This window comes from Magnolia sinica, chromosome 10 (genome assembly GCF_029962835.1).
Source record: "Magnolia sinica isolate HGM2019 chromosome 10, MsV1, whole genome shotgun sequence".
NCBI lineage: Eukaryota > Viridiplantae > Streptophyta > Magnoliopsida > Magnoliales > Magnoliaceae > Magnolia > Magnolia sinica.
In genome coordinates, this window is record NC_080582.1 from 6,188,424 (window position 1) to 6,332,602 (window position 144,179).

A 144,179-nucleotide genomic window follows, 5' to 3' on the forward strand; every position below is an offset into this window, starting at 1 on the left:
GCAAAATGGCCCCATATCCTAGTACTACAGTCCCAAAAAATTTTTAAAAAAAATAGCAATGAGTTGGGATGCATTTATGAGGGCTGAGTTTGAATTTGGCCTACATTTATTGGGTTTAAGTGAGCTGGTAAAATATCTACCATCATCTCATCTCAAGTGAGGATTCAGCAAAATCCCAACCACAGGCCTTAAGGTGCAAATTTATTAATCGGCTGAAGGCCAAAGAAGAACAAAAGAAGAAACAACAAGGAAAAGACCCCCAGCTACAGAGCAAGGAAAAAGAAGCCAGCAAAGACAGCAGCAGCCCTAGCCTAAGAACAGAAAGAACCTAAACTTTGAAGCTTCCAAAAATATATATATACAACAACATGCCACTAGAAGGGACAGAAATTCCAAAAGAAAACAAAGCTCCATGGGGCATTTTTAGAAAAAAAATAATAATAAATAAATAAATAAAGCATCATGCTACAAATGTTCTGGTTCGTGAAATTGATATCAATCATATACCCTTCAAAAACAAAAGAAACACATATGTCAATTTTACTTCTTCCATCCTTTCTTTCCTTTTCATTCATATCTTCTCTCTCTGAAAACATATTTGAAGCTAGCTTGGTTGTCAGGGATGTAAACCTATTTCCTTTGCTTCTTGAAATGTTCAAATTATTTCTTCAACATTGAGATTTTTCTTTAGTTTTTCATTCTCTTGAAACAAATGAGTCATTTATTTGCAAAAGCAAAAGTGCAAAGCTGGGTTAGGCGTGTTTGCTGAGATGTCTGTTTCATGCCCTTTAACTTGCTTGTAATGTTATTTTTTGCAGAGCATCCTGAGCTGTACAAGGACAGAGCTGTACAGGATAGCAGTGCAGGACCCAAATCTGCAGAGACCACTACCACAGATGTTGCAGGGCGGAGGCAAGCTGCCACTGATGAGTTCATGCTCGAGCGTTTCCGCAAACGAGAACGCCTTCGTGTCATGCGCAGATAACACATGCCAGCCTATGATCTGATCTCTGACCACCACTGAAATGGCACCACATTAGGTTCTCAGCTTCTTATCACCAGTTTCATGCAATTCACAACATGGTTTTCCTGTATCACTAATCTTCCTACAGAAGCGACACATGCAATGTACATGGGAGACCAACAATTTAATTTCTTGGTTCCTTGCTTTGAACCGGCAGATACAGGCAAGCTCCCTATTCAACAGGTCGTGATAATGGGTCACACGATCTGATGCGTTCATATATTGTCAATAGTTGTAATTTTGTTGCTTTATGTATTTTGATGTAGTAAACTGGATGCTTGATGTTACGAAGTGAAATACAGGCATCTGCTGACCAATTTCCCCTTCCAAAGCAGTTGGAATAATTCCTCATTATCTCTTACAAAGACTTGAAAGCATATGTTATTTGGGTTACAAGTCAGCTTCCACTATATAAAAGGAAAGAGCCCAAACCCAATAATTTTAGGCTGAGCATAAAGTTCACAGAATAATCTCCTTTTTGGCCCATGAAAACCCGCTTTGCAAGCAAACTAGCTACACTCAAGACCAGCCATGTATACCAGTCTTTTCGTCCTGCTGAGAACCCTAAAAATCCGCTTGAAAACTTTCCTGAGTTGTTCTGTGCTCGCTTCCTTCCGGTTTTGGAGGTTATATTGTACCTCTTTTCCCTTATCTTCTTTGCCAGGATGTGCTTTATGGCAGTTTACCGGTTCCTCATGTTGGAAAACATTCGAGGGGAGAGAGAAGTTCCACCTGCCAAGGGTGGTGAGGATGAACATCCCAGGCTTGTAGCAGCATGGAAGAATGACAATGCCGAATGTTGCATTGACATCAACGGTGTTGAAGCAGGCTGTCTTCAGATGGACGATTTGAAGAGTGAGATGGCTGAGGATGGATGGGCAGGGATGTATGGCTCTCTGGAAGGAAAGCTAGAGACAGGAGAGGAAAATGGTGGTGGTGGTGAAGATGGGTGGTCTTTCCAGATAGATAGCTTGGCTGAGGAACTTTGGAATTGCTATTTTGGAAGATACTCAAGTTGGCAGTACAAGGGGGTTGATGTGCAAGGGTGGTGAGTAGTTTGAAAGGAATTGTAAGTTCCCAAAAACTGATTATGGGTGTGTTTTCTTTCATTTTCTGCTACTCCTAGTGGCATGGTGTCAACCGGCCTTTGTTTTCCTTTGCCTCCTTTCAAAGTAGTTTGTTTCTAAGCCTACGTGTATCTTGATTGACTACAGCCACATGGGATGAAAAATCATGCCAGACTCATGGCCAGCAAGCATGGCATGTTAGGTAGCGCGTTGCAGGTGCAATGGTGAAGGTCTGACCAAACTTCCAATTGGAAGGTGTCAGGTCAAAATAAACAGACGGCTGTAAATAACTCGCCAAGTTCTCTTCATTGGTCCATTTTCTTGGTAAATTGTGGCCCATCTGATGTATCATTTGTCTGATTCAGGGGCAAGGCATGTATATGGTAGGGTCTGTGACCCACCTTATGGGTGACCTAGGACATGTGCCAAGATGAGGGAATGCCATGTACATACATGGAAATTGATATTCCTATTATGAAGCCCCATCATCAAAGATGGCATGCCTGATAAGGAGGTGATGTTATATAATCCGAGGGACAGAAATAGGTATTTTCTGTAGAAGATTGGCACAATCCTTCCCACATAAATTTCAATATTCTCAGATGTAGGCTGGGACATGTCAAAGTGATGATTTGGAGGGTTACACATCGTTGGAGAAGGCATAGTTTGGTGGACAGAAATTGGGGGGCTGTGATTGTGATGGATGTGGATTTCAAACACCATTGAGGTTCCTGTGAGCATTATTCATCTCATAAGCAGCACTGTACAGATTCCCATAGTTACAAGCACCACCTGCATCCATTCAACATTTGGTGAAACAAATGACATTTGAAGTTTTGAGTTCGTCTGGGCACGTTTGGTTGCAATATCAAATTAAATTGCAATTATCGTTCCACTGAAATGGAAAGAACCAAATTGTAGTTTCTTTAGCATACATATTGGATGTTTGGGCTTTCCAATTGAGCTCGAAGGAACATAATTGCAGATTATGAGAGCTATTTCGTCATTGTAATACAAGGAAACATTTGATTTTCATTGTTTTTTAATCTTCCCCACCGCAGTCTTCGATGGATGAACAGATGGACATATAAATAGATAGATGGATGAAAATTTCAAATAATCTTCACCACATCTCTTTCCTCGATTATCAATTGCTATCATATGGCCCATCCAAAATGCAAAGCATTCACACTCAAACGAGTGCATGCCATGGTAACAAATGTGTGCCTGATCTTGGCCCTTCAACAACTGGGCCCACCAGATATGTGCCTTGAAAGTTTGTGCGGAAGAGAGCTCTTAGGATCTGATAGTCTACAAGATATGGGACCTTCACAAAGCCGATAATAAATAGTTCTAGTATAGATCACCTCGGATTACAATTTACGGCTAAAATTGTTTAAGAGACAAGTTAGATTAATCAGGACCCGGAGTTTGGAAGAAACTAAATATTATACGGTCTTATCTTATCTACTCATCTAAATCTTCATTTCAAGTTGAATTTATAATTCAATTTCAGACTAAAGAAAGAAAACTGTTTTTTTTTTTTTTTTTTTTTTTAAATTATTTATTTATTTTTAAATTTTAAGGCTAAAAACCTCGTGGGACCCATCCACTAGTGATTGCCCACAAGTGAGCCCCATGGGCCTCTGTCCAATATGCCTTGTCTTGAAAATTAAGCCAGACTCATCAGGTAGGCAACATGTATACTCTGAATGTGTTGTAATGATTAAAATTTAATCATTCCTCTCTTTGTTGATGTTGCCCAGCTGATGTGTGTAGAAGCCAGGTTTATGGCCAGAGCACATAAATGGTGGGGATTACTGATGAGCAGCTTTGATCTTGCAGATGTGTGCCTCACCGAAAACCATCCACCGCCCTGTCGTTTTTTGAAAACTCAAGGATGTGGGAAAAGATGTGGAAGTTATATAGACTCCACCTATGAAGTATGAGGTTCTATAGCATTACTCTTGGGACCCATGGTTAAGTGATGCAAACCACTGATATGATGGACCCCAATGTGGATGGCTAAGATCTTCCGCGCAAACCAAATACAACGTTACGAGCTAGAGAAACCACAGCAATGGCCCACATTAGACAAAACAATTCCCAAAATTCAATGGTTTTGATATTCCAATTTCTTTGTTCATTCATCCCCATCCTTGTGGGACTCATGAAATCAGCAGTTTGGATCATTGAACCATAGGCCCCACTAATCGTCAAAATCTCTACGGATTCAATTTCTTCATATATTTGCATTGTTGTTGTGCTTTATTGATAAGTGTGGGCTTGCTAGAATTGAATTTGTAACTCAATTCAAACTGAACAACTAGGACTCCAAGCGTTAAGATAGGCCAATACGTAGTATGACCAGGTCGAATGAGAACGGTTGCCTATTCGACCACTCATTTATCATGCGATATTTAAAGGGTAGGGTTCTGATGGTGGGCTACACATTTGTCTTCCGTACGAAAGTACTTTGAGTACAGATAAAAGAGAACACGAAAGGAATTCTTACAGTCGGTCATGAAGAGTAGCTAACGAGCACTTTTTTTAATGGAGAACTAAATCCAACATATGAGCGTAGACTCAAATTACAGCTAAAATTACCAACTACTTAATTAATGATACTGGTTATACTAAGGAATGTAAACAACATGTGAAAAATAAATTATTACACTAGGAAATGTAACTTATTTGCAGAAAAAGATAAAGTGATTACACTGAGGAATATAAATGATGGATAATGAAAAGGATAGTTGAAAGATAATATTGGGTTTGATTAGATGATATGAGATGGGCTCTTTCTATTGAATTCATTTGCTATTTATAGTCTTACCCTAGCCATTTAAATGCTTCCTAATTTCTGACGGTTGTTATAACCGATTAACACCACATGGCCTTCTCTGCTTCTACTTCTACCATCTATTCTATAACTGTTTCTACATGATCGTTATTCAATCGGTCTACCGTAAGCCTTATTCAGTCGAACCACCACTTCGGTCTACAACTAGTTTAAGAGGTTGCATGCCAAGTTTTTGGTTGAACTATCACTTCAGTCTACTATAAGCCTTATTCAGAATGGATTGACCGATAGTTTTTATTGTCGCGACCGACTTTGATGTTGTTCGATCAAGATGGTCAAATTTGATATTTTTCAATCAAGATGGCCGAATTCAACCAAGATAACTTAATTTGATATTTTTTGACCAAGATGGTTGAGTTCGTTGTTTTTTTACTGAGATAGGCAAGTTTAAGTAACATAGCCGAATTTGATATTTTTGCTCGATTGAGCAATCAAATTTATTGTCCTGAACGACGAACCAACGTCACTCTCAGCTTTTCAACCAAAGGCATGAGGGGACAATGTTGTACTATATTTTTGACAATTCTTAGAACACCAATTAGATTCTGGACATATATCATTGCATAAGGAGGATATACCATGCAAAAAGAACTTTAAAGATATTTGGAGCGCTTTTCACGAAAGTATAGCTAGTACTAAGCTGGATGATACATGTTATCTTATGACAAGGCACGGCTGAGTAATCCAAGTAGCAGAAAGCAGTCGAAAAAGAATGGCTGGAGGAACACGAAGAGACAAAAAGATTTAGAAGACTGACGCGACAACAAGTATAAAAAAGAAGTCCAAATTAACAATGTTTGTAAAACCACCATACTTTTATGGGGTTGAGTTTTCCATTTATATAGACGTATACAAAGCAGAGTAGAGTTTGAATACAGAGATAAAATAGGAAAGATAACTACAAATGGAAACCGTATAACAAACAAATGGAAACCGTATAATCTAAATTATGTCTATCAAGGAGGATTCCGTAAATCAAGAACTGATTTACTGGAATTCTCTACAACCCCCCGCAAGCTAAGAGTGGGATTAACACAAACTCGTAGCTTGGATCGAAAGAAGACATAAAGATCCCGTGAGACACTCTTGGTGAAGACGTCAGTCAGTTGCAAGTGAGACGGAACATGCTGGAGACGTAGAGTGCCAGCAACAACGAGCTCACGGAGAAAATGGTAATCAAGGTCGATGTGCTTGGCGCGCTTGTGGGACACGGGATTAGAACTCAAAAAAATTGCACTCTTTTTGTCACAGAGAAGGAGAGGCCGGTGAGTTAAAGGAACTCGAAGATCTTGTAGGAGATGAGTGAGCCATAAGACTTCAGCAGCAATAAGGGCGAGAGCTCGATACTCGGTTTCGTAGCTTGAACGAGAAACTGTCGGCTGTTTCTTGGCACTCCAAGAGACAAGATTTTTGCCAAGAAAAATTGAGTAGCCAGAGGTGGAGCGTCTAGTGTCTGGGCAGCCAGCCCAATCAGCATCCGAGTATGCAACTAAGCCCATGGAAGAGGAGGAAGTGAACTGGAGACCAAAATTAAGTGTGATGATTTGGAGGGTTACACAACGGCCATTGTCGTTGGAGAAGGCATAGTTTGGTGGACAGAAATTGGGGGCTGTGATTGTGATGGATGTGGATTTCAAACACCATTGAGGTTCCTGTGAGCATTATTCATCTCATAAGCAGCACTGTACAGATTCCCATAGTTACAAGCACCACCTGCATCCATTCAACATTTGGTGAAACAAATGACATTTGAAGTTTTGAGTTCGTCTGGGCACGTTTGGTTGCAATATCAAATTAAATTGCAATTACTGTTCCACTGAAATGGAAAGAACCAAATTGTAGTTTCTTTAGCATACATATTGGATGTTTGGGCTTTCCAATTGAGCTCGAAGGAACATAATTGCAGATTATGAGAGCTATTTCCTCATTGTAATACAAGGAAACATTTGATTTTCATTGTTTTTTAATCTTCCCGACCGCAGTCTTCGATGGATGAACAGATGGACATATAAATAGATAGATGGATGAAAATTTCAACTAATCTTCACCACATCTCTTTCCTCGATTATCAATTGCTATCATATGGCCCATCCAAAATGCAAAGCATTCACACTCAAACGAGTGCATGCCATGGTAACAAATGTGTGCCTATGCCATGGTAACAAATGTGTGCCTGATCTTGGCCATTCAACAACTGGGCCCACCAGATATGTGCCTTGAAAGTTTGTGCGCAAGAGAGCTCTTAGGATCTGATGGTCTACAAGATATGGGACCTTCACAAAGCCTCTAATAAATAGTTCTGGTATAGATGACCTCGGATTACAATTTACGGCTAAAATTGTTTAAGAGACAAGTTAGATTAATCAGGACCCGGAGTTTGGAAGAAACTAAATATTATACGGTCTTATCTTATCTACTCATCTAAATCTTTATTTCAAGTTGAATTTATAATTCAATTTCAGACTAAAGAAAGAAAACTGTTTTTTTTTTTTTTTTTTTTAATATTTATTTATTTTTAAATTTTAAGGCTAAAAACCTCGTGGGACCCATCCACTAGTGATTGCCCACAAGTGAGCCCCATGGGCCTCTGTCCAATATGCCTTGTCTTGAAAATTAAGCCAGACTCATCAGGTGGGCAACATGTATACTCTGAATGTGTTGTAATGATTAAAATTTAATCATTCCTCTCTTTGTTGATGTTGCCCAGCTGATGTATGTAGAAGCCAGGTTTATGGCCAGAGCACATAAATGGTGGGGATTACTGATGAGCAGCTTTGATCTTGCAGATGTGTGCCTCACCGAAAACCATCCACCGCCCTGTCTTTTTTGAAAACTCAAGGATGTGGGAAAAGATGTGGAAGTTATATAGACTCCACCTATGAAGTATGAGGTTCTATAGCATTACTCTTGGGACCAATGGTTAAGTGATGCAAACCACTGATATGATGGACCCCAATGTCGATGGCTAAGATCTTCCGCGCAAACCAAATACAAGGTTAAGAGCTAGAGAAACCACAGCAATGGCCCACATTAGACAAAACAAGTCCCAAAATTCAATGGTTGTGATATTCCAATTTCTTTGTTCATTCATCCCCATCCTTGTGGGACTCATGAAATCAGCAGTTTGGATCATTGAACCATAGGCTCCACTAATCGTCAAAATCTCTACGAATTCAATCTCTTCATATATTTGCATTGTTGTTGTGCTTTATTCGTTTTGCAATTTGGTCACCTGATAAGTGTGGGCTTGCTAGAATTGAACTTGTAACTCAATTCAAACTGAACAACTAGGACTCCAAGTGTTGAGATAGGCCAATACGTAGTATGACCAAGGTCGAATGAGAACGGTCGCCTATTCGACCACTCATTTATCATGCGATATTTAAAGGGTAGGGTTCTGATGGTGGGTTACACCTTTGTCTTCCGTACGAAAGTACTTTGAGTACAGATAAAAGAGAACACGAAAGGAATTCTTACAGTCGGTCATGAAGAGTAGCTAACGAGCACTTTTCTTAATGGAGAACTAAATCCAACATATGAACGTAGACTCAAATTACAGCTAAAATTACCAACTACTTAATTAATGATACTAGTTACACTAAGGAATGTAAACAACATGTGAAAAATAAATTATTACACTAGAAAATGTAACTTATTTACAGAAAAAGATAAAGTGATTACACTGAGGAATATAAATGATGGATAATGAAAAGGATAATTGAAAGATAATATTGGGTTTGATTAGATGATATGAGATGGGCTCTTTCTATTGAATTCATTTGCTATTTATAGTCTTACGCTAGCCATTTAAATGCTTCCTACTTTCTGACGGTTGTTATAACCGTTTAACACCACATGGCCTTCTCTGCTACTACTTCTACCATCTATTCTATAACTATTTCACATGATCGTTATTCAATCGGTCTACCGTAAGCCTTATTCAGTCGAACCACCACTTCGGTCTACAACTAGTTTAAGAGGTTGCATGCCAAGTTTTTGGTCGAACTATCACTTCAGTCTACTATAAGCCTTATTCAGAATGGATTGACCGATAGTCTTTATTGTCGCGACCGACTTTGATGTTTTTCGATCAAGATGGTCAAATTTGATATTTTTCAATCAAGATGGCCGAATTCGACCAAGATAACTTAATTTGATATTTTTTGACCAAGATGGTTGAGTTCGTTGTTTTTTTACTGAGATAGCCAAGTTTAAGTAACATAGCCGAATTTGATATTTTTGCTAGGTTGAGCAATCAAATTTATTGTCCTGAACGACGAACCAACGTCACTCTTAGCTTTTCAACCAAAGGCATGAGGGGACAATGTTGTACTATATTTCTGACAATTCTTAGAACACCAATTAGATTCTGGACATATATTATTGCATAAGGAGGATATACCATGCGAAAAGACCTTTAAAGATATTTGGAGCGCTTTTCACGAAAGTATAGCTAGTACTGAGCTGGATGATACATGTTATCTTATGACAAGGCATGGCTGAGTAGTCCAAGTAGCGGAAAGCAATCGAAAAAGAATGGCTGGAGGAACACGAAGAGACAAAAAGATTTAGAAGCCTGACGTGACAACGATTCAACTGTCATAACCGATAAAATAAAGAAGAGAAATGCATGAAGAGGCTGCCACAGACCAATCCCATATCAATCTAAGAAACAAATCAAAGTAACTTTTCTTATCATATCTTATCTTTATCATAGGAGCAATGGTAATATTTAGTCATAATTCAATAGTGGTAATCTTTAACTGTAATTTAAGTCTATACTTTTGTGTTGGGCTATTCTTAGTATCAATATAATTGCTTCATTTGTCTTAAATGTATTTTAATTATTGTTTTATAAAATCAATCGTAACTATTTTCTTTTTGTTTGATTGTTTTCATTTATAAAAATCATTTCGTAAGGTAAGCAATGTGCAACTTATTTTGGAAAAAAAAAAAAAAAAACCTCACCTTCTAGCTATCACCTAAACATCTTACAACCATATTACGAGTGACCGAAGAGTTAAATGATGTTTTCACATTTCGGTCCTATACAATCACATTGTACGTCGCGCTTAGGGTAAAGTTGTTAGGTTTGAACAGGGCACACGTTCGTTATGGCATGCTTGTGCAGGTCACACGTAAAGAACCAGACCGAAAGCCAACAACCACCACCTACACTCGAGTATCTACACTCGAGTGATCTTATACGAGCCAACCTAACCGTAATCATAGGCAATTGCTTCTAGAAGCCTTGTGGTAAAGCCAGCTCACTGCAATAGAAATTCGCTTCTAGAAGCCTTGTCACGTCCACCGTGTCGCCAGGAGGGAAGGAAAGAGACCCTCTCACGTTCCTGCACCTTCCTGCACCATTCCTTTAAGTGAATCAATCTTCTAGAAGGTTGGCACGTGCCAATTCACCAATGGCCATAAATATCCTTGATAGGTCACTGCTGACGTTTTCCACTTGTGGCCTGGCCTGCAAATAGATGGTCCAGATGAATCATGGCCCACCGAAATCATGGTCCCCACTGTGGATGAATCATGGCCCAAATTTTTCACTGATCGGCTGATCTTAACCATCTAATTTTTCCAATCAAATCTCGACCCTTGATAATTCCATTTTTAACCGTTCATTCCGTGGCCAGCAACGGATGGTTAGGTTCATCCGTTCAGAGTGATTTGGAAATTCGGTCCACAGATAATGGTGGGTTGTGAATGTACACTATATATGATGGCCTAAGGCAGTCTAGCCTTGCGTCTCTCACGGAGACCGATTGGCTACTCCCCCTGCCACCAGCCCATGGCTGGTCGTCGGTGCTCTGTGGGCTCCACCATGATTTATGTGTTTCATCCATTCCGTCCATCTATTTTTCTAGATCATTTTATGATATGAGACCAAAAACGAGTTATATCCCAATATCAAGTGGACCACATTACAGGAAACAGTGTTCAATGAACGTTTGGGCCATAAAAGTTTTGGATCAAGCTGATATTTGTTTTTTCCCTTCATCTAAGTCTGAAAAGACCTAATCAACAGATTGTATTTCAAATAAACAGTACAGTGGGACTTAGGAGTATTTTAATGGTGGATATCCAATCACTATTGTTTTCCAATGGTGTGGTCCGCCTGATATTTATATCCCTCTCGTTTTTGGGATCTATCCCTAAAATGATATGGAAAAATGGATGAACGGGATGGATGAAACACATACATCATGGTGGGCCCACAAAGCACCTACCACCAGCCACCGGGCTGGTGTAAGGGGAGTAGCCAATCCGTTTCCGGCTCTCGCCATCAGGTGGGCCCCAAACGTGCAAAATAAAATAGAAGGTCAAGAAGAATTGATCAACGGCTCTTGTACGACGTACAGGAGTGACCGGCCCACATTTTGCTAGCCATTCTCCGGACGTCGACTGCATCCTGCGCCTGCCTGCCTGGCCGGGACGGGGATTTCCTTGCCAATGCCTTACGCAAGAAGTTCCTGCGGAAGAAAGCTGAGAGCCCACTGTCCATCTGTTTTGCAAGCTCATTTCAGGACACGCCATAAAAAATGAGATGATCTAAAACTCAAGTGGGTCACACGAGAAGGAAAATTGGGGGAAGAAATTCCTACCGGTGAAACTTTCCGTGGCCCACTGTGATGCGGCAATACCGCATTAGCAACTGAGCAGCTGGCTCTGATGACCAGACCATAATCCTGTTGGTGTTAGATGTCTTAAATCTGATTCATGGGCTGGATGACATCAACGCCAGTTCGATGCGATCGGTTATTTTTTGGATTTTCACCTCTAGTTGCTAAACAAATTTTGTCATTATGCAGAAATGCAGATTTTGCGGATTTTACTTCCTATTCCATTTTGGTTTCTTTCTAAAACTATATATAGGAATGTAAACTGGATTAGGAGGCATTCTAAGATTTCCTAAATTATTCCCAAGGGTTTCTAAATAGTTACAGGGTTTCAAAAGGGTGGAGTAAGGGTGAGATTTGAGAATTGGCTCAAGTTTGGTACATCATTTATCTTTATAATCTCTATTTTCAGAATGGATTTCTGTCACTTTGTGCCATTGTTTTTTCCCGAAAGGGTTTTCTACGTTAAATCTTTGTGTTCTCTTTGTGTTTGCTTATGCTTTTGAATTGCAATCCTAGATTTATCTCTATGTGATTCCGCCATTTTTCCTAACAAACTCTTCGTTTAGTGAGGGAGATAGACATCATCGGCTCCAACCAGCCGACAAAAGTTAGACCAAGTTCGCAGTCATATATATGTTTAATCCACATGGTCTATCCCATTTACCATATTATTTTAGGATTTGAGCCAAAAAAATGAGGCAGATCTAAGGTCCATATGGAGCACACTGCGAGAGGCAGGTACCGTGTTAATGCCATAGTTGAAACCTTACTTATGCCACTGTGATGTTATTTGTCATCCAACGTGTTAATAAGTTCACATAGATTTGGATAAACGAAAACACAAATATCAGCTTGATTAAAATTTCTGTTGTTCGCAAGAGGTCTTTAATCGAGGGTATTCAATCCCTGATGTACAGTCCACTTGAACCTTGGATCTGCCTCATTTTTTGGATTTTGGCCGTAAAATGGATGGACAGTGTGGATGAAACCTATATATCACAGTGGGCCCCACAGATATGCAACCGGCATCCATTCTTCTCATCCATCAAAGAACCTTCTTCCCCTTCCCTTGGCAGATGTACATGTTTGCTAGATGCATCTGTGCCTGCATATCTGGTCTTGGCTACTCTGTCGACAGTGCTTTTGACTGGTATTCGGTGGGATCCACCGCAATGTATGTGTATGGATATTCATTCATTTCGCCAACTCATTTTATGGCATCAGCATATGAAACAATTCTAAATCTCAATAACACATGTCACAAGAAACATTCGTGATTGAATGCCTACCATTAAAAACTTCTTATGACATACAGTAATGTTTGTTTGCCATCCAACATGTTGATTAGGCCACGTGGACCTAATGAAGGGAAAACAAAAATATCAGCTCGATTTGAAACTGTTTTTTAGGCCAAGTAGACCTAATGGAGGGAAAACACAAATATCAGCTTGATTTGAAACTGTTTTTTAGGCAAGGTAGACCTAATGAAGGGAAAACACAAATATCAGCTTGATTTGAAACTGTTTTTTAGGCAAGGTAGACCTAATGAAGGAAAAACACAAATATCAGCTTGATTTGAAACTGTTTTAATTTTATGGTCAATCGTCACTATTTCTTATGGCATGGTCCACTTGAGATTTGGATCAACTTCATCTTTAGTCCCATGGCATCAAATGAATAGGCTAAATGGATGGACAGTGTTGATATAATACACATATATCACAATAACCCACAGCCAGGAATCCACCAACTCAAGTGGAACCGGAGATTAGAGTTGTACATTGAGCTGAGTAGAGCCGGGTTGTGCCGAGCTCAGCTCAACTCGGCCTGACTCAAACTCCAGCTTGAAATCAGCTCAGCTCGGCCTTCTAACTCACCACGTTAGCTCGCCTTGGCATGATGGTTTGAGTCGAATCAAGCTTGGATCGAGTCAAGGGAATCGAGCTGAGCTATCTTTCGTAACAGCTAAAGTGGTGAGACCAAGGACTTCGGCCATGGCTTCTTCAGTCAACGAGGAGAAGAGGAGACTGAGAAGACGTTGATCTTGAAGTTGCCATTCCACATATTTGGGATTCGGTTGAGAAGAGGAAGAATCAGAGGCGATGGTGGTTGGAGGCGCTGCAACTGAACCATCGACATGGCTGAGGAGGTTCTGACATTGAAGAAGGGGGAGAAGTTGATTTCGCCAGAGAAGATAATTTGTGGAGGAGAGTTTAATAGTAACCATGTGGATCATGGTGTTGAAGGAGAAAGAAGAATCGGCCATGAGGGGATCGAGGAGGTTAATCCAAAGAAGGCTCTGATACCATAACAATGTTTGTAAAACCACCATACTTTTATGGGGTTGAGTTTTCCATTTATATAGACGTATACAAAGCAGAGTAGAGTTTGAATACAGAGATAAAATAAGAAAGATAACTACAAATGGAAACCGTATAACAAACAAATGGAAACCGTATAATCTAAATTATGTCTCCTATAATCAAGGAGGATTCCGTAAATCAAGAACTGATTTACTGGAATTCTCTACACAAATATATATAACAAAATATTCAAGTGGCTGCCTGAAAACTTATACAAACCAATGTCTTAAGCTTTTACGATATATGACAATACATTATCATACGAGCAATGGTAATATTTAGTCATAATTCAATAGTGGTAATCTTTAACTGTAATTTCAGTCTATACTTTTGTGTTGGACTATTCTTAGTATCAATATAATTGCCTCATTTGTTTTAAATGTATTTTAACTATTGTTTTATAAAATCAATCGTAACTATTTTCTTTTTGTTTGATTGTTTTCATTTATAAAAATCATTTCGTAAGGTAAGCAATGTGCAACTTATTTTCGAAAAAAAAAAAAAAAACCCTCACCTTCTAACAATCACCTAAACATTTTACAACCATGTTACGAGTGACTGAAGAGTTAAATGATGTTTTCACATTTCGGTCCTATACAATCACATTGTACGTCGCGCTTAGGGTAAAGTTGTTAGGTTTGAACAGGGCACACGTTCGTTATGGCATCCTTGTGCAGGTCACACGTAAAGAACCAGACCGAAAGCCAACAACCACCACCTACACTCGAGTATCTACACTCGAGTGATCTTATACGAGCCAACCTAACCGTAATCATAGGCAATTGCTTCTAGAAGCCTTGTGGTAGAGCCAGCTCACTGCAATAGAAATTCGCTTCTAGAAGCCTTGTCACGTCCACCGTGTCGCCAGGAGGGAAGGAAAGAGACCCTCTCACGTTCCTGCACCTTCCTGCACCATTCCTTTAGTGAATCAATCTTCTAGAAGGTTGGCACGTGCCAATTCACCAATGGCCATAAATATCCTTGATAGGTCACTGCTGACGTTTTCCACTTGTGGCCTGGCCTGCAAATAGATGGTCCAGATGAATCATGGCCCACCGAAATCATGGTCCCCACTGTGGATGAATCATGGCCCAAATTTTTCACTGATCGGCTGATCTTAACCATCTAATTTTCCAATCAAATCTCGACCCTTGATAATTCCATTTTTAACCGTTCATTCCGTGGCCAGCAACGGATGGTTAGGTTCATCCGTTCAGAGTGATTTGGAAATTCGGTCCACAGATAATGGTGGGTTGTGAATGTACACTATATATGATGGCCTAAGGCAGTCTAGCCTTGCGTCTCTCACGGAGACCGATTGGCTACTCCCCCTGCCACCAGCCCATGGCTGGTCGTCGGTGCTCTGTGGGCTCCACCATGATTTATATGTTTCATCCATTCCGTCCATCTATTTTTCTAGATCATTTTATGATATGAGACCAAAAACGAGTTATATCCCAATATCAAGTGGACCACATTACAGGAAACAGTGTTCAATGAACGTTTGGGCCATAAAAGTTTTGGATCAAGCTGATATTTGTTTTTTCCCTTCATCTAGGTCTGAAAGACCTAATCAACAGAATGTATGTCAAATAAACAGTACAGTGGGACTTAGGAGTATTTTAATGGTGGATATCCAATAACTATTGTTTTCCTATGGTGTGGTCCGCCTGATATTTATATCCCTCTCGTTTTTGGGATCTATCCCTAAAATGATATGGAAAAATGGATGAACGGGATGGATGAAACACATACATCATGGTGGGCCCACAAAGCACCTACCACCAGCCACCGGGCTGGTGTAAGGGGAGTAGCCAATCCGTTTCCGGCTCTCGCCATCAGGTGGGCCCCAAACGTGCAAAATAAAATAGAAGGTCAAGAAGAATTGATCAACGGCTCTTGTACGACGTACAGGAGTGACCGGCCCACATTTTGCTAGCCATTCTCCGGACGCCGACTGCATCCTGCGCCTGCCTGCCTGGCCGGGACGGGGATTTCCTTGCCAAGGCCTTACGCAAGAAGTTCCTGCGGAAGAAAGCTGAGAGCCCACTGTCCATCTGTTTTGCAAGCTCATTTCAGGACACGCCATTAAAAATGAGATGATCTAAAACTCAAGTGGGTCACACGAGAAGGAAAATTGGGGGAAGAAATTCCTACCGGTGAAACTTTCCGTGGCCCACTGTGATGCGGCAATACCTCATTCGCAACTGAGCAGCTGGCTCTGATGACCAGACCATAATCCTGTTGGTGTTAGATGTCTTAAATCTGATTCATGGGCTGGATGACATCAACGCCAGTTCGATGCCATCGGTTATTTTTTGGATTTTCACCTCTAGTTGCTAAACAAATTTTGTCATTATGCAGAAATGCAGATTTTGCGGATTTTACTTCCTATTCCATTTTGGTTTCTTTCTAAAACTATATATAGGAATGTAAACTGGATTAGGAGGCATTCTAAGATTTCCTAAATTATTCCCAAGGGTTTTTAAATAGTTACAGGGTTTCAAAAGGGTGGAGCAAGGGTGAGATTTGAGAATTGGCTCAAGTTTGGTACATCATTTATCTTTATAATCTCTATTTTCAGAATGGATTTCTGTCACTTTGTGCCATTGTTTTTTCCCGAAAGGGTTTTCTACGTTAAATCTTTGTGTTCTCTTTGTGTTTGCTTATGCTTTTGAATTGCAATCCTAGATTTATCTCTGTGTGATTCCGCCATTTTTCCTAACAAACTCTTCGTTTAGTGAGGGAGATAGACATCATCGGCTCCAACCAGCCGACAAAAGTTAGACCAAGTTTGCAGTCATATATATGTTTAATCCACATGGTCTATCCCATTTACCATATTATTTTAGGATTTGAGCCAAAAAATGAGGCAGATCTAAGGTCCATATGGAGCACACTGCGAGAGGCAGGTACCGTGTTAATGCCATAGTTGAAACCTTACTTATGCCACTGTGATGTTATTTGTCATCCAACGTGTTAATAAGTTCACATAGATTTGGATAAACGAAAACACAAATATCAGCTTGATTAAAATTTCTGTTGTTCGCAAGAGGTCTTTAATCGAGGGTATTCAATCCCTGATGTACAGTCCACTTGAACCTTGGATCTGCCTCATTTTTTGGATTTTGGCCGTAAAATGGATGGACAGTGTGGATGAAACCTATATATCACAGTGGGCCCCACAGATATGCAACCGGCATCCATTCTTCTCATCCATCAAAGAACCTTCTTCCCCTTCCCTTGGCAGATGTACATGTTTGCTAGATGCATCTGTGCCTGCATATCTGGTCTTGGCTACTCTGTCGACAGTGCTTTTGACTGGTATTCGGTGGGATCCACCGCAATGTATGTGTATGGATATTCATTCATTTCGCCGACTCATTTTATGGCATCAGCATATGAAACAATTCTAAATCTCAATAACACATGTCACAAGAAACATTCGTGATTGAATGCCTACCATTAAAAACTTCTTATGACATACAGTAATGTTTGTTTGCCATCCAACATGTTGATTAAGCCACAATAGACCTAATGAAGGGAAAACAAAAATATCAGCTCGATTTGAAACTGTTTTTTAGGCCAAGTAGACCTAATGAAGGGAAAACACAAATATCAGCTTGATTTGAAACTGTTTTTTAGGCAAGGTAGACCTAATGAAGGGAAAACACAAATATCAGCTTGATTTGAAACTGTTTTTTAGGCAAGGTAGACCTAATGAAGGAAAAACACAAATATCAGCTTGATTTGAAACTGTTTTAATTTTATGGTCAATCGTCACTATTTCTTATGGCATGGTCCACTTGAGATTTGGATCAACTTCATCTTTAGTCCCATGGCATCAAATGAATAGGCTAAATGGATGGACAGTGTTGATATAATGCACATATATCACAATCAGCCACAGCCAGGAATCCACCAACTCAGGTGGAACCGGAGATTAGAGTTGTACATTGAGCTGAGTAGAGCCGGGTTGTGCCAAGCTCAGCTCAACTCGGCCCGACTCAAACTCCAGCTTGAAATCAGCTCAGCTCGGCCTTCTAACTCACCACGTTAGCTCGCCTTGGCATGATGGTTTGAGCCGAATCAAGCTTGGATCGAGTCAAGGGAATTGAGCTGAGCTATCTTTCGTAACAGCTAAATTCTTTTTTTGCAGAGAGAGAGAGAGAGAGAGAGAGAGAGAGAGATTGGGGGGTGAACTTTTCAAAGAGAGTGAGAGGGAGGCGAGCTCTACTTACATCTCGAGCGGAAGTGGGAGGTGATATAAGCTGTCCTTAATCTTTAAAAACAGCTAAATCTTTTTGCAGGGAGAGAAATGAGGAGAAAAGAGTGAGAGGGAGGCGAGTTCCACTCGCATTTTGAGCGGAAATGGGAGGTGATTTGAGTTGTCCTTAATCCGTTCAATTCAACTATTCCTTATAAACGAGCGCAAATGGCGCATGTATGGGAAAAAATTACACACACATACACATAGAGCCGAGTCAAAGCCTGAGTCAACCATTGAGCCGAGCTACCTGTTATTCAACCTCGACTTGTTTTCAAACGGGCCAAGTCAAACAGACATCGGCTCATCTTGACTCTCCTTTTTCAGACCAAGGCAATCCAAGCTAAACCAAGTTGAGCTGATCAAGCTTTTCGAGCTAGCTCAGCTATTATACAACTCCATCGGAGATCTACAGAGGCCATGCCCATGGGACGCGAATTGCATCCTACCCCGCCTGTCTCTGGGGGCCCACTGTGATGTATCTATTTATCCACGCTGTCCATCCATCCTCTAAGATCATTTTAAGGCATAAGTACAAAAATGAGGCCGATCCAACACTTGGACCACACCATAGATGACTATTGCATTTATTACGTGGTGTGGTCCATTCAAGCGTAGGATCTGCCTCATTTTTGTACTTGCGCATTAAAATGATCTGAGAAGAGGAATGGAAGGCATGGATAAACAGATACATCAAAGTAGGCCCGCCCACAGAATGCCCATTCATGGCTAGATACGGGCAGGGTAGGACAATCCGCGTCCACACCCATGGACCAGATGCTCGACTTCTCTCTTCAATTGAGCTTGCATCTCATCATTTCCCCTCTTTCTCAGAAACTTCCTGTGTTGCACTTTTCTTGCATTTCTTTCTATGGTGATTATTTGTCGGCTGTATTTTCTTTCTCGAGAAGAGGTGTCTGCTTCGTATTTATTCCTTAGTCCGTGTATGTGGATATTTAATGCAACCCAAGCTTATTATGTGGTGTGGTCCAATCAAGCGTAGGATCCGCCTCATTTTTATACTTATGCATTAAAATGATCTAAGAGGAGGAATGGAAGGCATGGATAAACAAATAAATCATAGTAGGCCCACCCACAGAATGCCCATTCATGGCTAGATACCGGCGGGGTAGGACACAATCTGCGTCCATGCCCATGGGCCAGATGCTCAACTTCTCTCTTCAATTGAGCTTGCAGCCCATCATTTCCCCTCTTTCTCAGAAACTTCCAGTGTTGCACTTTTCTTGCATTGCTTTCTATGGTGATTATCTGTCGGCTATATTTTCTTTTCCGAGAAGAGGTGTCTGCTTTTGTATTTATTCCTTAGTACATGTACATGGATATTTAATGCAACCCAAGCTTATTATGTGGCGTGGTCCACTCAAGTGTAGGATCCACCTCATTTTTTGTACTTATGCATTAAAATGATCTGAGAGGAGGAATGGAAGGCATGGATAAACAGATACATCACAGTAGGCCCGCCCACAGAATGCCCATTCATGGCAAGATACGGACGGGGTAGGACACAATCCGTGTCCACGCCCATGGGCCAGATGCTCGACTTCTCTCTTCAATTGAGCTTGTAGCCCATCATTTCCCCTCTTTCTCAGAAACTTCCTATGTTGCACTTTTCTTGCATTGCTTTCCATGGTGGTTATCTGTCGCCTGTATTTTCTTTTCTAAGAAGAGGTGTCTGCTTTTGTATTTATTCCTTAGTCCGTGTATGTGGATATTTAATGCAACCCAAGCTTAATATGTGGTGTGGTCCACTCAAGCATCTTTAATGCAACCCAAGCTTATTAAGTGGTGTGGTCCACACAAGCATAGGATCCACCTCATTTTTGTATTTATGCATTAAAATAATTTGAGAGGAGGAATGGAAGGCATGGATAAACAGATACATCACAGTAGGCCTGCCCACAGAATGCCCGTTCATGGCTAGATACGGGCAGAGTAGGACACAATCCGCGTCCACGCCCATGGGCCATGCTAGACTTCTCTCTTCAATTGAGCTTGCAGCCCATCATTTCCCCTCTTTCTCGTAAACTTCCTGTGTTCCACTTTTCTTGCATCGCTCTCTATGATGATTATTTGTCGGCTGTATTTTCTTTTTCAAGAAGAGGTGTCTGCTTTATATTTATTCCTTAGTCTTTGTATGTGAATACTTCTCTCTTTTTTATTTCCATCGTGCTTGCATCTCTCTCTTTTTTCTTCCCATTGTGCTTGTATTTTTTGCCTACCAGCATAAATTTTTTTAAGAATCTGCCAAAATACATTGAGGTTTTAAGTCCAACGGGCTGGACCGCAATCAACCGTCCACCCATCGACAATAACTCTGAACTTGTGTGTACAACCGAGATGGTCCTCGTGCCAAAATCAGTCACATCCACCCATCGACTGGATCGCACTTTATCTTGTTACCATCAACGACTAGAACTTGTTTTCTATGGTATGCCCCACCTAATGAGTGGATGGGGATGATTATTGAACATGATGATCCTCATCGTCGGCCCCAGCCTTTGGAAGGGTTGGATGTGGTGCGCACGTGTTTGAATGGAAGTTATTTGCTGTTTGCACCTTAAATTGTGGTCCAACTAGATGGACCCGAGACCTCCTCTGATTTACATGCCACGCAGCATTCTGGAGCCCACCTGATTGACAGTCCATACCTTCCACACGTGTGGTGATGGTCAGTCCATAATCCTACTCCAGCAATGATGTAGAGCAGGTTGCGGACAGTTTCATGGCCAAGATGGTTCAAAAAAGGCCCGGTGGACGACAAAAGTGATCAAGACCATTAGACTTTAAATCAAGTGTATCTCGCAATTTAGAATGAGCTATCAAATGTAAAATATATGATTTTGGAGTAGAATAAACTACTTTAGCCACCTAACCCTACTATGCCGGGTTGCGCAAGTAGGATTTGCGAAATACCATCAGATCAACAGTCGTTTTACTATTTCAATTCCGTTTTTATTATAAATAGTAAGTTTTAGTTTGATTATAACTATTCATCCATTGGGCGCCCCAACATGAAATGAGCTTAGAATAATTAAGAGAACAGCATGGTGAAGCCAAATAGGACACTTACTATTTTTGGCCAAAAACTAAGGCTGTACACTAGCCAAGCTAGCTCGAAAAGCTAGCTCGGCTCAGCTCGATCTAGCTCGACTTGACTCGGCTCGAACGATGACTCGAGGCAAGCCAAGCTTCAAATAGAGGTGGGCATCGAGCCAAGTCGAGTCGAGGTGGGCCAAGCTTGGCTTGGCTTGTCCATGATGTACTCGAGTTCGAGCTTGGCCTCAAGCTCAACATTGAAGCTTGGCTTATTTGCCAAAGCTGTCGAGTCGAGTTCAAGTCGAGCTAGTGATTCGAGTCAAGTCGAGTTTACCTCGAGTCGAGCTCGAGCGTGTTGGGTGAGAGAGTAATGGATTCTATTCTTGATCCTCCTCCACTGATGAAAAATTCAAAAATCTTAAGAGAATCAAAGCAAAACCTGATGAAAAAACCAAACAAAGCTTCGAATCGAATGAGGAAACCTGTAAAAATCAATCCATTCTTAATCTTCTTCCACTAGCAAAAATCCAAATACTAGAAAAAAAACAGAGCAGAACACAGATCAAAAATCCAAGTAAAGAACTCTAGCCAATCAGATCATTGGATTTCCTTGAAGCTCTAACAAATCTGAGAAGAACCCATCTCGAATTTCTTGGGTTTCTCGCTTAAGAAGTAGATCTCAAGAGATTGAAATCATACTATTGTGGAGCTGAAATGAAAACTGGTGGTGGTGGTCGGGGCAAGCGTGCAGCTGGCAGTGGGCAGAGAAAGAGAAGAAAGGGAAAGGGAAGCAGGTGCGTACAATCGGGTAGATACTCTAGGGTTTGTTTTTTATTTTTTTATTTTTAACTTTAAACTTAAAACTTATATTAATATAATATATATATATATATATATAATATTTAATATTTAATATATTTATTAATCGAGCCGAGTCGAGCTCGAGTTCGAGCTTCGAGTCGAGTCGAGTTGAAATGCCTCTTGGTCGAACTTGGCTTAAACTCAACTCGAGCTTCAAATAAGTAGCTTGGCTCAGCTCGAATCGGCCATTCGAGCCGAGTCAATCTGAGCTGACTCGAGCCGAGTCGAGCAAGCTTTTCGAGCTAGCTTGACTCGTGAACAGCCCTAGCTTCAAATTACCCAGCTCATTTAGGAAACAAGCCGAGTTCGATCATAGTAGATCTTGACTCGACTCGACTCGAACTCGGCTCAGCCCGAAGCTCGAGCTCAAGCTCGGCTCGACTCGAATATATATTATATTACATATAATATATTGTATTTAAAAATAAAAAAAATTAAATATTTTATATATATTATTAATTGAATATTTGATTTGGGAGTTGGGTCGGTGTGGGTTTGGTCAATTGGGTCGGGTGGCTAGGTTGAGTCAAGCGTCGATTGGGTCGGGTTGCTGGGTTGAGTTGGGTGCAAGTTGGGTCGGCTTGGGATCAGGCTCAACTCGACTCGAGGTAAGCTCGCCTCGACTCGATCCACTAGCTCACCTCGAGCTCGACTCGAAATTTTTGGAAAACAAGCCAAGTTCCAATGGTAAGCTCAAGGTCGAGCTCGAGCTTAAGCTCGAAGTCAAGGAGAGAACGGACGAGTCAAGCCAAGCTTGGCCCACCTCGACTCGACTCAGCTCGATGTACAGCCCTACCAAAAACCTTGCACACTGGTGAAAATCATGACAATCTATAAATACTAAGTTTATTATTTATAGTAAGTTACAAATTCTAAGAGTTTTGGTGGTAGTTTAAATCTAAAATCTCTCCCATGCTTAATATTCCTGTTTAAAGGGTCGTCAACTCGTTTATTTCATTCATCAATTAAATTATGAATTTTATAAAATTTATTTCTAATTTTTTATTTTATTTTTTATTTTTTTTATGGATTCAAGAAGTCTCGGTTAGGAGTCCAGATAAGCTTCGTGCACACAAAGTAGTTATTTCATAGGAAGACGGTAACCACGTTCATCCGTACGTCATGCGAGGATCGGTAACACTAGATACAACTTCTTTTGCCATCTACTATATGGGGCCACAGTAGCACGAGAGAAATGGACGGTAAGATTGTAACAAAAGAAGAAGAAGGAAAGGTAAAGATTAAAGGTCCATGTTTAAACATACATGATCCCATATCTCACACACGTTTCCATGTTGGCACGTGTGCAGCAAACCTCTCAGTTTGTCTCATGTGAGCGTACATTCTCCGTTATTCCTCACCATTCACTTATTGCCAGTTATACCAGAACCCATGCCAACCGTTTAGGTGAGCCGAATGAGCCCGAGCCGCTCAAAACCCTTCTAGAATCTCTCTCCACGTCAGCACCCGAGCGCCACCTGCGTCACGCCGTATCGGAACCCGGTTTCACCCGTCCCACGTGCTAAGAAGGCGGGCGCCCATCGGACGCTGACTGCGTACTGACAACGTCAGTGGCGAAGGGCTACTGACGGTGATCAGTGGGCCCGTATGTAATATATAGGAGTCATGCTCACCTGCGCACCTACGCACATATGCATCTTTTCACACGTATAATCCGAACCGTCCATGTGATGCGGAATCACATAACCCTAAGGAGAAAATTTTCACCCTGATATAAAATTCCGGTGGTCCGTGGTAAAGAGAAATGCAAATAAGGGAGGAAACTGTTTTCATTTTTCATGGCCTACCAAAATTTTGGATCAAAGTAAAATTTGGGCCCACGGAGTTTCACGAGGTTCTGCTTCGCATGGACCATTCAGATTTTGGAATCACATCAAAATTCCATGCAAACTAGCGCAAAGCTGAGCATTCAGGTGTGTGTGTATATATACTGTCTATCTATGTTTTATACGTTAATATAAAATAAGAGCCAAAAATAAAATTAAAATTAAATTACAAATAAAATAATAGTGGCAATTGAATGCCTACCACTAAAAACCTATTAGGCTCGTAACAATGTTTATTTGTCATATTTATTAGGTCACGCGTACCTTAAGGAAGAGAGCACATATACCAGCTTGATTCCAAACTTTAGTGGTCTTTAAACAAATTTGTAACCGATAGTATTCAATCACCACTCTTTCTATTAGGTTTGATTTTTGGGGTCATGCTCATGACAGAGGACATAATGACAGAGGACATAAAGTCACGCAGATTTCCTATAAAGCCTTGCGCATAAAGTCCCTGTGCAAGGATAATGAGCAGGGCATGGCCATGTTTGTGGGAAATCTATATTACTCATCTGTTCAGCGAGATCACTTTAGGACAAGCGAGCAAAAACGATATGAATCCAAAACTCAAGTGGGCCACATGATGATGTAGAGCAGGTCGCGGATAGTTTCATAGCCAAGATGGATCAGAAGAGGCCCAATCGATGACAGAAGTGATCCGGACCGTCAGACCTTAGATCGGGCGTATCTCTCAATCCAAAATGAGTTATCAGACGTAAAAAATATGATTTTGGGTAGAACGAGCAACTTTAGCCAACCAACCCCGCTATACCGGGGTTGTGCAAGCCGGATTTGCGAAATACTCATGGATCAATGGTCGTTTTCTTATTTTAATTCCATTTTTACTTTAAATATTAAGTTTTAATTTGATTATAACTCTTCATCCATTGTGCTTTAAGAATTGCGCCCAATGCGAAAAGAGCTTAGAAAAATTAGGAGAATGACTTCTAATTTCTCTCTCATTGCTCCCTATTTAAAGGGTTGTGAACTCGTTTATTTGATTCATTAATGAATTTTGAATTTTATAAAATTTATTTTCTATTCTCCTTTCTTTCTCATGAATTCGAGAAGCCTCAATTATCCTCTTGAGAGAGACGGTGTTCGACCTCATCATGTTCATATATGCGTTTAAATCTGCTTGGGCTCCACCTCAATGCTTATATGTCATCCAAACTGTTTATAAGGTCATTATCACTTGGATGAAGTGAAAATACATAAAATTTGGCGTTACACAAAACTTTTATGGCCACAAGAATATTTCAACTGTTCTTGTTAAATCTCCATTGTTTCCTCTCATTTGGCTCACTTCTCGTCCCCACGCTAGCTGCATAACTGGTGCAGCTATATAGCGCTGACGCTTCTTGAGTTCGAGTTGTCCGTCGGTTCAGAGGAGATCAAAGTTACATGGGACCACATTGATGTATTTATTATATTCACACCGTTTATCCATTTTTCTAGATCATTTAAGAGTACTATACAGAAAATTAATCATATCCAAATATCAACTGGACCACACCACAAATAGCGCTGAGATAATGACTTTCACCGCACCACAAATAGCAACTGCGATAATGATTTTCATCGTTAAAAATTTCATAGGGCCCACCATAATGTTTATTTTCCATCCGACCTGTTAATAACGTCACAAAGACCGGGATGAATAGGAAAAACAAATTTTATATTGATCCAAAACTTCTGTGAAGCCCAAAAGGTTTTCAATGGTAGACGTTCAATCCCTCACTGCTTTTTGAAGTGTGGTCCACTTGATCATTAGATCTGTCTTATTTTCAGTCTCAAGCCTTATGAGCTCGCAAAATGAATGGACGGTTTGGATATAACACATACCTCATGATGGGACCCACATAACTTGCTAACTTCAATACACCAAGCTAAGCTATATAGCCGGTGTGTGGTACACCAGCCAATCCGTCCGAGCAGGTAATGATGGCTGTGCCAATGGATTGCTGGGGATTGCTATATCAAGGGAATCTACCACCGTCTATGTTTGGCCCGCCTGGCAAATCCCGGGATTACGCCCGGCCAATCCCTTCCAAACCGTCCACCCAAACATGTCCCAGGCAAAATAGATGACATTAAGAGGGATTGTGTGGATTTCAAGGTAGTGATGGTGATGTCAGTGGATTGCTCCCAATCCCATGGGATCCAATCCAGGCACCCATGGGATCCAATCCAGGCAGAAGTTCAACGTGCCTGTTTTGCATGCCCGGCCAATCCCGGGATTACTCCTTCCAATACAATCTAATCCCATTCAATCTGTCCGGCCAAACAGGCCCTAAGCAGATAAACACCTCTAGTGAACCACATCAAAGGAAGCTGCAGTGATAATGACACCCGCCGTTGAAACCTTTCCAAGGGCTACCGTGATGTTTTTTTACCACCTACATATTAATAAGGTCATGCAGACTTGGATGAAGTGAAAACACAAATATCAGCTTGATCTGAAACTTCTCCAGCTCTCAGGAAGTTTTTAATGGTGGACGTTCAATCCCTACTTTGTGGTCCACTTAAGCCCTTAAACTATTTCAACTTTTGTATCATACCTTAAAATGATCTGATAAAAGCGATTAACGGCGTAGATAAAACACTTACATCACGGTGGGCCCCACAGAGCCCTGCGACGCAATCCGCGTCCTTTCCATCGCCTGTGGTCCGAAGCTACGTGAGGCCCGTATAGATTCCCGCAAGGAATACACTTCGTATTTTTTAAATATGATAAAAGGTCAGGATTTCAAAAGGTGGAATGATCCAAAACTTAAGTAGACCACGCTATATAGAAAGAGTGAGATTGAAAACTTCCACCCTTTGGAAACTTCATGGGCCCACTGAAACTTTGGATCGGGATGATATTTGTTCTTGCGGTTTACCCCGGAGGGTAGTAATCTCATAAACATCCTGGCCAGCTCCAGGAAAGTTTCAACGGTTGACGTTCTCACTCTCACTGTTTCCTTTTGTGTAGCCCACGTAATTCTCAAATCTGACTGATTTTGGATTCAGACCTTTTTCAATCTTAAGAAATTGATGAACGGAGTAGATTTCTAATTGGAATTTTCGTGGGGCCCACATAGCTTACGAACACAGGAACTTCCTGTGGGCTGGGACACACGCAATTCGCGTCCCATCGCCACTCCCTCGCTTACACTGAAATCTCCAAAATACCCTTCCTACCTCTCTCCTTATATAAATGCTTTCTCCCCTTCTCTCTTCCCATCCAAAACCCATCCTTAAAATCTTTCGAATGTCTGCAAGCCTATCTCTATCCTCCACCCTACGATTTCACAGATCCAACCGTCGGAACCCCTCCGCTCGCCAAATGACGATTCTAGCCTTCGCCCCATCCGTCAGTCTCCCAAAACCATCCAATCTCTACGATGTCCTACGTGTCAAGCAAACCGCCTCTCCGATCGAGATCAAAACCGCTTACCGGGCGCTTGCGAAGCGGTTCCATCCCGATACAGGATCCGACGGCCGAGATTTCATCCAGATTCATGAAGCCTACGCCACGCTGTCGGACCCAACAGCGAGGTCGTTGTACGACCGTTCGATGGAGCGGGGTCTCCGGTTCGACGGCCGTGATCGTTCTGGCCCAGCTTTCCGGACGAGGAGGTGGGAGACGGACCAGTGCTGGTAGGAAGCTGACAGGTGTTTTTACTGTACAGGCCGCTGTGTTGCGGGGGAAGGGCATTTCATGTAAATTTCAGATTCTGTCGAATGGCAGGATGTGTAAATAATGATCATGTTGAGGAGTAATTCGAGACTTGAATGCCTGTGGTTTTGCTCCTCTTGCGTCGCAGCGGGGGTTTTTCACCGATTCCCATAATGCCCTCGCGTTTTCTTTGTCTGACCTTGCACGCTAAGCGAATTACATACGTGTGGATTTGTTAGGACTGCCACGCTCGTGTCCATTGGTGGGCCATTGCTCAGATGCGGTGAACCGCACGATCCTCGGCCACAGCACACGTGTGGCCATCCAATAGGCCGCTGCAAAAAGACTGCAATAATAGATTAAAATCTTACAAATTTAGTAAATTCTGTAAGCATTCGATGAGTCGGATCAACGGCGTCGATCACAGAAGCATGGCCTCACGTCCCCACATGGACGGAGTCTGAGCACATTGGCAGCCTACTCTTTTTCTGTGTGGGGCCCACAGAGATGTCCGTGTCAAATCCACTCCGTCGATCTGTTTTGAAAGACCACAGTAGGACAGGATTCTAAAAATCAGGCAGATTTAAAATTCATGTGAGCCATACCACATGAAATAATGGGGATTGAACGCCGGTAGCTGACAGAAGTTTCGTATGACGATGATATTTTTTTACTACAGTTTATCTGAGTAGTAATAACCCTATGAACGGTTTGGATGGCATATAAACATCAAGGTCAGCTCCAGGAAAGTTTCAACGGATGACGTTTCTGTTCCACTGTTTCGTTAGTGTGGCCCACGTTGGTTTTGGGTCTGCCTGATTTTTAGAATCCTGTCCTACTTTGGTCTTTCAAAACAGATGGACGGAGTGGATTTATCGCCGGCATATGTGGACCACACAGCACACGTACATATCTGTGCCGGGTTCACAGGCAATCTGCATCCTTTTCCGGCGGATTACACGTGAAAAGAACTTACTGCGACTCTTAACGTAACCGGAAAGAGCGGGTGGGGAAGTACCTACCGTTGAAACCTCTCCGGGTCATCCACGATGTTTATATACCATCCGTACCGTTCATGAGGTCATTCCTACTGGGATGAACTGAAAACACAAGAATATTGTCCCGATCTAAGACTTCTGGGACCTATGAATGTTTCAACGGTGAATGCCCACCGTTAAAAACCTCTTAAGGGCGACGAAAGCTTTGGATCAAGCTGATATTTGTGTTTTCCATTCATCCATGTCTGTGTGACGTAATCAAGAGGTTAAATAGCAAATAAACATTACGCATCCCGAGTTTTTTAATATTTTTAATGGTTTTTTAATATTTTTAATGGTAGGCGTTCAACATGAGGTTTGAATCTGTCTCAATTTTGAGATCATGACCTAAATTGATATGGAAAATGGATGGACGGCGTGTTTAAAATACATGCATCATGTTGGGACCCACGGCACCGACTACCTCGGTAGTACAGGACGGGCGGGGCTCTGTGGGGCCCACCGTGATGTAAATGTTTTATCCACACCGTTAATCTCTTTTCTAAGATCATTTTAAGTATCATTAAAAAAATGAGACAGGTCCACAGCTCCAATGGACTACAAAATGGGGATTGAACGTCCACCATTAAAAAGTTCTTGGGAGCTGGAGAAGTTTCGGATCAAGCTTATATTTTTGTTTTCACTTCATCCACGTATACATGAACTTATTAATAGGTTGGATGGTAAAAAACCATTACAGTGTCCCTTAGTAAGGCTTCAGCGGTGGGTGTCATTATCACCGCAGCTTCCTTTGGTGTGGTCCACTGGAGCTGAAGACCTGCCTCATTTTTAGGATAATAGCTTAAAACGGTCTGATAGAAGCGATGAACGGCGTGGATAAAATACTTACATCATGGTGGGCCCGACGGAGCCGGAATGGTCCGGTAATGAGGTAGTGTGATAGGACCCGGCAATGTATCAACATCCCATTTCACGCGCATAGCCGACAATAGGTATATATATTAAAAGTTTAGCTTGACCCGACTTTGGAAGGAATATTAATCCAGATTAAGAAATATTAATTAAACACAGATTAAATGCTAACAATCGAAGTGCCTTTTATCTTTTGGATTGGAAATTAAAAAGAAAAAAACTACTTAATTAATATGAAATTTACTATTAGGTATTTTATTTTTCAAAAATCTTCTTAATAAGCTACCCCATCAATGTAAAAATAAAATAAAATAAAAAATAAAAAATAAAAAACTTAGCCATGAGATGGGGATTGGTGTACCCTATTGATGTAAAGAAAGTTGGCCATCAAAGGGTTTGGCTGATCAGATGGGCCCTACCATGAAATTTTTGTGCCAGAACTTGGAAATAAACTATATATTAGTCTCGTAAGCCACATGATTTGAGACAGTGTATAAGACAACGCTTACCCTCTAAAATATTTTCTTTAGTTTGGTCCACCTAAATCACAAATGAGTACAGGATTTTTTTTAACATCATGCTTAGGTTAAACTGTAGTATGACATCTAATACTTGAAATGGATTCTATATAATTTATTTATAACTAATCTAGCTCTATCAAATCAAATGATTCAGAAAACACCACATGACAACAAATATCTCAATTAAAAAAATAATAATAAAAATAAAAATCATGACAGTCATTTAAAATTGATGAAAACAACTGTTAAAACAGTGAAATCGGCTTTTAAGATAACAAAATTGGGCGTAAAGACTAACTATGGACAACAATTGTTAAAACAACAAAAAATATCGTTAAAATGACAAAATCAACAGTAAAATTTGACAATGAACAGTAGCTGGTGCGGCCGTCAATGACCATTGCATGAAGTAATGAGGGATTGTGAGAAGCCAAATGGATGAGAAAAGGTAGGTACCATATACTCATGGTAAAATTGGAATTCATATTAAAAAATTAGAAATCGTGAAGTAATTTCTCCAAAAGACAATAAATACAAAGGAACAATAAAGCAAATGAATAATAAACGTAACTTTTTCAACAAAGAAATAAATGCAATATTCTCTTCTACACGTGGTAATACATTAATGATCATATCCAAATGGCTTAGGAAATTGTGCATAAACATGCAACTTGTTAGAGAATATATCTTATGTGGCTTGAAATAGTAAATACAACAATGTAACTTGGAGAAGATATTTTCTTGTGCACGTTGCGAAATGTAAAACGCCACGCTTATGTGAAGACTTGCGCCCGAAGGTCCTGCAGATTGAACACAAGCAATTGCCTCTTAAAGCCTATAGATTCAATACAGAAGAGCTTTAGGTCCATGTCAATTTAACACAACTCTCTTATACAAGCAACATTGACTATCTTTCATCTCTTATGGATACTTATCTTTATTTAGATTTAATTTAATTCCTCTATTGTTAGCCTACACAATGCTACAAAAATTATGGATCAATTAGATTACTCCACCCTATATCCACAACACACAGTTGGACCACTAGGAAGATCTTTAGGTTTTGAACAGATGACGATTAGGGCCTTCTCACCTACGTGCTTAAAGATACCATTGACTACCTTGCCCGCGATGTTTGGCTCTTTGACGAACAGATGGTCGTTATCCATGACTGTCTCGCCTATAAAGCCTAACTGAGTAATGAACAGTAAGTTGAATTACAATAATCTCACCTATTAAATGATGCTCCAAGCAACAAACATATAGTCGTTCCCATGAGATCTCACCACGCAGTTTGGATCCAAGCAACAAACAAATTATTTCCCCACCGACCTTCTCACCTATAAAGTACATGAATGGGTGATAAACAATTTGTTATTCTTAATAATCGTCTCATTTACAAAGCCCAACCGTGTGGAGGTAATGAACAGATTGTCGTCATTAATGACCATCTCGCCTATGAAGCCCACTTGTTTGACGAACATATTGTCGAAGATTTGCCCATTATAAGCCTTCTCTCCTATGAAGCATGGTTCACACCATCCGATCTATGAACATAAAACTATTCATATGAATCACGATTGTCTCGAATAATGAAGCTTAGATACAAGACGAATAGATTGTCATCTCATGACGACCATCTTGCCATAAAGCCAGTTGAGCTAGTAATCCAGCATTTATGCCCGACAAGTTCTGACTATGGACCCTACTATTTTACAAGACAACGAATGAATTGTCATTAGAGATTTTTCTCGCAACTTCAACATTCTAACAATACTGATTCCATCACAACGTTTAAAGATTTTTCTAACCACTTAAGATATTAGGTTCATTTAGCTAAGTGAAGCCAATGCCTTAAAATAGTCCCATAAGCGGAAGACACCCAAGAGACAATCGAAAGGCCACAAGAAGATGAAGAAGAACAATCAAGAGGAGAAGCTTTTAACACCTCCTAACCCCTAAGATAGAATAACGGAAGGGGGGAAAAAAACGTCTAATGTGATTTTCTTTGCCTATGAAAACACATGCCACTATTCCTGTCACCGTGCCGATAAAAAGACAATCATCACCTGATACTTCTTTTTTTTTTTACAAATGTTCGTTACAAAATCATCACCAAAGTTGATATGTCATTTTGTGAACAATGAATGCATTTAGAGAAATCTCATAGCAATTTTTTTTTTAAAAAGGAATAGGTCTAAGGGTTAAATAGATATAATCCATTCAAATATTTGTCGACCATTAAATGTACATGTCAAATTGGATGATAATACTCCATAATTTTCATTAAAGATTGTTTGTATTGTGTGTTGTGGTAACGCATATCTGATCTTACATAAATTAAGGGCCTTTGACTATTTTCTTTAATATAAAACCGAAGTAAAAAAATCAACTAAAAAATATCAAAATCATTGGATTTGATAAATGTGATGAGTACACATAAAATATGTTCAAGTCATACTATAAAAGTATTGGCAGTGTTCGGCGGTACACGATAATTTGTACTCTGCAGCAAAATAGAGTTGTAAAGAGAAGAAATAAGATGTAGTTAGACACAGTTAGATTGATGGTAATACATTCCAATCGCTCTACAACATTTTAAAAATTGCTTATAGCAGTATATGATCTTAAAGAACCTCTTTTAAATTTGTCATCAATACCTCATATGAGATGTAAAGTGAGACAATTCCTTCTCTAATCAACCTACACTATTGGGGATCTCTAGGATATATTTTATTGCCAACTCCTCATAAAGGTAAACCTAACAGTAAAATCATTAAGTGAATAATTCATGAGGTATCATATGCAGTCAAAAAGTTACGTTCTAGTTTATAAGAACTATGGAGATAAAATTTTAGAACATGTCCTTAATTAAAAATAGGTACCCTAATCAAAGGAGAAAGTTGATATCGAACATTTTAAAATATCCAAATGCATCTTAGGAGAGGGGAATATGTACTTCTTAAAATGAAATGCTCCCATAGTTCATCGGAACAATATGAGTACACCTCAACTAGCTTATAAAATTTTATGTCAAAATGAAAGAAGATTAATTCCCCAAAGATACTTACAAATCGAGGGTATAGTGTATTCTTACATTATAATTGACAATGATAAACTTGATTCTTACTAGGATGCATTATTACTTCTAAATTCGAATGATTAGGAGTTGTCATAGATGAAAAGATTGTCTTCATGAAGAAAAATAAAGTCTAAAAACTTATATATTTGTAAATCAATCACAAAGCAATATGAAATAAATTGGTACTTTCAAAAAGAAAATGGTACAACGGATAAATATAAAGTACAATTAGTTGTTAAAGGTTTTACACAAATTGAAAATGATAATTATGGACATTTTTATCAATAATAAAATTCTCATTAATCCACATGATCTTATCCATTATTGTAAGTCTAGACCTAGACTTGTATGAGACGGATGTAAAGACATTGAATGTTGATTTAAATGAAAAATATACATGTAACAATCTATGAGATATGTGGATAAAAAAGAACACAAAAAGTTTACAAATTGTTAAAATCTATTTATGAGCGAAAACAGTTTTTAAGGCAATGGTACATAAGGTCCACTTAGCCATCACCACATTCAGCTTCACAATGTATCAAAAGATCATTGTGTATATGCAAAGCAGTTTCGAAGATCTTTTATACTATAAAATTGTGCCCCCAGAATGAAGCTGAAAAATTGGTTATCCTTAGTTCCCTATGCAAGTGTAATAAGCAGCTTAATGTATGACAAACTTTGCACTATATTGGATATTAGTTATATAATCAGTATAGTTACCTATTATCAAGTAACCTATAACAATTTTATTGGCAAGCCTTCAAACGTATATTACATTATCTTAAAGGGGCTAAGGACTTGATATTGTATTGTAAAGGTACAAATTTCGATGTTCAAAGATTTTTAGATTCCACTTGGAGTAATAACTCTAATGAGTAAAAGTCAAACTTCAAGCTATATATTTTTTCTTTAAGATGGCATCTCATGGTCGGAAAAAATACATCCATAACATTTTCACCATAGAAGCTGAATGCATTATATGTTGTATTGTTATTCAAGAGTGTGTATCGGTCTAGAGATTCGTATAAGGTCTACATGTTAGACCGAGTATGCATAAGCCTGTATGTTAAAGATAAATAGCACATTTGTCATTGACTTAGTGAATGATCTTAAACATTATTAGAAATCCAAGCATATTGAGATGAAGTATTATTATATTTGTGATCAAGTGGGAGGTAAAAAAAAGTAATCCTCAATGATATTCATATCAAAAAGATATTGGCAAACCTCATGACCGAACCTATAGCTAAAGTCAACTTTAATTCAAGGAGATGAGATTAAGAAGAGCTTGTGTCACGCCCCAAACTCGGAAACCGAGCTCACAAAATTTTCGATCGCCGAATCCGGTGCCGACAGCCTCCGTAGTAGCCCATTCTCGGCTCCCAGCGCTCATACGCCAGATTCCGATCCTGGGATCCTACAAGGAAGATTTTTAACATGGATTTGTTTCATAAGAAGCATAACCACAAGTTACCCAATTCATAAGAACAACATCATCACCACATATCCACTAATATAATCATTTGAGTACAATACTGAAAAGGAAATACATGCATATAATAAAATCTTCAGAAGCTCTGCCGCACGCTCTTGCCCCAGCTCGACTGCGTCCTATCGTCACCTGCACGCATCTATCGTTCATAAGCTTATAGAAAGCTTAGAGGATGGTATAAGTGTATGTACAAGATAAGTATCAAGTATTCAATACAATGCCTTAATCATACAATATCAGAATTTCTGACATGAATCATACAATATCAGAGTAAGCGGAAATACTCCAAGTCCATGAAAATATCATCAACCTCATCTAGGATATGCGATGAAAAGATATAGCAAGTCAACGTCATATACTGAGAAAGTAATGTAAATCGGCTATGTAATGCAAAAACATAATGAACCAGATATCAGATATCGAGGATACAATACAATATGCAATTCGGAAGAGTTACGAATACCATCAGCCTTATCTAGGTCATATAAATGCAGAAATATAGTAACCCAAAATGTCATATGTCATAGATGTAAGTATACGGTGCGAATAGAATGATCATGCTGAAGTGTGAAGTCGGGATGATAGTACGTTGTATCGCAGGCTATGAGATCTATCACAAAGGACTTTTATCCAAACTAGTCACATACCTAATTTAGATAGTTAGACTCAATGTGGTAAACTCATAATCTCAGGTTAGTCGCATGCCCCAACCGAAATCATGGCCATTGTAAATGTACACGTAACAAATAGCTGCGCACCACCAGCCCGAGTGGATAGTGAATGAATGAATGGATGAATATGCAACTCCTACTCAATAAGTCCACATATCAGTACTGTTCATCTCTGGGATCATCACCGGGGTCTAGTACACTCTACACCAGCTTGCCGCCCCATCAAGCGTACAACTGGGTAAGTGGAAGAGACCTCACTATTCGCTTGACCAGTAGTCAGTCAATATCTACCCGGCACGTCGATAGCGAACCCATTCACGAGCTAGTCAAACTCAACCTAGCTATGCCCACTCCCTCAGGCGGGTAAGGCCACACCCCCTCCCAACCGACCACAACACAGTGGGAAACGCGACCTATTGGTATACGGCCCTCATGCGCTCATATATATCCACTTGGTCTCAACATTGGGGTGTCCTTTGGTACCAAGAGGGTTTAGAAATTTTCACGCAGGGTCATCTATGGCAGCCCAATGTTAATAACAGATTTTTAATGTCCCATCTGGCCATCCACGATGTACCTGTGGAGGCTACAGCCCTGATGTCGTTAGGGCGTACAGTAATCACAATATACAATGCAAGGTACATGAGTCATACAATCCAATCATGCATCAATCATGAGCATACTGTGCGCTCATGTGAGATAACCTCCACCTATCTGAAAATCTCATAACAACTTGCCCAATGACATATGCAATGGTTAACCACATCTCATAACAAACATGCAGATGATGCGTGTGGGCATGTATCATGATGCTATGCTGTCACATACTCATAATCAGTATCAATAACCGGCATCGACAATCAACTTCGACAATGTGGACATTTAATCAACATTGCCCCCAAGGAATGACCCACATAGAGCCTAACATATAGTGGACCTATGGCCTCACACAAGGGCCAAAAATACAACACCATGGGCCTCACTCAAGAGCTTAATACACACCACATGGGCCTTTCACATGGGCCCAACATACATCACAATGGGCTCCATAGCCTGGCCCTCAAATGCACCACCATGGGCCTCATACAATCATAACGGGTCGCGTCACATGGGCCTAATACACATCACATGGGCTGCATCACATGGGCCTATATATATATCAGATGGGCCACGTCCCACGGGCCCTGAATACATCACAACGGGTCACAACCCATGGGCCCCAAACACATCGCAATGGGCCTCTCACACGGGTCTATTATGCATCACATCAAGGTGGGCCTCAATAGATGACCATAAATACGTCACATTGGGCCTCATATACATCAAGTGGGCCGCATCACATGGGCCACATATACATCACAATGGGCCTCTAACAGGAGCCTAATATACATCATAAAGGGCTCCATCCCATGGGCCTTATATACATTACATTAGGCCTCGACAATTGGAATTGGCCTCATTAAACGGAATCGGCCTCAACCAAACGAAATCGGCTTCAATAATCGGAATCAGCCTCGACCAATCGAAATCGGCCTCGACTAAACGGAATCGGCCTCGATAATCGGAATTGGCCTCGACCAACGAAATCGGCCTCGACCAAACAAAATCGGCCTCGACCAAACAAAATCAGCCTCGACCAAACGGAATCGGCCTCGACCAAACGGAATCGGCCTCGATAATCGGAATTGGCCTCGACAAGCAGAATCGGCCTTGACCAAACGGAATCGGCCTCGACAATCGTAATCGGCCCTGACCAAACGGAATTGGTGAGAATGGGCCTAACAAGGCCTAAGGGAAGGTCACAATGTGGACATCCAACCATCATTGTCTATCAACGTGGACATCTAACCAACATTGCTCCCAAGGAGTGGCCTACATATAAAGCCAAAACATATAATGAGCTCGTGGCCTCACATAAAGGCCATATACAAATCAAGTGGGCCACATCGCATGGGCTTCAAATACATCACATTAGGCCTTGCCCATGGGCCTCGAATATATCACATTAGGCCTCACCCACGGGCCTCGAATACATCGCATTGGGCCTTGCCCATGGGCCTCGAATACATCACATTAAGCCTCGCCCACGAGCCTCGAATACATCACATTGGGCCTTGCTCATGGGCCTCGAATACATCACAATGGGCGGCTCAATGGGCCTAATATACATAATGGTGGGCCTCGCACCTAGGCCTTAAATACATCAAGTGGACCGCGTCCACGGGCCACACCAATGGGCCTCGTATACACAACAGGTGGGCCCTGCTCATGGGCCTCAAATACATAACATGTGGGCCCTACACATAGATCTCATATGCATCAAATGGGACACGTATCCGGGGCTCATATACATCAAAAGGGCCATGCGTCATGGGCCTAATACATATCACAGTGGGCCTTGCCCATAGGCCACGGATATATTAAAATGGGCCTAGCCCATAGGCCTCGAATACATCACAATGGGCCTTGCCCATAGGCCACAAATTCAAGTAGGTGAGCCTCATCATATGGGCCTTGTATACATCACATCGGGCCTCTCCATCTGGGTCCGCAATTCCATCATAATGGGTCCTATCCCGTGGGCCTCAAATACATCACAATGGGCCTCTCCATTTGGGCCTCACATACATCACACTGGATCCGCATAGCGGGTGGGCCTGCACCTCCCAAATGGGCCCACTAGATGAACAACATGGATGTACAGCACATACATCAAGGTGGACCCCACCATAACGTTTATTTTCCATCCAATCTATTCACAAGGTCACAAAGACCTAGATAAAGAGGAAAACAAATATCATATTGGTCCAAAGCTTTTGTGACCCAACAGGCTTTCAATGGTAGACGTTCAATCCCCACTAGCTTTTACAACGTGGTCCACCTGATCAACGACTGGATTGCACGGTGTGGCCCACCGTGATATATTTTGAGATCCAACCAATTTATAAATTAACACAGACATAAATGAAGTGAAAACAAATATCAGCTTGTTGGGAAACTACTGTGGCCCTTAGAAGTTTGAACGATGGATGTCACTGTCCCCCACAAATTTCAATGGTGGGGTCCACTTGAACTGGTGACGTCAAACAGAAGCTTAATAGCTGTTGTGAGACGCACCAGCCACACTTCATGCAAGTGGGTCCCATGAATTTGGATGGACGGCGTGGGTAATACCCATACATCACAGGGTCCCACGTACATGGGCCACCCCACTTCACTTCACCTCTCTCTCTCTCTTGTGTGTGTGTGTGTGTGTGTGTGTGTGTGTGTGTAACATTCAAGGTGCCCACCGTCCAGACCCTCTGGACGTTCTGGATGGTGGGATTTAACGCATCTAACATGGTGGGTCCACACGTGTGGCCCACCTCAATGCACATATATATATATATATATATATATATTATTTAAATATAGATCTATATATATATATATATATATATATATATAATTTAAATATTAAGTTCTCTTCTTCTTTTTCTTCTTTTTTTGTTGTAGAGTGTTTTCCCTTACAACTCGTGGCCCACCAACCACACATATGTAGAGAGGTGGCCCCACTTATACATAGTCCTCAGATGGACAGTGTGGATCTAATCCATTCATCACGGTGGGGTCCATACATCCCAAAACAGACGGTATGGATATAATATATACGTCATAAGCGGGCCACTCTCATCATCAACATCACCAAAAGAAATGGAGAAAGAGAGAGATAGAGAGAGAGAGAGAGAAATGGTGAGATAGAGAGACCCCGCCACTATGGGCCCCTCTCTACATTGCATACATCAATGTGGGTCTCACAACATGTGGCTCAAAAATTGAAATCAACGGTGGATCACCCACCTATCGGCCTTCTTCTTTAGCTTCTTAGACTCTTATGCTCCTTGCCTTCTGTTTTAATGGAGGTTGATGGAGAATAAATGGTAGAGATGGGAGATGAGAGGGTGGGAAAGTGGGCCACACATGGGAGAGAGAGCTTGGACGTTGGAAGCTCTCATGGGATTAGAGAAATTGCTTAGAGAATGAGAGAGAATGAGAGAGAATGAGAGGTGATGGTTTGGTATGGATGGGTGTTGTAAGGAAGGGAATGGAGAGGTATGGGTTTGTTTGAAAGTTTGGTAAAAGAGGGATGGTAGGGAGGAGAGAGTTGACTTGTGGAAAAGATGGAGTGAGTGTTTGTACTTGTTGTAGGGTGAGGTGGCATTGAGGTATGGTGGTCTACTTGACTTGATTTGATGTGACAGGTCGTAGAGATTCTCACAGAATTCACAATGCGCGGCGTTTTCCTCTAGATGAACGCGGGCCCACATCTCCTGGCCTGGGTATCGGATCGGTGCGCGAGTTGTGGCGTTGAAACCCCGGCAACGGCGCGGTCGCTAGGGTACAAGTCTCGGGTTGAGCCGACTTTGGAATACGGGACACAACTTAAGATTGTGCGCAACTGCCGATAACAGATCGCAGGTTGCCGGAATTCGACCGGGAAGACTGCGAAAGCCTACGGAACAGTACAAGCTAGGATACGGGCTTAATAGCTTGATTAATGAAGTTATATATTTATATGATGTACATTTTATCTCTCATTAATAAATATTTTGTATTAGTCATCAATAATTTTTCTTAAGATCCTGAGAGATCTCTACCATTGTTAGTAGGCCGATTGCCCACTCATAGGGTAAACCAACCTTGAAATAAGAGATATACAATTAGGGTATGTTCATACATTAAAGTGTGAACTACCATCTATTGTGAATAATAGATGACGATGATTCAAGAGATTTGACATTGTATCCATCTTTAGTCTTAAGAAATGAACATGAAATTAATAAAAAAACAAAATAACATAATTGTTCTATTATTCTTCTACACAATTAATGTTATATCCTGATCAAAAGCCAAGTTGTAAAGACATGAGATCAATCATACCTCACATGTGATGACTTACATATTTTAAACCTGACATATGCTTAATATAGTCTAGTTTACAACGTGAATTCTAGATATATGCGCAGGCCCGTTACCTACATAATGCCTTGTTCAATCTAATCATTCATCGTATGAGCGGACAATCTCGTAAGTGACACTTTGTATCCTTAGCTACCATTCTCTTGTGTATAGGAAGATGAGTTTAAGTGTCATTACTTTAGTATACGATAACGAAAGTCCTTAGATTAGTAATAGAACTCGGTTATGCTAGGAGACTCTTGTGCAAATTAGTAGGATTGTCTTTACATCTTCACATATAACTAGTCTTGTAGGTGACTCTTGTGTCTTCAGCTATCCTCCTTTTATATACAGGAGAATGAGATTGGGTGTCACTACTTTAGTGACAATGATGAATGTCCTTAAATTGGCCAAACTTCGTTAAATTGGGAAAGCAACTTAATCGATTCCAAATTATACATTTGTGCGGAGAAGATCTCCTGTTAGCTACACTAAGTTCCTAAGACTACTAATACACACTTAAAAGACTTACGTATTGGCAATATTGAGTTTTTGAAAGATTTTTAAGAAACAATATTCTTTCATATAGTATATGTTTTATACTATTACTTTAAAAGATATTTATAAAAATTACATATAGTTTTCTAAACAAACTTAATAAGTTGGATAAATGTGTTTGTTGGCCACGCAATCTAAATTCAGAGTAAACTCCATTTGATGTGGTCATAGGGACTAAAATGGGCATAATAAAAATGGGTTTAATGAATGCTAGTAAGTTAGTGACTTAGTGTTGAAACATTTATGAGAAGACAACATTGTTTCAACTGGTCCCATGCTTCTAATTATTATGATCATTGTTTTATATATATATATATATATATATGACAAGCTAAATAGATAATTTATATTATGCCCATCTTACAACATGATTGAGTGAGAGATGCTAGATATAGGCCCATTGGCCCCAATTGTGGGCAACCACTGGTAGATGAGTCCCACATATTTTTCTCTTCAATATACCCATCTCAATTTTCTCTCAAATTTTAAAAGTTTGAATTTTAAATTCAACTAGAAGAAGATTGAGGTATGGAAGAGACATAAAATGTGATAGGGATAAGCCCTACTTCATCCAAACTCATCACATATCCTTTCCATTTATCATCCATCCTCTTATAAAAGTGGAAGTATTCTTTGGTCAAAAGCATTCCAATCTAGAGAGTTTTTATAGAGAAATAATATTTATACTCCATTTGACACCTTGGAATTGACTGTAATCAGAAGTATTCAATTACCTCCGATTGAAGGTAAATGTTTGAAATCACTTTATTTTGTTGTGAATCAGAGGTAATTGGAGTGAAATGTATGTTCCGTCCTCCTTTCAAAGATAGAAAGGTCCCGCAAGTAAGAAAGGTGCAATTAGGCTACTAATCCATTGTACACTTAGCACGTTGATGATACCCCAAAACAACCCATTTATCAAGTGCATCAATAATCACACCACTTGAATGATCAAAACAGTGTAAACATTGGTAATCTAAATGCACATTTAAAAAATGTTGGCAAGTTGCATGTTTATGATTGTTATGTTTGTGGCCCACTCAAGGCTTGGAATTTCCTCATTTTTGGTGAAAATATATATTTCAATGGGCTTGTTACAATATCCCTATCAAATATCAAACATGTACGCTAATTTTGAATATTAAAGCTAACTTGCTTAATCAAATTCAGGTTCATGTGAATATACTAAAGAATTCCAATTACATGCATTCAAACACAATTTTTGGATTCCAATGCATTCCAATTACAAGTTACCAAACACAACTGAGGATTCCATTGTAATTGTAAATTAGATTCTAATGCATTCCACTTACAAGCTTTCAAATGACTCCCAGCTTTTATCAAACTCTCCTGTCCTTTAGGCATGCACACCCTCTTCTTAGTTTTCAATACGGCCTTCCACAACAACTAGAAGTCGTGAACAGTTTGTGCACAAATGGGAAAGAGAGAAGTCATTTGTAGCTCATCAATACTGAATTGATTACATGCATGACAAGACGGATGCTGCTTGTTCCGGCTGTGGTGGTGGTCGGGAGCACCCGCTGGCGATCCAGTATCTGATAAACCTGTTCGAATACTGGCCGCCCGTGTGTCACAATTGTTGGGTCCACTGGATCTATAGCAACAAGAATGTCTCTCATCCAATCTAGCTTCTGGGAGGTCTCGTTTCCAATATCGCATGCTAGCTGGTGGAGAAGGGATAGCAGGACTCCTTGACTCAGAGGAAGAGGAAGAACCGATAGAATCCCTTGCAAATCAACCTGAAGCACGAGTAGGATAGGCAGATAATGTTAGAATATTGATTTTCTCTATGACAGGAGTTTTAAGAGGCAGTAACAATAGTAATATGATAAAACGAGCCCTCATGAATTCTGTGTGGCGGTTCCATCTAACATGTATCACGCTTAGTTACTCATGACCATATTTAGCAAACGCAATATGTCAAAAGAATAGTAGGGGAAATGTTCGGGTATAAATTGGTTTCTATCATTAAAAGTTTGGTCAAAAGTTTGGTAAAAAAACAAAAAATGCCACAAATACAGAAAAAGAAGAGTTTGGGTTTAACACAGTTCCAATTCAATAAAATGGAATTTTAAAATAATAATAATAATAATAGCAATATATGCATGTGTGTTATACTTGAAATAAGATTAGAGTAAAAATTTCAATTAAAATGCTTCAAATTTCTAAATGCATAAGAAATTATGTATATGGGTAATCGATAATTGGGATAACATTATCTTTTGCCTCTCTTACATCCTTACTTCTCAAGTATTCCCCATACAAATCGATCTGTCTACTGAAATCTTCTTTCTGCCTAACTTCCTTAAAATCCGAAGTTTTAATTTGGTTTGGTCCAAAAAAATGAGATTTTTTTCTTTTCTTTTCTTTCTTTTCTTATTTTTGTTTGTTTGTTTGTTTGTTTTGTTTGTTTGTATTGCCTATCTTCTTGAAGAAAATAGTGTTTTAAACGTTCAGTAAATTATACGATTCTTTAAAAACGGATTTTAAAACGGAGTTTTGCTAACAAGGCTCATGATTGATTCCGAAGAAACTGAAGGAGGGTCTTACATATGAAGGCCCCTCATGGTTGGTAGAGTGATTGGAGGTGAATGATGATAAAGGCTCAATTCTTTGATGTTATTGGGCCAATGAGAATGGGGGATTTCTTGGAGGCAGGGCCAAATGCCCATTGAAAAGTTTAATGATCGTCTCTATTAGTATTTTCTGGGGTTGACTTATTGTGGAAGGTGATTCTAGAAATGATGTGTCCTTTGGCATCACAAGCAACTGGAGCCTTGGCCACCATCTGTTATGGATGGTTAAGGAGATAACACCATTTTTATGTTGAACATTTGGTTTACCCAAATGAAAAGAAGGTAGTGTCATGGATGATACCTCAGCCATGGAACATGTTCACGATCTGCTTTGTAATGGGAATTCTTTCCCCATTTTGTATTGTTTGTCTTAATTCTTTGAAAAACCCTACACTAATTCTCAGAAAGAAAAAGAAAAAAAGTTCTGTCATAAGAGATTAATGACAGGTATGCAATCTTTTCTTCTTCTTCTTTTTCTGGAAGGACGACAATAGTTCATTAGGAGGGGAAGAGAATTCCTAATACAGAGGCAAAGCTGGGTCTCGGATCTCACAAGATAAAAAACCAGAGGATTTAGGCTTCTGGAAGAAGGGGTAAACAAAATGACAGGTAGAGAATCCTACCCACCAAAAGGGGACAAGATAAATGGTGCTGGTGATAATGTGAGTTGACATAGGAGTCTTTGAAGTTGAATCTACAACACAGAGACAGGATGTACAGATGACTCTTCATTTTCTGAATCCACAACACATACAAGTCCAGCCAGTAATTTATAGAACGATACACAATATACATAGTTTTGCATTTTTGGCATTCAGATATGTAGAAGTTCCTTAGTTTTAGTAATTGAGTGCCACTATGAGTCTTATTTGATTTCCACTCTCTTTCTTCTTTTATGACAACCTTAATACAGTTTTTTTAGTTGAATTAGGAAGGTCCATACATTGGCCAGTAGGAATCATGCCTTGGTTTCAATGTAATTTAAGTAGGATCGTAAACAAGGCTATGGAAAATACAATACACACAGCTTCTGTAGTCTCTAGTGAGATTCCTCATAGTGCTCCTCTAGACTGCAGTGAGATTCCTCCACTATACTCCTGCTGCAAAGTTATTAGCAATTTGAAGCAATTAAAGGTGGACTGTGCTCTTTTAATTGGTACGTCTTTCAACTCCTTTCAATTGAGTCCATTTTCCATCTTATACTCTTAATGTATCATCACATTGTCTTGGTTTTGCTCAATATTAAACCTCCAGACACTAAGCCTTCTCCAAATTTCCATCTTATAATTCTTATTGTTTTATCACATTGTCTTGGTTTTGCTAAATCTTGAACCTCTAGATACTATAGCCTTCCTCCAAACGTCCAACTAGAACTTGTGAGCATGCTAGTCTCATTGGGCAGCACCACACCATCCACAAACGACACCAAGAAGGGACCTCATCCTGAATATTAGTGGTTAATTCATCTATAACAGGCGCAAACAAGGGCTTAATGGTTGCCCCCAATGAAAACCATAGTTCTAAAATTCAGTGGATCGACTCAAAGATCAGTCGAGCCCACTCAACTTGACCAGATTTCAAACCAAGTCATTAAGAAACTCAATTCCAAGTGTGACTAATCTTGACCCAATGGCACTCGCTGAATTCGTCAACTCAATGCAACTCACAACAACTCAAACCGAGTTTCGAGTGTGCGACCATTGCAGAGAGGAAAGCATAAGCTCCACATCTGTTTATTTCAGAATCCTTACATATTTTAACTATACAAAACCATTTTAAGCATTTACAAAAACTTTAGATATTATTAATTTAACTATTAAATATCAAGTAAAGACCCATCTAACCCTCATGTGGACACAAGTCGGCTGGAAATCAAATCAGGTTGAATTTTTGGGTTTTCAAACTATGATGAGGACCCCCCAAACAGGTACTTGGTAGCATGATAAAATTGCCATGAGCCATTTATCCTGTATCTTACATGAAAGCATGTGGTGTCAGCAACAAGGTATCAAAAAACATGATACCATGCCAACAGCACTCTAAACATATATAGGAATCCTGGCTTTATAGGTGGAGATGCTATTGACCAGAGAGCCTTCCAAAAAAAAAAAAAAAAAAACTCCAAATCACCTTGCTGGATGTTACCCAAATGAACCAACTCACCTGTGAAATCAGTAACCCAGTTGTGATTTGGTGTGTGGCCCCTTAAATATGAGGATGAAAATATTGCATACCTGAGAACATAACCAGGACACAATGTTGATATCACTTCTTTGAAGGGCTGAGGTGAATGCTTCCCCATACTTATGTTCAGATATCAGTCTTTCCAGCTCTTTCTTTGGATCCAAAGGTGCCTCGACCTGTTGCACAGTCATGGCCCGCACAAAATCAGCAACAAACAGCCTAAAATTTTGATAATATTCGATAACAGCTTGCTTCCACCAACTGAAACACATTAAAGCATTACAATAAATCAGGGATAATAAAAAAAGAGGAAGACTTGGGTGATGAACTGGCTTTACCTTGTCCTGTAGTCCACTCAAAGGTCCATCGCATTGTTGTGCAGCCGAGGGATTCATCACTTTTGGATTTGCTCCACCCGCTATGAAAGCTAAGAGGTTACGCTGGCCATCAGCTAGTTCACCACTTAAGGTTTGGGTGATGGATGATGCAGAGCTCATTGCATCCTGCAATTTGAAAGCATAGTTAACGTTAAAAAGTGAGTGAAGATGTTGTAAACTCAAGAGTCTAGAGAATGTTTTTCTGTATTTCTTCAACCCAAAAGTGGGTTTAAATAATCACTCTACAAGACTATACAAGGAAGCTTATTTAGAGCTTCTCCATACATAGTATATTACAACTAATAACCCATATACAATCTCATATACACAATATTCTCACACACCCCCTCAAACTGATGTGGGATGATGAACCAACATCAGTTTGCCACGAAGAAACCTATGACGGGATGAGGTCATAGTTTCGGTGAATGAATCAGCAAGTTATAGCTTTGATGTCACATGAGGAAGAGAAATGATTCCAGCTGTGTATTTTCTCTCACAATGTGGCAGTCAACTTCAATGTGTTTAGTGCACTCGTGAAATACTGGATTGGAAGCCAACTGAATCGCATTGAGATTGTCAGCATATAATGGAGTCGGCAAAGATAAAGGAATCCCAAGATCTATCAACAATCCCCGGAACCAAATAATTTCACTACATGCCTCTGCCATTGCACGGTATTTGGCTTCTATATTGGATCTAGATACCATGGTTTGCTTCTTACACCTCCAGCTAACCGATGATTGTCCCAAGAAAACACAATAGTCAGTGTTGGACCATCGTGAAATGGGACAACCTGCCCAGTTTGCATCAGAATAAGCAGATAATTGTATATCATGCGATGATGGAAAGAGAAGTGCCTGATTGAGGGTACCTCGAAGGTATCGAATAATGCGATAAACTGCCGTCATATGCAATGTGTAAGGTGCCTCGATAAACTAGCTAACAACATGAACTGCATATGTGATATAACTACGAGACAGTGAGATAGACTAATCTCCCCACCAGCTGCATATAAGATGTAACATCTGAGAGAAGGTCTCCATCATCTTTACCATACTCGACATTTAATTCCAGAGTAGTCTCATGGTTCTTGTTATCTGTAAGGTTTGCTAGCTTGATCAAATCACAAGTATACTCCCGTTGACTCATGAGATAACCTTGAGTATTACAAGAGATTTCAAGACCCAAAAAATATGTTAACGGCCCCATATCCTTCATATGAAATGAGGAGTGAAATAAGGATTTAAGAACACTAATTCCTTGAGCATCACATCCTGTGATGACAATATCATCAACATAGACTAATAAAACAACAAGACCTGAATCAGGCTTGAGAATAAACAGTGATGAGTCATATTGGCTTTAAGAATAGCCCGTTGTGGTTAACACCCCATGAAAATTTCTGAACCATGCTCTCGGTGCTTGTTTGAGTCCATATAAAGCTTTAGATAGCTTGCAAACTAAGCGTGGATCCTTAGACTTATAACCGGGAGGTTGCTTCAAGTAAACTTCTTCTTTGAGATTCCCATGGAGGAAATTATTCATGACATCGAGTTGACTGAGTTGTCAACCTTTAGAAGAACTTATAGCAATCAAGGAACGAACTGTTTTCATTTTTCCCACTGGAGCAAATGTCTCATCATAATCAACTTCATACTCTTGTTTATAGCCCTGGCCCACTAGCCGAGCTTTGTATCGATCTAAGCTCTCATCAGATCTTAATTTTACAGTATATACTCATTTGCTGCCGATCACTTGCTTCCCCTCAGGTAACAGAACCAGCGTCCAAGTAGTATTTTCCTCGAGTGCCTGAATCTCATCATTCATAGCCTTTATCCAACACGGTTGTGTATATGCCTGAGAATAAGAAGTAGGTACAACCAAAGATTCTAATCCAGAAAACAAAGCATGATGAGAGGCAAAAAGATTTGATCGACAGGGAGGAATAGACGGACGACTGGAACGACGTAATTGGATCGTAGTGGAAAGTGGGACAGTTACCTGTGCTATAGGAAAAGAAGACACCTGATCGGAAGCAGGAGCAGCTAAGTGAGAAGACCTAAGAGAGATAGGCTTCACATGGCATTGGTAGACCTGCTAAGGAGGAGTGGGAGGAGGCAGAGAATGATTTTCTTCAAATGATGACATATGAGAAATGGAAGATGGAACAACGATAACTGAAGGAGATGCATGGACAACTTTATAGTATAGTAAATTTTCAAAAAATGTGACATGTCTGGACACACGAACACGATGAGCACATGGATCATAACAACGATACCCTTTCTGATGCTCCTCATATCCAAGAAATATACATTTAGCTGGCCCTAGGACTGAGTTTATCCCGTTCTCGTTCTGGAAGATAAACAAAAGCAATGCATCCAAACACTCTTAACCGACTATAATCTAGATCTTTATCATGAAGGAATAACATGGGAGTTTTCCGGTTGGCTAATACACTGGAAGGTAATCAATTGATCAGATATACAGCTGTTAATTTTTCTTCAGCCCAAAGAAATTTTGGAACACGTGCATATTCCATCATGGTAGTTGCTACCTCAGTAATGTGCCGGTTCTTTCATTCTGCTACTCCATTCTGATCTGGTGTGTGAGGAAACGTTCACTGATGTATAGTACCATTTGAACTTAAAAAAGTCTCAAACTCGGAAGACATATATTCTCCCCCAGAGTCAGACCATAGAATTTTAAATTTCTTTGCAAATTGGGTCTCCGCATATGAGGAAAATTGTCTGTAACATGAGAATGCTTCAGACTTGTGCTTTATGAAATAAATCCAAGTATGACTTGAAAAGTCATCCACAAAGATGATGTAATACAACGAACCACCAAGAGCCATGACGGGAGATGGACCCTAAACATCAGTATGAACGAGATCAAACAGATTCTGAGTACGAAAGTTACTCAATGAAAATGGCAATGCAATAGATTTATACACTTTGTAACTAACACAATTCATATCAATGGAAACAGGACTAATCTTGATTTCATCATTTAAAAGACCAGATCTAAATAAAAAAAGCATATTTTTAGAATTTGGATGCCCTAAACGACTACACCAAAGTTTCCAGCATTTATTAGCAAAATAAATAACATGAGAAGATGGAAGAAAGAAACAACGCGATGAGACAACTCCGGGATCGAACTCCAAAGTAAATAACCTTCCTCTTATGGCCCTTCCCAATCAGCTTCCTTGTTTCCAGATCATGTATGAAACAACCAAACCGACACAACAAAACCAAATAGTTATTTTCTACTAGTTGAGCAAGTGAAATCAAGTTAGCAGATAATTTAGGAACATAAAACACTTTGCGAAGGAAGAAATTGCGAGATGATGAAGGTGAGACTTTCAAGGACCCGCGATATGAGAGATAGGTAAATGGTTTCCATCCACGGTGTAGATGGAACTCGTTCCTTTATAGGGGACACAATCAGTTAGACAAGAAGGGTTACCAGTCATATGATTAGATGCCCCTGAGTCAATAAACCAAAGATTTCGAGGATCAATATTACCTATCGAACATGAAGAACTCATCGCTTGAAGGATTTGCTGAATTTGTTTTGGAGAACATAGAGTAGGCTGCACTGATGGGGCCATAGATGAAGAGTCAGGCTTCTCAGCAAAGGGAGCCAGAAATGCACGTCCACGTCGCTGGTAGTGAGGAGATAGGGGAGGGCAGTCGGGCAATCGGATATATCATGTCCTTCTTGTTTGCAGTAGCGACAAAACAGAATACTTGGGACAGAGGGTTTCAGATTTGCTTTCTTGTTGGGACAATGAATAGCCATATGACCAAATCTATTACATTCAAAACATTTAACTTTCAACATGTCTCGTGACTTTCCTGAATAATTGCGAGTAATGAAGGCAGCATTAGAAACAACCTCACTTATAGAAGCAAGGGTTTTCAAATGTCTCTTCTGCCATCAAATCAGATAGACCTAACTCAAGATATGGAAGTTGAGGCCGGTTCATCAGAGCGGCTTAGGTTGGTTCAAACTCCGGATGGAATCTATACAGAAATTGCATCAATTTACTTGTGTCGCGAAGTATCTTTACTGTTTCTACCGCCGCAGCGGGAATAACTAGATCCATAAATTGAATCTCATGCCAAAGGGAGGTAAGTTTAGAATAAAAATCTTGTATGCTCAGTGCTCCTTGTTCTAATTTTGATAGCTCATACTCTACTTGATAGTGACAGGCATGATTTGATTGTTGATAACACATTTTCAAGTAAGCCCATATTTCGAATGCGGTCTCGAATGCGTGAGGTTAATTGCAATGTTGCTCTCAACACTATTAAGGATCCAAGTGACCACCTTCGAATTATCTGTGGTCCAAGATAGGAGTTCCTTTTCAATGGGGCTGCTGGAATCTCGATGGGGACCGCCGGAATCAATAGGGGCCGCTGGAATCTCAATGGGGGCCGCCGGAATCGATGGGGGCTGATGGAATCTCGATGGGATCTGTCGGAATCGATGGGGGCTGTCAGAATCTCAATGGGGGCTGTCGGAATCTCGATAGGGGCCGCCGGAGTCAATGGAGGAGCGCCGGTTGTGCAGCATATTCAGAAACCTTGCTCTGATACCATGTAAACTCAAGAATCTGGATAATGTTTTTTTGTATTTCTTTAACCCAAAGGTCTGTTTAAATAACCACTCTACAAGACTATACAAGGAAGCTTATTTAGAGCTTCTCTATACATAGTATATTACAACTAATAACACATACACAATCCCATATGCACAATATTCTCACAGATGTTGAATCTCATGCCAAAGGGAAGTAAGTCTAGAATAAAAATCTTGTATACTCAAAGCTCCTTGTTCTAATTTTGACAGCTCATACTCTACTTGATAGCGACGGGCATGATTTGATTGTTGATAACACATTTTCAAGTAAGCTCATATTTCGAATGCAGTCTCAAATGCATGAGGTTAATTGCAATGTTGCTCTCAATACTATTAAGGATCCAAGTGACCACCTTCGAATTATTGTGGTCCAAGATAGGAGTTCATTTTCAATGGGGCCGTTGGAATCTCGATGGGGGCCGTTGGAATCTCAATCGGGACCGTCGGAATCGACAGGAGCCACTAGAATCTCAATGGGGGCCGCCGGAATCGATGGGGGCTGATGGAATCTCGATGGGATCTACCGGTATCCAGTGTTTGAGTTGTCGGTATCGTTACAAGTTTCGCTGGCCAGAGATAAAGATATAATATCGTTATCGCCGATAATATCGCCGATAACCCGAAATTCAGAGAAAAATATGATAACAGTGAAATTTTTTCATGAAACTTCAAGACATGCCTAAATACACATTTGTATATTTAGAAATTAAAAATTTGTAAAAAAATGCATTAAATAATAAATTTTCATTTAATGGGGCCCAAAAAAGCATACATTTCCATAAGAAATTACTTTAATAATAACCAAAATAAATTTATCTTAAGTTTCAAGTTGACCACACCATATGAAACAGTGGTAATAATAATTTCCACCATTGAAATCTTCATAGGGCCCAGTGTTGTTTATTTGTCATCCAAACTGTTCATAAGATCACAGGGACATGGTTGAATAAAAAATGGAAATATCATGTTGATACAAAACTTTTGTGGCCCCCAATAATTTTTCAATGGTAAACATTCAATTCACACACTTTCATGTGGTGTGGTCCACCTAAGCTTTGGATATGCTTCATTTTTTGGCTTGTGCCTTGAAATCATCTAATAAAATGGATGGACTGAGTTGGATCAAATACACAATTACTATGGGCCCACATTTTACTCAGTGTGCAATTCACTTCGTTCCAGCGCAGTTCGGAAGCGAAATGGCAGGTGCACCTCATCCCAGCTATTGACATCAGCAAGTGATATGGGTCTGATCATGAGGTGTGTGTTATATCCAAACCGTTAATCCATTTGAAGAGCTTGCCTTAAGCCTTTAGACAAAAAATAAGACAAATAACTATGAAGTGGACCACACTGCAAAAACGAGTGGGGGATTGAACGTCTACCATTGAAATTCTTTTCGAGGTCACAAAAGTTTTGGATCAGTATGAAAATTGGTTTTCCACTTCATTCAGATATTTATATTTTTACGAACAGATTGGATGCAAAATAAACGTTATGGTGGGCCCTACAAATTGTTTAACGGTAAAAATCATTATCTCTGCTGCTATCTATGGTGCGATCCATATAATCTTTGGATATGATTCATTTTTTGGATAATGCTCTACAATGAACTCTAAAAACAGATGAACGGTGTAGATATAATAAATACATCACTGTGGGGCCAACGTAACTTTGATCTCCTTTGAACCGTTCGTACAACTCGGAGCGCGAGGAGCGTCAGTGCTGGACTTCGCACGACACGTACCTACAGCAGCTATATAGCTGGTGTGAGGTACAGTAGCCCATCCGCTTCTCATGAAACCCGATCTGTGGGACTCATTATGAATTATGTACCTTAAATCTGCACCGTCCATTATATATGAAGGCTTATTTTAGTGTGTGATATAAAAAATGAACCAGATTCAAATCTTCAATGGACCACACCACAAGAAACTTTGTGAATTGAACGCATATCATTAAAAGCTTCTTGGTGGCCACAGAAATTTTGAATCAAGCTGATATTTATTTTAACCCTTCATCCATGCCTTTTTATATTTAAAAAAAGGTTTGATGACAAATAAACATCACTCTGGGGCCTGAGAAGGTTTCAACGGTGAAAATCATTATTCTTATTGTTTCTTGTGGTGTGGTCCACTGGATCTGTGGATATACTTTAATTTTGGGATTTACCCCTAAAATAAACTAGAAAAATGAATGGACGGCGTGGATAAATCACATACATTCACGGTGGGCCCAGAAAGTTTACTCAGTACGCTGAAGCGCACCGTGCGCCTGTTTACAAAAAAAAAAAAAAAAAAAAACAAAAGAAAAAAAAAAGGGTTTCATCTGCGAAGAGGGTTTTCCAGCGGACGGGGGCGATTTTCGACGAGGTTTCAAGCAATCTCCCTAAATCTCTGGTTTTTCGCCAAAATCTCTGATTTTTCGCCGAAATCATGTATCTGTGAGTCACACGAGACGAGCGCTGTCGATTGCTGCCCATGAGATTCTTTGCTTCCGAGTTCCGATCAACCATCAACCAGGTATTACCGAAATCAAAGGTTTATTTTTCCATTTTTACCTATTTTGTCGGAAAAAATCAAAGATTATCGAAGATATCGCCGATATTTCGCCGATAATCCAGAGAGAAACGAAAAATGGGAGTTTCGGTGTCGCTAGACTAGCGACACCGATATTATCGGCGATATTATCGACATTTCGTCGACAATGCGAACATTGCCGGTATCAATGGGGGCTGTCGGAATCTCAATGGGGGCTGCCGGAATCTCGATGGGGGCCACCAGAATCAATGGAGGAGTGTCGGTCGTGCAGCAGATTCAAAAACCTCGCTCTGATACCATGTAAACTCAAGAATCTGGATAATGTTTTTCTGTATTTCTTTAACCCAAAGGTCTATTTAAATAACCACTCTACAAGACTATACAAGGAAGCTTATTTAGAGCTTCTCTATACATAGTATATTACAACTAATAACCCATACACAATCCCATATGCACAATATTCTCACAGATGCATGCTTACATGCATGCGTGTCAAAAGTAGACAGAACTGAACAAAGCAAACAGCCTCTTGTATTTTCCCATATATATGCACACAAAGGAGAAAATCAGGGAGAGCGGATGTCATACCCACCTTGTTGCAGCCGCGACAAGTTAAAGGAGAGGAGCCACGTGTTGGTGTAGTGGTGGACACAGCAAGCACCATATCAGAGGATCCCGGAGTCGAGGAAGGAAGTGATAGAACTTTCGGTCGTTGTTCCTCAACCAATAGATCATTAATAACCGAATTCAATGAAGGAGTAGGGCTACGGTTCAAGACTATGCTCGAATTCCGGACGCAGTTTCATAAGAAATTGGCGAACTTGCGCACTCTCGCGCATAGTTTGGAAAATCCTAAAGTCATTAGGAAATATTGGATCCATCAAGGCCATCTCAGTCCAAATTGTGACAATTTTAGAATAAAATGATTGAATACTGTCGTCACCCTGAGTAAGGTTAACGAGATCCTGTTCCAGACGATATGACCGCGCCGCATTACTTTGTTGATAAATTGTCTGAAGATGCTCCCACATTGCCTTAGCCGTGCGATGAGGTGTGAGGCCAACAGCAATGGACCGATCGACTGAATCGAGAATCCAGGTAATAATCCGTCCATTGTTCATTTCCCAATCAGCCAATTTATCGGCATCCGTGGAAGTGGGAATAGTAACAGATCCATCAATTAGTCCCCACAAACCACGACCCTTCAGGAAGTTCTGAAAATGGATGGCCCATAGTGAATAGTTGGTACCATCAAAACTACACCTTGGGGCCTCTGTACGTGATGAGTTCTTGTCCATTGATCGGAGTTAATATAAAGCACGCAAAGAGTTGCAGCAGAAGAAGAATAGGAACAGCAACAGGACAGCAACAGTTGCAGCAGAAGAAGAATAGGAACAGCAACAGTTGCAGCAGAAGAAGAATAGGAACAGCAACAGGACCTGTGGATCTGGAAAATGTAGATCCGGCGACGCAGCAGCAACAGCAACAGATCGGGCGACGCTGGGGGTGGTCGGATCTTCAACAGGAGTGGTCGGACGCGCAACAGGGGGTGGTCGGACACGCAGCAGGGGGTGGTCGGACGCGCAACAGGGGGTGGTCGGACGCGCAGGAGGTGGGCGGATCTTCAACAGGGGACGTTCGGACAAGCAAGGAGTGGCCGGATCTGCAACAGGGGACGTTCGGAAGAACAGGGGATAGTCGGATCTGCAACAGGGGCGCGGGACGAGCAGCAGATGGTGCTTGGACGAGCAGAGGGATGATCGGACGACGCAACAGGGGTGGCCGGACGACGCAGGGGTGGTCGGATCTGACAGGTGGTGCCGGATTTGGATCAGTGATGCTCTGATACCATGTAAACCGAGACGAGCTGAAAGCTTTTGTGTATTTGAGACAACCCAAAGGGGTTGAATATATAGAGATTACATCAAGGAAAGAAATAAAATTAGAATCATCTACGTATGGAAAACCAACTATATAAGGTATGCTAAATATACAAGGTATATTTCAGTAATGCAGTAGATTTACACACTTTGCAACTAACACAGTTCATATCAATGGAAATGGGACTAATATTGATTTCATCATTTAAAAGACCAGTTCTAAATAAGAAAAACATATTTTTAGAATTTGGATGCCCTAAACGACTACACCAAAGTTTCCAGCATTTATTAGCAAAATAAATAACATGAGAAGATGGAAGAAAGAAACAACGCGATGAGACAACTCCGGGATCGAACTCCAAAGTAAATAACCTTCCTCTTATGGCCCTTCCCAATCAGCTTCCTTGTTTCCAGATCATGTATGAAACAACCAAACCGACACAACAAAACCAAATAGTTATTTTCTACTAGTTGAGCAAGTGAAATCAAGTTAGCAGATAATTTAGGAACATAAAACACTTTGCGAAGGAAGAAATTGCGAGATGATGAAGGTGAGACTTTCAAGGACCCGCGATATGAGAGATAGGTAAATGGTTTCCATCCACGGTGTAGATGGAACTCGTTCCTTTATAGGGGACACAATCAGTTAGACAAGAAGGGTTACCAGTCATATGATTAGATGCCCCTGAGTCAATAAACCAAAGATTTCGAGGATCAATATTACCTATCGAACATGAAGAACTCATCGCTTGAAGGATTTGCTGAATTTGTTTTGGAGAACATAGAGTAGGCTGCACTGATGGGGCCATAGATGAAGAGTCAGGCTTCTCAGCAAAGGGAGCCAGAAATGCACGTCCACGTCGCTGGTAGTGAGGAGATAGGGGAGGGCAGTCGGGCAATCGGATATATCATGTCCTTCTTGTTTGCAGTAGCGACAAAACAGAATACTTGGGACAGAGGGTTTCAGATTTGCTTTCTTGTTGGGACAATGAATAGCCATATGACCAAATCTATTACATTCAAAACATTTAACTTTCAACATGTCTCGTGACTTTCCTGAATAATTGCGAGTAATGAAGGCAGCATTAGAAACAACCTCACTTATAGAAGCAAGGGTTTTCAAATGTCTCTTCTGCCATCAAATCAGATAGACCTAACTCAAGATATGGAAGTTGAGGCCGGTTCATCAGAGCGGCTTAGGTTGGTTCAAACTCCGGATGGAATCTATACAGAAATTGCATCAATTTACTTGTGTCGCGAAGTATCTTTACTGTTTCTACCGCCGCAGCGGGAATAACTAGATCCATAAATTGAATCTCATGCCAAAGGGAGGTAAGTTTAGAATAAAAATCTTGTATGCTCAGTGCTCCTTGTTCTAATTTTGATAGCTCATACTCTACTTGATAGTGACAGGCATGATTTGATTGTTGATAACACATTTTCAAGTAAGCCCATATTTCGAATGCGGTCTCGAATGCGTGAGGTTAATTGCAATGTTGCTCTCAACACTATTAAGGATCCAAGTGACCACCTTCGAATTATCTGTGGTCCAAGATAGGAGTTCCTTTTCAATGGGGCTGCTGGAATCTCGATGGGGACCGCCGGAATCAATAGGGGCCGCTGGAATCTCAATGGGGGCCGCCGGAATCGATGGGGGCTGATGGAATCTCGATGGAATCTGTCGGAATCGATGGGGGCTGTCAGAATCTCAATGGGGGCTGTCGGAATCTCGATAGGGGCCGCCGGAGTCAATGGAGGAGCGCCGGTTGTGCAGCATATTCAGAAACCTTGCTCTGATACCATGTAAACTCAAGAATCTGGATAATGTTTTTTTGTATTTCTTTAACCCAAAGGTCTGTTTAAATAACCACTCTACAAGACTATACAAGGAAGCTTATTTAGAGCTTCTCTATACATAGTATATTACAACTAATAACACATACACAATCCCATATGCACAATATTCTCACAGATGTTGAATCTCATGCCAAAGGGAAGTAAGTCTAGAATAAAAATCTTGTATACTCAAAGCTCCTTGTTCTAATTTTGACAGCTCATACTCTACTTGATAGCGACGGGCATGATTTGATTGTTGATAACACATTTTCAAGTAAGCTCATATTTCGAATGCAGTCTCAAATGCATGAGGTTAATTGCAATGTTGCTCTCAATACTATTAAGGATCCAAGTGACCACCTTCGAATTATTGTGGTCCAAGATAGGAGTTCATTTTCAATGGGGCCGTTCCTTTTCAATGGGGCTGCTGGAATCTCGATGGGGGCCGTCGGAATCAATGGGGGCCACTAGAATCTCGATGGGGGCCGATGGAATCTCGATGGGGGCTGCCGGAATCTCGATGGGATCTGTCGGAATCGATGGGGGCTGTCAGAATCTCAATGGGGGCTGCCGGAATCTCGATGATGGGCCACCAGAATCAATGGAGGAGCGCCGGTCGTGCAGCAAATTCAAAAACCTCGCTCTGATACCATGTAAACTCAAGAATATGGAGAATGTTTTTCTGTATTTCTTTAACCCAAATGTGGGTTTAAATAACCACTCTACAAGACTATACAAGGAAGCTTATTTAGAGCTTCTCTATACATAGTATATTACAACTAATAACCCATACACAATCCCATATGCACAATATTCTCACAGATGCATGCTTACATGCATGCGTGTCAAAAGTAGACAGAACTGAACAAAGCAAACAGCCTCTTGTATTTTCCCATATATATGCACACAAAGGAGAAAATCAGGGAGAGCGGATGTCATATGAACATCCCAATGAGCCCCACACGTCAATTTATAGGTCAAGCTTATTCAACAAACATATGTAGTTGATCCAGCCTCGTGCAGAAAATATATACCACATCGAAGACAACAGCACCGGACTTCAGTTGTGAAGATGCAATTCTAAAAATCAAAAAACCCATGCTAAGCATTGAGAAAGGGAATTTAACATTTTACCCTCAAAGCAAGTGCTAATGGAGAATGTGTGGATTCAAACTGCTGTTGTGCAGCACTAGTGTGTTTGACCATCCCCTTCTGAATAGCAGCATCAACTTGCTCAAACATTGCTTTGCATGCCTGCTCAAATGCAGGAATCAGTGAAGATTCCAAGCTAGCCCTCAGTGCATCCTGCATGAATTTTTCAGATATTTCTGATTAGTGGTAACATTTTTGTGGATGAAATGCACTTCCACATATCTTTTGAAAGGGGGAAAAAAGCACTTTCACATGAGGCATTTAGTTGAATTTGAGATGGAGGTAGCACGCTGCGCATTGTTAATTTTCATGGACACATTCACTTCCACATGATATGACACTCAATCATGAAAATGGTGGGTCTTTTCTTTATTTCGTTGAACCCAGCATCGTTACAGATGGGATGGAACTCATCTTACTGCAAGATAATCTGCTGATATGGTGAGCCCCCATCAAGGGATGGGCCTTACCTTACTATCTCCCCTCAAAGGATCCCATCCGATGAAAATGAACAGTAACAACTGAAAGTCAGCATTTGCCAGCGGCCAAATAGGGGTGGTGGGATCATCTGATGAAAGAAAGCCTCCCATCCACCAGGGGCCCACCCTATGAACACTTTGGATCACCAGGGGTTTAGGGTTTAGAATTGTGCTCAACAAAGTTCAACTGTGAACTGTATATTTCCTATATTTTTCAAAATCTAACGAATAGTACTTCCATATATGTTCATTGACAGTAATTTATTCATGCATACCTGAAAAGCTTGCTTCCCAGATGTTTGGAATTGTGCTTGAATTTGTCTGGCCATGGTTGCTTCAAGTTTCGAGTAAACTGATTTCTCCAACTGATTCACTGACATGTTTCCAACCCCTTTCTACAAAAGGACACATCAATCATGCACTGATAATATGGAAAAATGATAACAATAATACAGGCAACATTGCTTGCACTCGACAGGCATAAATTGACCTGAAATGAATCAGCAATAGCTGAAGATACGGTCTTCTCCAAAATTGGGGTAATTGCTTGAGCTCCTGCTGGTCCTACTGCAGCTATTTCTTTCTTCAACGTCTTCTTGAACATGGCTGGCCACTTCGTGTTCATAGAGCCCGAGATTGAACTCGTTATCTGCTGTATGCGATCCCGTTCTAACTTCTGTTTCTTGTTCTCCTCTTGGATGCGGCCCCACAGAGCATCACAGTTTGACTTGAGAGCTTTCTCCATGCTCTGGCTGAGGGCCGCCTCTACTCTTGTACCTTCTTTGGTAACAGGAACAGCCACCAGATACATCATTTTCTTCTGCATTTTCTTTTGAATCGTCATAAGCTGCAAAAAGAGGATACCACTCCAACATAAGAAAAAGGTGAATCTTTGTACATGTTTCTTTGCACTATATCAAAAGATTTCGTACTAAAAAAAAAAAAAAAAAAAATCTAGAGCAAATTCCCACATGCTTCAAAACAGAAAACCTGCTGTCAATCATCTCAGAAATGAATCACTCATTCAGACGAGAAATGGATATAACCTACAAATCCCTGCATGTCTATAAACAAATTTTTTTCTATAAATAGCTTTTATGAGCTGATAACAGTTTTTCCTTTTTTCCCATATGAACATGAGCTAATAATAGTTACTACAATTTCAGCCTTCAGTGAGACGAATTGGCAGGTGTGAGTAACATGCTCGCACTTAATTCTCTGAAGTAGTTAGCTCATTGTCCATATTAAATGCAGACCAAAAAAAAATGCATGGAAATGTGCAAATATGGTAACATGATCTGGAACGAAATGACTTGTGTGCATTTATCATGGAAATGAAAATCCAAGCATAAACAGACTAGACAATCTTATTCCTACTGCATAAAAGCATGCTAGCCTGTTTCATAGCGAAACAAGAGGGAATTGAGGGAGAGCAATAGGATGAATGGATTGTTGAATTGGATGTTCATAACAAAGGTTCCATCCCCATCCCCCGCCCACCACCCCCGCAAGATTGAGTATATTTTCTGTTATTGATACCACATCCAATGTGTTAAAAAAGACAACCCTTGTTGTTCTTTTTTGCTTTGTCAGAGTTCTAATCTTAAGAGAACTAGTGATTTACACACAAACTAATATTTATTCACATAACTATGCATGATTTTCTCTGTTTTGGTATGATATATTTGTTAGTTTAGATTATTAGTAATTTGCTTTTATTGGAACCATGCAAATGTCCTTTCCTAATATTGTTCGTCTTTAATGTTTTCATTGTTGTATTAAATTTTTATTTCATGTTTAATTTTATTCATTTAATTAAAATCTTCACTTGTTTATGGAAATGTTCCTGTGCCTAGACCTTTGGAGTTTGCCGTGCCATACACTTGGCCACATGTCTAGGTAACACTGGCAACAGTGCTACAGCTACTTCCAAGTGTAGGCATCTAAATCCTGCTCACCCCACAAGCTAATTTCCCATGTAAGTGTGATATACATCAGGTAGGCCCCACCTGTATATTCAGTGGCAAGCAGGAGAGCAGATTGTGTATTGAGTAAAATCTGTGGGGGCCACCATCATGTATGTATCTTATCCACCCTATCCATCCATATTTCCAGATCATTTTAGAGCAGGAGCCCACAATTGAAGCATATCCAAAGCTCAAGTAGACCACACCAGAGGAAACAGTGGGAATTGAAAGCCTACCATTGAAAAATTCTTGGGGGCCACTGAAGTTTTGGATCAAGCTGATATTTTTGTTTTCCCTACATCCATGTCTCTGTGACCTTATGAACATGTTGGATGACAAATAAACATCAGTGGACCAGGAAGGTTTCAACGGCTGACGTGATTTACCCCACTGTTTTCTGTGGTGTGGTCCACTTGAGCTTTGGATATGCTTCAGTATTTGGCTCATGACCTAAAATAAGCCGGTAAAACAGATTGATGGCATGGATAAGACACATACATCACGTGTGGGCTCCACAGAATTTACTTGGTATGTAATCCATTCGACAAACAGACAGGTCCAAGGCAAGTGTGTATTAAATGTGTTTTTGTTAAGTTAGTTGGATAGAGTAGAATTCGGATGACAACTCTCATAAGTAGCCATCACATTCTCCTAGCAACAAGATCCAGTCTAAGATATCAAATCCTAGTCATATTTCCAAAAAAAAACAGAGAGATATTTACTGCAAAATTCCTCAAAAGAGTTGGACTTTACCAAATACTTCCTCAAGGAACCGATATTCCTGGGCAGTGCCTTTTCAGAGAAGAAATTCTATTACTGCCCTCTATTTTTTCTTTACAGCAAAGCGGAGATTCGAGAATTGTGGGGCCCACGTGATATGCATCTCACATCCCACCCATACAACAGATGCGCACCAACATTATTATTGGGCGAGCCAAAAATATGGCAGATCCAATCCATAAAAAAATATATACACCATTCAAAATAATCCCAATTCAAGTAGTAACCCATATGATAATCTGATCGACCTTATGTTTTGTTCTTGTCATCACCGTGGTGGGGTGAATACTTTGTACGGGTTGGATGTTATACACATACCACGTGGGTCTCACAAGTATCGACTATTACTAACTTTTATAGAAAAAAATGAGGGCATTTTTGTAATTTCATCCTAGTAACTCCACTCCACTCCACTCCATGTAATTTCCAATCATCTAGCCATTATTTGGTAAAATATACATTCCTTAGGAATTTTGCAGTAAAAAATGAGCAAAAATCGATCCAACCTAAGATCATATGATGAATAAAAACGTTTTTGTACACAACGCAAAGTATTAAAATCCCATTAATTTTGTTACTTTCAAGAAATTTCCATAACCTCAAAGAAAAATATGTAATTTTCCTCTAGCTGCCGGGCGCGTGGGTCACCAGCCACTCAAAGTTCTGTGGGGCCCACCATGATGTATGTGTTTTATCCACGCCATCCACCCATTTTACCAGCTCATTTTCGGACATGAGTCCAAAAATGATGCAGATCCAACGCTAAAGTGGACCACACCACAGAAAACAGTAGGGATTGAATGCCTACCGTTGAAAACTTCTTGAGGCCCACAAAAGTGTTGGATCAAGCTGATGTTTGCGTTTTCCCTTCATCTCTGTATAACCTTATGAACAGATTGGATTACAAATAAACATGACTGTGGGCCCTAGGAAGGCTTCAACGGTGGACATCATTCTCCTCACTGGTTCCTGTGGTCTGGTCCATTGAGCTTTGGATCTGACTCATTTCTAGACTCATTTCCTAAAATGATCTTGCAAAACGGATGGACGGCGTAGATAAAACAATACATCATGGTGGGGTCCACAGAGATTTGACACCAGCTAGCCGGCCGGTGTTGGGATCACCAGCCAAACCGCGTCCCTGATGCTATCTGACACGAAGAAAATTCAAAAATAAAAAATCTGACGCTTTTTAAACGATTACCTCTTTCACACTCTCCTGAAGAGCCAGCATCTGAGTCAAAACAGCTTCTATGGAAGGACCGCCATTACTGCCACCTGCTTCATTTGAAGAATCTGCAGACGTGAAAGGGCCCGCCATTTGAGAGGGTTTCACTTTCTTTTTTTTCCTCGTAGCTGATGAAGGCTTCTTAGCACCTACAGTTGCCGTACTCGATTCGGTACTAACGCCTTCTTCACCTGAATTCGAAGGCCCGTCGTAATCCTCCATGCCTGAAATTTCTGTAGAAATCGAAGAGTCGTCTGTGGCCGATCTCAATGCCAAGATCCGATGCTTGGGTATAGAAGGGTTTTTCCTTTTTCTTCGCGTGGAGAAAACGCTTTTGTTGCTGAGAATCAAACTCCTGCCACTGATTCAACCCGTACAAACCCACCTCTTTAACCACATTTAACCCGTACAGCAACATCTGGAACCCTTTTTTTTTTTTTAATCTCCCACTTTCGAAGCCTGTCTCCGGCATCAGATGGCTGGATGTTTGAAAGCGATTGGAGGATTTGACACTTTCGAAATCCAGGGAAGCGGATTGGCTGGTGTGCCACACACCAGCCATATAGCTGTTGTGGGTACGTGTCGTGGGAAAATGAGCACTGACGTTACTCAGCTCCGAGTTGTACGAACGGTTTAAAGGAGATCGAAGTTACACTTGCACCAAATTTATTATATCCACACCGTTCATCCATTTTTGGAGATCATTTTAGAGCATGATTCAAAAAAATGAATCATATCCATAGCTCAACTGGACCACACCACAATAGCAGTTGGGAGAATTATTTTCACCATTAAAACGTTTGTAATGCCTGCTATAACATTTATTTTTCATCCGATGAGTTCATAAGGTAATAAAGACAGAAGGAAAAACAAATATCATATTGATCCAAAAATTTTAAAACCCCAAAAAGGTTTCAATGGTATACGTTCAGTCCCTCATTATTCTTTTTCAGTGTGGTCTACTTGATTTTCAGTTCTATCTTATTTTTAGATTCAAGGCTTACAACTAGCTCACCAAATGAATGAACGGTTTGGATATAATGCATATATCATAATGGACTTACAGAACTTGCTACCGTGGGTGGTGTGTTACACCAACCAATCCGCTTTCAAAATCAAGTATCATTCCCCATCTTCCTATGAGGCCCACCGTGGTGTAAGTGTCATATACACATGGTTTAACACTTTCATCATATTATTTTAAGATATAAACAAAAAAAAAAATTTAGATAGGTTAAAGGCTTAAGCGGACCATAAAGTAGGTATTGAACGTATACCATTAAAAACTTCCAGAGAGGTGGAAAAGTTTGGGATCAAGCTGATATTTGTATTTTTACGTCTGCATGACCTCATGAATAGATTGGATGCTAAAAAAGTATCACGTTCGCCATTAGAAAGGTTTCAACGGTGGGTGTTATTATCAGTGCAGCTTCCTTCGAGTGTGGTCTTGGAGCTGTGGACCTACCTCGTTTTTACAATCATACTTTAAAATATCTAAGAAAAGCGGTGAACAGTGTAAATAAAACACTTATATTACAGTGGGCCCCACAGAGTGGGCGGGTAGGACACAATCCACGTCCATCAGTTAACTTCGTACAACCAAACCCCCGCCCGTTTTTGCTAGAACAGGCGGAAGCTTTGAGTGGCCACCTCGATGTACGAGTTTTATCGGCACTTACATCCACTTTTTAGTATCATTTAAGGTTGTTAACTCAAAAATCAGACAGATCTAAGGCTCAATTGAACCACGAAATAGGGATTAAAAGATCAAGGCTCAATTGAACCACAAAATTGGGATTAAAATCTTACCGTTGAAAACTTCTGGAGGGCTGTAGAAGCTTTGGATGAATCTGATATTTGTCTTTTCTCTTCATCCAGGTCTATATAACTATCACCGCTGCTTCCTGTGGTGTGGTCCACATGAGGCTTTTATCTACCTCAATTTTGGGTTTGTAACTAAAATGATACGAAAAAATTGGTTAGACGGTATGGATAAGACTCATACATCGTGGTGGCCCCTCAAAGATCCTCTCTGTTCCCAGCTGGAGATGGCCGGGGTTAGGACGCAATCGGACGCGGATTTTCTGCAAAAGCTTTTGGCAGGAAGTGCCTGCGCAAGGATCTTGGTTGGGGCCCACCGAAATGTTTTTGAGAAATCCACCCCGTTCGTCCGTTTTATGAGATCAATTTAGTGTGTGCGACAAAAAATGAGGTGTCTACAACACTCACGTGGGCCATACAAGAAGAAAAAGTGGGCATTCAGTGAGCACCGTTGAAGCATTTTTATGACCATAAAAGTTTTGTATCAGGCTATAATTTTGGTTTTTTCACTTCATCCCGTTGGGAATGACTTTGTAAAAGGTTTGGATATCATATGAACATCAAGGTGGAGCCCAGTAGGGTTTCAATGGTAGAAATTTCTTTCCCCAATTTCCCCCCCTCGTGTGACCTACTTGAGTGTTGTATCCACCTCATTTTTGGTATAACACACTAAAACAAGCTCCAAAAACGGATGGACGGAATGGATTTATAACTTACAATTCAGTGGGCCCAACCTAGCATCCTTACGCAGGAACTTCCTGCAAAAGGCTGTCGCAGGAAATCCGCGTCCGACGCAATCCGCTTCCGCAAATCCAGTATCATTTTGCCGGAAGAGGATTGGGTATTGTACCACATACCCCCGACCTGGCCGTATCGTGCGAAGGACCAGCATCAGTCACCTTCATACGACCAACGGCCATTCTCCAATCAATGATGTCAGGACCGACCTGACCGAGTTCGTCTTTTCTTTAGGGCTCACCTGGATGTAAGTGTTTTATATCCACGCCGTCCATCCGTTTTTCCATTGCATTTTAGGTGATTAGTCAAAAAATTATGTAGATCAAAATCTCAGGTGAACCACACTACAAGAAACAGTAGAAATTGACCATTAAAAGCTTTTTTGTGGGCCACAAAAGTTTTGAATCAAGCTGATATTTTTTGTTTTCCCTTCTTCCAGGTTTTTGTGACATTACCAACAGGTTGGATGAGAAGAAAACATTACAGTGGGCCCCAGAATTTTTTAATGGATGGCGTTCAATGATAAATGTTCCATGTAGTGTGGTCCACCTGATATTTGGATTTGTTTCATTTTTGAACCACATCTTAAAATGAGCTGGAAAACCGGATGGACGGTGTGAATTTACAACACAATGTGTTGAGGTAGGCCGCGTGAAAAAGAACGGGCAGAAATGTGAGAGGTCCGAAGTCGGCCCAATCAAGAACGGGTGGATCGGATCGACACGATGATCTACGAGTTTGGGATTGAACCCACCATTAAAACCCTTAGGTGGGCCACAGAAGTTTTGGATCGAGCCTATATTTGTGTTTTGCCCTCGTCCAGGTATACGTGACCTTGTGAACTGGTTGGATGGCAAGTGAACATAGGTGGGCCCTACTAAGGTTTCAATAATCGGTGTACTTATCATTATCAACATTGCCTCCTGTCGTGTAGTCCACTTGAGCCGTGGATCTACCTCCTTTTTTTGGTTCATGCCCTGAAATGATTTGTGAGAACGGATGGTTGGCATGGACAAAACACATTGTAAAAACTTAGATTAATTTTAACCATTGATTTACGTACGAAATTAGTTTAATATGACCGTTGATATATAAGATCAACTAATCCAATCTCAACCATTGATTTGAACATATTCAAACTAACCATTCATTGATGAATAAAATCAACAATACATCTGACAATCCATCTAAAGAAACACCTATCTAACTATTGATATGCTAAAAATCTCATTCATCTAAACTGACCGTCCATCTTGCTAATCATGTGGCCACCTACAATTCTACTCTTTTTTTTTTTTTAATATTAGCTTGTTAACACACCCCACTGTCAGTTCACACTTCACTGTTAGCCACCCCCACTAGGGATCGATACCAAGACCTCACCTACAATTCTACTTGTTTATCTTACTACATACCCAATGTGGGGTCTAGATAGAGCTGGGCATCTCTAACCTGATCCAGTGGATCCGACTAGATCCGACCCGATTCGAACCGAACTGACAGCCTGGATCAGGTCTGATCGAGTAGGTTCACTTAAATCTGACCGTACATCGAGTCGAGTTCAAATTAGTGGCCAGTCCGGACCAATTCAATCCGATTCGATCCGCACAATATTCATTCAACATTTGTTTCCTGTAATGTTGTCCACTTGAGATGAGGATACACCTCTTTTTTTTAATACCATAAAATGATCTAGAAAAATAGATGGATAGCATGGATGAAATAAATACATCATGCTAGGGTCCACAAAGCACTGACCACGAGCCATTGGCTAGTGGCAGGGGAGTAACCAATCAGTATTCTCATCTCAAGCAGCCCATGGCTTGAAGTGCATTGAGCACCAAGCTTGCTAGGCTGCTAGGGGGAGTAACCAATCAGTCCCCTTCAAATTTCAATGCAGTCAAGCTCATGGGAACTTTCCCCGAGGTCAAGCTTTGTGAGCCCCACCGTGATGCGTGTCTAACATCAACACCATGCATTTGATGGGTCCCCTTTAATTTATGAGATATCCCAATAATCAGTAGTATACGGAACTTAGGTGGGCCATACCATCTAAAATCATGTAAAGACATCCCCAAAACATATAAAAACACTTGGTGGGGCCCACATAAAAAGTGGATGCATCTGAAACTTGGTATGACCCCTCATTCAAGTGGGACACACATAATAGATGGTCTGGATTTGTGAACCACACTCGGTGGGCCCAAAAAATAATTATTAATGTTTTAATGAAAGTAACCCGTAACATCACCCAACTTTTGAACGAGAAGTAAAGTGGCGGGTGTACATGCTTGCGTATTGACATCAGCAAGTTATGTGGGTCCCATCATGAGGTATGTGTTATATCCAAACCATCCATCCATTTGGCGGGCTTGTCTTAAGGCCTTACCCGAAAAATAAGATAGATCTAAAGATCAAGTGGACCACACTGAAAAAAAAAAAAAAAAAAAAACAGAAGAATTGATCCGAACCGTACCAAACCCGATCCGACTCGGTTTCGTTGACCGAGTCGAACTCGGTTCGGGCCAAGCCAGCAATGCACCAGATCAAATCGAGTCCAAGGACCCGAACTCGGTCCCGGATCGGATCGAGTTCGAATCATGCATTGAAAGTTTTGGACCGAGTCGAGTTGGACCCAATCCGGTCCGACTCGACTCAATGCCCACCTCTAGGTCCAGACCAAAGTTGTGCGTATCACCTCTTTTAAAATCCACCGTTCATCAATCTTCCATTTAACCCATTCTCACATCATATCCATCCATATCACCTTTAATCCATACATACATTTGTGGGTCCTACCACCGATCACACAATAGCTCATCTTGCCATATGTTTATCCGTCCATCTATCCGCACATCCATCCATCCGTCCATGCACATGCATCATAGCTTACACACCATGTACAACATCACATTCACAAACACCTTTCACACCACTTCATGTCCACACGCTTGGCACACATATGGCACACGTGTAGTGCACAACATGTCCATGCAATCAAAGCAGCATGGAGCACGTGCTTTGAATAGCAAAAACATACGGAAAACTTAAAAACTCAAAGAGTACTTAAAGTGCTCCCTTTCACATATGCATCACAGGGAAAGGGGAGCCTATAAGAGAGAAGAAAAAGAAAGAGGAAGAACAATAGCGGGTCATTCCGTGAGAAAGGGAGGGAGAGAGAGAGGAAAAGGGAGAGAGAGAAAGGAAAACAAAACAAAACAGAAAAAGAAAGAGAAGAAAAAAAATATGAGTATCTCTCACTTGATATTATTTATATATATACACACACACACACACACACATATTTGTTTGTTCATTTGTGTTTATAATTAATCTTTACCATCTTAGATCTTTTTTATTTGATATAATATCTTACCATACTTTCTAAAAATGTTGTTAATTTTTTTTTTTTTATTACATCGGTTGTTGTTATTTTAATATGCCTTAATTCGAGTTTTCTATCATCTTATTGTTAATCTTACATTAAAATTTATTTATTTATTTATTTTTATTATTTTTTTATTTTATTTTTTTTTGTATTTTGACTTTGTTTTGTTAGAATTATTGCAAAAGTCCCAAGTTTATATATAAATTTCTAAATTTTTAGATCTAATAATCATGATGCATGCTTATTATTATTATTTTTCTTTTTATGTAGAACTTTAATCAAGATTTAATATATTACGTCACATGTTTATTTTTTTCGTAAAACTTTAATCATGCATGGACAATTTACATTAATTGAAAATTTTAATTTTAGTTTGATAAATTATGTACATCAGGTATTATATATTGATTAAAGAATAGCGGTCATTAAAGATTTTTAGAAATATTTAATTTATGCAATATTAAAATCCTGCATGAAACGCTAGAAAATAGGTGGGCCGATTAAGTCCTCTGGGTTGAACATCCCTAAATAGTAAACAGGTGGGGCAACTTAGACTCTTGGGCTGAAAGTCCCAGAAACCCAACTGGTACCTTTTGGAACATCTACCATATCCTCTGGGTGGGTGAGCATGTCAAGATTGCAAAAGGTTATTGCTGTCAGGTTCAGTATAGTAGTAGTCTAACCAGCTAACGTACAAATAGGTCCCTCACCAAGTGCCATTTGGATGGGGAGCATATCACGCAAAAAGTTCTCATTGCTAAGTTAGGTGTTGTATTAGTGCGGGTATTAGCCAACCGGTGTAAACTGGCCCTGGTGTTAAAAAGAATAAACCGCACTTGTTATTATGGATTATAGCATATGTTGATTTCATTCATTCATTTTTTTAAAAAAAATTACATTAAAAAAATCTTGTTTATTAATATCTCCATCTGTTTGCTTTACCCAAATAGGTAGTGTATCTTTTAATACATTTTATTCAGATTAGATGAGGTTATTTTTTAAACTTGTGTTATGATTTCTCACTGGGCTTCGCAGCTTATCCTGTTAGGATTTTAAAATTTCAAGATCATGATCTCATAGAGGCGCTTAAAGAGATTTGCTTTTATTTATTTTTATTTCTTTAACATTTTCTAAATAAGTTGTAATAAACATTAAGTTTAGTATGATAGTATGACGATGACATTTGTTTGATGATAATCTTCAATAGTCGGAACATGGATATTTTATTCTTCTCTAAATAAATGTTTGATTATTAAAATTTTGGATGATTATAGTTTATGAATGAGAATCATTTTGTCAATATATGTGTAGATTATGAAATGTAAATATATAAAACATAAATCATGCCTTCGGGTACGGAATCAGGGTCGGATATACCCAGGTGCCGAATTTCGGGGCGTGACACACATATACCATGATGGACTTCACATAGCCCTACTAAATACTCAAATCAAACAATAACTTGTAGACACCTCACTCAAAACAAGAATAAACTATTCTTCAAACTTTTATTTGACTTTGATAAAACTGACTTCTATTTACTCAGAAATTTTTGAATATCCAAATGGGTCAAACAGGAAACATCATCAACATGTCCTATAAACAATTGACGAGCCAAATTAGCAAATCAAGAACTCGACTAATCCGATCTTTGACCAAATCGATCAAACACTCCGAGAACCCTTACGATTCATCTATGCGATAAATCTGCTTTTGATCGACCCAATTAATATACATTAAAAATCTAAACCGGTTAAGTCGAAAGGGCCATCGGCATCCCCTAAAAACACTCACCAAACCTAATTGGCAAATGCTGAATCCAATGAAGATCAAGTCACAACCACTTATCCAAACTCCATAATCCCGAAAACTTTATATGCATAGTAATTGATGCATGGAAAATGACAAAATAAACTATCTCCATTCAAGGATTGCTCTTCTTGACAAAATACCCTCGAAGACCTAGGTGGGTGCTGGTTGATGCTATCACGCCTTGAAATTCGGTACCCGAGTTGGCTACTCATAGGATAAACCAACTTTAAGATAAGATATGTATAATTTGGGTGATGTTCGTGTACCACCCTCTATTGTGAAGAATAGAGAACCAAGTTATGAGCGATGAGACGTTGTATCTATATTCGGTCCTAAGAAATTTAATATGAGATTAATCAAAGTCAAAATAAAATGATTGCTCCATTGTTCATCTAGGTTATTAAAGTTATAGGTTGATTAAAAGCCAAGTCGTGAAGATATGAGATGAGTCATACCTCATCTGTGACGACCTACATATTATAGACCTGATATATGCTTTAATATAACTAACTTTATAATGTGAATTGTGGCTACATGCGCAAACCTATTACTTATAGAATGCTTTGATTCTATCTTATCATTGCATTGTGTGAGTAACTAGTTATATAGGTGACTATGTGTCCTTAGCTATCATTCTTTTGTTTATAAGAAGATGAAATTGAGTGTCGCTACTTTAGTGTACGACGACGAAGGTCCTTATATTAATAAAACTTGGTTATATCGAGAAGTTGCTTAGTCGATTCGAAATTACACATCTACATGTAGCCAATCACGTAGGTGGCTTTTTGTGCATTTAGCTACCATTCATTTATGTACAAGAGAATAAGATTGAATGTCACCACTTTAGTGTACAATGATGAATGTTCTTAGATTGGTTGAACTTGGTTAGGCTAGAAAGCTACTTAGTTAATTCCAAATTACATGTCTGCATGAGGAAGAATCTGTAAAGTTACACCAAGTTTCTAAAATTACTAATACGCAGTTGAAGACTTATCCACCAGCAATATTGGATTTTTGATAAATTTTCTACAAACAATATTCTTTCAAAAAGTATAGGCATTATATTATTACTTTAAAAGAGATTTAAGCCGATGTTTCCAAAAAAAATATTTTTGTAAATAAAGTCAATAAGTAAGATTAGTGTGTATGTTGGCCAAGTACTCCTAATCAGGAGTCAACTCTATTCGATGTGGTCATGTGAACTAAGAAGGCATAGCAATAATTGAATTATTGAGTGGTAGTAAGGTGGCCACTTAGTACTCAAACATCTGCAAGAAGACAATGGTGTTTCAGTTGGTCCCATGCTTTAAAAAAAAAAATTTATTGTGGTTTTTGGTTTGATTATTATAAGTAAGCTAAATAAATAATCCATATTGTGCAAATTCCACAATGTGATTGAATATGAGATGTTGGATATAGGCCTATTGGCCCCACTTGTGTAACCACTAGTGGGTCGGTCCCATATATTTTACTCTCTGATATCTGCCTTTCAAATTTCTATCAAACTTAAAATTTGGAATTTTAAATTCAATGGGAAGAGGTTTAAAATAGGAGAGATCGAATGTGATAGGGATAAGCCCTACTTCATTCAAATTCCTCACATATCCTCTCCATCCCTCTCCTTTCATAAAAGGATGTATTCTTTCATCAAGGCATTCCAATCTAGAGAGTTTTTCAAAGTAAGAAGAGCGGAATAATACTCAAATTGGGTGTTATTAGAGGCAACTGGAGGTAAATGCACCAAAATGGTGTTTTTACTGCCTTGGATTCAAAGGTAAATGAGGTGTGTTTTGAGATCACTTTATTTTGCTGTGAATTCAAGCTAACTGGTGTGAAATGACTATCTTGCCCCTCTTTTAAAGGTAAGAGAGTTGCACGAGTAACAAGGGTGTCGTTAGACTACTAATGTACCATACACTTGGCATGCTAATGATACCCTGAAACAATTCATTCATCAATTGCACCACTTAAATCACACCAATTGAATGATCGAAAATGTCCATATATAGGTAATTTAAACGCACGGTTTAAAAACATTGGCAAGTCACTCGTTTGTGATCCCTAGGTTTGCAGCCCAGTTGAGGCTCGGAATTTCCTCATTTTAGGTGAAAATATATATTTCAATAGGCTTATTTCTATCATTATGTCAAACATCATAGATATATATATATATATATATATATATATATATATATATATAGAGAGAGAGAGAGAGAGAGAGAGAGAGAGAGAGAGAGAGACTAATTTGCAATATTAAAGTAGATTTAGCTAATCAAATTAAGGTTCCTATGAATATACTAAAGAGTTCCAATACATTCATGACGGACATCTAAATACACTTTTTTTTTGGATTCTAGCGCATCCCAATTACAAGCTACCAAATACAACTGAGGATTCCAATTCACATGGATTCCATTGTAATTGTGAATTGGATCCCAATTCATTCCAATTAAAAAGGTGCCAAACAAGCCCCAACTTTTCTCAAACTCTCCTATTCTTTACACACACACACAGCCTCTTCCTTGCTTTCTGTACAGCATTCCTACAACAACCAAAAGGCCTGAACAGTTTGTGCACAAATGAGAAAGAGAAATGTCATTTGCAGGTCTTCAATACTGAATTGATTGCACGCATTATGAGGCGGATGCAGCTTCTTTCAGCTGTGGTGGTGGTCGGGAGCACCCGCTGGTGGTCCAATATCTGATGAACCTGTTCAAATATCGGCCGCCCATGCGCCGCAATTGTTGGGTCCACCGGATCTATAGCAACAACAACATCTCCCATCCAATCTAGCTTCTGGGAGGTCTTGTTTCCAATATCGCATGCTAGCTGTTGGAGAAGGGATAGCAGGACTCCTTGACTCAGAGGAAGAGGAAGAACTGATAGAATTGCTTGCAAATCAACCTGAAGAATGAGTAGGATAGGCAGATAACATTAGAACATTGATTTTTCTCAATGACAGGAGTTTTGAGAGGCACTAACAATATTTATATGATAAAGCAAGCCCTCATTATACACGAATTCCGTGTGGTGGCTCCACCTAACATGGATCATGCTTAGTTACTCATGACTATATTTGGCAAACACAAAATGTCAAAAGAATAGTAGAGGGAAATGTTCAGGTTTAAATCGATCTCTATCATTAAAATTTTAGTCGAAGGTTTGGTAGAAGAAAAAACCCAAAAGCCAGAAATATGGAGAATAAAAAGTTTGGGTTTAACATGGTTCCAATTCAATAAAATGGAATGAAAAAAAAAAAAAAAAGCAGCTATATATGCATATGGGTGTGTTATATTTAAAATAAGGTTAGAGTAAAAATTTAAATTAAAATGGTTAAAATTTCTAAATGCATAAGCAACTATTATAAAGGTAATCGAATAGTGGGTTAATATTATGTTTTGCCTCTCTTAAATCCTTCCTTTGCAAGTATTCCCCATACAAGTTGATCTGTTTCTTCTGAAATCTTCACTGCCTATCTTTTAAAAAATTTGGAGTTTTAATTTGGTTTGTCCAAATATTTATTTATTTTTGCCTATCTTCTTAAAAATACAGAGTTTTAAACATTTAGTCAATTTACCTTTTAAAAAGAAAAAGAAAAAAAAATTAAATACGGATTTTGAACTTGAGTATTGCTAACAAGGCTCATGATTTATTCCGAAGAAAGTGAAGGAGAATCTTACATATGGAAGCTCCTCATGGTTGGTAGAGTGAATTTTGATTGTTTGCACATGGGGACCTTGGAGGTGAATGATGATAAATGCTCAATTCTTTGATGTAATCCAGGCCAATGAGAATGGGGGATTTCTTGGAGGCGGGAGTTAAATGCCCATTGAAAAGGGGTGATTCTAGAAACGACAAGTCTTCCCACAACCAATTGGAGCCTTGGCCACCATCTGTTATGTTTAAGGAGATTTACAATTTATAGGCTGAACATTTAGTTTACCCAAATGAAAAGGAGAAGGTAATGTCACGGCCAATACCTCAGACACAAAACATGTTCATGATCTGCTCTGTAATGGCAACTCTTTCCCTATTTTGTACTGTTTGTCTTACTATGAAAAACCCTTCACTAATGCTCAGAAAGAAACAGAAAAAAGTTCTGTCGTTAGAGATTAATGACAGGTACATAATCTTTTTCTTTTCTTTTCTTTTTTTCTTGGAAGGATGATGATAATTCATTAAGCTAAAGGAGAGGAAGGTAATTCCCAATACAGAGGGGACACTGAGCCCTGGATCTCACAAGATTGATAACCAGAGGATTAAGTCTTCCGGAAGACGGGGTAAATGAAATGACAGGAACAGAATCTTACCCACCAAAAGAGGACAAGATTAATGGTGCTAGTGATAATGTGAGTTGTCATAGGAGTCTTTGAAGTTGAATCTACAGCACAGAAGAAACATGGATGATTCTTCATTTTCTGAATCTACAACACATACAAGTCCAGCCAGCAACTTATAGGACGATACACAAAATACACACTTTTGCATTTTTGGCATTCAGACGTGCAGAAGATCCTGAATTTTAGTAATTGAGTGTGATCGAGTCTTATTTGGTTTCTATTGTCTTTGTTCTGCTAAGAAAACCTTAATACAGTTATTTGAGTGGAATTAGTAAGGACCATATATCGGCCAATAGGAATTATGCCTTGGTTCCAATGTAATTTAAGGAGGATTGTAAACAAGTATAGCTACATACATGGAACTTTGGAAAATACAAAAGATTATCCATTTAAATAAAGTTCTTTTTTTTTTCTTTTTCTTTTTCTTTTTTTCTTTTTTTCGTTTCCTGTAATGGGATTTTTTTTTTCTTCTTTTTTGTTCCTCTGATCATAATTTTTTTTAGAGGTGAGATGCTTCAACATCCCAAAATGACCATTTCCAATATCGTAGCTCGATAATTCCTAAGAATGGAAAGATTGAGAAGGATGTTGCTCACTGAATTAGGACAGGGTGATCGAAGTTGAGATGTGCCTCGGGGGGGATGGTCAAAAGGACATGGGTGTAGATAAGGATATGGTCCTTGATAGTGTGGGATGTTGACAAAGATTCATGTAGCTTACCCCAATTAGTTGGGATATGACTTAGATAATGATGATAATGATGATAATGATGAGAATGATGCTTCTAATCCTAAGATGAGACTCCTCTAGTTTATGGTGAGATTCCACAATAGTGCTCTAGTCTGTGGTGAGATTCCTCCACTATACTACTGCCGCGAAGTTATTAGCAATTTAAAGCAATCAAAGGTGGATTGAGCTCTTTTAACTGGTACATCTTCCAACCCCTTTCAACTGAATCCATTTTCCATCTTTCATTCTTAAGACATCATCACAATGTCTTAGTTTTACTCGATCTTAAACCTCCAGACGCTAAATCCTTCCTTCAAATTTCTATCTTATAATTCTTATTGTTCTATCACGGTCTTGGTTTTGCTAAATCTTGAACCTCTAGATACTAAAGCCTACCTCCAAACCTCCAACCGGAACTTGTGAGTTAGCTGGTCTCGTTGACCAGCATTACACCATCCACAAACAACACCAAGAAGGGATTCCATCCTGAATACTAGTGGTTAATCATCTATAACAAGTGCAAACAAGTGCTTAATGTCTACCCCTAATGAAGAACAGATGTAAACAAGGGCTTAATGGTTGCCCCAAATGAAGACCATAGTTCTAAAACTCCATGCATTAGTTCTAACCATTTTAAGTGTTTATAAAAAAACATAAAATATTATTAATTTAACTATTAAATATCGAGTAGAGTCAAGTAAAGACCCATATAAATCCTCACGCGGACCCAAGTCGATTGGAAATCAAATCAGGTTGATTTTTTTGAGCTTTCAAACTATGATGAGGACCCCCCAAAAACAGGCACTTAGTAGCATGATAAAATTGCGAGGAGCCTGCCACAATAAAATGCTATTTATCCTGTATCTTACATTTATCAATGTGGTGTCGGCAACAAGGAATCCACAAACATGATACCATGCCAGCAGCACTCCAAACATACATAGGGATCCTTGCTTGGTAGGTGGAGAGACTATTGACTAGAAAGCCTCCAAATAACTCTGCTGTTACCCAAATGAACCAACTCACCAATGAATCAGTGACCCAGTGGTGATTTGGTGCATGGCCCCTTAAATATGAGAATGACAATATTGCGTACCTGAGAACATAACCAGGACACAATGGTGACATCACTTCTTTGAAGGGCTGAAGTGAATGCTTCCCCATACTTGTGTTCAGATATTAATCTTTCCAGCTCCTTCTTTGGATCCAAAGGTGCCTCAACCTGTTGCATAGTCATGGCCTTCACAGAATCAGCAATGAATACCCCCAAAATGGATAATATTCAATACGAGCTTACTTTCACCAACTGAAACACATTAAAGCATTACAACAAATCATGAATAATGAAAAAGGAGGAACGCCAAGGTGATGAACTGGCTTTACAATGTCGTGTAGCCCACCCAAAGGTCCATCACTTTGTTGTGTAGCCAGGGGATTCATCGCTTTCTCATTTGCTCCAGCTGCAACAAAAGCTAAGAGCTTACGCTGGCTAACAGCAAGTTCACCACTTAAGGTTTGGGCGATGGATGATGCAGAGTTCATTGCATCCTGCAATTGAAAAGCATAGTGAACGATAAAAGGTGAGTGAAATTGTATGTGTAGATGCATGCATGCGAAAAATAGACAGAACTGAATGAGCAAAGAGCCTCTTGTATTTCCCATATACAAGCATACACCTAGGAGAAAATCAGGGAGAGCGGATATCATATGAAACATCCTGCAGAGCCCCAAACGTCAATTCGTAGGTTAAGCTTATCCTACAAACAATCGTAGTTGATCCAGGCTCATGAAGAAAATATATATCACATCAAAGACAAAAGCACCGAGCTCCAGTTGTTAAGATGCAATTCTAAAAATAAAAAAGCCCATGCTAAGCATTGAGAAAGGGAATTTAACATTGTACCCTCAAAGCAAGTGCTAATGGAGAATTTGTGGATTCAAACTGCTGTTGTGCAGCACTAGTCTGTTCAACCATCGTCTTCTGAAATGCAGCATCAACTTGCTCAAACATTATTTTGCATGCCTGCTCAAATGCAGGAATAACAGAAGATGCCAAGCTAGCCCTGATTGCATCCTGCATGAATTTTACATATACTGCTGATTAGTGGTAAAATTTTCATGGATGAAATGCACTTCCATATGAGGCATTTAATTATATTTGAATTGGAGGTATGGTGCTGATTACCGTTAATTTCATGGATAAACACACTTCCACATGATAAGATACTCAATCATGGGTCTTTTCATTATTTTGTCCAACCCAGCTTGGTTACAGGTGGGATGGGACATCTTACAGCAAGCTAATCCACTGATATGGTGAGCCCCATCAGGGGATGGGCCTTGTCTTACTATCTCCCCATCAGCTAATCCCACTTTGATATTTTGTCAGGCTTAACAAAGCTGAACCAGGAACAGTATATCTTCTAAAATTTTCAAACTCTAATGAATATTACTTCCATATTTGTTCATCTACTGTAATTTATTCATGCATACCTGAAAAACTTGCTTCCCAGATGTTTGGAATTGTGCTTGAATTTGCCTGGTCACTGTCGCTTCAAGGTTCGAGTTGATGGATTTCTCCAACTGATTCACTGCGTTGTTTCCAACCCCTCTCTACAAAAGGATGTGTCAATCATACATTGATAATATGGAATAATTATAATAAGACAGGCAAGATTGCTTGCACTTGATATGCGTAAATTGACCTGAAACGAATCAGCAATAGCTGAAGAAACAGTCTTCTCCAAAATCGGTGTAATTGCGCGAGAACCTGCTGGTCCTATTGCAGCAATTTCTTGCTTCAATGTCTTCTTGAACATGGCTGGCCACTTCGTGTTCATAGAGCCCGAGATTGAACCTGTTATCTGCTTTATGCGATCCCGTTCTAACTTCTGTTTCTTGTTCTCCTCTTGGATGCGGTTCCACAGAGCATCACAGTTCGACTTGAGGGATTTCTCCATGCTCAGGCTGAGGGCTGCCTCAACTCTGCTACCTTCTTTGTTAACAGGAACAGTCACCAGAGCTGTCATTTGCTCTTGCATTTCCTTTTGAATGGTCATAAGCTGCAATGAGAGGATACCAATCCAAAGTAAGAAAAAAAAGTGAATTTTGTACATATTTCTGCGTAGTATATGTGAAGATTTCATACTAAAAAAATTCTAGTGTAAATTTCCTCCTGCTTCATAACAGAAAACTTGCTGTTAACCATTTCAGAAACTAATCACTCATTCAGACTAGTCTAAATGGATAAAATCTACAAATCCCTGCATGTCTACATACAATTTTTTTCTTCTATAAATAGATTTTATGAGATAATGTTGTGTTTTTTTTTCCTTCGTATGAACATGATCTAATAATAGTAAGTACAATTTCAGTATTCAGGGAGAAGAAATTGGCAGGTGTGAGTAACATGCTTGCCCTTAATTGTCTGAACTAGTTAGCTCATTATCCATATTAATTGCAGACAAAAAAATTGATTGGAAATGTGCAAATAGGGTAATATGATCTGGAAAGAATTGAGTTATGCCCATTTATCATGGAAATGAAAAAGCAAGCGTAAACAGACTAGATAATCTTATTCCTACTGGATAAAAGCATGCTAGCCTGCTTCCTTAAGAACAGACTGTTGAATTGGATGTTCATAACAAAGGTTAGAACCATATTCTTCAGATAGCGAAATGAGAAGTGTGACTCTGAGATAGACCCAACCAAACTCGACAATGCTCATGGTACTGGCTACAGAGCCACCTATGGTCAGTGTTAATCGGAACTTGTCATTGAAGAAACTACTCATGAGGACTTCCTCTCACTCTCTAGATTTGAGTACATTTTCTGTTATTGATACCACACCCAATGTGATAAAAAAGACAAGCTTTGTTGTTCTTTTTGTGATCTTTTTTCCTTTGTCGGAGTTCTAATCTTTAAGAGAACGAGTGATTTCCACACAAACTAATATTTATTGATATGATTATCCCTGTTTTTCTTTGTTTTGTTATGATATATTTGTGAGTGAATACTAATTTACTTTTCTTGGAAGCATGCGAATGTTCTTTGCTAATATCGTCCGCCTTTAATGCTTTCATTGTTTTATTTAATTTTTATTTCATGTTTAATTTTATTTATTTAATTAAAATATTCATGTGGTATGGAAATGTTCCTGTGCCTGGATCTTTGGAGTTCGCTGTGCTAGACACTCGACACTTGGTCACACGTGTAGGTAACACTGACTATAGTGTGACAGCTACTTCCAAGAGTAGATCTCGAAATCATACTTAACCAACAAGCTAATTTGGCAAGTAAATGTGAGATATGAGCCGATCATCAGGTAGGCCCTACCTGTACATTCAGTGGCAAGCAGCAGGTCCAACATGAGCCAAGCTACATGGGTGTATTAAATGTGTTTTTGGCAAGCTAGTTGGAAAAAGTAGAATTCATATGGCTACTCTCAAAGGTAGCCATCAGATTCTCCTAGCTACAAGATCCAGTCTAAGATATCAAATCCTAGTCATATTTCAAAGAAGAAGAAGAAGAAGAAGCGGCAGTAGAAGAAACGATCCAACATACAATCATACAAGGAATAAAGAAAGACAGTTTTTGTACACACCGCGAAGTATTACAACCTCATTAAATTTGCTAGTTTCAAGAAATTTCCAGAACCTCAAAGAAAAACATGTAAGTTTCCTCTAGCTGACCACCAAGGAATTTAAAAGAAGATGCTATTTTGCACGAGGAAAATACTAAATCCGAAGCTTTAAACAATTACCTCTTTCATACTCTCCTGAAGTGCTAGAATTTGTGTAAAAATGGCCTCTATGGAAGGGCCGCCACTGCTGCTACCTGGTTCATTTGAAGAATCTGCAGACTTGAAAGGGTTAACGGAAGGGGAAGATGGACCCGTCACTTGAGAGGGTTGTTTCACTTTCTTTTTCCTCGTAAATGATGAAGGCAACTCAGTAGCTACAATTGCCATACTCGATTCGGTATTAGGTACATCCTTACTCGAGTCCTGAACGCCTTGCTCACCAGCATTCCAAGGCCACTCAAGTAACTCACCATCTCCAACATCTTCGATCCGATGAGTTTCCTCCATGCCTGAAATTTCTTTAGACAATGAACCGCCATCGCTGGACGTCTCACTGAGAAGATCCAAGACTTGGGTATAGAAGGATTTTTCTTTTTCCTCCGTGCGAAGACTACGCTCTTCTCTTTGAGAATCTAACTCCTGCAGCTGATTCAATCCATACTGACCCACCTCTCTAACCTCATTGTTTACAGCAACATCTTGAACCTTCTTTTCTCCCACTTTCGAGCCCTGGCCAACAAGAGTACTCTCAGAAGAAGGAACGGCCTTCGAAAAGATTTCTCCCACTTTGAAAGAGGTTGGAGGATTTGGCACCATATAAATATCATTTTTCCCAACTTTAGTTTCATCTAAGGAAGAATCATCAGTCAACTTCATATGACCTACTTCCACTCTCCTATCAACTGAATAATCAATAACTAGTGTATCAACACAACGATCACCAATTGGGCTAGGTTCAACACTTGAAGTAGCCAATTCAAGTCTAGGAAGCTCTTGAGTCTCTGAAAATACAGAATATTTAGCTGCAGCTGAACTCTGAGGTGTCTTTGATGTAGCACTTCCAACAGGCATCTCAGTTGAGACATTTCTGCAAGATGGGTCTAATGCAGAAAAACCACTACCAGAAACCCTATCAATTTCAGCATTCTTCAGTGGTGGTGGCAGGCACTGAGATAAATCCAAGGTATATTGTTGGATAGCCTGTGTCTGAACGCAGTAAACCTCAACAACATGTTCCCCATCTGATGAACAGTCACTTCTTCCTGTTAGACTCAATATAGGCATTGTGACAGTAAACTCGGCAATATAATCCATGCGTGTTGCTGTCGGATGTGGCCCATATTCTACATGCACCACATATATAGCATTTTTCTTGGCATTTGCAAGTAAAACGAGGCCTGTGTCTGGCAACACCACTACTTGGTTGAAAAAAGCCTCTTCAGCTTGAGATTCGGCGGAACTCTTCAAGTCCAAGGTCTGAATGCAGCGCCATGATTTAAAATCTCTAGGAATAAGCCACCCTTCGATGCCTGCTGAGGCCCACATCTTCACTTCTCGATTCAGATGACCCTGCAAAAGAAATAATAATAATAATAAGCACTCATTTACAAGGAAAATATATTAATCCAAGCATTGAATAATTAATGTTTCAAGAAGTAAAATCTTTTCCTTCAGCAGCAGAACACTTCCAGGTTTAAATATTTTTTTATTTTTTTAAAAAAAACACTTGAATCCATGTAGAATCAGATTTCTGCATAGCCCACCGAGTCAATATGTGACATGATAACTTATCATATGTATCAGCATGTGGAACATGTGTATGAAATGATTTCCACAACTATGTCAACAACCTTATTAGAGTTGTGCACCCTTAAAAGCCAATGTGATGAGCTTAACCAGTGATTTAAATATCAATAGTATCAGCCAATACTATTGATATTGATATTCGCATGTGGTTGATACGATATACAGGGGAGACATTAAATTCTCATGTATTGCACAAAATATTGCAACGCATCTCCGATACATTGAGATATATCGATGCATTGCGATATTTTACCAAAAACTCTTCATAAAATTCCCTCGTATCATCGATACAAGTGACACATTGCAACACATTGCCATATACGTCAACAACACATTGCGATACATTCTCCCACCAGAAATTTGAAAAAAAAAAAAAAAAAAAAAGGGAAAAAACTCCCTAAAATATATTTTCTCCCAAATTTGTTTGGGAGTACCTGTTTCATACTTATATGGTACAATTTATGATTATATAAACTCATTTTGTATATAATTGCATCACTTCTATTAGACAACCTTAGTTTAGGATCTTGTACAAAGGAAACTTGTTGTGCATGCTTTTCTTTTGTGATCTTTTGAGTTCAAAGTTTCTAATCATGTCTCTTTCAACATGTCATGAAGTTTTATTAAAAAATTTCATCATTTCACATTGCTTCCCTCAAATAAAGATACATTCCCGATACATGCGAATGCGATATTTCCCATGCGATACCGATATGTTTCCGTATCCCAAGGGCATGATACATGCATTGTACCGATATTTAAATGACTGATCTTAACCATTTAATTGATGATCATGTCCGTGGATCATGATGATCATGACGTCCTACACGGACATGTTATTAATACTATAATTAATATATAAGTCTATCTTAAACCTATGTAATAGGTTAAAGGAGAAGGTTTCCTCTATTGTCCTTGGGAACTTGAATTTAGCTACAACTGCCACTGGTCAGGGCAGAGTTGCATTCCATGTATTTTGATACCTTGTCAATTGATGACCACCTAGCAGGTTTCAGGACGAACCTGTAGTATCCTTATGTGGTCATCCTTTTGAGGGAACCAATGACAAATTGGGATGGAAGGTCTCCACCATCAAGCTCAACGATGAGTTGATGCCTTTGCCCTACCCCACATAGGAGTACTAGTGTCCATGAATATCAGATCTTGTTATTAGACCTGTTAAATATTTGCATTGGAGGATTAATTCATCTCTAGATCAAGAGGCACATCATGCTTGGTCCAAATCGACTTATGTATGTACTAGCTTTGACTAATCCTTAGACCTAAGGACATATAGGGAATTTAAGTTTCTGATGTAATGTGCTTTAGTTAGCCTCATGAAGTCTATTGCAGTGGCTCATATGTGGGTGTTGTTGGGTGCATGCACTAAGACACAGTTTAGATCAATATGATCTAACAAGGGATCCATTGGTTGCCTGGGAATATTCTTATAGCTTAGATCTTTTGTTTTAACCGTTAAAAGGTTTTACTTTTTTTTTTTAAAACACAAACACACCCCCACACACTCACGCCGTAGTGGGATTTCACCACCTATGGGTACTCGAACCCTTGACCAGGTGTTGAAACTTCTTAGAGTCTACCACCGGAGCAAGAGTAAGGACCCGTTAAAAGGTTTTACTTGGACTTGAGAGTAACTCGATGATTAAGATCTTGTGGTCCACCAATTATTTGCATGAGTATTAGATGAAAGGTGGGTGGTCAAGATTAGTGGAGGGATTTGGTCAATTTGGGTACATGGATAGTTAAGATTGGAAACTTTTGATGGAATAGGGCACATACCAAAGTATGTAGGGTGACAGAGCACCATAACAAGTGTATCTCCCTGAAACTCTAATTCCTCCTTACAAATATTTTCATGCCAGACACCCTTTGGCTTCATCATTGAAGAGAGGAAAAGAGACAGTAGAAAGAGAAGTGAGAAAAATCTCTCTCCTCCTTCACATCCACTCATCACACATGTGGGGGTCCACCCTTGGACAGCTCTCTGCGCTTCTCCAGCCCTACTCTTGGGTTGTGTGTAGGCTCTCAATCTCCTCCTCATCTAGGACAGATCTGGGAGAGAACTGTCTTGCTTGAAAGTACGACATCAACATTCTATACAGTCTTGAGCGACAGTGATCTGCAGTTAATCCTAACCCTTGCTTTTATTTTTACGGTAGAAACTTAAAAATATCAAGACAGGATCCATAGAACTAGGTTAATAACAGATCTTGACTTCTCAAAAATGTTAAATTTCTCTGTGTTTTGAGAAACTCAAACTGGCTTGGCCTAAAATGCATGCTTGGCCCACAGACTTTTTCAGGGGTCAACTACATGATTGGGGAGACATGGCTCAGCCAATCATGTGAGTGTAGAGGTGTATGTGGAGAGGTTCATGTGGCTTAGTAAAATGTAAAAAATCGACACACATTACAGGCAATTAACTTTAAGAAAGGTTTTTTTAAAGGATATGAAGAATATTTACATCAAAAACTATTTCCAAGAAACCCTATAAAGTACAATTCAAAAGCAACGAAGAAACAAAAATATGTTGGGAAAATATATCATTTAAAGTTCAGAATTCAAGGAGCTTGTACCGCAGTTATAAGAACAATGTGGTTAGGGCAATGAGGTGCTGTCAGGAAATTAACTGAGTTAACAGGTTGGCCAACATGTGGCCTCAGCGTCCCAAGGGGCACTGCCATCCAGTCCTCCCAGATCTTTACCTGTTATGTAAAAGAAAGTTTCGTAAACCAAACAATGAAATCGATATTTCATAGTCCCAAAACAGGAGGAAAAAGCAAAGAAACAATAGCAACATCAACAAGCTTATCGCATAAAGAAACAGTAACACATGCATTCATATGTATTCACTGTGCAAAAATTTCCCTATCTGACTCATGGAAGGCAATCATCTTCACAATAACCTAGCTCAAATATTTCCTTATTTTCACTCATTTGATTCTGTACACAATATACCAGTCTCAATAGTTTTATAGGATTGGAGACCAAGGATAGGAATCTTAAACCCAAATGAGGCCAAAGACAATAAATACCTACATAGGATTAGGGCATCTTAAGTGAAAGAAGCTTTGACAACAATAAAGACAAGAAAGACACTAGAACCAGATGGTATACCAATAGAGGTTTTGGAAGAGCATGGGAAATGTTGATTTATTTTGGTTGACAAAATTTTTCAACAAGATTGTAAGATCAAAGAAAATGCAAGATGAATGGAGAAGTACCATAGTAGCTATTTATATGAGTAAAGGAGACATATAGAGTTGCACTAACTGTTTTGGGATTACACTTATCAGTTATACCATGAAACTTTGGGAGAGTGATTGAGAAAAGATAAGGCATGAGACAAATGTATCAGAAAATCAATTTGGATTTACACCAGGAAGGTCAACCATAGAGACTATTTTCCTACTTAGACAGTTGATGGAGAAATATAGGGATGGGATAAAGATCCCCACATGATCTTTATTGACTTAAATAGAAACATAAGATAGGTTCCCTGGAGAGTTAAATCTGCTAGGTGTTGGGAAAAAAAGTAGTCTCAAGAGGATATATTAACATACATAAATAAGGATATGCATGAGGGAGTGGTTATAAATGTAAGGACTACGAGTGGAGGAATTAATGAGTTCCAAATTATTATGGACTTACACTAGAGCTTCGCATTGAGCCCCTATCTTTTTGCATTGGTTGTGGATGGGTTAATGAAGCGTTTATAGGAAGAGGTAAAGTGGTGTATTTTGCTTGCAAATGACATTGTTTTGATTGACAAGACAAGGGAACACAAAGCTAGGATTATGAAGGGATGCTTTAGAATCTAAAGGTTTTAAAATTAATTAAACTAAAACAAAGTATATAGGAATGTAATTTTAGTAACAATAGGAGTGAAACAAGGAATTAGTTAAGATTTTTGGGCAAGAAATACTCCAAAATGACCATTTCAATATGTTGGTCAATAATCCATGAGAACAGTGAGCAAAGAGATTGAGTAGGATGTTGCTCTTAGAATCAGAGCTGATTCGATGAAGTGGAGATATGCCTCTAGAGTTCAATGTGATTACCACAAACCAATAAAACTGAAGGGAAATTTTCATACAACAATATAAGATCAAACATGCTTTGTGGGACAGCAATTATTAAAAAAGAAATCGATACAAGGAAAAAAAGAGGTAACAAATTGCCAGCAGCAAGTGACCCACTCATCAATCCATCTCTAGGCAGTGGGTAGGCAATTTCATCAGCCTCTCTAACAGAAATCTGCTTTAATTCTAGTACTGAAGCATATAAGACAGAAAAGGAAACACAATGGGAAGAAAACACAATCAGAATTGATTGATCATCTCTTACTGAAATGCAAGGAAACCAAGTAAAGCTGGTCCACCTTCTTCGGTCTCTTTGACATTGATTTAGCTCTCACTGGTCCAGTAGTGGAACTTATTGATGGTAGGAGTGGCAGGCCTATTAACCCTATCATGTGGGTAATTTTAAAGAAAAAACAGAATATCTTAAAATATCCCCTCAACCATCTCTCTAAGAAGCTTCTAAAATAAAGATGACTTTGGTTATTTGGGGACTGTTAAGGAGGAAGTCAGAAAGATTTCTAAACCCAACTGAATTTACGAATGTCAGGGAGTAATTGATGATTTCCAGTATCTTCCCTTAAATGGGGTCTTTCAATGGCTAATCCCCCAAGTTACAAGAAGCTTCCAGTCCTGAATCGACCATCTCCAATGGTTATTGGCTCGAACAAGAAAAGCTGATAATAAAGACAAACACAAAAGGGAGAAACATGAGATGCTATTAGCATCCAATTATTTCAATACCATGCCCAGGACATGCATTTCACAACAGGAATTGAGGGGGATCTCGGAGAGGTGATATAATCGTCTCAAAAGCACAAATGGAAGTGGAAAAAGCCCTCCAGTGCAAACTATGCATTGCATAGTTCAAGACATTCTAAGAAGAACCTATCACTTGAACATGTAACTGAGCTTGCAAGTAACAAGAGCAGTAAAAACAGTTGCAGAACAAATACAAACCAAGCCATCTGTTGATGCAGATACTAGGCGAGAAGTTATCCAATGACATATCGATAAGTCAGTCACATCCCCCTTATGTTTACCAACGAGTTGGACTCCATTGATCAGCTTCTCAACAGGACATGTGATAGGTTGCTCTGCCGAGAATGCTCCACCATTCTCCACTTTTGTTGTATCAATCTTCAGAACACGATTTCCAATCGCAACAACCAAAATTTCCTGAAAAACAAAATTTCCAGGTATATATAATTAAGGGATTTGCCTAAGATAGTCTGCAACTAGCACACTGAAAAATGAAACACGTGCGCGCGCGCGCACAAACAAAAAACAAAAAAACAAAAAAAAACAAAAGAAAACAAAAATGAAACACTGAATAAATCACACTGGTTCAAGCTATGATAGCAGAAAACTTGCATATGCTCAACAGACCAATATCATACCATATCGATAATTGATATTTGTACCAGATATGCAAGGATACCTGTGAGATACAGGTTAACAATTTCTTGTTGTATTAAGTTTGGTATTTCCAAAGTACATAACTTTACATTTTATGATTGTATTGAAGTATCAGAAGAGATACCCATCAGTGTCCTAGGTTTTCAGAAACGAGGAGTGCATCTTAGCTTCCTTATCTGGGTATCATAGATCCCAAGCTTCCCAAAGAAACATTCAACATATAAAAATTATCTAGTGCCATAGAAAATGTGTCATTACTTGATAGTGAGAGTGCCAACATACGGGTGGATGAAATGATTCCAAATCTCCCACCATATGAATCGCGACAACGACTTTTCCAGTTATCTGTGGCTTATCATTCTCATCAGGGCCTTCATTAATCTTCCACACAATGATCCTTCCATCTATGCTCGAACTGAAAAACGCAAGCAAATTTCCAATAAATACCAGATTAAGTAAATGAATAAGTACAAACAAAGAAATACCTGGCCAAAAGGTGAACATCCTCACCGAAGAAAGCCATGTCAATGACCCTCTGACAGAAATAACAATCAAGTCAAAACAGGTGAAAATCATCGATCCAAAAATATAATCAGTTTAAGAATAGCAGCTCAGCTTGAGTACAGCTATCAACAGGAAGTTGTCTGATAAACCTGGCCCATTTTCTTCCAGGCCTGAACCTGGTCTCTGCCCACAGGCATCAGAACCATAAGTTGAGATTGCATTCTATCCTCATTATCAGACTGTATATCTAATTGGATGACTTCACTTTATGGGTAAAATCAGTACTCATGCTATCTCCATGAGTTGTCCATTGCATATACATGCCATATCTGGGTTTCACAGGTGCAAAGATGAATATTTCACATCAATTTGACACAGTTCAAATGTAATTCAACTTGAAACACACAAGAACACACACACACACACAACTGATTGTACATCCAACTAGTTTGTATGTGGAGGCCACAATGTTGTTTGTGTGGTATCTTGCTGCTCCAACAAGGTTGTCCAACCATGAAAGTGGGATGCCCCAAAGATCAAGTTGATCCAACCATGAGAATTGGATCCCCACATGAACATGGAGTTTTTTGGGTGGTTGTTCTTGGTTTTCTATGGTGTGCCCCACCTGATAGTTGGATTAACCTGGTTTTTAGGGGATCCAATTTTCATAAAGGGACAACCTTGCTTGTTGGCAAGATGTCATACAAACACTATGGTGGGTCCCACATGCCAACTAGTCAATGTACAGCTAGTTGTGTGTGAGCATTTCTCTATATATATTTTGAGGCAACTAAGTATCAATTTGTCGTGAAGGCTAGCAAGGCCAGATTTAAGCAAGACTTTAATGCTTTAATCATGAAAATGATGTACTAGTAAAAGAAACAAATGTATAACACAACCACAAGCATTGTCAGAGAAGCAAGTGGATAGAATTGACATTGACTTCCAACATGCTGCTCTTGCGCACATTGTCATAATCTACCAAATTACCGACGTCTTGTTGATGCAATGGATGGGACAACTGTCCAACAGAACCAAACTCAACATTCTCTTCTAAAGGAACACTAACAGAATAACAGCTTGAGGTTAAGAAATATTCCATGAGAAATTTAACTTAAGAGGGTGTTTGGATGGAAGGAAATAAAAATTTGCATAGCAAAATGTAACTTGGAATCCTCAAGAAATGGAAAACCATGGATTCCAATTTTCCATCTGTTGTTTGTTTTGAATTCCAATTGTACATGAATTTCACATTGGTTCTCTCATTTCATGTGTCTTCTCAACCTTGGAAATAAATGTAACATCATTTTTGGGAGAAATGAATGTCCTCAGCTTTTTTAGGAGGTGGATTTTTCACTGAAATTGATGTCATTTCTAAGGTTTCCCACATTCCCAAGAAACGCTGTAGAAAAGTCATATTGGGTCACAGGTTTTTCATATTATTTATTAGTAGGTCAATGCACCAATACTCAGTATTTCCATAATATGAAACTTCAACTATATTGTAAGTTGTTTTTATTATATTCAAATGCGATGTGTGATGCTTACACATATCCAACATGAGTACTTCAATAGTAGACAATCAACCACTAGAATTGAAGTTTTATTAACTGCAGTTTTCTGCTATAGAAGCTCTTTGATGCCAAAAGATACATATAGAAAAAGAAACATACATTTAAGTTGCCAACTCAATTTTTAACTACAATTATGTGGACCATCCATGCCAAAAGAGCATGAGAAACATGAAGCAACTCATACAAGTTGGACTAGGGACATACTGGCATGTGTGCCAACATCACACACATGCAAAATTCAGTCCATTCATCAAGCCCGCCTGACCGTGTATCTGACATGGCCAAAAAATTAGGCCAACCGACTATCAGGTGGGCCAAACTTGTGCATTGAATGTGTACTGTTGGACTTTTCTTTAAACATCGATATTTTGGCATTCATTTACACACACCATGAAGTTGCAAGAGTAACTGTTGCAGGTTCAGGAATCATTTTTTCTCTAACCCAATGAAGTGAAATCCATCAAAGAAAAGATCAAGAAAGAAGAAACCCACCATAGACTTGGTTCTTTCCCTTTCTTTTTTATAAATATAGATTCACCTCATCATCCATTTCCGTAGTCATTTTGTTATGTGAGAAATTGAGACTCCATATGCTGCTTGATTCATCTTTGTCATCATTATCAAAGCTTATCCCAACTAAATGGGGTCAGCTACGCGAAATCATGTCCCACCCTTCCACTCTATCAAGGGCCATCTCCCCAATTAAACTATAGGTTATCAGATTTTTCTTACGACCTCCACCCACATCCTTTTGGGCTTTACCCTTGCTCTCTTGGAACCTTCAACTTGAACCAACTCACTCCTAACTTGAGCAACCATTGCTCTCTATTGCAAAAGGCCCAGCTATCCAAATCTACTTTCCCCCATCTTATTACCTATTGATGCCACTCCTAAGTTCCCTCAAATGCAATCATTTTAAATTATATCCTTCCTTGTCTTGCCACTCATCCATCTCAATGTGCTCATTTCAAATATTCTAAACCTATGAACATGTTGTTCCTTGACTATCCAGCATTCTATCCCATAAAGCACGGTTGGTCTTATAGCCACTTCAATTTGATCGGTATACGGGGGATCACATATAACTCTGAAGGCACATCTCCAATTCATCCACCTAGCTCTAATTCGATGAACAGAAACCTTCTCAATCTCTGTGCAATCATGAATTATCGACCCAAGATATTGAAAATGATCATCTTGGGGGACATTTTGGTCAGCAATCTTAACTAATTCCATGTTTCCACTCCAATTGTTACTAAAATTGCAATCCATATGCTATGTTTTAGTATGACTAATTTTAAAATCTCCAGATTCTAAAGCATTACTCCATAGTTCTAGCTTTGCATTTACACCATCCCCCATCTCGTCAATCAAAACTATGTCATCTGCAAACAATACACACCATAGAACCTCCTCCTAAAAATGCATTAATTTGTCTATAACTATGAGCATAGAAGATGTTTGAATTCTCTCTACCTTGATGATTGTCAAGGAGGAGGATGTTCTGTTTACAAAGAAATGAGTATCAGTTTACAGCTATGCTACAGCTATGCACGTTACATGTCTGTTGTAGAGTTTCCTACTTTGTGGGATTTGATTGATTACAAAAGGATAGAGTATAGTATGCTGGAGTAATCTTAAGATGTTAAGGAATCATCCTTGATTGGGATGAGTTGGCATTCTGTTGGCTGGTGAGCAATTAACGGGATCTATTGGAGGTGATGAGCAATCACCGGCTTTCTCTTTGACACGCCCCCGCAAGTGAAGTGTCCCAGGAAGGAGACTAAGCAGGTGCCGAAGAAGATGAAATCTTGCTGTGAACAGAGGCTTTGTGAATATATCAGCAATTTGGTCTTTGGTGGAGATATAGAGGACTTCTAGAGATTTGTTGGCAACCTTGTCATGAATGAAGTGAAAGGCAATCTCGATATGTTTCATGCGATGATGAAATATCGGATTGGCTGTTAGATAGGTAGCACCAATGTTGTCACACCAAAGAATAGGACTCTTGGGTTGTGGAACATGAAGTTCATGAAGAAGGGATTGAAGCCAAGTTATTTCGGCTATGGCATCTGCGACCGCCCTATATTCAGCTTCTGTGCTTGAATGAGCGACGACACGTTGCTTCTTAGAGGACCAAGAGACAATGTTTGGGCCAAGAAAGATGGCATACCTTCCCGTTGACTTGCGATCATCAATGCAGCCAGCCCAATCTGCATCTGAGAAGGCCGAAATGTGAAAGGACTTGGATCGAGCAATTGGTAGGCAGAGATCAAGTGTGTCCTTGAGATAGCGTAGGATACGTTTGACGGCCGTCCAATGAGCAAGTGTCGGCTGTTGCATAAATTGACAGACTTTGTTAACAGAAAACGACAAGTCTAGCCATGTAATAGTAGCGTATTGTAATGCACCAACAACGCTTCTATATAAGGTTGCATCATCAAATGGTTCACTGTCATTGTTGTGAAGCTTGGTGTTGGGAGAGAAGGGATTAGATGTCGGCTTTACACCATCCATGGCTGACTTTTGTAAAAGATCCACAATATATTGTTGTTGACCGAGTAGCAATCCATTGGACGTATGGAGAACTTGAATGCCCAGAAAGTAATTTAAGGATCCGAGATCCTTAGTTGAGAATTCGACACTAAGTCGTTCGATGAGCAATTGGATTGCCAATGTGGAGCTGCCAGTAATGATTAGATCATCCACATAAACCAAGATATAGAGAACTGACGAAGAATCAGACCGAATAAATAAGGAGGTGTCGGTTTGAGATGCCATAAAACCTTGGGACAATAAGAAGTTGCTAAGCCATGCAAACCATGCACGAGGCGCCTGCTTGAGGCCATACAATGATTTCCGAAGACGGCATATGTGGTTTGGAAATCGAGGATCAATGAACCCAGCAGGTTGTTGCATGTAGACTTCTTCAGTTAAGGTTCCATGAAGGAAGGCATTGTTGATGTCGAGTTGACGAATCAGCCATCCTTGACCCATTGCAAGACAAAGAATGGCACGAATAGTAACAGGCTTGACTACGGGACTAAAGGTTTCATTGTAGTCGATTCCTTCTTGCTGATTGAAGCCTTTTGCAACAAGACGAGCTTTGTAACGCTCGACAGATCCATCAGCTTGCCTCTTGATGCGAAAGATTCATTTGCAGCCAACCATGTTGATGTTGGGCTTAGGTGGTTGCAAGGTCCATGTGCCATTTTTGAGTAAGGCATGAAACTCATCAGCCATAGCCGCCCTCCATTCAGGAATTTTTTATGCAGCAGTCACAGAAGTTGGAACAACATCAGAAATAGAGTTGGCAAGTAGGCATTCTGGTAAAGGGTACCTTGTGGTGTTGTTCAGAATTTTTGGTCGACGGGTGCCATCTCGTGTTCTTGTGACCATATGATCTGTTCGTAAAGTTGGGGTAGAGGAATTGGAAGCATGAGCATTATAAGTTGGGATGGGTTCTATCATGCATTGGCTAGGTGAGCTATGTTGTTGAACAACAGGTGAGGGACTGATTTCTGGATCAGTGGGTTGTTGTTGGTTACAAGGCAACCTTTCTGGTGCATCATCATGAGAAGTTGCAGGTACTTCTGCTGATGAAGAAATGTGAGAGCCTAGGGGTCCACAGGTGGACCTTGGAGGGACATGATGGCATGCCACAGGTAGTGGAAGTGATGGTGGCGGAGGCAGCTGAACAGCTGATGGAAGTCGATGCTCATCAAGTGTTTGCTGAAAAGACTGTAAGGAGCTGGATGGCATGACTGAACTATTTGATTGTGTTCCTGCAAGAGGGAATGACGACTCATCAAACACCACATTTCGTGAGATTTAAATCTTCCGATGGTGAGGATCGAAGCAACGATAACCATGATGGTGGGTGCTATATCCAAGGAATATGCAGCTAGTTGAGCGAAACTCAAACTTCTGATGCTGATACGGTCGTAGACAAGGATAACATGCACACCCGAAAACTTTGAGGAAATCATGATCTGGTGGTTTTTGGAACAACTTTTCCAGTGGTGTTAGGTTATGAATCACCGAGGAGGGAAGCCGATTAATCAAATATGTTGTCGTTTCAAATGCAAAGTCCCAAAATTGAAATGGAACCGAAGTGTGGGCCAAGAGAGCTAAGCTAGTTTCTACTATGTGTCTGTGTTTTCGTTCTGCTGCACCATTCTGTTGGTGTGTATGAGGACAAGAAACACAGTGACCAATTCCACATTGGGCAAGATAAGAAGAAACGCTGCAGTATTCGCCACCCCAATCACTATGAAGGTATTTTATCCTTGCAGAGAATAAATTTTCAACCAAAGAACGGAACTTGATGAAGCATGATAACACATCATTTTTCTTGGATATTGGAAAAATCCAAGTGTATTTGCTGAAAGAATCCATAAAATGAACATAATAGCGATTACCATTGAAGGACTCAACGGGAGCCGGGCCCCAAACATCTGAATAAACAATTTCCAAAGGTTTTGTGACTGGAGTTGATGGGTTAGGAAATGGAAGTGCATGGCTTTTTCCTTTCTGGCATGTGTCACAAATAGCAAGTGGTTTATTGGATCCAAATTGTGCGTCGATCCGTTTGAGAACAGCATGAACCGTCCGAAAGGCAAGGTGTCCGAGCCTTTGGTGCCACCATTCTGTTGCATCATGAAGGAGGGTCATTTTATTGACTGCTTTATTGAAGCGAAGCTGGTATAGACCATTAGCGCTCTTCCCGTCCAGTAGAACTTTCCCGGTGTGGATGTCCTTTACAAAAAAAATGTGAAGGATGAAATTCAAACCAGCAATTGTTATCTTTTGTGAACTTATGAATAGAAAGAAGGTTGCGTTGAACACTTGGAACATGCAATATATCATTCATGGCAAATGAAGAACCATCAGTGTTAAATGAAGAAGATCCAACATGTTTGATTTGCAAACCTGTCCCGTTACCGATCTTCACTGCGTCGCTGCCATTGTATTCAGTGGAGAAATTGAGGTTTGCCAGATTAGAGGTGATATGGTGCGTTGCTCCGGAGTCTGGATACCAATTCCCAATGTTTGGTGGAGTGAGAGCAGCATGATATGCTTGTGCTGAGGAATGTAGAGGAACATACTGAAATGATTCATTGAATCGATTATGGCATTGGAGAGCCACATGACCTATGCGGTTGCACACCTGATAGACTGGGCGCGGATTGGATGATGAAGGCATAGATTGTCCATGAAAGTTGTTGTGACCACGACCTCGACTGCGATTGCAGTAACCACGACCCCGGGACTGCTGTTGTCCTGCTAGAGGGCGCAGGAGAGGTGCCATGAGAAAAATTGGCGGATGGGTAGGCATCCAATGCAACAACATCGTGGCCGATGCGTAACTCTTCGGTGAGGAGGAACCCAAGGAGATCAGCAGTTGTGATGGGAGTAGGCCGAGTGGTGATAGTTGTCCGAAAGGGACCATATTCGGATGGTACACCAGCGAGGATGTAAAGGATAAAGTCGTCATCGTCAACTGGCTTCGCAGCAAGTGCGAGTTGAAGGGCAAGAGATCGTGCCTGCTGAAAGTACTTCTGGATTGAATCAGGACCCTTCTTTAGGGATTGCAATTCCATGCAAAGTTGTAAGATGCGTGCTCGAGAGTGAGTAGCGTATGTGGCTTCAAGAGCGGTCCACAGAGCAAAGGACGTAGGAAGTCTAATAACTTGTGTTTGAACGTCTTCCGAGAGAGAAGAGATCAACCAGCCCAAGAGAAGTTGATCCTGTCGCTACCAAGCGAGGAATTCTGGATTCATTGTCGAGGTTGATCCGGTGGTGATGAGCTTAGCAGGGCACTTGATGGAGCCATCAACGAACCCAAGCACATCATGGCCATGAAGGTGGGGAAGGATCTGAGAGACCCATACCGGATAGTTCTCACCAATGAGCTTTGTCATGAGGATGGCAGAAGTTGAGGAAGAAAGGGGGAAAGAAGGCTTGGTAGGAGAAGAGGTTTGCTCTGTGGTAACTGAGGAGTCACTCATTTTGATAAGAAAATAGAGGAAGGAGAGAGAAAAAAAAAATTGCAGGAGAGAAAAGGTTCGGGATGTTTGCTCTGATACCATATGAGCGTAGAAGATGTTTGAATTCTCTCTACCTTGATGATTGTCAAGGAGGAGGATGTTCTGTTTATAAAGAAATGAGTATCAGTTTACAGCTATGCTACAACTATGCACGTTACATGTCTGTTGTAGAGTTTCCTACTTTGTGGGATTTGATTTATTACAAAAGGATAGAGTATAGTGTGCTGGAGTAATCCTAAGATGTTAAGGAATCATCCTTGATTGGGATAAGTTGGCATTCTGTTGGCTGGTGAGCAATTAACGGGATCTATTGGAGGTGATGAGCAATCACCGGCTTTCTCTTTGACAAACCAATGCAAAAGTATATGGGCTAATGTTGAACCTTGGTGTAAGCTTACAATAATAGAAAACTCACATGTCTTTTCACTAATGGCCTTATATTTGTTATCAATTCCTCATCCATAACCTTAATCATGTCAAATTATCTTCTTGAGACTCCTTTCTTTTACAACACCCACCGAATCATCTCTCTAGGGACCCTATCAAATGCTTTCTCCGAGTCTATAAAGACTATGTGGAGAGCACTACTCCTTCTCTCCCTATATTTCTCCATCAATTAAGTAGGAAAGTAGCTTCAATGGTTGACCTTCCCATCATAAATCCAAACTAATTCTGATACATTAGCTGCATTCCTTAATCTTTGCTTAATCACTCTCTCTCTCTCTCTCTCAAAGTTTCATAGTATCTCTTTTATTCTTGTAAATAGGCACCATGGAACGCTTCCTCCATTTATCTACCAATTTTTTCAATCTTATGATCTAGTTGAATAACTTTGTCAACCAAAACCTCCGGTGCACTTCCAAACCTCGTGTACCGTATGGTCCTACAGCCTTTCATATCTTCATCTTTCTCAAAGCTTCTTTCACTTCAAATATCTTAATCCTATGAAAGTATTTTAAAAGATAATACTTTTATAGGATTAAGATATCTGAGGTGAAAGAAGCTTTAAGAAAGTATCCACAGTCTTTAGCCTTATATGAGCTTATGATTCTTCTGTTCCTAAGCTCTCAGAGTTAACTACATTTAAAAAGTTCTAGAAATAGTTTCTCTAACTTTCCTTGATCTTATCATCCTTAAACCAATACCTCATGTTCAACACTCTTAATGCATCTAACATGATCAAGGTTCCTGCCCTTCTTATCTCTCATGTTTACAAGTTCAAAATCATCTTTCTCACCTTCTTTTGTACCAAATCCACTCTACAAATCATCATATGCCTTACATTGAGCCTCACTACATTTCTTAGTTTTCTTTTGCTGTTTCCATATTCTTCTAAAACATCTTTCTTCCATCAATTTATTACTAAATACCATTGCTTTCTGTCCTTTTAAATTCCACCACCACATTCTTGGACACCTAGTAATTTCACTCCCTCTCTTTCAACTCTTCATGTAAATATCCATAACCTTTAACCTATATATATATATATGTACTAGTCAAACTCATCTGGTATAAACTTGCAATCTTTATATATTCATCATTGTCTTCCTAGGCAGAAAGAAGTTTATCTGGCTTGTATATGATCCACTATTGAAGGTTATTAAATGTTCAACACACACAAAGAAGTTTATCTGGCTTGTATATGATCCACTATTGAAGGTTATTAAATGTTCAACACACACGCGCGCGCGCACACACACACACACAAACTTGCAATCTTTATATATTCATCATTGTCTTCCTAGGCAGAAAGAAGTTTATCTGGCTTGTATATGATCCACTATTGAAGGTTATTAAATGTTCAACACACACAAAGAAGTTTATCTGGCTTGTATATGATCCACTATTGAAGGTTATTAAATGTTCAACACACACGCGCGCGCGCGCACACACACACACAAACTTGCAATCTTTATATATTCATCATTGTCTTCCTAGGCAGAAAGAAGTTTATCTGGCTTGTATATGATCCACTATTGAAGGTTATTAAATGTTCAACACACACAAAGAAGTTTATCTGGCTTGTATATGATCCACTAAGAAGTTTATCTGGCTTGTATATGATCCACTATTGAACACACACACACACACACACACACACACGTGTTTGCATGTGTTTGCAATAGCTGGATCGTATGCCATAACCGAGGCTGCTTAATTGTAAAATTAAAATAATAGCACAATGACAAGGAGAAAATTGAAACAAAACCTATGACTACATCAAATCATTATGGTAAAAACCTCAAAACCAACATCTAAAATACCATTTTACAAGCAAATAACATAGCACAGGAATAGTCCAATTTCGATACCCAATGCATCAGGGAAAGTCATTTGATTTTCACATCATTAGAGCAATTCATTCAACCGCAGAACATAATCATACAACAGCACAAACCAATAATCCAAGCATCAAATAAATATAATAACATAAATGCTACAAAAAAAAATTCCCAGTTCATCAAATAAAACTCGATTAGTGAAGGCAAAAGTAATTGAAATCATTCCCACTTAGAGTACAATGCTTGACTCGAAACACCATCTATTTAGTTTGAGCATTTTTTCAAGTGGGCCCAGCTACCAGTTATCCAGAGCATTTATCTGGTGGACCCCACCATGGACCAAAATCTGCCCCAAACTCATTCAAGTGCCCAAATTGGCAACTGAAACAACAAAATCCAACCATGAAATCCGACAAGCGTTACAGAAATGAAAAACTAATCCTGCAAACGACATCACCGACATAATCCAATACATGTATTACAGAATCTTACAAAATTCAAAAAAGAAGAGCAAGATCCCAACCTGGGTATGACCTTTAAGGAAAGATCTCAGTGCATTGTTTATATTCCGCACCATAATCTCACCCGTCTTCAGTCCGTAGCAAATATAAGTCCGGTTCACCGCAATCTTCCGTCCAAGAACTAATCCAGGATCCGACTCATACATCATGAACGGCATGGCCTCAAGCTGCGGCTGCAGCTCCCCGGGCAACCGCACATCGACATCATACGCGACCCGTTTACCAACCAGGTGCCGCCCCTTAGGCAACTTTCTGCTTGGCACCCGCACCGACGCCGACGGGAGCATTGCAGCGTCAGCCATTGCTACACTCTTGTAAACTTCCTACCGAATCAACGAAAACTTTTCCATCTTTTAGAATTCTGGACTGAGAGAACTCCAATTCATCCACCTCTTATAGAACGCTTGCCTTCTTGATTACTCAAGACAATGTTTAGATTCTTCAACTTTTCTTTCGCATCTTACTTTAACCTCTCCTTGAATTCTCTCTTTCTTCATTCCTTCCACTATTCTATGCTACAATTACTGAAGGAAAAAATAAAATAAAAAAACAATTACCACCTTGGCATTTCTTGGATTGTTTCCCAAATCCTTTGTTGGTTCTCTGCATATGACCTAATTCGTTGATGAGAAGAAGATTTCTTCAGTGGATTTCATTGGAATTAAATGGTAGCATACAAGTTTTCTTGTGAAGATAATGGAATTTCTGAGTGATATAATATCTTATTTTTATGCAATCTATTTACTTCTATTAAACTTGTACGGAGAAATATAAAAGAGAGGGTAGTATGTTTCTTTTCCACAGCAGTAGTGGCATCCATGAAAAGAAAAGTTTCTTTTTCTTTGGTTGCTTTTCCTTTTCCTTCCTTCTCATGTTTTGCTTTTGCTTTGGAGTTTTTTTCTTTTAGACATCAACTGTTCCTATTTTCTTTCTTAATCGTTGATTTGGGGACCACTTACTTTTTAGACTTAGGATTATTTCAAATCAAGGCCGGACAGATGCAACGCGTGGAAGAGAAAAAAGTAGCGGCATATGAAAGTAAAAGGGTGAGGGCTACCGAAAAAAGTCCAGCTTAATAGATAATTATCTAACCGTGGGGCCTATCTAAATGTATGTGCTGTATGTCCACTCCGTTCATCGGTTTTTCTAGCTCATTTTAAATGGTCTAAGAGATGAAGCAAATCTAAATCTCAAGTGGACCACACCATAGGAAATAGTGGTCATTGAATGCTCACCGTTTAAAAATGTCTAAGGCCCACTGTAATGTTTATTTGACATCTAATCTATTGACAAGGTCACACAGACATGAATGAAGGAAAAACATAAATATCAACTTGATTTAAAACTTTTGTGACTCACAAAAAGTTTTTAATTGTCAATAAAAGTTTTTGTTGTATGGTCCACTTGAGATATGGATGTGCTTATTTTTTGGACCATGCCTTAAAATGAGCTGGAAAAACTGACGGACAGAGTCAGTATATAACCTATACATCAAGGTGGGCCCATTGGTGGTCAGGGACTCACCCACTGAGCTGTTACCCGGACTCACCTTACCTGGCCTGCAAAGAAGGCGGTATTGGTAGGGCTGAAAGTAGGTGGGTTGGGTTGGGTTGGGTTGGGTTGGGTTGGGTCGGGTTAGTCCTCAACCCTAGCCCAACTCAACGTTGCTATACCTTGACCCTAACCCAACCTCAGGTTAAGAATTCTCAACCCAAGCCCAACCCGAGTGGGTTCGGTTGGGTAGATATACGATAATATTTTCATTATTACATTAGTCTACTATATTTTCAACATAAATTTTATTTTTTATACCTATAAATTTATTAATTATATATATAGTTATTTATCGTTAAAAAAGAAAAAAAAAAACATTTTTTTTCTAAACAAGCAAGATAAAATATAGGATAACTACTCCTTTAAAGTCGTATTGTGTATCAAGCAATCCATTTGGAAGAGAGAAATTAGGTGTATCTTGTTAGATTGAGTCATTGGAAATGACGTGCACCAATGAAACCCAACGGCATTGGGATTTTCTATGCCTTTAACACAGACGATCTGCACTCAATTATAATTAACTAATAAGGAACTTATATACTGATCGAGTTCGGATTGGGTCGGGCAAACCTGAGACCTCAACCTGAGCCCAACCCAAGTTTTATCGGGTTGGTGTTTGTATGGCTCAAGCCTTAGACCAAACCCGATACATCCTACCCAAGCCCAATCCAATGTCGGGTCGGTCACGAGTCGGTCGGGTTGAACCCGCCCAACTTTCAACCCTCAGTATTGGTGTGGGTTAGGAGATCGAGCAAAGCTCTGTAATGGGGGCCACCTAAATTTCTTTGTGACATCCACTCCAGCTATGAATTGGGTGAGATCATGTTAAAATGGGATCCACAAGGTGGGGATTGAAAGTCCACGAAGTGGGGATTGAAAGTCCACCATTAAAAACTTCTTATGAGCTGGAGAAGTTTCGGATCAAGTTGATATCAACTTGATCCGAAACGTCTCTAACTTTCAAGAAATTTTTAATAGTGAACGTTAAATCCCTACTTTGTGGTCCACTTAAGACCTATACCTGCCTCAGTTTTTCTTAATAATACCTTAAAATAATCTGAGAATAATGATTAATAGTGTGGATAAAAACTTTTTGGGGCTAATAAAAGTTTTGGATCAAGATTATCTTTATTTTTTTCCCTTCATCCAGGTCTGTATGATCTAATCAACATATTGGATGTTTAAAAAATAGTATAGTAGGCCTTAAGAAGATTTTAGTGGTGGATATTCTATCACTATTGTTTTCCTGTGTTTATGGTCCACATGATATTTATATCCCTCTCATTTTTGGTATCAAGCCCTAAAATGATCTGTAAAAATGGATGAACAGCATGGATGAAACACATACATCATGGTGGGGCCCACAGAGTACCGACCACCAACGAGGGGCTAGTGGCAGGGGAGTAGCCAATTCGTTTCTGGAAACTTCCTCCTCCATTTCCTTCCTTCCGGAATTCAGACACGGATTTCCTGCAAAAGGGAAGTTACTGCGCTGTAACCTAGGTGGGGCCCACCGTCGTGTTTGTGAGACATCCACTCCATCCATCCGTTTTGTGAGGGAGCTCATTTTAGGAGCCAGATCTAATAGTCAATTGCGCCGAAAATGTGAGGATTGAATGTCGGGCCACAAAAGTTTTGAACCAGGATATTTTACCTCAAGCTATCAGAGGCTCATGGGCTAAGGTACTGTGGTTCTTCCATTAATGGTGTCACGCCCCAAACCCGGAGATCGGATTCACAGGAATTCCGATCGCCGAATCCGGTACCGACAGCCTCCGTAGTACCCCATTCTCAGATCCTAGCGTCCATACGCCAGATTCTGATCCTGGGATCCTACAAGGAAGATTTTTTTGTACATTTAACTCGTAATAAGCATAACCACAAGATTACCCAATTCACAAAGGCAACATCATCATCATATATCCACTAATATAATCATTTGAGTACAATGCTAAAAGGGAAATACATAAATCGAAAATCAAGCTCCAGAAGACCACTCTACGCTCTAAGCTCAACACTGCTACAACCTAACATCACTTGCACGCATCTATCGTGCATAAGCTTATAGAAAGCTTAGAGGATGGTGTAAGTGTGTGCACAATGTAAGTGCCAAGTATTCAATACAATTTCATAGTCATACAATACCGGAAATACTGGTAATCCATAAATCGTACAATGTCGGAATAAGCAGAAATACTAAGAAGATCATGAATTATCAGAGTAACCAGAAATACTGACAAGATCACAAATCATAAGATAACAGAGTAAGCGAAAATACTGACAAATTCATGATTCATTCAACATTAGAATACGCAATACAAATCAACTATGCAAATGATAAGTCATAAAAAGCCAAATATCAGATGCCGAGGATGCGATGCAATATACAATTCCTGATGAGTTCACGAATAACGTCAACCATATCTAGACCATATAAATGCAGAAACGCAGTAACCTAAAATGTCGTATGCCGCGAATGTCATGCAATATGCAGTGCAAATGGGATGACCATACTGGAGTGTGAAGTCGGGATGATAGTACGTAATATCGCAGGCTATGGGGTCCATCACAAGGGACTTCTATCCAAACCAGTCCTATACCTAAATTTGGATAGTCAGACTCAATGTGGTAAACTCCTGATCTCAGGTTAGTCGCGCATCCCAACCGAAATCTTGGACATTGCGAAGTCACACGTAATAAATAGTTGCGCACCACCAACCCGAGTGAATAGTGAATGAATGAATGCATGAATGAGTATGCAAATCCTGCTCACTAAATCCACATATCAGTACAGTTCATCTCTGGGATCATCACCGGGGTTTAGTACACTCTAAATGGCACTGCCGCTCTCCTAGCCGCACAGTCCAAGTGACGTAAGAAACCTCACTATCCGCCTGCCCAATAGCCTGCCAATACCTATCCGGCACGTCGATAGCGGACCCATTTACGAGCTGGTCAAACGCAGCCTAGTATTGCTCCCTACCCTCGGGCGGGTAAGGCCACACCCCCTCCCAACCGACCACGACACAGTGGGAGACGCGACCTCTTAGAATTCGGCACTCGGGTGCTCATGTATCCACTCGGTCTCGACGTTAAGGCGTCTCCTGGCTACGAAGGTTTAGGAATTTTCACCCAGGGATATCTATAACGCCCGTATGCTAGAATCAAACATTTTCGGTATCCCATTTGGTCATCCATGATATGCCTATGGAGGCTACTGCTCTGATGTCGCTAGGGCATACAATAATCATAATGTGAGATGCATGAGTCATACAATCCAGTTATGCATTAATCCTGCGCATACCGCGTGCTCATGTGAGATAACCTCCGCCTATTAGGAAGTCTTATAACAACATGCTCAATGATATATGCAATGATCAACCGCATCTCATAACAAACATGCAGATGATGCGTATGGGCATGTATCATGATGCTATGCTGTCACATGCTCATAATCAGTATCAATAAGAGGCATCGACAATCGGCCTCAATAATGTGGACATTTAACCAACATCGCCCCTAAGGAATGACTCACATAGAGCCTAACATATAGTGGACTTATGGCCTCACACAAGGGCCAAATATATACAACACTATGGGCTTCACTCAAGAGCTTAACACATCACGATGAGCCTTTCGCATGGGCCTAACATACATCACAATGGCTACATCGCCTAGCCCTCAAATGCATCACAATGAGCCTCAACTATGGGTCGCATATACATCATATAGGTCTCGACAATTGGCCTCGACAATTGAAATCGGCCTCGACAATCGAAATTAACACTCGGAATCGGCCTCGCCTCGACAATTGGAATCGATCGATATTCAGAATCGGCAAATCGGTCATATTAATCGGAATCGCTAATAGGTCAAGACAATCGAAATCGATTGATAATCAGAATCCGCAAATCGGTCACGTCAATCGAAATCGGCAATCGGTCACGACAATCGGAATCGATCGATAATCAGAATCGGCAAATCGGCCACGTCAATTGGTCACGACAATCGGAATCGATCGATAATCAGAATCGGCAAATCAGTCACGTCAATCGGAATCGATCGATTATCGAAATCGGTAAATCGGTCACGACAATCGGAATCGGCAAATCGGCCACGTCAATCGGTCACGACAATCGGAATCGATCAATAATCAAAATCAGCAAATCTGTCACGTCAATCGGATTCGATCGATAATCGGAATCGATAAATCGGTGACGACAATTGGAATTGATCAATAATTAGAATCAGCAAATCGGTCACGTTAATCGGAATCGACAATCGGTCACGACAATCGAAATTGATTGATAATCGGAATCGGCAAATCGGCCACGCCAATTGGTCACGACAATCGGAGTCATCAATAATCAGAATCGATAAATCGGTCACGTTGATCGAGAATCGAAATCGGTAAATCGGTCACGTCAATCGGTCATGACAATCAGAATCGATTAATAATTAGAATCAGCAAATCGATCACATTAATCGAAATCGGCAATCGGTCACGACAATCGGAATCGATCAATAATTGGAATCGGCAAATCGGACACGTCAATTGGTCACAACATTCGGAATCGATCAATAATCAGAATCGGCAAATCGATCACATCAATCGGAATCGGTAAATCGGTTACGTCAATCGGTCATGACAATTGGAATCGATCAATAATTAGAATCGGCAAATCGGTCACGTCAATCGGAATCGATCGGTAATCGAAATCGGTAAATCGGTCACGTCAATCGAAATCAGCAATCGGTCATAATAATCGTCCTCGATCGCTAATCGGTAATCAACCACTACAATCGGAATCGGAGGGCTCGACAATCGGCCTCGACAATTGAAATCAGCCTCGACAATTAGAATCGACAAATCAGTGTCGGCCTCGATACTCGGCCAAATAAGGCCTAAGGAAAGGTCACAATGTGGACATTCAACCATCATCGCCCATCAATGTGACCATTTAACCAACATTGCTCCCAAGGAGTGGCCCACGTAGAGCCAAACATATCGTAGGCCCATGGCCTCATACAAGGACCTAATACACATCACACTGGGCCGCTCACATGGGCATAATACACAACAGGTGGGCCTTGCATATGGGCCTCAAATATACATCATAGGTGGGCCTTGCACATGTAGTAAGTGGGCCTTAGAAACTGATGGACGGCAAGGATAAAACATACATTGTATAGGGTCCACGTCCCATGGACGCCATGGAATGAAACACATCCGTCAAGGTGGTTCCCACCTATCAAACAGATGTACAGTATGGATGAAACACGTACATCATGGCAGGCCCACCGTCCCATGCTGGACAGTGCGGCAGATACATCACCAAGGTGGGCCCCACGTCCAGGGATGGACGATGTGGATACAATAAAAACATCAAGGTGTGGCCCACCGTCTAGATCCGCTAGGCAACATGAATACAATAAATACATCAAGGCGGGTCCACGGCACCTATGGACAGTGCGGGAGAAACACATACCTCACGGTGGTGTCCCACCATCCCACATCCGGATTGACGATATGTACAAACATCATATGGGTCCCACTAATCTAGATGGTGTGCACAGCGGGTGGTTGTCCACCGTCCAAACTATGGATGGTATGGATTCAACATATGCATCATAGGTGGGTCCACGCACATAACCCACTAGAGATTTGAATCTACCACATTAGATGGTGTGAATGTGCACATCAAGTGGGGCCCACGACCTAGACGGTCTGATAGAGCACAAATGTCACTGTGCAACTCACCGTCCGGGGAGATAAAACACATGTATCATGGTATGGTCCATGGCTCATATGGATGGTAGTGATAAAACACTTGCATTATGGTGGAGGCCCACCAGGTGGGTGGCATGGGTGCTAAGGTGGGGCCTATACAGCACCGTCCAACAACTGGACGGTGCAGATACCAACATATATCATGGTGGATGCCACATCAGTGGACGGTCCACAAGCAGATGGACTCCACCGTCCACGGACGGTGGATGGCTTGGATGAAAGACATGTCAGGTGGGTCCACACGTGTGGGACCCACCAACTTTGATAAAGCTAGCTGATGTTTGTATTTTCACTTTTTACAGTGTCCACAACACTGCACCGTCAGATGGACGGTGCAGATGAAGAATATATATATATATATATATATATATATATATATATATATCGTGTAGGCTACATCACAGGTGGACAGAGCATGCATCGGTGGGCTCCACCATCTGGTCAGTAAAATGGACGGACGGTATGGATGGAATCACACCTCAAGGTGGTCCACGGTGCGCGCTCACGGCTGCACACGTAGCAGCTGTTGCAGCAGCTATTGGCCCACCGCCCATCAGACGGACGACTTGGATTCAACAGATGGACGGTGGGGATGGGACCCATACAGATGGACGGCGTGACTGCATACATCTGGTGGAGTCCCACCTTAGTTGGACGGTGGATGTAAAACACTTACATCAAGGTGGGTCCCACGTGGTGGCCCACCTCAGTTGGATCTAGATAATATTTGTTTTCTCCCTTCGTCCAGGGCCTGTCCAAACGGACAGGTAGGTGAAACCCGCCCGCTAGACAGACAGTGTGGATAAAACATTTGCATCATGTGGTGGGGCCCACGTTCATGGAAGGAGTGGATATACAACATATACGTCCAAGGGGGGTGTCCCATGTTCACGTGGCTGGACAGCATGGATATATGGCACATGCGTCGGGTGGGCCATACACTCCAAACAGATGGATGGTGTGGGCAATGCATATCATCAAGGTGGGCCATCAAAAGAAGGAAAGAGAAAGAGAAAGAGAGAGATCGGGGTAGCGGAGGGACCCCGTGACACTATGGGTCCCTCTATACAATGCATACATCATGATGGGTCCCACTATATGTGGGCCCTCAAATCATCAAAATCTTACAAATCAAATCATAAAATACACCTACCTATTAGCCGCCTTCTTGGTCCGATGGAATGCCAAACTCCTTGGCTTCGGCTTAGACGGAGGATGATGGAGAATGGATGGTTGGATTGAGTGCTAAGGAGGCCACACATGACCTCTCTCCCATGGACGTCCATCTCTCCCATGATTGCTTGGGAGATGGATTTTTTTTTTTTTTTTTTTCAAAAATGAGGGAGTGAGGAGTGGTGTGTAAGAGATAAGGCATGGAAAGTATGAGTCTCTTTGACTTTTGGGATGAGAGGGATAGGCTAAGCATGGGTTGCTTTAATTAGTTAGTGGGAGAGGTATGAGTGAGTGATGTGATTGATGTGATGTTGGGTAGAGATTCTTTTCTTGGAATTTGCAACGCACGGCGTTTTTTCCTCGAACTGAACGCGGGCCCACATCTCCTGGATAGGGTATCGTCTCGGCGTGCGAGACGTGACATCGGAACCGCGGCGACGATGCGATCGTACTAGTACAAGTCTCGGGTCGAGTCCACTCAGATATGTAGGACTCGACTTAGGATCGCGCGCAAACGTTGATTATACGTCGAAGGTTGCCGGAATTCGACCGGGAGGACCATATAAGTATACGGAACGGTACGGTCTAGGATACAGGCCTTACAAATGGTTGGCCGGTTATAGTAGATGAGACCCCTATCATTTGTTTATTGAATCCATTTACCAAGGCCCAGATCAATCTTCCTCCCATAACAACATTTTCACAAGTACTAGGGTTCCATAAATCCATATATATATAGACACATGCACACATATGCTCCAATGGTTAGATTTCTGACCGTTGGAGTATATGCAATCGCATTATGCCATATGTATCGCATACAATGTATACGACATATTTGACCATCACATATACTATATGCATATGCAATCGCATAATCAATTCTGCGATTATACAGTCACATAATTGATTATGTGATCACATATGACAACAGTAAGTGGTAGTGACACTTGGATAAAAGGTTTGAATGTTTAAGCTCAAATCCCATCTCAAGCATCTGTCATAGGCAGTGTATTAATAAATTAAAAAAAAGGCAATGTAGTAAATGTTGATGCAAATGTCCGGTTCCTCCTCTTGGACCTTCGCGTACCTGCACAAAAAGGGGACAAAGGAGACCCTGGCTTGAGCAGGGGACCCTCCGATGCCAAAGTCAGGCCTGGATTCTGGGTCTAAGAATATTGAGGAGCTTTTTAGAGAGGATTTTTTCCGTACCTCTCAAGGTGACCGGGGTCCTTCTTTTATAGCTACTGGGGCATTCTGTCGCACAAGGATTCTCTTCCTGATATTGAGCGCGGGATCTTCTCCTGGGATCACGGAGATAGGATCGTGCCCATCTTGAGCCTTCATCCGATCCCGTGAGCTTCGGGGTCGGAGATCTTATCCCGAGATATCCGGGATGAGGCTCGTCCTAGCGATGGTCGGTCTGGCAAGGTGGTCCGCCCGATGCATGCCCGGGACGCTGATGACTCGTCCGAACCGACTCAACCTTTGTCTCGGTTTAGCGAATCATGCCTCGGTCTTGACACATCCTTCTGTGACCCGAGGCATTAAGTCCGAGTCTGCGGACTTGTATTTTTTATCCCCAACAGTAAGCCCCCCTTACTCCGCGTGTTTCACATGACACTTAGGAGTAGCGAGTTTTGAGTCGGTTCACAACCCAGTCCGAGACAGTAGGTAGTCATTTAATGCGTTCCATGTCGCCTTTGACGGGAGGCGGTTCGGTTCCTGACATCGCATGCGCCGTCAGCCGTCAAATCGCTCATCCCGCCAATGAGGGTTGGACACGTAGCAAGGGCATTATTGTCGTCAGTCGACGAGCGCCACGTGTCGAGTGGGGGAATCGATGCAGGCGTCGAATCATTTCCTCATTAATTACTCCCGCCGTATGGCAATCTTATAAATTGGTGGGGGTCCCGCATTTTGAACTTCTATTGCCGTTCCTACTTTTCATTCCCTTTGGAGCCTTCTCAGTCTTTCATCTTCTTCCTTTCCTCTCTCTTAACCGTCAGCGCTTCCTTCCGCCATTTCCGTTTTCCTTTCTCCCTCTGGTGAGTTTTTCCTTCCTCTCTATTAGATAATAATGGCGGATAGGGGTTCTCGAAGTCCCCAGGGGGGAGCTTCCGGAGACGAAGGCGAAGCGCAACGTTTTTGGAATGTTGCGGAATCGCCTTCCTTACTGACGGAGATAGCAGTGGATGCCAACGCTGCTTTTTTATCTGAGAGAGTCCCTGAAGCTCCGGCGGAGCGCCCTGCTTCTGTTGTTCCTTCTCGTGGTGGGTCGTCTTTATTAACCCGCCCGGGAAGGCCTAACTACCCAAGGGGCATGGAGGAAGATGAGGAGGAAGAAGATGAAATGTTGATTGCCGAGGGAACCTCCGACCCAGTTCCCGTTGATGAACCGGCGCATGCCGAGTCTGAAGGAGAAGGATCGGGGGAAGATTTAAGCGGTCCGGTTCCCTCAGTCTTAACTGAGGCGGACTTAGACAGAATCCGAATCGGGTATCACATCCCCGAATCGGTCATCACCTATCTCCCCCGTCCAAATGACTTGCCGGATCACCCTCCTGCTGGGGCGGTCGCCATTTACCAAGTGTCAATGCAATGCGGCTTGCGTCTGCCCCTTCAGGCCATCGTCCGGGGAGTATTGTCTCGCATTCAGATTGCCCCGGGGCAGATAGTCCCGAATGGGTGGAGGAACTTATTCGGGTGTGCGGTGTTGTGGGCCGAGATGGAACAGCCACCGCTTACAGTCGACGAATTTCTCCACCTGTACCAAGTGCGGGTGAATCCGACGTCTTCGCTGCCTGGCGAGGCGGAGGCGGTTCCCTGATCACTGACCCTCCCACTTCCAACAAACATTGGAGAGAGCGTTGGTTTTGGGCATGTGGTCGCTGGGAGATGGATGAGCCCGGGTCCTGCGAGGCTCGTGTTCCTCGGACATTCCAGAGGGCAGGTGACTTGGGTTTTCTCTTTCTCGCCCCTTTTCATTTTATGTAATATTCTGAGTCTGTTCGGAAGAAGCGGCCGAAGCTCGGCTCCAGTGCCTCGGCTCGGATCAAAGAGTTGAAGACGTTGGATCCGGCAGACAGGTCTTGGAAGGTGCTTCTACAGCCGGAACGCCTTCATCTTGCAGGTCTAGACTCGGAAGTCACAGGTAATTGAAAATGCGTCTTCTGAGTTTTCCGAATTTCCTCTGACTTACTTCGTTTTTTTTTTTTTTGATTGTCCCAACCTCAGGATTGTCCCTGAACCGGAGATGACTGGAGCTCGTCCTGCCCTCAGGCCAGTTACGAGGTTGAAGGCTCCTCCGCGGTCGGTTCTTCTTTCGGAGCCTCGGCCTAAGAGGCAAAGGGTGGTGCGGAAGGAGAAAGAGCCAGCGAGTTCTTTTGCCCCTCCCGTCGTCGTAATTCCCGACCCAGAAGAAAGGGCTGCGGTTGCTGCCTCGGAACCTCAGGCGGCACCCGACTCGGCAAACGTTGAGACGGACGTCCCGAGACGGGAGGAAGAGACCAGGGCCGCGTCTCCAGAGGGGAAGGTGAGGCGAGGACCGCATCCTCCAGAGGGGAGGAGACGAACCAGGAAGGGCCGTCCGTCCTGCAGAAGGTGGTGATCCCTGGGCCTTAGCCCACCGGGGCGAAAGAGAGTTCGTGAGGCTCTACAACGCCCGTCATCGCACCCCCTGCCCAAGGGTGCTTTTGAACTTGCTCCCGCTTGATTAAGGCCGGGAGCTATCCTCACTATCGGCCCAGACTCTTCGCCGCCGAAGGGCGAGCGAGGAGGCCGAAATCGGGCCCCGACGGAGGCGCCCGCCCAAGGCCGCCAAGATGCGGGGCAGGGCGGCTTCCTCCGTAAGAGCCTTGGAGAAGCGCAAGCAGGTTGCTCGCATGGCTCTTCTCTCCAAGTCAAGAAGAGAACCGCGAGTTCTCGCAGTTCATGCTTCGTGCCAGATGAATTGCTCAGCTTGAGGCGGCGGAGCACATTCAGCAGGCCGTCAAGAAGACTCGGGAGGCCGAGAAGGCTAGGGACCAAGCCGAGCTTTCCTTGAGTTGGCGGAGTTCGAGGACGAGAGGGACCGCTTGTTCCAAAGCGGATATCTGGAATGCGTCAAGGATATAAAGAAATCTTTTCCCGACCTTGACCTTTCAGAAATCGAGGGTGGAGAACCCGGACACCGCTGCTGAAGACACTGCTGCTGGGGACGAGGCCGGTGCATGAGGACAGTTACCAGGGCCCTTTGATTTTTTTCTTTCTATTCACTTTGATGTATTCACACATTGTATTTGTATGTGTTTTGATGAATGAAGAAAAAAATGCTTAGCTTTATTCATTTGACTTGGCTTTAATCTTTCTTGGCTTAGAGACAACATCGCTGGATAGAGACCTTGAAAAAATGGTTGTCCGTTTAGGTCCTCCGATACTTCCGGTCGGATGGTGCCCGAACGATATAGGGTCCTTCCCGGGTCCCCCCACCCAAATTCCTTGGGTTGGGAAAACTTTCTGAGAACCATATCTCCCATTCGAAACCTTCTAATCTTAACTGGTATTGTAAAACCCACTTTCTTCGCCCCCGTCGCCCTGCGCCTTTCCCTTTGTTCGCCCAAAAGGTCAGTCCGGGCAAGGAGTTCTTCATTCTCTTTTCTGCATCGAATGAGGTGATTCGAGCCGGTAATCCGATTCAACGGGGTGACGGCGAGCCATAAGCAGTGAAAACAGTCTCCCGTGGCCGTTCGGGTAGTTCTAAGAAAAATTTTGGGAGCTCTTCGCCCATGCTCCGGCCCCCAAGCTTGGTCCGAAGATGTTGCTTGATAATCTTGTTAACCGCCCAACTTGTCCGTTGGTTTGAGGGTGATGAGGTGAAGAATAAAGTTTGATTCCCGAGGTTGTCGACATCTCGCGAAAGCTCCTTATCAAATTGCCTTTTTCCAAATGGATGGGGTACTCCGAACCAGATAATTTTTTCCACACAAACTCGGTGATCTTCTCGCGGTTATTTTAGCTAATGGCCCCTCGGCCCACTTCGTGAAATAGTCCACCGCTACCACAACAAACTTGGTCCGACCTTTTCCCATAGGGAGGGGGCCTATGATGTTGACACCCCACTGTGCGAACCTCGGGTGCTTGCCTCGGAATTGCCGCGAATCGTTACATTTGTCGCATTTTTGACAGCCGCGGCGCGTGGTAATATCCCTGTCCTAGGACCTTGTGGGCGAGAGATCGCCCTCCATAGTGGTTTCCGCAGATTCCTTCATGGATTTCCCGAATACATAGTTTGGGTGTGAGGCACCGCAGCAACGGGGCGTAGTAACCTTTCTTATAGAGGGTTCCGTGAGTATGGTGTAACGGAGGCTCGGATCTTAACTCGTCGAGCCTCGGCAAGATCTTCGGCTTTTTCAAGGTATTGGCGGATTGGATCGATCCAGGATGGTTCGAGTTGTTGGCCTCGCTAATTGGTTCATTTATACTCGGTTTATCGGGACGGACTTGGGTATTTCATCTTCATCGGGAGGCGAGCTTTGCTAAAAATCGGCTTTTTTTTAGGATCCAGTGACAGGGAAAGTTGAAATCCTTGATAAGTTCTTTCGCCCATGTATGCCTTAATCGTTTTCCGTTTGGTATACAGAATTGATTAACAACCAACCGAGAGTCGCTGAAAACATTCAGGTGCGTGACTCCCAAGCTAGCGGCGAGTCGGCGAGTAACAACGCCATATTGCCGTATTGTTCGACGCTTTGAATCCAAGTCGTAAGGCATACCGTATATAGGTATGATCCAAAGCAACCCCCCCACTTCCTTCGAGTTGGAAGAACCGCCGACAAACAGTTTCCAGAAAATAAGGCAGGGTAGGGTCGGGGGAGCGGTTGTTGTTGGAACCGCAAATCTTTGTATATCGTTGGGAGTCGTGGTGGGTTCCTTCCGATAAAATCACACGCTTGCCCTTTGACGCCTTGTTTTGAATGTCAAATTCACCTTCATGGCCCATTTCGTGAGTCGGCCGGATTCCTGGCGAAGCGGAAGATCGGTCATTACGAGGATGGTATGGGCATGGAAATACGGCCTGAGTCGAGAGGAAGTTATTAAAGCCAAGGCCATTTTTGTTGGGTATCTTTTCGGAATAATTTGACGTATAAGGGGTTTCCTTCATTCTGTTCGGGAACCGCCGCCGACACCGCTAGTAAAGGAGCAAAGACTCCCGATTCGGGCTTTGATAAGAGAGGTGCGAAACCGAGACATGATTTTAATTGTTGGAATGCCGCTTCACATTCTTCCGTCCAACCCATTGTTTGTTTTCCTTTCAACTGTTTGAAGAAAGGGAGACATTTATCCGATTAAGTGCTGCGACTCGTCCAGTCAACCTTTGGATGTCCTTTATGGTTTTGGGGGATTCCATATCAATCAAAGCCTTTATCTTCTCAGGGTTTGCCTCTATTCCTCGCTGACCAAGCACCCCAAAAGCGCATTTATTCGGATTCAGCTTCATCCGAAACTTTCGTAGGGTGAGAAACATTTTTTCCAAATCATTCACATGACGCGTTATTTTGAGCATGTCATCAAATATACTTCCGGTTTTGCCGAGCAAAGATTTTATTAACTAATCTTTGATAGGTCGCTCTCAAATGGCATCACTCGGTAATAATAAAGGCCTTTGTCGGGACAAAGGTAGTTTTTGATTTATCCTTATGCATTGCAATTTGATTATATCCGAATAAGCATCCATGGAAGGAGCTCATGTCCGCTATCCATTGGCCTATCCTAAGGGAAATATCCTTTGGGGCTTTATTTAAGTCAAGTAATCAGACGCCACTTCCGTTATTTTTTAAGCACACCGCACCCACTGGATAGTATTTCTTCTATGAAATTAGCCGGAGGAGTTTGTTGACTTCTTCTCAATGATAGGATCGTTTGGGGCCGCCGCCCCGGACGGCCGCGGGACGAGGAGTCGGGAGTCCCCAGGGTCGATCCGCATATCTTCATGACTGGGCAAAGACGGGCACCCACGAGGGTCGGTTTTTTTCAAAGGGGATAAGGACCACCCGCACGCCTGGATCCATTTGTCTACCAAGGGGACCAAGACAAGATCCTCGACCGGCTGCAACCCGAGGGTCCAATGATTCGATCGTTAATATGTTGGTCGGACCGCCTTTTTTACCCATCATGTAACATCGCCCCGCATCTCGGTCTCCTTTGAAATTTCCCCGACTGGGGAATTTCAAAAAGATGGTATGTGGAACCACCCGGGGAGACTCAATGAAGGCAAGGTTGTATCGAGGGATCGACGACCAAGAAGTCAACCATCATCGCCCGACATGGGGCCACCCATGAGTGGAACAACAATCCGCTTCCGAAAAATCAACGGGTCCGAATGGGCGGGTGGACCGTCGATCCCCATTTTTAACCCGGTAAATAACACCCGCAGATGACCGCGACGAGTATCAAACACCTTAGCGATACTGACAAGGCATCGTGGGGTGATAATCCTCGGGCATCTTCCTCGGAAAGAGATGCAATATCTTTTTCTTTTCTTCTTTGGCGATCTAGACTGAGCCTGACTAAGTTTTCTTGCATGATTCCTTCGGCATTGTTTGAGTCGCCCACCGGGACCCCTAATCGTCCGATTTCTTCCATGGTTTCCCGGGGCCGCCTCCTTTAACCTACCCGAGCGGCCGATGAGGTTCGATCTCTTCTTTTAGTGACGGCAATCACTTGTGTTATGCCATCACGGTGATAATGGCGATTTTTTCCCCCCGAAGGATTACTCGAGGCAACAAAGCCTTCGTTTTTATTTCCATCAATACTTTTCCCGAGTCTTGTTGGGGTATATGTGGAAAATTTCCCGCTTTCCGACCTTCGCTCATCACGCCGATCATCCTTCCTTTCCGCCACGGCTTCCTTTTGGCCGACTTTGCCAAAGTTTTTTTACGCAGATTCGCCTTTCCATTCGATATTATCATGCCCCGCCAGATCGGGCGGAGTTTTGTTAGAGGAGAATGGCTTATCTCTAACTCCGCATGGGCATGACGTTTTTCCAATGTTTTCCGGGATTCAAAAAAAACGCTGATATAATTTTCAGCCCTTTGAAGGGGCTTCAATTTTTTCGCCGGAATTGGTGAGGAAGGCCGCCCCCGAAGACGGATTTTTCAATGAACCACGCCGAGCTACATCGGTCAATTGGGGCCCCCAACGCATCCGAGGCATCGTGGAGCTCCAAATAGGTTTCGGTCTTGCCGGGGAAAGGAGTGATTTGAGGAATTTCGCAAAAACCCCCGAGTCCACAAAGGGGGAGCTTCGCGGACCGGCCGGATATACTTCCCTGCTTTATGTCCGCCATCTCTTTCGCCATTTCTTTCCACACTTCTCTTTTAAAATTTTGAATATCGGCTTTCCAAGGTTCACTACTCTCTGCCGTGCCTTCCATGGATGGGCGATTGCGCCTTCTTCGCTCTATCTCGTGCCGAAGATCAGTCGGGGGGAGGGAAGCGTTGGCTGACTGCGCTGGAGATGGTTCTGATCCGCCTTGGGGTTGGCTCGGCCGAAAAGACTGCGGCGCGGAAGGTTGAGGATCAACCGCCGCCGTCGGTACGTGCGCTGTCTCCCCTTGAGGATGCGGGAGTGGCTGCATTTGCTGCTGATACATTCGTTCCAGCATCTGCTTCATCATATTCATATCGGAGCGGATTTCTTGAACCTCCTTGTCCAACCGCCCATCGTCGCGACCCCGCTGATTGTTGCTTGTTCCGGTCGCCCCTCGTCGGCGGTTGTTAGGTGGGTTCTGGGCTGCGGGAACCGCGATTGGACCCGCTGGCCCTGTAATCGCATTCTCATTCAAATCTTCTTCTGGGACCGTCCTTCTAGTCATCACCATTGAAATCAGTATAGAGATACGAGATGGATTTTGTATCCAATAGACGGCGCCAAGCTGTTGATGCAAATGTCCGGTTCCTCCTCTTGGACCTTCGTGTACCTGCACAAAAAGGGGACAAAGGAGACCCTGGCTTGAGCAGGGGACCCTCCGATGCCAAAGTCAGGCCTGGATTCTGGGTCTAAGAGTATTGAGGAGCTTTTTAGAGAGGATTTTTTCCGTACCTCTCAAGGTGACCGGGGTCCTTCTTTTATAGCTACTGGGGCATTCTGTCGCACAAGGATTCTCTTCCTGATATTGAGCGCGGGATCTTCTCCTGGGATCACGGAGATAGGATCGTGCCCATCTTGAGCCTTCATCCGATCCCGTGAGCTTCGGGGTCGGAGATCTTATCCCAAGATATCCGGGATGAGGCTCGTCCTAGCGATGGTCGGTCTGGCAAGGTGGTCCGCCCGATGCATGCCCGGGACGCTGATGACTCGTCCGAACCGACTCAACCTTTGTCTCGGTTTAGCGAATCATGCCTCGGTCTTGACACATCCTTCTGTGACCCGAGGCATTAAGTCCGAGTCTGCGGACTTGTATTTTTTATCCCCAACAGTAAAAGATGCTCATGGCACATGCCTAGGCATTTAGGCCACGTACCCTTGTCTTGGGCTCGGACGAGGTGCTGTGTAAACTGTCATGAGCGAGTCCGGATCCTCTGTTATCAGGTTAACAGAGAATTCCTGATACCCTAATTCTCATTGGTCCACGTCACTACTCACTAAAAAAATAAAAATAATAAAAAACAGCTTCGTACGCCAAACTATTAGGGTGATAAGAATTCTCTGTTGACCTGATAACAGAGGATTCCGACTCCATAGCCTCATGTGAACACACTTTTCTCCATTTCTTTTCTGAAAAAAGCTTTCATTTATGTAAAACACTTCTCACAATTTTCTTAAAATTTGAAAAACTCCTAGGGTCTTCATGATTTCTTTCTTCTGTCAGTACTTTAAGCACTACATAGGACTTCGTATAAGCAATTTAAGTTTCCATTTATAACAAGCAAGTAATTGACGATGTTTAAAGAGTTTAGATATAACACATAGCTCATGATTAGACCTTCCATCCATGACGTAAGTTTTGTATCCACACCTTCCATCCATTTGTAGAGATCATTTTAGGGAAATATCCAAAGAATGAGTTAAATCCAAAGCCCCGGTGGACCAAGCACAGAAAACAGTAGGGACGGTGCCCACCGTTAAAAAACTTCTAAAGGCCATAAAAGTTTTAGATTAAGCTGATATCTGTGTTTTCCCTTATTTAATGTCTTTTTTAACTTTTGAATAGGTTCGATTTCAAACAAACATTATAGAGGGCCTTAGGATAGTTTCAACGATGGGAATCACTCTCCCCACTGTTTTCGGTAACGGGGTCCACTATGAATTTTTATATACCTCATTCTTTGGCTTATGCCCTAAAATGATATCTCAAAATGGATAGACGGTGTGGATACAAGACATACGTCATAATGAGGCCCACATAACTTGGTGACGTCACTTCAATAGCCGACTCACTGCTAAACCTGTGTAAGTATCTAATCCGCGTCCCTTATCGTGCGAAGACGACCAACATTTGTTGACTTCGTACAGCTAAAATCCGGACGCGGATTGCATCCTACCCCACCCGTACGGGCAGGAGCTTTGAGTTGTCACGTGATGTATGAGTCTTATCCACACCGTCCATCCACTTTTTTGTATCATTTAAGGCCATGAGCCCAAAAATTAGGCAGATCCAATGCTCAACTGAACGACAAAATGGGGATTAAAATCTTACTGTTGAAAACCTCTCGAGGGCTTTAGAAGTTTTAGATGCATCTGATATTTGTGTTTTCTCTTTGTCCAGGCATATGTAACTTTACCGTTAGGTTAGATGGTAAATAAATATCATAGTGGACCTAAAAAATTTCAACAATGAGAATTATTATCACTACTGCTTCCTAGGTGTGGTCCACTTGAGCTTTTTATCTACCTAAATTATCGTTTCGTAACTAAAATGATATGAAAAAAAAAAAGAAGATAGGCGGTGTGGATAAGACCCATAAACCACGCCTTCCCGGAGACGGCCGGTGGTAAGACGCAATCCGCGTCAGAAATCCCGTATCATTTTGCCGGAAGAGGATTGGCTAGTGTACCAAATGTATCTCTAGGCCGCTATGCCAACTGGGATGAATTACAAAACAATGAGTAGCCACTGATGAAGTGACGTCACTAAATTATATGGTCCCATATTGTATGTTTTGTATCCACACCGCCAATCCACTCATAGAGACCATTTTAGGATATGATCCAAAGAATGATTCGGATGCAAAGCTAGAGTGAACGCCGCTACAGAAAAAATGGAGAGAGTGCCACTACCATTAAAAATTTTTAAGGCCATAAAAGTTTTGGATAAAACTTATATTTGCGTTTTACCTTCTTTAATTTCTGTGTTAACTTATGAATAGAGGTGGACACACCCAGATCCATAGCTCAAATGATAAACTGAGTGAAAGATACCTCGTTTTAACACTAAGATCTTGGTATCAACTCCTTGAGGGTGGCTAAGAGTGAAGTGTGAAGTAACAGTGGGTGTACTAACGAGCTAAATATATATATATATATATATATATATATATATAAACCCATAAATAGATGTGTACCTTAGGAAGGTTTCAATGGTAATTGTTGGGGATAAAAAATACAAGTCAGCAAACTCGGACTTAATGCCTCGGGTCACAAAAGGATGTGTCAAGTCCGAGGCATGATTGGCTAAACCGAGACAAAGGTTGAGTCGGTTCGGACGACTCATCAGCGTCCCGGGCATGTGTCGGGCGGACCACCTTGCCAGACCGACCATCGCTAGGACGAGCCTCATCCCGGATATCTTGGGATAAGATCTCCGACCCCGAAGCTCACGGGATCGGATGAAGGCTCAAGATGGGCACGATCCTATCTCCGTGATACCAGGAGAAGATCCCGCGCGCGATATCATGACCCCCTAGTCATCCTAGCCTATAAAAGAAGGACCTGGATGGAGGAAAAAATCTTTTCTAAAAAGCTCCTCAATACTCTTAGACCTACTCGGCCCGACTTTGGCATCGGAGGGTCCCCTGCTAAGCCAGGGTCTCCTTTGTCCCCTTTTTGTGCATGTACACGAAGGTCCAAGAGGAGGAACCGAACATTTGCATCATTGCGCCGTCTGTGGGAACCGTACAAAAAGCCATCTCGTATTTCTATACCGATTTCAATGGTGATGACTAGAAGGACGGTCGAAGAAGATTTGAATGAGAACGCGATTACAGGGCCACCCGATCGCAGCCCAGCACCCACCTAACAACCGCCGACGAGAGGCGACCGGAACAAGCAACAATCAGCGGGGGCGCGACGATGGGCGGTTGGATAAGGAGGTTCAAGAAATCCCGATATGAATATGATGAAGCAGATGCTGGAACGAATGAGCAGCAAATGCAACCACTCCCGCATCCTCAAGGGAGACAACGACGACGGCGGTTGATCCTCAACCTTCCGCGCCGTCCTTCCGGCCGAGCCAACCCCAAGGCGGATCGGAACCATCTCCAGCGCAGTCAGCCATCCCCCCGACCGATCTTCGACACGAGATAAAGCGAAGAAGGCGCAATCGCCATTCCATGGAAGGAAAGCAGTGAACCTTGGAAAGCCGATATTCAAAATTTTAAAAGAGAAGTGCGGGAAGAAATGGCGAAAGAGATGGCGGACATAAAGCACGGCCGGAATGTATATCCAACCGGGTCCGAAGCGAAGGCGTCCCCCTTTGTGGACTCGGTACTGAAGGCCCGGTTGCCCGAGAGGTTTCGATTACCTCAAATCACTCCTTTCACCGGCAAGACCGACCCAACGGAGCACATCGAATGCTTCAGAACCTATATGGAGCTCCACGATGCCTCGGATGCAGTAATGTGTCGGGCCTTTTCTCTTACATTGACCGATGTAGCTCGACTGTGGTTCAAACAGTTGAAACCAAAGTCCATCAGTTCATTCGCTGAGCTGAGCGACGCCTTCCTCACCAACTTCATCGGCGGAAAGAAGAAATTGAAGCCCCCTGCACACCTGAACAACGTAGTTCAAAAGCAGGGAGAGCTATTGAAAGATTATATCAAGCGTTTTAGTTTCGAATCCCTCCAGGTTCGGAAACATTCAGAAGAAACGGCTCTCAATGCGCTCATGCAAGGAGTTAGAGATAAGCCATTCCTGGCATCTCTAGACAAAACTCCGCCCGATACTCTGGCAGAATTTATGGCACGGTCGGATAAGTATGCGAATGCCGAGGAAGCGCGAATCCTGCGTGAAACTAAAACTTTGGCCAAAGAGTCGGCCAAAAAGGAAGCCGACTCGGCCGGAGGAAGGAAACGCAAGGATGATCAAGCGCGTGATGAGCGAAGGTCAGGCAAACGGCCGGATCGAAGATTTTCCACATATACTCCCCTGAACAAGACTCGGGAAGAGGTATTGATGGAAATAAAAAACGAAGGCTTTGTTAACTGGCCCAGTAAGCTCAGGAGTAATCCGAATCGGCGGGACAAGGATAAATACTGCCATTATCACCGTGATCACGGCATAACACAAGTGATTGCCGTCACCTAAAAGAAGAGATCGAACGACTCATCAAAGACGGCCGACTCAGAGAACATATGGTTAAAGCTGGGGCAGCTGAGGCACGCCCGACCGAGAGTCAGCCTATGGAAGAAATCCGGACGATTATCGGCGGTCCACGAGGTGGGGGCGACTCAAACAATGCACGAAGGAATCACGCAAGAAAACTTAGTCAGCCTCAGTCCGAGCTCATGATTATAGATCGGCCACCGAAGGAGAAGAAAAGGGAAAGATATTGCATCTCGTTCACAGAGGAAGATGCCCGAGGTATCCATCACCCCCACGATGACGCATTAATTGTCACCCTGACTATCGCTAACCGAAAAGTATTCCGGATACTCGTCGATACGGGGTCATCTGCAGACGTGTTATTTACTCAGGCGTTCGACAAAATGGGGATCGAACGGTCCACACTACGCCCAGTTCGGACCCCGTTGATCGGTTTTTCCGGAGGACAGGTACTCCCTGAAGGGATTGTCTCGTTACCACTCACTGCTGGTAGTGCCCCATGTCAGACGACGATGATGGTTGACTTCTTGGTCGTCGATCAACCCTCAGTATACAACGCCATACTCGGCCGACCTTCATTGAGTCTCCTCCAGGCCGTGGTATCCACATACCATCTTTCAATGAAATTCCCGACCGAGTCGGGAGTCGGAATTGTCAAAGGAGACCAGCAGGATGCGAGGCGATGTTACATGATAGCCGTAAAAGGAGCCGCCGACAAAAGTCCGACCAACATATTAACGATCGAATCATTGGACCCTCGGGGCGAGAATTATGAACGAGGACAGCCGGTCGAGGATCTTGTCTCGGTCCCCTTGGTCGAGACAGATGGATCCAAGACAGTACGAATTGGCTCGTCTCTGCAGTCCCCTTTGAAAGAAAAGCTGATAGCCCTGCTCCGTAGGTACGCCGACGTCTTTGCCTGGAGTCATGAAGATATGCCCGGGATCGACCCCTCTGTGGTGACTCACCGACTCAACATCGATCCGATCCGACAGAAGCGGCGACCGCTCGGCCCTGAACGATACGCTATCATTGAAGAAGAAGTCAACAAACTCCTCCAGGCTAATTTCATAGAAGAAGTGTACTATCCAGAGTGGGTCGCGAATGTCGTGCTCGTAAAGAAATCCAACGGGAAGTGGCGAGTCTGTATTGACTATACTGACTTAAATAAAGCCTGCCCAAAGGATAGCTTTCCGCTTCCAAGGATAGACCAACTAGTAGATAGTACCGCCGGACATGAGCTCCTTAGCTTCATGGACGCTTATTCAGGATATAATCAAATTGCAATGCATAAGACAGATAAATCAAAAACTACCTTTGTCACCGACAAAGGCCTTTATTGTTACCGAGTGATGCCATTTGGTCTGAAGAATGCCGGCGCAACCTATCAAAGATTAGTTAATAAAATCTTTGCTCGGCTTATAGGCCGAACCATGGAAGTATATATTGATGACATGCTCGTCAAAAGTATACACGCGGCAGATCATGTGAATGATTTGGAAGAAATGTTTCTCACCCTACGAAAGTTTCGGATGAAGTTGAATCCCAATAAATGCGCTTTTGGGGTGCGCTCTGGAAAGTTCCTCGGTTTCTTGGTTAGTCAGCGAGGAATAGAGGCAAACCCTGAGAAGATAAAGGCTTTGATCGATATGGAATCCCCTAAAACCATAAAGGACATCCAAAGGTTGACTGGACGAGTCGCAGCACTCAATTGGTTCCTGTCCAGAGCCACGGATAAATGTCTCCCTTTCTTCAGACAGTTGAAAGGGAGACAAACAATGGATTGGACGGAAGAATGTGAAGCGGCATTCCAACAATTAAAATCATGCCTCGGTTCTGCACCTCTCTTATCAAAGCCCGAGTCGGGGGAGTCTTTGCTCCTTTACCTAGCGGTGTCCGAGGCAGCGGTTAGTTCGGCTTTGATACGGGAATCCGAAGGAAAGCAACTGCCGGTTTACTACGTCAGCAAAGCATTATTGCCGGCAGAAACAAGATACCCAAGCTTGGAAAAAATGGCCTTGGCTTTAATTACTTCCTCTCACCGACTCAGGCCATACTTCCATGCCCATACCATCATCGTAATGACCGATCTTTCGCTTCACCAGGTATTGCAGAAACCAGAAGCTTCCGGCCGACTCACGAAATGGGCCATCGAATTGAGTGAATTTGACATTCAATACAGACCAAAGGCAGCAATCAAAGGGCAAGCAGTAGCTGATTTTATCGCCGAGGGAACACCACCATCCGAGCCCCCGGTCAACGATATGCCAAAGGATGTTGCAGTTCCAACAACAACCGCTCCCCCGACCCTTACCTGCCCTATTCCCTGGAAACTGTTTGTCGACGGTTCTTCCAACTCGAAGGCAAGTGGGGCTGGGGTTGTGCTGGAAACCCCCGATCATACCTATATACAGTATGCCTTACGACTTGGGTTCCAAGCGTCGAACAATACGGCGGAATATGAAGCGTTGTTACTCGGCCTCCGTCTCGCTGCTAGCATGGAGGTCACGCACCTCAGTGTTTTCAGCGACTCTCAGTTGGTTGTTAATCAAGTTACCGGTGTATACCAGACACGGAAAGACCAGTTAAGAGCGTACATGCAGAAAGCGAAAGAACTTATCAACGGATTTCAACTCTGTCGTGTCACTCGGATCCCTCGTACGGAAAACAGCAAAGCCGATTTGTTAGCAAAGCTCGCCTCAGCCGACGAAGATGAAATACCCAGGTCCGTCCCTGTCGAATACGTCGATAAGCCGAGTATAGATGAACCAATTAGCGAGGCCGTCAATACAATCAACCCGGAATCATCCTGGATCGCTCCAATCCGCCAATACCTTGACGAAGGGAAGTTGCCCGAGGATCGCGCCGAGGCTCGACGAATTAAGGTCCGAGCCTCCCGTTACATCATACTCAACGGAACCCTCTATAAGAAAGGTTACTACGCCCCGTTGCTGCGGTGCCTCAAACCCAGCGAGGCAGACTATGTATTACGGGAAATCCATGAAGGAATCTGCGGAAACCACTCTGGAGGGCGATCTCTCGCCCATAAGGTCCTACGACAGGGATATTACTGGCCCACTATTCAACACGACGCTCGCCAGCTCGTCCAAAAATGCGACAAATGTCAACGGTTCGCAGCAATTCCTAGGCAAGCCCCCGAGGCACTGACGCCGATGACCGGTCCCTGGCCCTTCGCACAGTGGGGTGTCGACATCGTAGGCCCGCTCCCTATGGGAAAAGGTCAGACCAAGTTTGCTGTGGTAGCAGTGGATTATTTCACGAAGTGGGCCGAGGCGGAGCCATTAGCTAAAATAACCGAGCAGAAGATCACCGAGTTTGTGTGGAAAAATATTATCTGCTGATTCGGAGTACCCCGTATTACAGACAATGGAAGGCAATTTGATAATAGGAGCTTTCGCGAGATGTGCGACAACCTCGGAATCAGAAACGTTTATTCTTCACCTCATCACCCTCAAACCAACGGACAAGTTGAGGCGGTTACCAAGATTATCAAGCAACATCTTCGAACCAAGCTTGGCCGGGCCAAAGGAGCATGGGCGGAAAAGCTCCCGAAGATTCTTTGGGCTTACCGAACTACAGCTCGAACAGCCACGGGAGAGACTCCGTTTTCACTAGCTTATGGCTCGGAAGCCGTCACTCCCGTTGAAGTCGGATTACCTTCGGCTCGAATCACCTCATTCAATGCAGAAGAGAATGAAGAACTCCTTGCACTCGGACTCGACCTTTTGGACGAACAAAGGGAAGTGGCGCGGCTGCGCACGGAGGCGCGGCAACGACAAGTGGCTCGGTTCTACAATACCCGAGTTAAGATTAGAAGGTTTCGAATGGGAGATATGGTTCTCCGGAAAGTTTTTTCCAACACCAAGGAATTTGGGGCGGGTACGCTGGGACCCAATTGGGAAGGACCCTATATTGTCTCGGGCACCATACGACCAGGAACGTATCGGCTAGAAGACCTAAACGGACAACCATTGCCTCACCCTTGGAACGCTGAACATCTCAAGGTCTACTATCCTTAGCTCGGTACTCAATGCCTAAAGACTCTGAACTAAGAAAGATTAAGGCCAAGTCAAATGAATAAAGCTAAGCATTTTCTTTCATTCACCAAAACGCATGCAAATACAATGTGTGAATACATCCAAGTGAAAAAAAAATATATATCAAAGGGCCCTGGTAACTGTCCTCATGCACATGCACCGGCCTCGTCCCCAGCAGCAGTGTCTTCAGCAGCGGCGTCCGGGTTCTCGGATTCCGAGGCTGCTCCACCCTCGATTTCTGAAAGGTCAAGGTCAGGAAAAGATTTCTTTATATCCTTGACGCATTCCAGATATCCGCTTTGGAACAAGCGGTTCCTCTCGTCCTCGAACTCCGCCGACTCGAGGAAAGCTTGGACGGCTTGGTCCCTGGCCTTCTCAGCCTCCCGAGTCTTCTCGTCGGCCTGCCGAATATGCTCTGCCACCTCAAGCTTAGCCCGAGCTAATTCATCGGCGCACGAAGCATGAACTGCGAGAACTCGCCGGTTCTCTTCTTCAGCTTCGGAGAGAAGAGCCAGTACCCGAGCAACCTCTGCTTGCGCATCGTCCAAAGCTCTTCTAGAGGAAGCCGCCTCTGCTTTCGCATCCTCGGCAGCCTTCCGGGCAAGGGACGCCTCGCCTGTCAGGACGCCGACCTGGATTTCGGCCTCCTCGCATCGCCCTTCGGCTTCCGACAGAAGAGTCTGCAGCCGATGAGTCGAGGATAGCTCCTTGTCGGCTTTAATCAAGCAGGGAGCGAGTTCAAAAAGCACCCTTGCTGCATGGCTGACGGTTTGCGATGACGGGGCGTTGTAGAGCCTCACGAACTCTCTTTCACCCCCGTGGGCTAAGGCCCAAGGAACTATCCCCGATACCACTTGCTGCAGGACAGACGACCCTTCCTGGTTTGTCTCCTCCCCTCTGGAGGATGCGGTCCTCGTCTTACCTTCCCCTCTGGAAGACGCGGCCCTGGTCTCTTCCTCCCGTCTCGGAACGTCCATCTCAACGTTTGCCGAGTTGGGCGCCGCCTGAGGTTCCGAGGCAGCAACTGCCGTCTCTTCAGCCCTTTCTTCTGGGTCGGAAATTACGACGACGGGAGGGGCAGAAGAACTCGCTGGCTCTTTCTCCTTCCGCACCACCCTTTGCCTCTTAGGCGGCCGAGGCTCCCACAGAAGAACCGACCGCGGAGGAGCCTTCAGCTTCGTGACTGCCCTAAGGGGGGGACGAGCTCCAGTCATTTCTGAGGGAGCCGGCTCGGGAACAATCCTGAGGTTAGGACGGGCTTCGGGCAGATCTAAAAAAAAAACGAAGTAAGTCAGGGAAAATTCAGAAGATACATTTTCAGTTACCTGTGACTTCCGAGTCTAGACCTGCAAGATGAAGGTGCTCCGGCTGTAAAAGCACCTTCCAAGATCTATCTGCCGGATCCAACGTCCTCAACTCTTTGATCCGAGCCGAGGCACTGGAGCCGAGCTTCGACCGCTTCTTCGGGATATCTGCCAGACACAAGTCCTTCAGACTCAGAATATTACATAAAACGAAAAGGGGCGAGAGAGAGAAAACCCAAGTCACCTGCCCTCTGGAATGTCCGAGGAACACGAGCCTCGCAGGACCCGGGCTCATCCATCTCCCAGCGACCACATGCCCAAAACCAACGCTCTCTCCAATGTTTGTTGGAAGTGGGAGGGTCAGTGATCAGGGAACCGCCTCCGCCTCGCCAGGCAGCGAAGACGTAGAAGCCAGGGTAGTTCGGATTCACCCGCACTTGGTACAGGTGGATAAATTCGTCGACTGTAAGCGGTGGCTGTTCCACCTCGGCCCACAACACCGCACACCCGAATAAGTTCCTCCACCCATTCGGGACTATCTGCCCCGGGGCAATCTGAATGCGAGACAATACTCCCCGGACGATGGCCTGAAGGGGCAGACGCAAGCCGCATTGCATTAACACTTGGTAAATGGCGACCGCCCCAGCAGGAGGGTGATCCGGCAAGTCATTTGGACGGGGAGATACCGATTCGTGGATGTGATTCCCGATTCGGATTCTGTCTAAGTCCGCCTCAGATAAAACTCAGGGAACCGGACCGCTTAAATCTACATCCGATCCTTCTCCTTCAGACTCGGCGTGCGCCGAATCATCGACAGGAACTGGGTCGGAGGTTCCCTCGGCAATCAACATTTCATCTTCTTCCTCCTCATCTTCCTCCATGCCCCTTGGGAAGTTAGGCCTTCCCGGGCGGGTTAATAAAGACGACCCACCACGAGAAGGAACAACAGAAGCAGGACGCTCCGCCGGAGCTTCAGTGACTCTCTCAGATAGAAAAGCAGCGTTGGCATCCACTGCTATCTCCGTCAGTAAGGAAGGCGATTCCGCAACATTCCAAAAACGTTGCGCTTCGCCTTCGTCTCCGGAAGCTCCCCCCTGGGGACTTCGAGAACCCCTATCCGCCATTATTATCTAATAGAGAGGAAGGAGAAACTCACCGGAGGGAGAAAGGAAAACGGAAATGGCGGAAGGAAGCGCTGACGGTTAAGAGAGAGGAAAGGAAGAAGATGAAAGACTGAGAAGGCTCCAAAGGGAATGAAAAGTAGGAATGGCAATAGAAGTTCAAAATGCGGGACCCCCATCAATTTATAAGATTGCCATACGGCGGGAGTAATTAATGAGGAAATGATTCGACGCCTGCATCGATTCCCCCACTCGACACGTGGCGCTCGTCGACTGACGACAATAATGCCCTTGCTACGTGTCCAACCCTCATTGGCGGGATGAGCGATTTGACGGCTGACGGCGCATGCGATGTCAGGAACCGAACCGCCTCCCGTCAAAGGCGACATGGAACGCATTAAATGACTACCTACTGTCTCGGACTGGGTTGTGAATCGACTCAAAACTCGCTACTCCTAAGTGTCATATGAAACACACGGAGTAAGGGGGGCTTACTGTTGGGGATAAAAAATACAAGTCCGCAAACTCGGACTTAATGCCTCCGGTCACAAAAGGATGTGTCAAGTCCGAGGCATGATTGGCTAAACCGAGACAAAGGTTGAGTCGGTTCGGACGACTCATCAGCGTCCCGGGCATGTGTCGGGCGGACCACCTTGCCAGACCGACCATCGCTAGGACGAGCCTCATCCCGGATATCTTGGGATAAGATCTCCGACCCCGAAGCTCACGGGATCGGATGAAGGCTCAAGATGGGCACGATCCTATCTCCGTGATACCAGGAGAAGATCCCGCGCTCAATATCAGGAAGAGAATCCTTGTGCGACAGAATGCCCCAGCAGCTATAAAAGAAGGACCCCGGTCACCTTGAGAGGTACGGAAAAAATCTTTTCTAAAAAGCTCCTCAATACTCTTAGACCCAGAATCCAGGCCTGACTTTGGCATCGGAGGGTCCCCTGCTCAAGCCAGGGTCTCCTTTGTCCCCTTTTTGTGCAGGTACACGAAGGTCCAAGAGGAGGAACCGAACATTTGCATCAACAGTAATAGTAGGAGTCACACTCTCTTTTCTAAGATGGGTCAAATATAGCTTTGGATGTGCCTCAATCTTTGTATTATTTGTATCATGGTCATCTCTTCAAATCGTACTGACGGTATAAGTAAAACACATACATTATGACCCACATAACTTGATGACGCCACTTCAATAGCCAGTCTTGCTGGCTACTCCGCCTCGACCATAAGTCAACTTCGTACGACCAAATCCGCCTCCTATCAACCATGTCAGGATCTGACCGAGTTCGTCTTTTCTGTGGGGCCCACCTCGATGTACACGTAGTGTATTCACGCTCTCCATCCGTTTTTACATTGTATTTTAGGTGGTGAGTCCAAAAATGATGTAGATCAAAATCTCAGGTGGACCAAATCACAGGAAACAGTAGAAATTGATCATTAACTTATTTGGATCAAGCTGATGTTTTTTACCCCTTATTCCTGGTGTTTTTTTCTTTTTTTCTTTTTTGGACATTTATCCTGTTGGATGGCAAGAAAACATTACAGTGGGCCATAGGAAGTTTTTAATGGTGGGCGCTCAATGATAACTGTTTCGTGTAGCATGGTCCACCTGATATTTGGATTTGTTTCATTTTTTGAACCATGCCTTAAAATGAACCAAAAACTGGATGGACACTGAAATAAAATACAATGTGTTGAGGTGGGCCGCATGAAAAGGATCTAGCAGAAGAGTGTGAGGTTCGAAGAAGTCGGTCCAGTCAAGAACGAGTGGATTGGACCGACACGAGGATCTAGTAGCTAGTGTGGAATTGAACCCACCATTAAAAACTCTTAAGAGGGCCACAGAAGTTTTGGATCAAGCTTATATTTGTGTTTTGCCCGCGTCCAGGTATACATGACCTTGTGGTTGGATGGCAAATGAACATAGGTGGGCCTACGAAGGTTTCAAGCATATGTGGCTACTCCCCTGCCACCAACCATTGGCTGATGGTCGGTGCTCCGTGGGACCTACCATGATGTATGTGTTTCATCCATCCTGTCCATCTATTTTTCTAGATCATTTTATGATATGAGACAAAAAATGAGGTATATCCCAATCTCAAGTGGGCCACATTACAGGAAACAGTGTTGAATGAATGTTGACCATTAAAAACTTTTTGAGGGCCATAAAAATTTTGGATCAAGCTGATCTTTGTTTTTTCCCTTCATTTGGGACTGTATGACCCAATCAACAGATCGGATGTAAAATAAACAGTACAGTGGGCCTTAGGAGAATTTTAATGGTGGATATCCAATCACTATTGTTTTCCTGTGGTGTGATCCACCTGAGATTTATATTCCTCTCATTTTTAGGTTTATGCTTAAAATGATATATAAAAATAGATGAACAGAGTGGATGAAACACATACATCATGGTGGGGGCCTACAAAGTATTGACCACGGGACTGGTGGCAGGGGAGTAGCCAATCCGTTTCCTCAATGGTCGGTGAACTTATCATTATCACCATTGCCTCCTCTGGTGGAGTCTACTTGAGCCTTGGATCTACCATCTTTTTGGTTCATGCCTTGAAATGATGATTTGTGAAAATGGATGGTTGGCATGGACAAGACACATTATAATAACTCAGATTAATCTTAACCATCCAATTTTAACCATTGATTTTTAAATTTAAAAAAAAAATTGTTAGCTTGTTAGTACACCCCACTGGGGGTTCACACTTCACTGTTAGCCACCCCCATTAGAGATTGATACCAAGACCTTAGTGTTAAAAGGTGGTATCTTTCACTCGGTCTACCACTTGAGCTATGGATCACTTGAGCTATGAATCAAGGTGTTTAACCATTGATTTACATACGAAATTAGTCCAATATGACTGTTGATCTACAAGATCAGCTAGTCCGATCTCAACAATTGATTTAAACATATTCAAACCAACCATCCATTAATGAATAAAATCATCCATGCATCTGACCCTCCATCTAAAGAATCACTCATCTAATTGTTGATATGCTGAAAATCGTTAACACACTTGTCATCTATGTAAATTGACCGTCCATCTTGCTAATCATGTGGCCACCCACAATTCTACTTGTCTATCTGACTACGTACCAAATGTGGGGTCTATACCAAAATTGTGCATATCACCTCTTTTAGAATCCACCGTTCATCAATCTTTCATTTAACTCATTCTCACATCGATCCTATCTATCCATATCACCTTTAATCCATACGTACATTTGGCTGTCTCACCACGGATCACACAGTAGCTCATCTTCCCATATATTTATCCGTCCATCTACCCACACATCCATCCATCCGTCCATCCATGCATATGTTTATATGTCCATCATCCGCAGATCCATGCATGCATAAGTTTATCTGTCCATCTATCCGCACATCCATCCATCCGTCCATGCATGCATCATAGCTTACACACCATGTACAACGATCACATTCACGCACACCTTTCACACATGTGGCATGCATGCACCATATTATGCGTACACTTCATGTCCACACACTTGCACACGCGTAGTGCACAGCATGTGCATGCAATCAAAGCAACGTGGAGAACGTGCTTTGAATGGCAAAAAAAAAAGAAGGAAACTTAAAACCTAAGGACCCATTTGGCCAACTGCATTAGGTGGGATTAAGGAGGATGGAATTGTAAAAGTAATAATAAATGTATGTGTAAGGTATTGTCCCTGGATTGGGTGTATACCATGTTTTCCAATACCATGTTTGGAATGTATGCAATTAAAAGTAAATCTCGGGATTTCTTTTCAAATTACACTTGAGTAAAGGAAAAATTCATCATCTATGGGATTTGGAAATCCCATCTCACACTTTCCAACATAAGGCTCATTTTCCAAAGCCTATAAAATTAATTTTAATCCTATCCCACACTCCTTCCAAACATGCCATTCCCAATCTCGAGGTGAGATTATCAATGCAATCTCATTTAATACAACTTAATACCACTGGCCGAATAGGCCCTAAGAGTACTTAAATGCTCACTTTCACAGGTGCATTATGTGGAAAGAAGAGCCAATAAGAGAGAAGAAAGAGAGAGGGAGGTTAAAAAAAAAAAGAGGAAGAATAGTAGCCCATCACATGGAAGACTGAATTGTTGTAGCATGAGAGGGACAGTAAAAGGTCGAAAGAGAAAGCAAAAGAAAAGAAAAAGAAAACAAAAGAGGGAAAGAGAAAATTTTTATTATATATATATATATATATATATAGGGAAAAGGTACTATGCGCTCGAGCGTAAAGCGGTCTCCATGCGGTCGAGCTGGGGTGGACCCCACCGTGATGCCGTTCGAACATCTATCCCCTCAGTCAGATGCACTATCCCTGGACGGACCCACACGGCTGAAAATCACGTCCATCTGAGACTTTTATGGGCCACACCACTTCCAGAAGTGGAGAGGGGCCGTGCACCATTCAAACATTCAAAACCACTTGTGGCCCCCTTTTGAGACGTTTTTTGATGATAAACACCGTCCATCATGTGTATCCTACTTGGATGTAATTTTAGACCAATTTTCAGGTAGTATCCACATCTCAGGTGGGCCCCACCAAGTGATTTTACATGTTTTCGCGTCTATACTTATGTTTTCAAAAGGTATGGCCCACCTGAGTTCCTTGGACGGTCGATTTCAAGCCGTGTGGATCCCAATTGGAGCGGTACATCTGGTGGACGGTGTGGATCTTCGAACGGCATCACGGTGGGGTCCACCCCAGCTCGACCGCATGGAGACCGCTTTACGCTCGAGCGCATAGTACCTTTTCCCATATATGTATATATATGTATATATATATATATGTATATATATATATATATATGTATATATATATATATATACATATATATACATATGGGAAAAGGTACTATGAGGTTGAGCTCCAACCTTAATATAAGGTTGAGTCGTGTCTTTGCTTGAGCCGTTGGATAATAAAAATAAAAAATGGTGCATTATGTGGAAAGAAGAGCCAATAAGAGAGAAGAAAGAGAGAGGGAGGTTAAAAAAAAAAAGAGGAAGAATAGTAGCCCATCACATGGAAGACTGAATTGTTGTAGCATGAGAGGGACACTAAAAGGTCGAAAGAGAAAGCAAAAGAAAAGAAAAAGAAAACAAAAGAGGGAAAGAGAAAATTTTTATATCTCCCGATCATCCCATCCCAGTATGAATGACCTTGTGAATGGGACGGATGACATATAAGAGTAACAGTGGACCTTACGAAGGTTTCAACAATAAGCATTTCCCTACTCACATTTTCTCACCGTGTGGCTTACTTGAGTTCTAGATCTATCTCATTATTTTTTCCACTCCTAATATGAATTATTTTTTTCACTCCTAACATGAATAGATAAAAGGAATGAACAGAGTGAGTTTCTAACAAGCATTATAATGGGCCCACTTATCTTTGTGTAGATAAAAATTCATTCTCAACCCCATCCAAAGTACAAGCGGCCCATGCGGGGAGTATATTAGGTGCAACTCTGGCCTCACCCAAGAAGTTGCGGCCCTTATTGTAGGCCTACATTGACGTATGAATTTTATATACACGTTGCCCATCTGTCTTTATAGATCATTTTAAGATATGATTTAGAACGTTAAGCAAATCCAATTCCCAAGTGGACCAAACCATAGGAAAAAGTTATTATTGACAATTAATCGGCCACTTAAAATTTGGATGAATCCTATATTATGTTTTTTTGACTTCATCCAAGGTTATGTAACTTATCAACAGGTTAGATGGAAAATATGCATGATGTAAACTTTACAGTGAGCCATGGGAAGTTTTTAATGGTATAGTATTCAATCACCACTATTTTTGATAGTATGGTCCACTTGAGAATTGGATCTTCTTTATTTTTAGCATCAAAACCTAAAATTGTCTTCCAAAACAGAAGGATGGTATGGATATACAAGTTGGGCCCTCTGGTAAGGGACGCACTGTCTTATGCTAGGCTGCCGCCACACCTAATCTGCTCCCTTCTTCGGAGAAAATTACCACTGTAAATGCTACCTTTTATCCAGTGTCTTTTATGAAGAGTCTAAAACTTACCTTCCCAACTTAGACCTTACAAGTGTGGACAGAGCATTTCAGGACGAAAATACCCCTGCTGTTAACCAAGCCTTGTACGTACGGACGGATATTTTCGTCCTCAAATGCTTTGTCCGTACGTACAAGGTCTAAGTTGGGAAGGTAAGTTTTTCCCGGTTCATAAGAGACGCTGGATAAAAGGTGACATTTACGGTGATAATTTTTTCCCTTTCCCGTGAAGCGGAATGGCTGGTGTGCCACACGCCACCGACCTTGGTGGTGTGATGCCGTGGCGAAGTTCTGTGAGCCCAATCATGATGTAAGTATTATATCCACACCGTCCATCCATTTGGCAAAATCAGTTTAGTGTAGTAGCACAAAAATTAAGTAGATCCAAAGCTTAAGTGGACCATAACACAGAAAGTAACAGGGATTAAACGCCTACCATTGAAAACTTTTTGGGCCGCCAAAGTTTTGGATCAAGATGATATTTGTTTGGTCCCTTCATCCAGTTCCGAGTGACATTACGAACAGGTTGGATGGAAAATAAACATCATGATGGGCCATGGAAAGGTTTCAACGGTGGGCATCATTGTTCCCATTACTTTCCGTGTTGTGGTCCACTTGAACTCTGTATCTGCCTCAGTTTTGCGTTCATGCTCTAAGATGATCTCTCAAAATGGATAGACAGTGTGGATACAACACATATATATCATGGAGAGTCCCACAGAATTGGCAACGGGAACACACCCTCAATATCGTATAACGCAGATTTAGCCGGTTCTGCCCTTTGTTTTTCAGGACATCGTATCCACGGACTATTTTGAAATTTTATCATCCAACGGCTCAAGCGAAGATAAACGACTCGACCTTGCGTTGACGTTGTATGCGCTCAACCTACCATTGCCCTATATTATATATATAGTTGTTTGTTCGTTTATGCTTATAATTAATCTTTACCATCTTAGATTTTTTTTTTTATTTGATGTAATTACTTACCATACTTCCTAAAAATGTTGTTTAAATTTTTTTATTACATCAGTTGTCGTTATTTTAATATGCCTTAATTCAAGTTTTATATTGTCTTGCATATTGTTAATTTTACATTAAAAATTAATTTTTTGTATTTTGACTTTGTTTTGTTAGAATTATTGCAAAAATCCTGAGTTTTATAAATTTCTAAAATTTTAGATCTAATAAAGCACGACGCATGCTTATTATTATTATTATTTTTCTTTTTAAGTAGAACTTTAATCAAGATCTAATAAATTACGTTACATGTTTATTTTTTTCCATAAAACTTTAATCATGCATGGACAATTTACATTGATTGAAAATTTTATTTTTAGTTTGATAAATTACGTACATCAGGTATTATGGATTGATCAAAGAATAGCGGTCATTGAAGATTTTTAGAAATATTTGATTTATGCAATATTAAAATCATGCGTGAAATGCCAGAAAATAAGTGGGGCAATTAGGTCCTCTGGGTTGAAAATCCTTAAATTGTTAATAGGTGGAGCAACTTAAACCCTTGGGTTGAAAGTCCTAGAAATCCTACTGGTGCCTCTTGGAACCTCTACCATACCCTTTTAGCGGGTGAGCATGTCAGGGTTGCAAAAGGTTCCTACTGTCAGTTTGGTAGGATAGTAGTCTGACTAGCTAACGTACAAATGGTCCCTCACCAAGTGCCCTTTGGATGGGTGAGCATATCATGCAAGAGGTTCCCATTGCCAGGCCAGGTGTTGTATCAGCGCGGGTGTTGACCAACCGGTGTAAACTGGCTCTGGTGATGAAAAGAATAAACCGCACTTGTTATTATGAATTATAACATATGTTGATTTCATTCATTCATTTTTTTAGAATTTACATTGAAAAAAATCTTGTTTATTAATATCTTCATCTGTTTGCTTTACACAAATATGTAGTGTATCTTTTAATACATTTTTTTCAGATTATATGAGGTTATTTTTGAAACCTGTATTGAAATTATTCACTAGGCTTCGTTGCTTACCCTATTAAAAGTTTGAAATTTCAGGATCAGGATCTCGTGGAGGTGCTTAAAGAGATTTGTTTTTATTTTATTTGTTTCTTTAACATTTTCTAAATAAGTGTAATAAACAGTAAGTATAATATGATAGTATAAAGATAACAAAAGTTTGGAGATAATCTTGAATAGTCAGAACATAGATATTTTGTTCTTCTCTAAATAAATGTTTGATTATTTAATTTTTGGATTGTTATATTTTATGAATGAGAATCATTTTGTCAATATATTTGTAGATTATGAAATATAAACATAGAAAATATAAGTCATGCATTCGGGTACGAAATCAGGGTTGGATATACCCAGGTGCCGGATTTTAGAGTGTGACACACATATACCACGATAGACTTCAATAACCCTACTAAATACTCAAATTGAACAATAACTTATAAACACCTTATGATGCAGGAAATGATATTAAATATGTCATGTAAGATTTCAAGCTTTAGATCATACCAATTTTAAACAATCATAAAATTCCACGTCCCACATACGATCAAACATTCAACAAGGGGAATCTATGAAGGTCCAAGCCTACACAAATTTAGGACTGGATCAAATAAAATTATAAACTAAACAATACCCAAAGGAGTGTAAGATTCATCCAATCTTGCAAAGGATTGTTCCCCAATTCAAGAGATTCACTATGTTTCAATTCGGGGAAAATTTAGGGTTTACAAAAGTTGAAAAAAAACTTAAAATTTGGAATTATCTAGGGTTATGATTGGAGAATTTAAGGTGAGAGAGAAAGAAAATAGAAGAAATACGGAACCTTAGATGATTTCAGCATGTGGACAGTAGGCCAGCTTGGGCGCACGTGTGTCTCCCTGTTCGCCATGTGTGGGGCCCACGGAACTGAAAGGGGCTACCTAAGGTGTGGTCGGCTAGGGGAGGCCCACTCTCACCACAAGTTTCGTGTCGATCCACTGCCCGGTGTGTGTGTGGTGCTCTGCCGAAGTTTCAGCCCTTCTAGTGGGCTAGAATCTGAAAATCTGTTGTGGAGGAAAACTTGGGCAAAAAGAAAGGTGAATCTGAAGATGGGAAGGCTAAGGAAGATGGTGGTTGTAGGGTGTAGGAGGCGGGGATGATTTGGAATGGTTGTGGCTTCGCACCATAGTAGTTAGCCCTTCGATGAAGGGAGGGTTTCACACCCAATTAGAATTTGCAACTTAGAGAGATAGAGAAGAAGAAAAAAAATATAGAATTTTATTCATAAACTTCAATGAATAAAAACCCACATGGGGTTGCTTATTTATAAGAAAACCCTAAACCCTAAAAACCGCGCCATATGCGCACACAATACTTAGAGACGAAGTAACAAAAATAACAACTAATTAACGCAATCAAAACCGTTCATGATGTTTCTAATAACGATAATAACCAAAACTCAAAATCCTAGATCATCTACGGTGGAAGGCCACGATCATGAGACCCAATGGTGGGATCCACATAATGATCGGGTCCACTCTAATGATCCATCGCACAACCCTCTATGTAAGAGGTCCTCCATAGATGTCGTCGTCGTTCCAAATCGATAATGGGGCTTTCCTACTCCTTGAGTACGTGCGTAGGGTGGAGGGCGTGCATGTGAGCATGATGTCCCCATCACCTTACTCAAAACAAGAGTAAACTACTCTTCGAACTTCTGCTTGACTTTGATAAAACTGACTTCTATTGACTCAGAAATTATTGAATATCCAAACGGGTCAAACAGGAAACAACATCAACATGTCCTATAAACAATTGATGAGCCAAATTAGCAAATTCGGAACTCGACCAATCTGATCCTTGACCAAATCAATCAAACACTCTGAAAACCCTTACCATTCATCTTTGTGATAAATCTGCTTTTAATCGACCCAATACACACTAAAAATCCAAATAGGTTAAGTCGAAAGAGTCATCAGCATCCCCTGAAAACACTCACCAAACCTGATTGGCTAACGTTGAATCCAGTGAAGATCAAGCACAACCACTTATCCAGACTCCATAACCCCGAAAACTTTATATGCATAGCAATTGATGTGTGGAAAATGACAAAATAAACTATCTCCATTTAAGGACCACTCTTCTTGAAAAAATACCCTCGAAGACCTAGGTGGGTGCTGATTGATGTTGTCACACCCTGAAATTTAGTACCCGAGTTGGGTACTCATAGGATAAATCAACTTTAAGATAAGATATGTATAATTTGGGTGATGTTCGTGTATCGCCCTCTATTGTGAAGAATAGAGAACCAAGATATGAGTGATGAGACGTTGTATCTATCTTTGGTCCTAAAAAAGTTAATATGAGATTAATCAAAGTGAAAATAAAATGATTACTCCATTGTTCATCTACGTTATTAAAGTTATAGGCTGATTAAAAGCCAAGTCGTGAAGATATGAGATGATTCGTACCTCGTCTGTGACGACCTACATATTATAGACCTGACATATGCTTTAATATAACTAACTTTATAATGTGAATTGTGGCTACATGCGCGGACCTATTGCCTATAGAATGCTTTGATTCTATCTTATCATTGCACCGTGTGAGTAACTAGTAATATTGGTGACTACGTGCCCTTAGCTATCATTCTTTTGTTTATAGGAAGATGAAATTGAGTGTCGCTACTTTAGTGTATGATGGTGAAGGTCCTTAGATTAATAGAACTTGGTTATACTGAGAATTGACTTAGTCAATTTCAAATTACACATCTACATGTAGTCAATCATTAGGTGGCTTTTTGTGCATTTAGCTACCATTCTCTAATGTTCAAGAGGATAAGATTGAATGTCACTACTTTAGTGTACGATGATGAATGTTGTTAGATTGGTTGAACTTGGTTAAGCTAGAAAGCGGCTTAGTTGATTCGAAATTACATGTCTGCATGAGGAAGAATCTGTAAAGTTGCACCAAGTTTCTAAAATTACCTATACACACTCGAAGATTTATCCACCAGCAATATTGAATTTCTGATAAATTTTCTACGAAGGATATTCTTTCAAAAAGTATAGGCATTATATTTTTACTTTAAAAGAGATTTAAGCTGTTGTTTCTAAAAAATATATTTTTTGTAAATAAACTCAATAAGTTAGATTAATGTGTATGCTGGCCTAGTACTTCTAATTAGGAGTCAACTCTATTTGATGTGGTCATGCAGTCTAGGAAGGCATAGCAAAAATTGAATTATTGAGTGGTAGTTAGGTGGCCACTTAGTACTCAAACATATGCAAGTAGACAACGGTGTTTCGGTTGGTCCCATGCCCTTTTTTTTTCTTTAAAATTTTTTTTTTTTAATGTTCTAAAATTTTTTAATTTTTTAATTTTTTTTGTGGTTTTTGGTTTGATTATTATAAGTAAGCTAAATAAATAATCCATATTGTGCAAATTCCACAATGTGATTGAATATGAGATGTTGGATATAGGCCTATTGAGCCCACTTGTGTAACCGCTAGTGGGTCGGTCCCACGTATTTTACTCTCCGATATCCGCCTTTCAATTTTCTGTCAAACTTAAAATTTTGAATTTTAAATTCAAAGAGAAGAGGTTTGAAATAGGATAGATCGAATGTAATAAGGATAAACCCTACTTCATTCAAACTCCTCACATATCCTCTCCATCCCTCCCCATCCCTCTCTTTTCATAAAAGGAGGTATTCTTTCATTAAAGGCATTCCAATCTAGAGAGTTTTTCAGAGTAAAAAGAGAGGAATAATACTCATACCTTGTTAAGCACCCTAGAATTGGGTGTTATTAGAGGCAATTGGAGGTAAATGCACCAAAATGGTGTTTTTACTGCCTTGGATTCGAAGGTAAATGAAAACATACATTTTGGAGTGTTTTGAGATCATTTTATTTTGTCATGAATTCAAGCTAATTGGTGTGAAATGGCTATCTTGCCCCTCTTTTAAAAGTAAGAGAGTTGCACGAGTAACAAAGGTGTTATTAGGCTACTAATATACCATACACTTGGCATGCTGATGATGCCCCGAAACAATTCATTCAGCAATTGCATCACTTAAATCACAGCAATTGAATGATCGAGACTGTCCAGACATAGGTAATTTAAATGCACGGTTAAAAAACATTGACAAGTCACTCATTTGTGATCCCTAGGTTTTCGGCCTACTAGAGGCTCGGAATTTCCTCATTTTAGGTGAAAATATATATTTCAATAGGCTTACTACGATCATTCTGTCAAACATTATATATATGCACTAATTTGCGATATTAAAGCAGATTTAGCTAATCAAATTAAGGTTCCTATGAATATACTAAAGAGTTCCAACACATTCATGACGGACATCTAAATACAATTTTTTTTTTTGGGATTAAAGCGCATTCCAATTACAAGCTGCCAAATTCAATTAAGGATTCCAATTCACATGGATTCCATTGTAATTGTGAATTGGATCCCAATGCATTCCAATTAAAAAGGTGCCAAACGAGCCCCAACTTTTCTCAAACTCTCCTATTCTTTACACACACACACACACACACCCTCTTCCTTGTTCCGTACGTCCTTCCTGCAACAGCCAAAAGGCCTGAACAGTTTGTGTACAAACGAGAAAGAGAAATGTCATTTGCAGGTCTTCAATACTGAATTGATTGCACACATTATGAGGCGGATGCTACTTCTTTCAGCTGTGGTGGTGGTCGGGAGCACCCGCTGGTGGTCCAATATCTGATGAACCTGTTCAAATATTGGCCGCCCGTGCGCCGCAATTGTTGGGTCCACTGGATCTATAGCAACAACAACGTCTACCATCCAATCTAGCTTCTGGGAGGTATTGTTTCCAATTTCGCATGCTAGCTGTTGGAGAAGGGATAGCAGGATTCCTTGACTTAGAGGAAGAGGAAGAACTGATAGAATCGCTTGCAAATCAATCTGAAGAATGAGTTGGATAGGCAGATAACATTAGAACATTGATTTTTCTCCACGACAGGAGTTTTGAGAGGCACTAACAATATTTATATGATAAAACAAGACCTCATTATACACGAATTCTATGAGGTGGCTCCATCTAACATGGGCTATGCTTAGTTACTCAAGACCATATTTAGCAAACACAAGACATCAAAAGAATAGTAGGGGGAAATGTTCAGGTTTAAATAGGTCTCTATCATTAAAATTTTAGTCAAAGTTTGGTAGAAGAAAGAAAGCAAAAACCCAGAAATACGGAGAATGAAAAGTTTGGGTTTAACATGGTTCCAATTCAATAAAATGGAAAAAAAACAAAAAAAAAAAACAAAAAGCCAGCTATATATGCATATGGGTTTGTTATATTTAAAATAAGGTTAAGGGTGAATATTTCAATTAAAATGGTTAAAATTTCAAAATGTATAAGCAACTATTATAAAGGTAATCAAATAGTGGGTTAATATTATCTTTTGCCTCTCTTAAATCCTTCCTTTGCAAGTATTCCCCATACAAATTGATCTGTTTCTTCAATCTTCACTATCTGCCCATCTTCTTTAAAATATGGAGTTTTAATTTGGTTTGTCCAAATATTTATTTATTAATGCCTATCTTGCTAAAAATACAGAGTTTTAAACATTTAGTCAATTTACGCTTAAAAAAATAAAATTAAATTAAAATAAGGATTTTAAACTTGAGTATTGCTAACAAGGATCATGATTTATTCCGAAGAAAATGAAGGAGAATCTTAAATATGGAAGCTCATCATGGTTGGAGTGAATTTTGATTGTTTGCACATGGAGTCCTTGGAGGTGAATGATGATAAATGCTCAATTTTTTGATGTTATCCGGGCCAATGAGAATGGGGGATTTCTTGGAGGTGGGGGTAAATGCCCATTTAAAAGGAGTGATTCTAGAAATGAAACGTCTTCCCACAACCAATTGGAGCCTTGGCCGCCATCTGTTATGTTTGAGAAGATTTACCATTTATAGCCTGAACATTTAGTTTACCCAAATGAAAAGGAAAAGGTAATGTCATGGCCAATACCTCAGCCACAGAACATGTTCATGATCTGCTCTGTAATGGCAACTCTTTCCCTATTTTGTACTAGTTGTCTTACTATGAAAAACCCTTCACTAATTCTCAGAAAGAAAAAGAAAAAGTTCTTTCGTTAGAGATTAATGACAGGTACAGAATCTTTTTTTATTCTTCTTTTTTTTTTTTTTTTTTGGAAGGATGATGATAATTCATTAAGCTAAAGGAGAGGAAGGTAATTCCCAAAACAGAGGGGACATTGAGCCCTGGATCTCACAAGATTGATGACCAGAGGATTAAGTTTTCCGGAAGAAGGGGTAAATGAAATGACAGGTACAGAATCTTACCCACCAAAAGAGGACAAGATCAATGGTGCTAGTGATAATGTGAGTTGGCATAGGAGTCTTTGAAGTTGAATCTACAGCACAGACAAGAAACATGGATGACTCTTCATTTTCTGAATCTACAACACATACTAGTCCAGCCAGCAACTTATAGGATGGTACACAATACACAGTTTTGCATTTTTGGCATTCAGATGTGTAGAAGATCCTGAATTTTAGTAATTGAGTGTGATTGAATCTTATTTGGTTTCCACTCTCTTTTTTCTGTTATGAAAACCTTAATGCAGTTATTTGAGTTGAATTAGTAAGGACCATATATTGGCCAATAGGAATTATGCCTTGGTTCCAATGTAATTTAAGGAGGATCGTAAACAAGGCTATATATATATATATAGTTACATACATGGAACTTTGGAAAATACAAAAGATTATCCATTTAAATAAAGTTCTTAGCAATTTAAAGCAATCAAAGGTGGATTGAGCTCTTTTAACTGGTACGCTTCCAACCCCTTTCAAGTGAATCCATTTTCCATCATAAGATATCATCACAATGTCTTAGTTTTGCTCGATCTTAAACCTCCAGATGCTAAATCCTTCCTTCAAATTTCTATCTTATAATTCTTATTGTTCTATCACAGTCTTGGTTTTGCTAAATCTTGAACCTCTAGACACTGAAGCCTACCTCCAAACCTCCAACTGGAACTTGTGAGTAAGCTGGTCTCGTTGACCAGCATTACACCATCCACGAACAACACCAAGAAGGGATTCCATCCTGAATACTATTGGTGAATAATCTATAACAGGTGCAAACAAGTGCTTAATGTCTACCCCTAATGAAGAATGGATGTAAACAAGGGCTTAATGGTTGCCCCTAATGAAGACCATAGTTCTAAAAACTCCATGCATTGACTCAAAAGTCAGTTGCGGGGCCACTCGACTGGATTTCATGCTGAGTCATTAAGAAACTGGATTCTAAGTGCGACTCAGTCTTGACCCAATGGCATTCACTGAATTGCTGACTAGGTCGATTCAACACAGCTCGCAACGACTCAAACCGAGTTTCGAAGGTGCAACCGCTGTCAGACTGGAAAGCATAAGCTCCACATCTGTTTATTTCAGAAACATGTTATATTTTAACTATACATAACCATTTTAAGTGTTTATAGAAACATAAAATATTATTAATTTAACTATTAAATATCGAGTAGAGTCAAGTAAAGACCCATATAAATCCTCACATGGACCCAAGTCAATTGGAAATAAAATCAGGTTGATTTTTTTGGGCTTTCAAACTATGATGAGGAGACCCCCAAACAGGCACTTAATGGCATGATAAAATTGCCAGGAGCCTGCCACAATAAAATGCTATTTATCCTGTATCTTACATTTATCGATGTGGTGTCGGCAATAAGGAATCAACAAACATGATACCATGCCAGCAGCACTCTAAACATATATAGGGATCCTCGACTGGTACGTGGAGAGGCTATTGACTCGAAAGCCTCCAAATAACTCTGCTGGATGTTACCCAATGAGCCAACTCACCAATGAATCAGTGACCCAGTGGTGATTTGGTGCATGGCCCCTTAAATATGAGGGTGACAATATTGCGTACCTGAGAACATAACCAGGACACAATGGTGACATCACTTCTTTGAAGAGCTGAAGTGAAGGCTTCCCCATACTTGTGTTCAGATATTAATCTTTCCAGCTCCTCCTTTGGATCCAAAGGTGTCTCAACCTGTTGCATGGTTATGGACTGAACAGAATCAGCAATAAATACCCCCAAAATGGATAATATTCAATACGAGCTTACTTTCACTAACTGAAACACATTAAAGCATTACAACAAATCACGAATAATGAAAAAGAGGAACGCCAAGGTGATGAACTGGCTTTACAATGTTGTGTAGCCCACCCAAAGGTCCATTGCTTTGTTGTGTAGCCAGGGGATTCATCGCTTTCTGATTTGCTCCAGCTGCCATGAAAGCTAAGAGCTTACGCTGGCTAACAGCAAGTTCACCACTTAAGGTTTGGGTGATGGATGATGCAGAGCTCATTGCATCCTGCAATTTGAAAGCATAGTTAACGTTAAAAAGTGAGTGAAGATGTTGATTGTATTAGAGACAACCCTTAAGGGTTGAGTATATAGATCTACAGTCATCTATACAAGGTAAATGATAAAAACAGAATCATCTATGTATGAAAATTAGATATACATCATTTATCTATGAAAATTAGTTATACAAGGCATGTGGCCTGTCTAACATCCCCCTTCAAACTAATGCTGATCATCGACAAGTAATAGTTTGCCAACTAGAAATGAGTGACATGCAGAACTGGGGGACTTGGTGAGAATGTCTGCAATTTAATCATGGAGGATATATTGGCATGATTTGTAAACAAAGAGAAGACAATCCTACTTTGATTTCATTGTATTAGAGACAACCCTAAAGGGTTGAATATATAGATCTACAGTCATCTATACAAAGTAAATGATAAAAACAGAATCATCTATCTACGGAAATTAGATATACATCATTTATCAATGAAAATTAGCTATACAAGGCATGTGGCCTGTCTAACAATTGGAAAGCATATTGAACGATAAAAGGTGAGCAAAGATGTATGTGTAGACACATGCATGTGAAAGTAGACAGAACCGAACGAGCAAAGAGCCTCTTGTATTTGGCCATATACAAGCATACACGAAGGAAAAAATCCTGGGAGCGCAGATGCCATATGAAACATCCCGCTGAGCCCCAAACATCGAATTGTAGGTTAAGCTTATCCTATAAACATCTGTAGTGGATCCAGCCTCATGCAGAAAATATATATCACATCAAAGACAAAAGCACTGAGCTCCAGTTGTTAAGATGCAATTCTAAAAATAAAAAAGCCCATGCTAAGCATTGAGAAAGGGAATTTAACATTGTACCCTCAAATCAAGTCCTAATGGAGAATTTGTGGATTCAAACTGCTGTTGTGCAGCATTAGTCTGTTCAACCATCATCTTCTGAAATGCAGCATCAACTTGCTCAAACATTGCTTTGCATGCCTGCTCAAATGCAGGAATAAAAGAAGATGCCAAGCTAGCCCTGATTG

At 41.2% G+C, this 144,179-nt stretch overlaps 4 protein-coding genes and 1 pseudogene across 7 annotated transcripts in view; 2 read left to right on the forward strand and 3 right to left on the reverse strand.

Annotated features, from left to right (window-relative positions):
* Positions 1-1,355, forward strand: part of LOC131257844 (protein COP1 SUPPRESSOR 2) — an 11,384-nt gene extending 10,029 nt beyond the window's left edge. Inside the window, exon 6 of the mRNA XM_058258759.1 lies at positions 819-1,355. Within this exon, the coding sequence (XP_058114742.1) occupies positions 819-985 (167 nt within the window). The 3' untranslated portion in view covers positions 986-1,355. The remainder of the gene's footprint in view (positions 1-818) is intronic.
* A 25,849-nt stretch (positions 1,356-27,204) lies between these two features.
* LOC131257852 (chaperone protein dnaJ 11, chloroplastic-like) lies at positions 27,205-27,765 on the forward strand. The gene has a single exon (XM_058258765.1). The coding sequence runs from the start codon at positions 27,241-27,243 to the stop codon at positions 27,631-27,633; it is 393 nt and encodes a 130-aa protein (XP_058114748.1). The 5' UTR covers positions 27,205-27,240; the 3' UTR covers positions 27,634-27,765.
* Positions 27,766-42,031: 14,266 nt separating this feature from the next.
* Positions 42,032-62,925, reverse strand: LOC131257854 (enhancer of mRNA-decapping protein 4-like). Its single transcript, XM_058258771.1, has 7 exons — positions 62,473-62,925; positions 59,012-59,368; positions 58,797-58,916; positions 58,025-58,195; positions 45,943-46,107; positions 45,655-45,780; positions 42,032-42,583 (listed from the first exon to the last, which is right to left on the reverse strand). Exons 1-7 carry the CDS (start codon positions 62,716-62,718, stop codon positions 42,275-42,277), a joined length of 1,494 nt encoding a protein of 497 aa, XP_058114754.1. The 5' UTR covers positions 62,719-62,925; the 3' UTR covers positions 42,032-42,274.
* A 9,806-nt stretch (positions 62,926-72,731) lies between these two features.
* LOC131257853 (enhancer of mRNA-decapping protein 4-like) lies at positions 72,732-98,757 on the reverse strand. 4 transcript variants are annotated; one of them, XM_058258768.1, is made up of 13 exons: positions 98,165-98,755; positions 87,717-87,766; positions 87,490-87,646; positions 86,773-86,991; positions 84,310-84,438; positions 80,087-81,475; positions 78,030-78,386; positions 77,818-77,937; positions 77,228-77,398; positions 76,708-76,872; positions 76,421-76,546; positions 74,566-74,636; positions 73,022-73,159 (listed from the first exon to the last, which is right to left on the reverse strand). In XM_058258768.1, the coding sequence occupies exons 1-12, from the start codon at positions 98,462-98,464 to the stop codon at positions 74,613-74,615; spliced, it is 3,207 nt and encodes a 1,068-aa protein (XP_058114751.1). In that variant the 5' UTR covers positions 98,465-98,755; the 3' UTR covers positions 73,022-73,159; positions 74,566-74,612. The 4 variants fall into 4 exon arrangements, with proteins under 4 accessions (XP_058114750.1, XP_058114749.1, XP_058114751.1 ...); XM_058258767.1 differs by lacking the exon at positions 74,566-74,636 and having other exon boundaries at positions 72,732-73,159; positions 87,514-87,646; positions 98,165-98,747; XM_058258766.1 differs by lacking the exon at positions 74,566-74,636 and having other exon boundaries at positions 72,732-73,159; positions 98,165-98,746.
* Positions 98,758-139,148: 40,391 nt separating this feature from the next.
* Positions 139,149-144,179, reverse strand: part of LOC131257855 (enhancer of mRNA-decapping protein 4-like) — a 27,074-nt pseudogene continuing 22,043 nt past the window's right edge.

Bases quoted from the DNA above. Each gene is read 5' to 3' on its own strand.
- LOC131257852 (XM_058258765.1), top strand. From the start codon at position 27,241: ATGTCTGCAAGCCTATCTCTATCCTCCACCCTACGATTTCACAGATCC.
- LOC131257854 (XM_058258771.1), bottom strand. From the start codon at position 62,718: ATGGAGGATTACGACGGGCCTTCGAATTCAGGTGAAGAAGGCGTTAGT. The intron at 45,781-45,942 runs GTAAAGCCAGTT...ACTGTGCAACAG, and splicing joins TGAGTGGACTACAGGACAAG to GTCGAGGCACCTTTGGATCC. The intron at 42,584-45,654 runs GTATGCAATATT...CTCGTGCTTCAG, and splicing joins TGTCCTGGTTATGTTCTCAG to GTTGATTTGCAAGGGATTCT.
- LOC131257853 (XM_058258766.1), bottom strand. From the start codon at position 98,464: ATGGCTGACGCTGCAATGCTCCCGTCGGCGTCGGTGCGGGTGCCAAGC. The intron at 77,938-78,029 runs GTCAATTTACGC...ATCCTTTTGTAG, and splicing joins CTATTGCTGATTCGTTTCAG to AGAGGGGTTGGAAACAACGC. The intron at 77,399-77,817 runs GTATGCATGAAT...AAATTCATGCAG, and splicing joins CTGGGAAGCAAGTTTTTCAG to GATGCAATCAGGGCTAGCTT.